Raw genomic sequence first — 108875 nt, 5'->3', positions numbered from 1 at the left:
TGGCCTTGTGTGTGCGCAGAGGAAGGCTTGAAAGGCTCAGGAACAGCCGCCCAAATGGTTACTTTTAAAAGTCTCAGGATTATTAAGCCGCGCCTGGGATTTTCCAAATGCTTGGGGCTGGCAACAGTGGGGGCTTCCCAGATGGGCTCGCAGCCACTTTGCACTAGATACCTGCCCCAGAGAGCTCCCAATTGCGGTTTATGACAAGGTGGAACCGATAGACAGAAATAGAGCGGTGGGGTGGAGGGGAACACAGTGGTTAGCCCCTTAGGCTGGGGGGCCTGGGCTGAACCATCCTCATCCCAGAACGAGCTGCACCTGAGGGGAATCAGGGACTTGCCCGTAAAGAGCCCAGGCTAAACCCCTGATGCAGGGCAGCTGGGGACAGAGCTGGACAGCGAGTTAGGGCAGGAAAGGCAGCTGAGAGCAGCGACAGGGGGCCTGGGACTGGAGAGACCCTGACTAAATGGGAGAGACGGGGAGACCCAGAGGGGCAGCAGGAAGCCCCATAGCCCGGGTCAAACTGTAGCTGTCCAGGGCAGGGCCACAGAGCCCAACAGTGAGGGGGGAGCTGGGTTTCCCTACGGGCCCCAGCAAAGGAGGCTGCAGGCTGAACCTCGAAGATGACAGCCCCAGAGGGGGCAGATGGGTCCGGTTTGCGTTCAGACATTTCTAGTTGGTGACCCCCAAAGAAACAGCCTTAGGATGGTGGGAAACCAGCACAGCGCCTCAGTGGCCATCTGCAGGGGGCGCCCCGCGGCGACGGGACTCAGTGACCAGGGCAAAAGGGGATGGGCTTTTGCGTGATGTTTGTGGTGTTGTAGCATGTGGCGGCCCAGAGTGGGGCCCCACTGCGCCAGGCGCTGCACGTGCAGACAACGCCCAGACACCGAGGAGCTAACAACCAATAGTGGAGCGAGTTACAGTCTGCTCACGCTTCGGCAGGGCAGGGGCTGGGGAGCACTGGCCCATCAGACCCATCTGTCAGCCTGGTCCCAGTGCCCTGGCTGCAGGCTGCACTCTATGGAGCTGTCTAGTCATGTTGCAGAAGCCAGAGTCTTTGCTACAGTAGGGCACCCCCCCCCCACCTTTGTATCAGGCTGTTCCACCATCGGGATGGCCACTGGCTTCCCCCCGACCCAACCTGCCCTCCCACAAGTTCCTCGCTACAGATCTTCCTCCGTTGCCACCACAGAGGGGTCAAACAGGCCCAGGGCAGAGACCCCACCAGGGCAAGAGGCAGCCAGTGATCTGTGTGCAGCACCCAGGTGGGGAGGCAGATGGCATAGGCAGGAGAGTCCCTCGCTGGAATCCAGAGGAGGAACTAAGAGCTCATGCAGTGTCACGAGCAGTGAGGCCTCTCGACTAATGGTGAGTCTGTCTTTGCCCTGCTAGGCCTGGGCTCTGCCCCTGCAGTGGGGGTGGGAGCAGCCCCAGGGTTGCTCGCAGCACTGCCTAGGGGCATGATATTGCTAGATCCCACCAGCAAAGGTTTGGCCAGTTCAAAGTGTTGGCGTCCTACTGAAGAAGGGGGCATCTTTCCTCCCAAATCTGCCTTAAATGAAGCCAGTGTGTGCTGGGGTGGTAGGAGGTGTTGCATTTCTGATAAGGAAGGATGGTCCAGTGGTTAGAGCACTTGCCTTGTGCTTAGGAGAGCTGGGCTCACATGCTAGATGTGGAGAAGATGTTTACCGGGGAGGCTGGCCTGCTTTCTGCCCCATGTGGTGCCCCCAGAGAAGGTCATGCTGCAGCCCTCAGCAGTTCTCAGTACCGCGTGAGCATGGCTTGATAATGTTCAGTTATTTTGCTAGGCTGCCAACTTTTCCCTGGCCTGAGGGCATTCACCCTGCTGAGAAGCAAAGGTTTCTTGCAAACAATGGAGATGTACGAGCTTCTCAAAGAAAACATAGCAAGAAACCATTATAATGGAAAACGTTAGACAATGTAACTATAGGGTGCACTACCAACTCCCCCTACGTGTACGTATGGAACACAGGTGAATGCAATAGAGCCAACTTAATGCACCATCCTGGTTGAGTATTTAAACACCTGCCATTTGGAAAATTCAAATCCCAAGACTAAAACCTTGCTTGCGCACCAAGAACAATGAACTTGGAAGACCGTGCATCACAGCGCCACCTGGTGGCGCCTGCCACATCACCATCATCCCAGCAGCTTTAGACCCACATGTCCAGCCTTCCAGCTACATACTCAGCTCTGCACTTTGGTACACTGCAGACTTCTTGGTAGGAAACATTGTAGCCCAAAGGTTTCAAATTAGCTTTGTGAGCTCTGCACTGAACATCTTCGGCTCAGTCCAAGGCCCTTGTCCTCATTAAGGACTGAAGGGCTGGGATATATTCTACGAGGAAAATGCATCCCTGAGATATCAAAGATTAAGGAGGAAAACAACAGTCCCAAAGTGTCTTATGGGGAGAAAAGCACCATTTTACTCCTATATTTGTATTGCTATTCCCCGTGGGTTCTTATACTGTGCCTATCATGAGGTATCCGAGCAGCTTCTGGTGTCACTTAGTCACCACCGAGATCAGGGCGCTTTACATACACATATGGTAGGAGACCGTTTCCAAAGCTTGCGATCAACAGCGGACGAAACGTACATGATCCCCATTTTACAGATGGGGAATTGCGGCGCACCGAGATGCAGCGGCTTCCCCAGCATCATCCGGTGAGTTGATGGCAGAGCAAAGGGCTGAAGCCAGGTCTTCTGCGCCCTACTCCCCTGGCTTAACCCCGAGACTGTCTTTTCCCTCTCCGCGTGCAGGAACTCAAATGGAAATCAGTATTTGCCACACAAACCCACTTTGGAGTGAGAACAGCCTAGAGGGTATTTTTAATTATAATGTTTTAAAGGTTTACAGTTGGGGGTCCCTTCTCATTCACAGCTTCAGTCCCTAGTGTGAAGCTGCTACGCACCGAGGCACTTGTCTTGCTCTGTCCTGAAGTTTGGCACAGCGTTGTTTTGCGCTGCTAGATGCTGCGTTCCACCCCTGAGGTGGCTGCAGCCTGGTGGGAGTGATTCCTGGGTGGAAAGCACTCGAGGCTGAAAGGCCCTACAGAATCATGATCCCATTAGTCACATCTCTTTAACGCCACCCTTTCTATTGGGCACCAACTCCCCAATCTGGTAGATTTTGACCCTTCCAATCCCTCCCTTCATACCCTGGCAGACGCAACATGAGTCAATGCAATGTTCATAGGCTTTTGCTGCTCTGATATTCAGTGCTTAATTGGTTATGAAAGAGGTGCCTGGGCTCAAGCAATTTTTTTACATTCGTCACTGATGCAGCAAACCCAGAGGTGCCGGGGCTATGAACTGCCGAGCCTAGAGGTGCAGGGGCTCGGGCCTGGCACTGCTGACATTTCATGCCAGACCAGCAACACCAGAGCTTCAGCGGGAACAAGGAAAAGGGGACAGTTCCATTCTCTTTCGTTACAAGGGAATCCCCCTGGCTGACAATCGGCCGGCTTAGGGTTTAAAACAAAATTGCTGGCTCACTGGGGCCTGATCCTGCGAGATGCTGAGGACCACAGATCTCAGGGAAGACTTGGTAAAGGGACCACTAAGGAGGGTTGCCAGGTGGCCGTTTTTCTACCGGAATGCCCAGTTGAAAAGGGACTCTGACGGCTCTGCTCGGTATTGCTGACCAAACTGTCAAAAGTCTTGTTGGCGCAGGGATGGCAGGCTCCTTACCCAGCTCCATGTGGCTCCTGGAAGCCACTGGCATAAACCCCATGGCTCCTAGGTGGAGGCACAGCCGGGGGGCTCTGTGCATGCTGCCCCCCACCCCAAGCGCCAGCTCTGCATCTACCATTGGCCGGGAACTACAGCCAATGGGAGTTGTAGGGGCGGCACCTGTGGATGGGGGCAGGGCTCTCAGAACTGCCTGGCAGCGCTTCCACAAGTCGAAGGGACACATTGCTGCTTCCGGGACCTGCCTGGAGCCCAAACTCCCTCCCGCACCCCAGCCCTGAGCCCCTCCCACACCCCAATCCCCCGACGCAGCCCTGAGCTCCCTCCTGCACCCAAACTCCCTCCTGGAGCCCACACCCTGCACCCCAATTTCCTGCCCCAGCCCTGAGCCCCCTCCCGCACCCAAACTCCTTCCCACGCCCTAACCCCCTGCCCCAGCACAGAATCCCCTCCCGCGCTCCAAACCCCTTGGCTCCAGCCCGGAGCATCCTCCTGCATCCCAAACCCCTCGTCCCCGGCCCCACCCCATAGCCCGCACCTCCAGCCAGAGCCCTCACCTCCCCCCGGCACCCCAACCCTCTGCCCCAGCCCCCTGAAAATGAACGAGTGAGGGTGGGGGAGAGAGAACAACCAAGGGAGGGGGGAATGGAGTGAGCAGGGGTGGGGGCTTGGGGAAGGGGAGAGACAGGGGGCGGGGCAAGAGTGTTGGGTTTTGTGGGATTAGAAAGTTGGCCGCCCTACCACTAAGTGCAAAAAAAGAAAAAAAAAGTGCAAAAAAATAAGTCTACTCCCAGGACTGCAGGCAGGGAACTTGCTGCTTTATTTAACTGTATCACAGCAGAGACTTGGTGGCAGGGGGGAGCAGGGAGAATCTTTAACCAAATAGGAACTAAGGGGGGGGGGGGTGTGGAGCATGCCTCCAACCCATAATACTCTGCGAAACCCAGTGAACCCTTGATGACCCCCTTAGCTGCAGAAGTCAAGAAGAGTGGCCCTTTCAAGGTGATTAACTCTATGCATGCTGCAGCCAAGCCCCAGAGCAGCAGGCAAGGTGCAGCCTACCTCCCTGTCCCTCCTCCTATATTTTGGCCACCTTTCCATTTATATAGGGAATGGGGGGGGGGTGGCTGATTTCTGAGTGAGATTCTGTATGAAGAAATCTTCCCTGCACGAAAACAGGAGACAAGCGAGCTCGCCTGGGGTGGCACATTGCCTGGGAAAAGTGAGAGCCACGTGGTTGAAAGACAGCAGCAGAGCAAAGCAGGGATAAGAGAGAGACACACTGACGACTGTCATCATGCAACCCAGAAGCATCCTCGCTCCCGCAGGCACCAGATGCTCCAGGTAAGAGGCTGCCGGGCGCCCGCTGCTACCTGTTAGCAACGGACAGAGGCTCGAAGGCACTGCGTTCTGAGCCACACACAGCGGCTGCCTTGACCCTGCTAGCAGTGGGTAGCAGGCAACTGCTTTGCAAAATGGTTCTTTTGCCTCCTGGTCGGGTTTTGGCTTGGGAATGGGGGCAGGAGCATGTCGCTGCGAAGGCTGGTGTGACGGGGCGTGGGAGTGGGTTTGGGGCTGTCCTCCTCTCCAGAAAAACCCAGGCTTTGGGGAGATTGGTGCTTGGAGCTGATGGGTCGGAGGAAGGGGGGGTACTTGTATTGCAGGAGCCTTTGCAGAGCTCCACTGAGAACCAAAAAAGACTCTGGTATCAGTCAGAGCATCACTGAAAATTATGGAGAGGGTTAGAAAACACAGAACCCAGCTTGTTCCATGACCCAGGACCCAGCTGTCACCGGCATGTCAGGCTCAGAAATCACAGCTGTCCCTTCTGGAAAAAAACTCCGTGAGTGGAACTCCAGTGGCTTAGGAGAGAGATACCGGCTGGGTCAATATTTTGTAGCAATTGAGATCCAGATATGGGGCAGATTGCCATGAGGATGCAACCTTGTTCCCTAAATGCAGCTGGTTCATTGCACTCGTGCAGCCCGACTTTTAAATTCTGACCTTTCCAACACAAAAAGGCTTACCTTAAAACAGAGAGGAGACACTGGGTCCAGTTGCCTGTCGCCAAACTGCGGGCTGGCTAAATTCTCCTGGGAGGTTGGTCGATGTATTTGTCTGGCGGTTGGCAGACTGATCACTTTTTCAATATGTTTTTAATATCCAGGGTAAGGTTGTGATCGAGTTCAACATGGGTTAAAATGCTTAGCAGCAGCTCTGCAAATAAGGGGTTGGTTTGTATGCTACAGTATAGCACAGAGACTTCACAGACACACCCATGGGCTGCTGCTTTTAGTCAAATGCCATCCAGAATGAGAAGCGGTGTGATTTTGATTTAGCCTCTTGTTAATCAATCTTCTTTTTTTATCATGGCACACGCCTGAGACCATGTGTGAATATCCTAATTTCCAATGCACGATTCTTAGCTTGGCATTGCCGGCTGGAGGAATATATAAGTCTTTAGTGTTAATCCGGAGGATGATAAACCTAACACGTTGGGCGAGAGCCTCAATGTTTGCAAACCGGCAGGGCTCCCCTCGCTTCGGAGTTTGACTTGCCAGTGTACATCAGCTGAGGGTCTGGCTCGGCGGGTTTTAAAAATAACTGGCATTTACATTTTGATCAGCCACGAATTCAGCTGTGCAGAAGGAAAGGCGGGTGCACTGAGTTAAGATATTCGGTTCTGTTGCATTAAATAAACCCAATTATCTCCTACAGCCTCACCCAGTTGATTCGAACCAGACTATTCATGGAGTAATGTGTGAGTATGGATGGGTAGGGCCATCTAGTCCAGGGCCCTGTCTCTGACACTGGCCAGCACAGCTGCTATCGGACGTGCCTTAGAGATTGGCTTAAGCCCTGAGGCACCTGGGGTAATATCTCTCCCAAAGAGATTGTTAGCAATAACTACGCTAACTGTGGATCTTCTACTTATCTGTATCAATGTCCAGTCTCTCTTTGAATCTTGCTAAGTTCTTGGTTTCAGCCACATCCTGTGGTGGTGAGTTCCACAGGCTTGTCACACATTGGGTGAAAAGGTCTTTCCTTTTCATTTCGTTGAGTATCCCATTGTCCTGGCATTGGGACACTGGGAGACCCAAACCTGGGCAGCTGGAGGGTAACTACTGTCCGGAAGTCTTCAACAGGGCGGAGATCTGCGGGAGGCTGCAAGTCTTCGGCCACGGGGCCCTTTAAAGGAGTTCAGCCAGTTCCTCCGGGCACTGCCGCAGCTTCCTGAGGGCTGAGTGCAAATACTAAGGTGTTCGCTGGTTTCCAGGCAAAGCCAGGAGCTGTCATATGGAGAGCAGCATCAGGAAAAAGCAGCAAACTTGCTTCGCTTGGGCTATAATTAGCACCGATCAAACTTCATGATGTAAATGCAGCATCATGCCAAGGGTGGCTATTTAAAGCAGTCGGTAATGTGCAATCCCGTCTCGGTCAATGATCCTGGGTGGCTCTGTGCTGCCCCTGGATTTCTGGGAGAAACGCGTTTCTCATGTGCACTGCCCTAGACTGCAGGTCACCACTTCCAGGGAGTCATTTTCTGGCTGGCTCCTTCTGCTGGGATCTGCCCGCCCCCCCCCCCCCCCCCCGGCCACAGGAGATGAGAAGGATGGTTTAGTGGTTAGGGAGCTAACTAAGGGCTTTGGAGAACCAGGTACAATTCCTAGCTCTGCCACAGGCTTCCAGGGTGACCTTGAGCAAGTCACTTTGGGCGAGATTCACATAGGGGACTTCCGTCTCTGTGCATTGCATGGGGAGAAGTAGGTGCCTAGAAAAGGCAGCCCCAGGTGCTGCAGAACTGCATAAGCTAGGAAGCAGAGCAGAGGTACCGGTGGGGGAAGGTGCAAGCATAGCCAACAGCCCCGTGGGTAGGGGTACACCATTAGCAAGTAGGAGACTCTGGGCCCAAGCCCCTGCTCCGAATCAGACCGAGCAGAGATTTGAAGCTGAGTTCCTCTATCAGCTCGGGGGAGACACACGTGTCATTGTCTGATTGCCCCTCGGTGGCTTGTGTCCGGGTGAGGGGTGCGCAGCGCTCGCCTACTGGATCATGCCCCGTAGGGGAGACAAGTGGGGAATTGCCTCATTTGAAAATCACCCTGGGGGCTGAGCAGCTCGTTAGCTGTGGGGGCGGGGTCAGGACTCGGCTTTGCACAGGCTTGACCGCAAAAATCTTGAGTGTGGGAGGATGGGGGGACCCTCGCTCTGGCAATGAACGGGTTAATGGGGGCCCGAGAGGTCGGTTCTGCTCCCTGGCTGCACCCAGAGGCTGGGGAAGGGGCTGAGTGGAGAAGAAGCTGCAGGGAAGGAATTCTGCAATCTCTCTCTTGGCCTTGGAGGGCACAGAGACTGGCAGGGGAGCTGGCCAGCCCTCCAGGATCTAGGCTTCCAGGGGGCTTGATGGAGGGTCAGATCGAAGGTAGGGCGGCCAGACAGCATGTGTGAAAAATTGAGACGGGTGGGGGGTAATAGGAGCCTATATAAGAAAAAGATCCAAAAATCAGGATACTTGGTCACCCTAGTCGAAGGTGAAGCCCCAGGAGGGAAGTAGCTGGGTTAAGTTTTGTACTTTGGGGGTTCCTAGGGGGAGCCCTGTGGGTTCTGGCCCGGAGAGAAGGGTGAACCTAGAGAGGCTATGGGAGAGGCCCTGCTGACAGAGGCTACGGGACAGACTTCAGCTGCCGGTTACAGGGTCCCTGGCTTGGAACCCAGTATAGAGGCTGGGCCGGGGCTTCCCGCACCAGCCGCTGGGGAAGGTGGCGTGAAGTCCATGAGAACGGGAGAAGGATGGCGGAAAACCCAGAGAGAAGGGCTGTGAGGCCAGTGGGACCGAGGCGCAGACCTCAGGTTGTTTCATCTTTCTCTTGGGCGTCCTCATAGACTCATAGACTCATAGACTCATAGGTCAGAAGGGACCAATCTGATCATCTAGTCTGACCTCCTGCACAAGGCAGGCCACAGAACCCCACCCATCCAATTTTATACAACCCCTATCCCAGGATTGAGTTTTTGAAATCCTCAAAAATGGTTTGAAGACCTCAAGCTGCAGAGACACCACCAGCAAGCGACCCGTGCCCCACGCTGCAGGGGAAGGCGAAAAACCTCCAGGGCACCTGCCAATCCGCCCTGGAGGAAAATTCCTTCCCGACCCCAAATATGGCGATCAGCTAAACCCTGAGCATGTGGGCAAGAGTCACCAGCCAGCACCCAAGAAGGAGTTCTCCGCAGCAACTCAGTACCCATCGCATGCAACATCTCCCCGCAGACCATTGAGCAGACCTGTCTGGTGGTAATTCAAGATCAATTGCCCAAATTAACGATCCTATCATAACATCCCCTCCATATACTTATCAAGCTTTGTCTTAAAGCCAGGAAAGTCTTTTGCCCCTACTACTTCCCTCGGAAGGCTATTCCAGAACTTCACTCCCCTAATGGTCAGAAACCTTCGTCTAATTTCAAGCCTAAACTTCCTAATATCCAGTTTATACCCATTCGTCCTCGTGGTTACATTAGTACTAAACTTAAATAATTCCTCTCCCTCCCTAACGTGAACCCCCTTGATATATTTATATAGGGCGAGCATATCCCCCCTCAGCCTTCTTTTGGCCAGGCTAAACAAGCCAAGCTCTTTGAGTCTCCTTTCATAAGGCAGTTTTTCCATTCCTCGGATCATCCTCGTAGCCCGTCTCTGAACCTGTTCCAGTTTGAATTCATCCTTCTTGAACATGGGACACCAGAACTGCACACAGTATTCCAGATGGGGTCTCACCAACGCCGTATACAACGGTACTAACACCTCCTTATCCTTGCAGGAAATACCCCGCCTGATGCATCCCAAAATCGCATTTGCTTTTTTAACAGCTGTATCACATTGGCGACTCATAGTCATCCTGCTATCAACCAGTACCCCAAGGTCCTTCTCTTCTTCCGTCGCTTCCAACTGATGCGCCCCCAACGTATATCCAAAATTCTTATTATTAGTTCCTAAATGCATGACCTTGCACTTCTCACTATTGTATTTCATCCTATTTTTATTACTCCAGTTTACAAGGTGGTTCAGATCTTCTTGAATAGCATCCCTGTCCTTCTCCGTGTTAGCAATACCCCCCAGCTTCGTGTCATCCGCGAACTTTATTAGCACATTCCCGCTCTTTGTGCCAAGGTCAGTAATAAAAAGGTTAAATAAGATCGGTCCCAAAACCGATCCTTGAGGGACTCCACTGGTGACCTCCTTCCAGTCCGACAGTTCACCTTTCAATACGACCCTCTGGAGTCTCCCCTTTAACCAGTTCCTTATCCACCTTACAACTTTCATATTCACTCCCAGCTTTTCCAATTTAACTAACAGCTCCCCGTGCGGAACCGTGTCGAACGCCTTACTGAAATCTAGGTAAATTATATCTACCGCATTTCCTTTATCTAAGTAATCCGTCACCTTCTCAAAGAAGGAGATCAGATTGGTTTGGCACGATCTACCTTTAGTAAATCCGTGTTGCAATTTGTCACAATTACCATTGACCTCTATGTCCTTAACTACTTTCTCTCTTAAAATTTTTTCCAAGACCTTACATACTACAGACGTCAAGCTAACAGGCCTATAATTACCCGGATCACTCTTTTTCCCTTTCTTAAAAATAGGAACTACATTAGCAATCCTCCAGTCATACGGCACAACCCCCGAGATTATCGATCGCTTAAAAATTCTCGCTAACGGGCTCGCAATTTCACGCGCCAGTTCCTTTAATATCCTCGGGTGGAGATTGTCCGGGCCCTCCGACTTCGACCCATCGAGCTGTTCAAGTACGGCCTCTACCTCAGTTGCAGTAATATCCACTTCCATATCCACATTCCCGTTTATCATCCCTCCATCATCGCAAGGTTCCTCACTAGTCTTATTAAAAACCGAGGCAAAGTACTTGTTTAGATGTTGGGCCATGCCTAGGTTATCCTTAACCTCCATTCCATCCTCAGTGTATAGCGGCCCCACTTCTTCTTTCTTTGTTTTCTTCTTATTTATGTGGCTGTAGAACCTTTTACTATTGGTTTTGATTCCCTTTGCAAGTTCCAGTTCAATGCGGCTTTTAGCCTTCCTCACCTTATCCCTACATGTTCTGACCTCAGCAAGGTAGCTTTCTTTACTGATCCTGCCTTCCTTCCACTCCCTGTAAGCTTTCCGCTTTTGTCTAATCCCCTCTCTGAGTTGCTTGCTCATCCAGTTTGGCCTGCAACTCCTGCCCATGGTTCTTTTCCCCTTTCTCGGGATGCAGGCTTCCGACAGTCTCCGCAGCTGCGACTTAAAGTAATTCCAGGCCTCCTCCACATTTAAATCCACTAATTCCTCCGTCCAATCCACTTCCCTAACTAATTTCCTTAACTCTTTAAAATTAGCCCTCGAGAAGTCAAAAACCCTAATCGCAGATCTACATTTGTTTATCCTTCCATCTAGTTTGAACTGAATCAGCTCATGATCACTCGAACCAAGGTTGTCCCCTACCACCATTTCTTCTACAAGGTCCTCACTGCTCACCAACACCAAGTCTAAAATGGCATCCCCTCTAGTAGGTGCTTCAACTACTTGATGAAGAAATCCATCCGCAATCACATCCAGAAAAATCTGACCCCTATTATTCGTGCAAGTACTCGTCCTCCAGTCTATATCCGGGAAGTTGAAGTCCCCCATAATCACACATCTTCCCTTTGTGTTTACTTCACTAAAGACATTAAAGAGGTCTCTATCCATATCCCAATCCGATCCCGGCGGTCTGTAGCACACCCCAAGCACTATCTCAGGGGAAGCTCTAGTTGCTTTTTTACCCAGCGTGATTTTTGCCCAGACGGACTCCGTCTTATCCATTCCATCGCATCTTATTTCGCTACATTTAATTTCATCATTGATGTACAAGGCTACTCCCCCACCTTTGCCTTTCTTCCTGTCTTTTCTGAACAGCACATAGCCTTCAATACCCGTGCTCCAGTCATGAGTACTATTCCACCAGGTTTCGGTAATCCCTATAATATCCGGCTTCACTTCCTGCACGAGTAACTCCAGTTCCTCCATCTTGTTACCTAGGCTCCTCGCGTTAGTGTACAAACCTTTTAATTTTCGGCGTTTGGCGTCAGTGACATTCTTTCCCCCGTTGTGCACAAACTGTCTGCCACCAGCATCACCCGTTACTCTGGTTTCTACTCCACTATTCCTCCTTGGATCAAATCTTGGGGCCGCAAGGGTATCCCCGCTCACTTTGTTTACTTCCCTCTCCAGGTTATGTTCTGGCGTGGAGATCTCCCGAACATTTCCCAACCATCTCCCCCAACTTTCTAGTTTAAAGCCCTCTTGATGAGGTCGGCGAGCCTCCATCCTAGAATTCTATTTCCCTCCTTGCTGAGATGAAGTCCATCGTGAGCAAACAGTCGTCTATCCGTAAATGCATCCCAGTGACCGTACATCCCAAAGCCCTCCTTATAACACCACTCCCTGAGCCATCTGTTGATCGCCATAATCTTGTCCCTCCTTCGTCGCCCCGCTCTAGGAACCGGCAGAATCCCACTGAAGATCACCTGAGCCTCGATGTCTTTAAGCCTCTTCCCCAGTCTGAAATAGTCCTCCTTGATACAGTCCAGTGAGTAACTAGCCGTATCGTTCGTTCCCACATGAAGGATAATCAACGGATTTTTTCCCGCTCCCGCTAAGATCGTATTCAGGCTCAAGTCCACATCCTGTATCTTAGCCCCCGGCAGACAGCACACTGTTCTGTTCTCCTGGTCCCCCAGAAGGGGTTGCACCAAACTGCGACCTGGCTGGCGGGCTGAGTCGTGAGATGGGGCCTCTGCAGTGCTGGAGCAACCATTGCCAGGGAGTGCTAGAGAGGAAAGAGATGCTATGCTATGCCCAGCCACGAGGGGGCGCACCAGTCAAATCTTCTACAGGCACGTATTGCGTTAGGACCATGTCAATGGCACCTAAATGTTGGACTTAGGTGCCTAAATCCCTTTGTGCATCTAGCCCTTCTGTGCCTCAGTTTCCCCATCTGTACAATGGGGATAATAGCACCGCCCGACCGCACAGGGGTGCGTGAGGATAAATACAATAAAGATGACGAGATGCTCAGATACTACTGTGAGGGGGGCCAGATCACGGCCTTTGACTAGCCTCCGCTGGAATTAATGGATCAAACAATTCCCGCTCCTGCTTAATGAGTGAACATCTTGTAACTGTAGTGCCGGGATCAATCAGAGGAGGCACCGGACTGGGCGTCCACTTTTTTGAGACGAGGCGGTGGCTGCTAAGGGCTGGCTCGGGGGGTGGTAAAGGGGAGGTGATGGTGCAGAGGGTTAGGCTAGGGGAGACTGGGGTGTGTCCGGAGCGCCTGCTGAAATCAAGGGGGAGAAACTCCGGGTGACGTCAATGGAGCAGCACTGGGCCCTGAACCCCTCAGACGGCGGTAGCTGTAAGTCAGAGTGGAACAGAATTCCTTGCAAAGGGGGCGGACGACAGACGTTGGGCCCATCCCCTGCCGGTGGAGATCAGCTCACACAGGTTACCCTGGTGTAACTGAGTGGAGGAATTGGCCCTTTGGAAAACAACCCCCAGGTGAATTTTAGACAGGTGGGTGCCCTGAACGAAAAGCAGGCTGCAGCCCGCCCTGAGTTACCTGCCTCTTGGCCTTTCAAACCCTGGAGTTAGGCACTTGTTTCATCTGATCTGCCAAGTCAACTGCTACTCCTCTAGAACCTGTGCCCAGATGGACAATTCGGGGACCCGTTAGCCCAGTGTGAATGCAGCAACCCTCAAGTTAAACCGATGTCCCAGCCAGGATCGCGAGACCCTTATTGGGGCAGGTGTCATCTGGTTTGGTTCTGTTTGTACAGCCCTGAGCGCGGAGTGGTCCTGGACCATGACTGCTGCAATACCGATGCTAAATTAGAAAGACCCATTCACAGTGCATGGGCCACCCCCGAGCAGCCAATTGGCCAGATTCAGAAGCCCAGCCAGCCTGGGGCGGCTTTCCAACCCTGCAGCTGGACCGACCATTCAGAAAATGTTACATTATGGCAGGAGGATTATAGAGCCCGGGGGAGCTGCTGGCGTGGATGCAGTGCGTCAGATCCTCTCGTGTGAGACAGAGGTGGGTATTTGAGGGGTGGCCAAAGTTTTGGGAAATGGAAGAACGTTAATAACCTTCCCGAACTTGTGAAGTCACTATTGGCCACTTAGTGACTGGCAGAGAGGTGTTAATTATAAGACACAGGTGCTCACACATACAGCCGAGCTGTCCTCCAATGATGTCATGTAGTTTATGGTATTTTAACAAGGCTGGCAAGGTTGTAGGGTCAGGATTCCTGGGTTCTTTTCCCCAGGTTTGCTCTTCAATCGAGGGCAAGTTGCTCTTACTGGATAAATGGGGCAGATGAGACCCACTGTCTGGGGGGGATCCGTGAGGGCCTGAGGATCTCCAGTTGTAAGGTCAGACCCTTGGACGTTAATGAGGTGATTGGGTGAGGAGTGGGAGAGTCTGGGATATAGAGTTCAGATCCTCACTCTAGCCTCATTCCATCATTAATTCTAATCAACTCGCGCTTATCTAATTAACTAACTAGTTCCATCATTAAACAGTCACCCCTGTTTCCGAGTGAACGTGTTGCATGGGACTGTCGGTGGAGAGGGGGTAAAGCTGTAAGAACACTATTGGCTAGATGGGAATCACCCTGAATTGACATCTGAGCAGGACTGACCCTTCCCCGGCTTCTTACTTATTTTCCCATTCAAATACCCCTAGTGACAAAAAACTAGTTCACTGGGGAAGGCCGTACCTTCTGGCTCCTCCGGAAAACACCCCCGTGTCAAGGAGTGTATTAGCCACCCCTTTAAGATACAGGCTGCAGCTTGGAGCCAAAACAGGTTGGACTGGGCTACACGAACAAGTAGCTGAACAAGAGAGAGGATTGTAGAACCTGTGCTGATGTCAGTGGCTGGGCTCTGTCTCAGACCACACACACAGAGACTTTGAGGACTTTAGCTTGGGAGCTCTGCACCAGAATCCTGAGTGAAGGGCCTTCTGAGCCGCCCCTTCCCCGAGATCCTAAAGAGGACGGACTCATTTTGTTAGTTTGTTCTGGCTTCTCCTTGCCTGGATCCTTACTGAGGACCCAGGTGGCAGGAATAATGTGCAGTACCTCACCTGGCCACAAGGGGGTGGAGGGTGGAGGGTGTAGTTAGCACATGGCTTTTTAACTCCTGTGAGTTGCACAATGTTCTGATGCTTCGTAGCCCCAGTTTCTGGAGCTGAGATTTTTGGGAGCTTTTATTTAAACTTTTTTTAAAAAGCAAGTTTCCAGCCCCATGACTAGGGAGAAAAGCTTGAACACCTGCCCCCAAAAGGCTCACAAAGCAGACGGCAGATCAGAAGCATTCGACATCCCTTCTGACCTTAAAGCTTTTGAGTCTATGAGACATTTATTTAAAAAACAAAACAAAACACCCAACAACTGATGCTTTTTAAGCCACTTTTCTGATCGTTCAAGGGCCTGATTCAGGCTTTGTGAACACTGGGGATGGCAATGGTGGGGTTTTCAGTGGGACCCCAACATCATTGATAGAGGAGGGGTATCTTTCTACTAGGCAACGATCAGGAGTTGTATTAGATGACTGGAGCTGCTGTGGAAAATCAGGTGGGTGGGGGCGGTACTCTTTCTAGGCTCTACCCACTAAATAGGCTCCACCCACACAAGTCACCAAAATGAAACCCCGCTCATAACAGAGTCTATGCAGATATTCAAAATATGCTTGTGTTGCTGCCGGCCATGCTTGGTGGGGCTTGATAGTGTCTCGCTAAGCTCCTTGGGCTCAGCTCCTCCCAAGTTGTGGGGAAAAGTAAGTGGTGGCCCCTCCTGCACATTACCCACTTGGGGCACAAAACGAGATGCCGCTCACACTAGATGGTCCTGATCTGTGTCCCTCCCTCTGCTCTCACACCAGGAACAGAATGGCTAACTGGGCTGATGTTTAAATTCTCGTCCCTGGGTATCACAGTTCACACCTCCCCGAGGGATTGTCCCAAGTTCTCCTCAGACCATTGGTGAACCTCCAAAAAAGCGAACAAAGTGTTTCTTCCCAGCCGTGCCTGACCTCTTAAAAAAGGAAAGCGGAGACTCTGGAGAACAAGGCTGTGGGCTCAGAGTGGTGGTGGGAGGGTGAATGGGTGCGTGCTAGCCATTTCTGAGCGCTGGATAAGGTGCCTGAAAACTAAAGGTTATCTTGATTGAGGGCAGGAGGTCTTTGCAGAGCTCCCGTTACTCAAAATGACATCCAAGGTGTAGCACCACTCCGGACATGCTGCTGCCCACAAATAGGATCACAGCATTGCAGGGCCTTCGTCACAGAGATGGATTCCACCCTTCCCTCGAAGAAGGCTCCTTGGCTGGGTAAGGCAAATGGAGTTTCACCATAGATCCCTGCAGTGTTATCCTGGGTCTGAGCACTTGGGTTAGCCTAGTCCGGACATGAGCAGCCTCACAGCAAAGCCCTGCCCAAGTTACGGTGTCCCAACTGGTGCTGAGTTTCTTTGTGGTGCTTTGTGGTGCTTTGTGGTTCCCATGGTGCTTTGTGATGTCCTGAGCGGAGCCGCTCTGTGATTTTTACCTGGTCCATTGGGGGAGAACTTGTCTGGCCTTCTAGGCACATGGAGGGGAATTGTTGGAAGGCTTTGGGGGGCTGTCAGCACTTGAGGAGTTTAACCTGCGTCCACACTGCCGAGTGAGCAAGGTCCCAGCCCGAGTGAAAAGGGGACCCGAACTCTAATTTATAGCCCCAGCCAGGCCAGCTAGCACCAAACTTGAGGGACAGGGTTTTGTGTGTGGACAGGAGAGGGGGAAAGGGCAACGCCCAACTTAGCTCTCCAGTGAAGACCTATCATGAATGCCTCCCACACCCCTCCCCAGCCAGACTCTCACCCTGCAGGCATTCCTCTGCTGAGTCAATGGAGAGGGAGCAGCTCTCTAGCCTTTATTTATGGTTTTAAACACCAGCCGCGAATCAGCTCCACCTGGCAGGTAATCGATACTTAGGGTGCTGCTTAAACCCACTACTGGGCAAACTCTCTCTGTTCCCAACTCAGCTCAGCGACATGGGTGCAAATCCTAATGGAGGGCAGAATCGGGCCCGTTGCAGAATCCCAGGGCAGGATCGAGCCGCTGGGTCTAAGCCAGTACCAAGTTCTCATTTCTTCCTGCACACTGCAGTCGCTGTCCCCATCCGCCCTTCACCCCCTTTTCTCTTTGGCCAACACACCTGCATTAGCCTGATTAAATCTTCCCTCTGCTCAGACCTCTGAATCTAATCAACATCCATCTGCCTCCTGGGGTTACTTAGGAGTTGGCAGCTCTGAGCCTGGACACTCGGACTGTGTTTTTACTGAAAAGGGCCTTTTAAAAAAATAATCATTAAAACCGTGTTGCCAGCACAAAATGGTCCAGGGGCCAGATCAGTTGTTCTCAACCCGTCAGCACTGGCCTTCCTTGGCAAAATGAGTAGGCAAGAAATTGACGGTTTCTCTTGGGGGGTTTCGATTGGAAAATGCCGCAGCATAACTGTGTCGGGCAGGGATATGAAAAAATCAGCCCTGCCCAGCGACACAGCTATGGTGACACCCCGTCCTGGTGTAGACACAACCATACCCACAGAAAACTGCTTCGGACGGCCTAGTTAATGTCGTTCAGGCAGGTCGTGTTCCTACACTGGCGGAAAAATTCCCTCTGTCGGTGCACACTGCATTTATACACTGGGAGGCTATGTCGGCATGTGCTGTATAGGACAGATGTAGCTTTAGCGTCATTCCTCCAGGGTGAGGTGGGTTTGTCGTACCATGGGAGATAATTGCTAAGAAAAGATGCAGGATCTCTCTCACTTAGCCTTCACCCCCTTCTGTTCCTCAATCGTCCGTTTCCTCTGCGCCACTACAGTTAGCTGCCGTAGGGATAACGATTCCCCAGGTTTCTTTCTCCCGAAGGATCCTAAAAAGCTTTGCACATGACGACCAAATCCTGCAGTCTTTACTCAGGCAACTTTACCATTCAAGTCACCGGGAGTTTTGTCCAAGAATAAAAATGCACTTTGCCTGGCACCAAAATGCAGTCTGTTCTGGGGTGGAACACGGCAGCACACAACAATGCTACATATTTTGTCATATGGGCATGGGGCTGGGAGCCGTGGCTTGTGAGAAGAGCTGGGAGCAGAGCAGGGTTGGCTGGCGCTCCCTCCCCACCTCCCATGGGGCTGGCCCGGGTCCTGCCATGCCCCCCCAAACATTCCTCCATGCCACCCTAGGGGAGTGCGCCCCACAGTTTGAGAACCTCTGCAAATATATATATTTCTTTATCCTAAAAGCAAGGAGAGACGCAGTCCAGTTCCTGCCATGTGTACAATCTAAACATGACTTGACACCGCAACAAGTGAGGCCTGGAAAGACTCGATCGGCATAAAGCCCCAGCAAGCATTCTCAGCAGACAGAATGGGTGAGAACTGGGCCACGACATCAGGAGAGAGACCCTTTCTCTTCCAGCAGCTGCAGTTGGAGGGCGTTGTCATTGCTCCGTGGCCAGAAGACTTCACCGGCATTGAGTGGAACTTGGATCCCGTTGCAAAGGGGATTCTGTACGTCGACACTGGATTGGGGGAGGATTGTTGAGCCCTGGGAATCTGAATGTACAATGTTTTTTAAAGGGAGGCTGCCTCTGCTCTCTGAGGACAGCTTGCAGGGGGACACTAAACTCCAGCCAAGCTGCACAGGGGATTTACTGTCCTTGCTCCTCTGTGAAAACGGGACAAAACTGACACCTTTCAATTATTCCTACAGCCCAGTCTGGCTCCTCCGGTGTGCCAGGATCTACCCGGAGTAGCCCTGCCGAGTGACGCTGAATTTACACCAGTGCCGTGGAGATCAGGGTCTGGCCCTGTCCTCTAGCTGATAAAGAAAGACAACATTTGGAAGCACCAGGCGTGCCAGACCTTATTTCACCAATGACATCCTAGTCGAGTAGGGAAGGGCGACGGCTCCCATTCCAATGAATTCTTGTCCTCCCACCCCTCCCAACCCCCGCACACCTCGATGAATGTTCTCCCCCTTTTTAATCATCCCTCGCTTTGATGTCTGCGTTTTAATGCATGTGCTGGCGAGATGCCACAGGGGCACTCAAAGGAGATTGCGTTCCTTGGCCTGACTTGCCAGCCACAGCGTCCCGGCCTCTGCAAACAGAGAACTGCCAGCCGGCTGGCTAGGAGGAAGCCAGGCCTCTGGTTTGGAGATGCAACCATCTCTCAGTGTTTGCACAAGCGCGGGCACATAACAACCATCTCCGCATTGTCCTGGCCACAGTCACTGGTATTAGACGAGTGCTACAAGCCAGCATCCAGCCTGAATAATAGTGCCCTGTGTATAGAGCAGAGGTTCTCAAACTGTGGGGCGCGCTCCCCTAGGGTGGCATGGAGGAATGTTCGGGGGGGCATGGCAGGACCCGGGCCAGTCCCATGGGAGGTGGGGAGGGAGCGCCAGCCAGCCCTGCTCTGCTCCCAGCTCTTCTCACAAGCCACGGCTCCCAGCCCCGTGCCCATATCCACCCTCTGCTCCTGACTGTGGCCCAGCTGCAGCTTCGCTCTTGGCCACACCCCTGCTCCCAGCCTCAGCCCCATTACCCCTGTCCACATTCCCCCGCCTCCCTCCGGAGCTGAGGCCCCGCTCCCAGCCCTGGCTTCAGGGGATGGGCGGCCGACAGAGGTAGGGGCGGCAACCCTGAAAAGTTTGGGGACCACTGCAATAGGCAGTCTCCATCTCCTGCCTGCCAGACTGTTGCTGCGTGCTGTTAAAGGCTGCCGTACCCCACCCCAGAAGAGGCTGCTTGTCAGCAGCTCTAGGTACACTTCTAATGTGCTTTGGGGTGGAAGGCGCTAGTGGAGGGCAAAGTGGCTGAGAAGTATCGGCGGAGGGGGAGGCGGTTGGTTGGAACGGCCCAGAGGGAGGAAGGAGGAAGAGTAACGGGATGAAGTTAGGGAGAGGTAAATCTAAGCTGAATAGCCAGGAAGATGAAGATATGGGTTGGGGGGGCAATCATCTCCTGGGGGCCAGTGATAGATACAGCTGGTGAATATACCATGGGGCAGAGAATGGGCACTAGGCACCATGACCTGGCATTAGAGCAAACTCAGGGTCTTGTCTCTGACCAGCCAAGAGATTTGAGTTCAGTTCCCAGCTCCACTACAGATTCCAGATGTGACCTTGGCCAAATCACTTTGTCTCTGTGGGCCTCAACCTTTCGTTTTCTTACAGTCACCGCCATTTCCTTTGCTCTTGGCCTGCCTTGTCTGTTCAGACAGCGAGTGCCAGGGGCAGGGACTGTCCCTCCCGGTGGCAGTGCAGCGCCTGGCACAGTGGGGTCTAGATCTCTGTTGGATTCTCTGATCGCAGGGGAAGACAGGGTGTTTCTGGGGATAGGGCACTGGACTGGGATTCAGGAGACTTGTGTTTGAGTCTCAGCTCTGCCACTTGTGGACCGTGGGCAAGTCCCTTACCATCTCTGTGCCTCAGTTTCCCCATCTGTACAAAGGTCCTGACCTCCTTTGTAACATGCTTGGAGCTCTAGGGGGGAAGAGCTAGGCTGTACAGTTATTCCCATGTACAAAGGGGCGCAGAAAGGCTAAGTGACTTGTGCAAGGTCACACAGGAAGTCTGTGGCAGAGCAGAGAGATGAACCCACGTCTCCACAGTCCTAGGCTTGGGCCCTAACCACTGGGCCATGCTGCCGCTCTAGTAGCTGTGGTTCTGCAATGCACCCTCCTGTTTGCGGCTATGGCAGCAGCCCTTAAAGCCTGGGGGGTTTTAAGGCTGCAGCGTCAGATCCCTGCTTGCTTTGTTTCCAGGAGCTCAGTCTCACAGGGCACAAGAGACAAGCACTCACAGGGACCCGAGCGTATCAGTGCCTCTGTCCTACAGAACCAGCCGGTTCCCTTGCAGCAGGTTCTTACTGCCGGGCATCTCCAACGAGTCACAAACTATTTCTGTTCTCTCTCCGCAGTGGGAGCCCTGGGGAAATGGGGGAGTCGAACTGGAATCTCTTTGCCGCCATCTGAGCTGGCCGTGCACACAGACACCCCGCCAGGGTCATGATTACAGGCAAGTATGTCTTCCTGGAGCACACCGGATGGTGGGTGGAAAGGCGGGTTGGAATGAAACGACGAAAGCCGCCTGTCTCTGGGAAATCACATGCAACGGGGCAGGGGCGTGTGTCTGACGCGCCGGGCTGGCGCGGGAGAGGCCTGGGTTTGATGCTGTGCTCTCGCACAGGTTCCCGGTGGCACCTAACCCTGCAGCTGGGAGCACGCCAGCTACCGGCTGGAGAAGCCCCTTTGCCATGCCCCGAAGCCAAACCCCTGCCATGGAAGTGGGGCGTGTGCGCTGGGATAGAGCATCCCTCTCAATGCTGAGGATATAAACCCCTTGTTCAGGGCTTAATGCCAACCCTTTGTTGGGGAAGGGGTGGGGGCAGGCTATCCTGGCACTACAGGGTTTCTTGCGCCTCCCTGTGGCAGACACTAGATGGGGCACTGGTCCACTTGGGTTATTTCTGCATTCCCGCACGAGCAGCAGTGCCCCGGGTCAAGGGCCACACGACCACTGCTGCCTGGGTGCAGCCATGTCCCAGCGCGGGCCAGGGTTTTCCCCGCCCCTCTGGGAAAAGCATGTTTCATTCCCGCCAGATCCAGGGCTCCAGGCACAGACTAGTGACGACTCTAAACCCCGGGGGCGTCTCTGTGGCAGCAGCAGGGGTAACTTCCAGCTTGGGCAAACTTTTTTTCTTCATAGACTTACGGTCAGAAGGGACCATTATGGTCATCTAGTCTGACCTCCTGCACAATGCAGGGCACAGAATCTCACCCACCCACTCCTGCAACAAACCTCTAATCTATGTCTGAGTTATTGAAGTCCTCAAATTGTGGTTTAAAGACCTCAAGGTGCAGAGAATCCTCCAGCAAGTGACCTGTGCCCCATGCTGCAGAGGAAGGTGAAAAACCTCCAGGGCCTCTGCCAATCTGCCCTGGAGGAAAATTCCTTCCCGACCCCAAATATGGCGATCAGTTAAACCCTGAGCACGTAGGCAAGACTCACCAGCCAGCACCCAGGAAAGAATTCTCTGTAGTAACTCAGATCCCACCCCATCTAACATCCCATCACAGACCACTGGGCATATTTACCTGCTAATAATCAAAGATCAAATAATCCCCTTGGAAGGCTGTTCCAGAACTTCACTCCTCTAATGGTTAGACACCTTCGTCTAATTTCAAGTCTAAACTTCCTAGTGTCCAGTTTATATCCATTTGTTCTTGTGTCCACATTCCCCGGCCCTCCCCACTGGGATTCAGTCTCAGGTCACTCACTTGCCCGGCAAGATCCCATGTAGCCTTGGCCAAAAATGAAAGCAGCTGCATCACCGGTCCCTGGGGACAGCTCCCTCTCTGGGATCAAACTGATACAGCTCCGTACCATCAAAAGGCATCTTGCAGCAAGTGCCGAGGATGGATGACGGTGGCCTCTTTACCAACGCCGGGTCCTGTTAGTGACACTTTCCAGATGCTTGATGCCACACGACAGTGGATAAAACCCATCGGTAAGGCTAAGATTTTGTCACAGATATTTTTAGTAAAAGTCATGGATGGGTCACGGGCAAGAAAGAAAAATTCACGGAAGCCTGTGACCTGCCCTGTGACTTTTACTAAAAATATGCATGACAAAATGGGGAGCTGCTGGATCCCCACGCTGTCTCCGGTGGCTGGACAGCTGCGGGGGCCCTGGCTCGGAGCTCCAGGATCCTCCACCCCCCAGACTCAGAGTTGCAGGGCCCCCCTTCCACCTGCAGAAGCTGGGAGCTATAGGGTGCCCCCACCGCCCGCTGTGGCTCGGAGCTCCGGTGGGCCCCCACCACCAGGGGCAGCGGGGACCCTGCAGCTCCTGATTGTCACGGGCTGAAGTCACAGAGGTCTCTGGATCCGTGACTTCCGCGACCTCCACAACCAAATCATAGCCTCACCCATCAGTGCTGCAGGAATTTATGCCTGAAGCCTTCCAAACTTATCAAACGGCAGCTGCGGAGAACATGGTTTTCTACCGCTTGGGCGTTCGTTAGAGGAGGGCTTGCATTTTAATGAATCAATCGATGCTGGAAAAGTTCCCGGCATCGTCCTCTGCTTTCAAAATAATACATCATATCCCAGGGCCACTGAATTTCAGTGCTGAGCGAGATCCATTGTCCTTCAGCTGAAATGCCAACATGAAGAGGGTGAAAATAAAATACAGCCTTGGGTGTGCGTGTCAGTCACGGAGAGACATTTAAATCCCATGGGTAGTGCCAGCTCTGCTGCCGGTTAGCTGACATTCTCCAGAAGGCAAAGGTTTGATCAGCCATGGTGTGATCCAGCGGGTGGAATGCTGGACAGCGATTCAGGAACCCGGGTTCTAGTCCTGGCTCTGCCACTGATGTGCTGCGTGACCTCGGACAAGTTCCTCTCTCCTCCTGGGCCCACGGGGCACTGTCATCATTTAAATGTTCTGAGGTCAACAGATTGCAACCGTATCAGATGCTGTGGAGGAATTGTGACTTTAGGAGCACCCCTGCAGGGAGAGAGAGTCAAACGCTGGCCCTCTCCCAGATGGGGAGGCAAATTGGGGCACATTTCGTCCTTGGGAGATAGCACAGTGACTTGCCCTGACCAGATGCCATGGTGGTGGGCACCAAAGGAAAGAACAAAGAGCCAGCCCCCCACTGGTATTAGGTTCGTGAAGCTGTGCTGTCTGGCCCTTAGACAGATGGGTCTGCTGCATGGTTCTCCCAAGGCGCCCGTGGGCCAGGTGCTGTCTAGGGGCAGATCTGCTTCAGTTCTCTAACTGAGGGATGTTCTTGTTTTGCAGGAAGCAGGTAAGATGGTGGCTGGGCCTTTCCTAGATTCCCCCTTCTCTTGGGCTTGTTGGCATCCCCTGTTCTTCCTCACCCTGGAGGCCCTCTTGACGGGATCCAGCTGGAGCTGCCCTTCCAGCTGCCACTGCTCCTCCCAGGACAGGTCTGTCTTCTGCAACCGCCGGCGCCTGACCACCGTGCCGGGCGGGATCCCCCCGGAGTCTGAGCTCCTGGACCTGAGCAAGAACCGCATCAGGACCTTGCACCAGGGCATGTTCTCCCGCCTGCAGCCCTTGAAGGAGCTGGACCTGAGCGAAAACATCATCTCCAATATCGAGCCCGGAGCCTTTAACAGCCTGCAGAAGCTGATGACCCTGAGGCTGAAGAGTAACCAGCTGAAAATTGTCCCGCCTGGAATCTTCACCGGCCTCCCTAACCTCACCATCCTTGACATTAGCAAGAACAAGATCGTCATCTTCCTGGACCACTCCTTCAAAGACTTGTTCAACCTTAGGAAGCTGGAGGCTGGGGACAACCACCTGGTCTTCATCTCGCCGCAAGCCTTCAGCGGACTCCTCCGCCTGCAGCAGCTCACCCTGGAGAAATGCAACTTGACGGGCGTGCCCCAGCTTGCCCTCTCCCAGCTTCACCACCTGGTCGAGCTCCGGTTCAAGGTGCTCAACATCAGTGTCCTCCACAACTACTCCTTCCGGAGGCTGCACCGCTTGAATGTGCTGGAGATCGACCGCTGGCCTTTCCTGGCCACGCTGGAGCCCCGCAGCCTCTTGGGACTGAACTTGACCTCCTTGTCTGTCACCAAGTGCAACCTCAGCGCCGTCCCTTACCAGGCGTTCAGGCATTTGGTTTATCTCCAGTACCTGGATCTCTCCCACAATCCCATCTCGGTGATCCATGGCAAGAGGCTGAGCGACCTTTCACGCCTTCAGGAATTCCACCTCTCTGGAGGCAGGCTGGCCACCATCGCCACCAGTGCCTTCCAAGGACTCAAATACTTCCGTCTGCTCAATGTCTCGGGTAATGCCCTGAGGACCTTGGAAGAAGGGGTCTTCCACTCAGTGGGGAACCTGGAGATCCTACGGTTAGACAGAAACCCCCTGGCCTGTGACTGCCGGCTCTTATGGATTATCCGAAGGCGACGCAGGCTTAACTTCGGAGGGCAGCAGCCCGCCTGCGCGAGCCCCACGACGGTCAAAGGGAAAGTCTTTAAGGACTTCTCCGATGTCCTCCTGCCCAATCACTTCACCTGCAGGAAGTCTAAGATCCCGGACAAGACGCCTCAGCAGGTGAGTGTGGAAGAGGGGGGCAAAGCAACCCTGAGCTGCAAGAGTGAAGGGGATCCACACCCAACTCTCTACTGGGTGTCACCTCATAACATCCGCCTGGACTCCAACCACAAGGGGCGGATGAGGGTCTTCGCAGATGGCACCTTGGAGATCGACTACGCCCTAGCCCAGGACAGTGGCACCTACCACTGCGTTGCCAGCAACGTAGCAGGGAACGACACTTTGCTGGCGCACCTTCGCGTGAGCAAGCCCTCCGCCCAGTTGGGCAATGACTCCTTCCTGTTCTCCAACAGCTCGGAGGCCTTCCAGCCGTCCCTCATCGACGTGGGCACGCTGGTGGGAGTCTTGGCCATGGGCATCCTGCCGTTCCTCAGCTCGGTCGCCGTCTGCTTCGTCTTCATCTTCTTCTGGAGCAAGAGCAAAGGAAAGGTCAAGCATCACGCCACCTTCGAGTTCATCCCTCACTATCCCCACGCGGCCTGGAACAAGCCGCGCAGTGGCGGCGGCAGCAAGTTTGCCATGAAACTCATGTGATGAGGGGGCCATTTTCTCGCCGCATGTCCCCATAGCTTTGTAAACCTGGAAATGAAAAATGCAGCGAACTTACAAAAGTGGTTCATCTTTGTGAGCTGCCGATGCCAGCACCACGCTCCACCTGTGTAGCAGCGTGGGGGGCCAGGGAGTCTTGTGGTCAGCATGAAGTAGAGATAGTCTATAGTGAATCTTTTTGGCCGACTCTCAGGGACCTGGCGACGATACTGCTGCAGGTCTGGTGCAAAGATAACACACTAAGGTAGAGGCTTGGTGGTGCGGGGAGTTGGGCCTGGATGAAGCCTTTCATCTCTAAGTCACTGGTTCTAACCCCACCTAGGTTGGCAGAGGCTGGAGAATTGGGGACCTCTGGGGAATGAGGTTAGTGGTTAGGTTTGAGGTGTGTTGGCTGGGCAATATGGAGGAAACATTTATGTGGAGAGAGGACGTGTCCTGAAGTAGAGAAGGAAGGACCTTGTGGGATGTCATAAGATCATGACTCCTTCCCCTGGAGCAGAACAGCTCTCACACCATGGCAGGAAATAATAAGACTGTCTGGGCGGGTAATTTATCAGGGGTTTTGGCAGCTCTGCTATAAAATGATGATGGTAAACTGGGGAAGGGGGAGAGTTAAAAATTGGAAGTGTCTTTGCCAGGCCTGGAGTCATCTTTGTCCCTGAAATCACCCAGATCCTTAATGGGCTCCCACAGGGGAGACAAAATGCTCATCTTTTCCCTCCCCCCGGACCCTTCTACAACCTCTCAATCTGCAGTGAATTATTCATGTCAGGCAAAAACTAAGCGTGCTGCTAAATGCAATCGATTAAAACCACTGTGGCTGAAAGTCTTGTCTAACGCTTAACCAGATCATTGAGAGTAATAAATAACACTCCACACTTCTATAGCAACCGCGAACCAAAGAGCTCAAAGCCCATCACAGTCATTACGGGGTTATACCTCATAACAACCCTGTGACGCAGGTAAAGAGCACAATCCCCGTGCTACAGATGGGGAAACTGAGGCACAAAGCGGGGCATCAGCGTGGCCTTTGCTCTTCATGCTGCAACACTATGACCAAGACACGCAGGCAGAGCTGGGACCTAAATAACCACATTCAGTCACTATACAGGAATGTGCCAGGCCTAGTTACACACAGCGTGTGGCTCTGGCTGGTTTCTGACGGCTTCTCAGAACGTAGACCACTGTGAGTGCCACTAGTATTAACCCTTAATTGGGGAAACTGAGGCATAGAGGGGGGACATGATTTGCCTTGAGCTCACACAGCAGAGCTGGGAATAGACTAGACCATGCAGCCTCCAGGAATCCTGATGTGCATCTCTGCTCTAACCACCAGCGTCTGTTTCTCAAATGCAGCCACCGTGGCTGCTTGAGGCCACCAGGGGCTTTTCTTGCGGCCACGGTCTCCTGGGCTGTGACTGGAGGGAGGAATATAGCAGCCCCTCCGACTCCCTGTTGCTCCTGGCTGCACCGCCTTGCTGTGGATTGCTGGGGCTGCCAGCAGGGGTTGGACCTTGCCCCCTTTAGAGACACCTGGGCTACAATGCTGGAGGAGAAGGCAGCCAGTGAATTCCCTATCTTCCCAGGGGCAGTGGGGCTCAGGCTTTGGGCTTCAGGGCTGGGCTGGCAGACTCTGTCCAGGGGCTTCGGGCTCCAGTCCAGGCTCTGGATGTGCAGCAGCAGTGCCCAGGCTCCAGCTGCAGGGGCTTCGGGCTTCAGTTCCCCACCGCCTCCTCTGACCTTCCCATCCACACCTGAGTGAGACTTATTTTCCCCACTAACTTTGCCAGGTGGCTTCCCTGCAGCTCCAGACCTGACCTCCCAGCCTAGGGAACCAGGGATGACTCGGAGACACAGAAATTGAGCTTTCGTTCCTTTGCCCTGTGTTTTGTTGGAATCATTTCCAAAGATATTGGCTCGTAGGAGCTAAAGTCGGGCTGGGAGCGCTGTCACTGTCCAGCCGCCGGGTCGAGAGCATCCCTCCCTGCGCAAGCAGCGCCCAAGTCCGAGCCCAGGGACGTTTATGGTGTGTCTGTCCCAAATCGCTTTCCTTCCTTGGTGTGGTAAACAGAAACCGCTCCGGGAATCCAGGGGGCAAAGGAATTTCAGGTGTGGATGATATTTTTGTGGCAAGTTACCAGGCGTGATGCTGGAAGCCACACTCACTCAGCGGTGGCGGTCGGGCTTCCTCGAGGGGTGGCATTGGCCGCACAGCAAGGTTGATGGGTCAGCTCCTGGACTTGTGCTAACGGGATCTATTTTAGCAGAGAGCCCAGGTTTGATCCCTCCTGCCTCCGGCTAGCCAGGTGCTTTGCGTTAGCAATGTGCGTCCTGAAGAAGGAGCCCTGTAGCCCCCCAACCCCCGCGCTAGGTGCTGTATGCACACAGTCCCTTTCTCCTACTTTTGTAGCCCAGCTCTTGAGCCAAAAGTCATGGGCTTGGTCCATCACGCTGCTCCTGGCTTGTGAAACGTATGAAGCTCCCCACTCATTTTTCTCAACTGCATTTTTTCGCTCCCTCCTTGGAGAAGTTGAAGCATGGCTGGGGTCCCCTGGGGGATTTTGTCCCCTGCATTTTATACCTGCTTGACCGAGGTATGAATTTAGCCCTGTACGTTCCTAATTGCATCCCAAGAGAATTCTGTCACTTGTGTGCTTGGGTGGGAGGCTAATTGTCTAAGGGGGAAATGGACTCCTAGGCCTGGGTACCAGCACACAGCAGGAGCTCTCAGACCATGATTCTCAGTTGCTCTGTTCCCACACCAGGGACAGGGATGAAAGACCGGGAGCGGGGAGAGAAGGCACAAGAGTAGCTGTGAGCTTTAAGCCATCTTTTTGCTCTCTGTATCCTGAAGCTGTGCCTTGCCCGATCCCTGGGGTCAGTTAGAGCAGCCTTAGGGCTGCTCTAACACACACTGCTTCCCTGTGGGGGCATACAACGGGGAGAATAGCCGCAGCCCAGAGCACTCCAGCTCCCCCTCTGACGTGCTCCCCACACCAGGGAAGAAGGCCAGTTTAGCTCACTGGACATGTCTGCAAACAGCCCTCATCCTCCAGCTTTAAACTTCTCAGCTGGTTTCCCTCTCTTCACCAGGCCCAAATCCAGGAGCCCTTGGACTGGGGGCAGAGTGCACCATTGTGACAACTGTTCTGGGCCCTCTCTCAGAAGCTCAAGGCTCGTCTGGGAATGGAGCTGCTGGTGGTGCCTATAGCTCTCCCGGGGAGGGGGCGGGGGCTTGCCGGCTGGGATTGTCCGAGGCGTCGGGCGGACTGCCAAAGCCCATTGGGCTCCATTGAAACTCCAGCCTTCAGCCAGGACTCTCAATGCAATTTCCAAGGGCAGCTCATTATCCACCAGATATACATGGGGAAACTGAGGCACGGAGGGGCCCGGGCATGCTTGAACTCATAGAGCAGGCCAGAGATGGAGCTAGTCCACTGGACTAGACTCCAGGTTTCCACAGACTCCCCGCTCCAGCATCCTCCCCGTTCGGCCACCGAAAGCAGCTCCTCTCTGATTGTTGTGTATAACCCACACTCTCAGCAATATTACTCTGCTGTAGCATCCATGCCAACCCCTGGGGCCTGGATCCCCTGCTCCTCCAGTGGAGCTCATCAGTGGGGCTTTTGCTGGTTTTCCAAGGGTCTTTCACACACCTCAAGTGGAAACAACAAAATCCCCAAAGCTGGGGAATTCTGCAATCGCTGCAGGTGGAAGGTATAGCTGACCAATCACGGGATGCCCTTATAAGATATCGTATAGCTGAGGATCCCAAGGTGCTTATAAGTCTTAGTTCTCGCACTACAACCTGGGGGGTAGGTCACATTTCACAGGTGGGGAAACTGAGGCACGGAGCAGGGACGCGAGTTGCCCATGTTTACACAGCAAGAACTGGGAGGAGAAGCCAGGAATCCTGCACCCTCATCCTGCACTGGTCCCCTGTTCCCACCACTGTCCCCCACAGCCAGGAATAGAACCCAGCTGGCCCAGCTCCCATTTGTCTCCACCACCCACAAACCACTAGTCCACCCTCCTCCCAGAGCTTGGACTGGACCCCGGGAAATCTGGCTCCCAAGGCTCTGCTCCAACCACTAGACAATATTCTCTTTGAGAAGAGCTAAGAGGAAAAAGGACATCTCCCACTGCTGGGAAGCAAGCACTGGATCCCTGCATGGGAATCTCACTTAGAGCACAAGAGACCTGCCAGGTACCAGAGCAGGAGATGCACAGGAACCAGGATGCACACAGAGGTAGCGGATAAGCATGACAGACTTTGCTTGCAGGGATTAGATTTTAACCTTTCAGCTCTCATGGCCTAGCTCAGTGGCAGTTCTGCAGCCAGGACGCTGGCACAGCGAGGGAATCGCTGCTTCTAAAGCCCTTCTGTGGGCGAAAGAGAGATTGGACCTGAAATCTAGCACACAGGTGAGAGAGGAGAAATAGAAACAGGGGGGTAATAATTTCCTGTGGTGCCACAGACCTTATTCGAATCCCTAGTTTAAAAAAGAACAAACTCCAGAAATGTTGTTAATGATTATGCCCAGTGCTTTTCATCCAGAGAGTGCAGAGTTCTTTATGAAGCAGGTCAGTGCTGTTATTTTAACTTTAAAGCTGGGGAAACTGAGGCACAGGGCAGGGTCATGAGATGCCCAAGGAATAGCACCCCCGTCTCCCAAGTCCCACTTCAGTGCTCTAGGAGTGCGACTCGAGATTAGGACCCCAGCATAGTAGGCCCTGTGCAAACACAGCCCAAAAAAGGCAATGCCCCGGCCCCAAAAAGCTTCCAGTCAACGTAAACGGCAAAAGACAAGAGTTGGGTACAGCCAGACAAGGAAACGAATAAAGTCTATTGTGCCAGACATTAGCTGGTGTAAAGCAGCAAAACTCACCAGCGTCTCTCCACACCAGCCGAGGTGTTGGGTCTCTTGAGCAACGTCCAGTCACACCGGCTGGGATTCTCAAACCCCTCTGAAGACTTGGCGTCCTTCTAATGCAGGGCTGGGCAAACATTTTGGCTCAAGGGCCACGTCTGGGTGGGGAAATTGCATGCAGGGCCATGAATGTAGGGCTGGGGCAGGGGGTTGTGGTGTGGAAGGGAGTGCGGGGTGTGGAAGGGGGTGTGGGGTGCAGGAAGGGGTTCAGGGGAAGGGGTTGGGGTTGGAGTGCAGGAAGAGGTGTTGGGTGCAGGAGGGGTGTGGGGTGCAGGGTGCAGGAGGGAGCTCAGGGCAGGGGGTTGGGGTGGAGCAGGCATTGCAGAGTGTAGGAGGAGAATCGGGGCAGGGGGCTCAGGGCAGGGGGTTGGTTTGGAGGAGGCAGTGCAGAGTGTGGGAGGAGAATCGGGGCAGGAGGCTCAGGGCAGGGGGTGCAGGGTGCAGGAGGGGCTCAAGGCAGGGGGTTGGTTTGGAGGAGGCATTGCAGAGTGTGGGAGGAGAATTGGGGCAAGAGGTACAGGGTGAGGGAGGGGCTTAGGACAGGGGGGTTGGAATGCAGAAGGGTTGTGGGGTGCAGAAGGGGGCTCCAGGCAGGGGGTTAGGGTGCAGGAGGGGTGCAGGGTGCAGTGGGGCTCAGGACAGGGAGTTGGGGTGCAGGAGGGGTGCGGGGTGCAGTGGGGGCTCAGGGCAGGGGGTGCAGGGTGCAGGAGGGGCTCAGAATAGAGGGCTGGGGTGCAGGGAGGGGTGTGGGGTGTGGCAGGGGGCTCCCGGCAGGGGGTTGGGGTGCAGGAGGGTGTGGAGTGCAGGAGGGGACTCAGGGCAGGGGGTGCAGGGTGCAGAAGGGGGCTCAGGGCAGGGGGTTAGGGTGCAGGAGGGTGCGGGGTGCAGGAGGGGCTCAGGGCATGGGGTTGGGGGGCAGGAGTGCTCAGGGTCCCCCCTTCCAGGCACCTGGTGCCAGCCATTTCTGGGAGCAGCGTGGGGCCAGGGCAGGCAGGGAGCCTGTATTAGCCCCGCTGCACCATGGGGCTGACAATCCCGCAGGCCGGATCCAAAGCCCTGACGGGCCGGATCCAGCCCACAGGCCGTAGTTTGCCCTCTCCTGTTCTAATGGGAAAGGAGCGTCCGGCTGCCCCAGACAGCTAGACCAGAAGCTGGGCCATCACCTATTTCCACTACAGCCAAAGACTTGGAAAGGCAGTTTAACAGATACGTTAATTAGCTCGCTGAAAATGGTTGACGACGCCATAGAGTCCGTGTGTTATTCTCTGCACCATGCGATGGGAAAGAGCTTTATACGCATCTCAGCAAAGCACAATTCGCGCCATCAAGCAAAGGATCAATCGTTTCTTCTCTCTGCTTCCCCCCACCCCCTGCCCCATGGGCATCCTGACAAACTTTGCTGCTCAGTCCCAGGCCAGGATGCCGGGGTTCTCTTTCCAACACTGCCCTGTGATTTGTGACCTTGGACCACGCAGCGGGCCTCAGTTTCCCTGTCTGTACAACAGGAGGAAGGTGGGTCTCATTCCTCCAGGCCTCATTGTGAGCAAAATGTTCGGAAGCTCTGGGCTGACAAGGGGCTGGAGGGATTTTTAGAGTTTGTTATTCTTGATTCTTCTCGGTCATGTTCTGGCCCCGCGTTACAGCCAGGAAGGACAAATCGGTGCAAATGAAAAAAGGAAGCTGCTTCTTGAGCCTCAGCCTAAATCCAAGACACAGGCAGCGATTTGGAAGAGAGGTTCCAGGACACCTGGTTAATTGCCTGACTGCAGACCACAGATCTCTCAGAATTGCAGGGTGCGCGGGGGGTCAGACGAGGGAGCCCACCTTCACACACGACCCAGGCTGCTGGGAATAAGAAGTGAATAGCTGAGGGAGACTGGGCTGGGCTTAGAGATGGAATCAGGACTGGGGGGAGAGTCAGCCCAGTAGGAAAGGTGCAGACTGTCAGCAGAAGAGATGCTGCTGCCCAGGGTTTAAACACTGAACAATTCCCGCTGGCTGCCCAAAATTAAAACAGGGTGAGGAATGGACTAGCTACGAGGCACACCGTGAGGCAGTGCTGGGGCTGGGAATCCCAGGTCCCATTCTGCCCCCCCCTTGCTCTAACCCCATGCCCCTCCCAGAGCTGGGAATAGCGCCCAGGAATCCTTGGTCCCAGCCCCCCTGCTCTAACCCCTAGTCCCCACTCCCCTCCCAGAGCTGGGAAGAGAACCCAGGAGTCCTGACTCCTCACCCCCATGTTTCAACCACTCCCCTCCCAGAGCTGAGAATAAAACCCAGGGCTCCTAGCTCCCAACTCACCCCCAACCACTAAGAAGACCTCTCCCGTCCCTGAGCTGGGATTAGAACTCAGGAGCCCTGGTGCCTCTTCCCCGGGGGCTAACCACTAGCCAGGAGTGCGGACACAGCCTGAGTCACTGCCCTGCCCTGCCTTGCCTTCCAGAATGCAGCAAAAAAATAAAATAAAATAAAAGACCAGGGAGCCCCTGTAGATTTACAATAGGTAAAGCCCTGAACAGCTCCATTTCCCACACCCCAAACACACCCAGCAGCACAGACTGAGCTCCATCGGGGGGGGGAGGGGGGAGGCAGATGCCCTGAGCAGCAGGGCGGGACTCTGGCAGGAACCATGCCCACCCTTTCCTCATGGAGGGGCTGGAGGGATATAACCCATTACAGACCCATTCCTGGGGCAGTCACCCGGCTCCCTAAATGCCCCCTTTGCTCCAGTTCAATAACACATTTAAAATGGCTGCCGTGCTGCACCCCAGAGGCAGCTGCATGTCAGCACCAGAGAAGTCTGTCTAATATACGGACTCAAGCACTTTCAGCTCCCCCATGGCTAAGGGGAGAGGTACAGGCACTGACATCAGACATAGTGGTTGGGGGGTCGGGGGTGGAACTTAGTCAGTCTAATGCTGCTGAAAATGCAGAAGGCAGGCTGGGAAAGCATTCGAACCCAGAGTCACTTCCAACAGAACCGATCCTGATCGGGGAGCATCGCCTAGGGGTTGGAGAAGCTGAAATGCTGTCTGAGAAGGTACAGAGAAAGGCAATGAAAATGATTAGAGCATGGAACAGCCTCCGTGCGAGGGGAGATTGAAAAGATGAGGACTGTTCAGCTTGGAAAAGAGGCGACTAAGGGGGGGAGGCTAGAGGTCCATAAAATCATGACAGGTGGGGAGAAAGTGAATAGAGCTGTGTTAGTTACCCTTTCACAGAACACAAGAACCAGGGGTCACCCGCTGAAATGAATAGGCAACAGATTTAAAACAAGCGTACGGTATTCTGCACAGAACACAAGTCTTCACCGTCAACCTGTGGAACTCACCTCCAGGGGATGTTGTGAAGGCCAGAAGTATAACTAGGTTCAAAAAAGCAAAGTTCCTGAAGAAGAAATGGCTATTAGCCAAGAAGGTCAGGGACACTATCCCATGTGCTGGGTGTCCCTAGCCTCTGACAGCCAGAAATTGGGACTGGACAACAGGGGATAGATCACTCAAAATTGCCCTGGTCTGTTCATTCCCCCTGAAGCATCTGGCACCTGGCCACTGTCAAAAGACAGGATACTGGCTAGATGGACCATTGCTCTGACTCAGTATGTTCTTATCCTCATCTTGAGTGTCTAAGGCTCACTCGGGCATTCAGAATGCAACACCTTCCTGGCTTCGCTTAATGCTCCGTTGTCATGGCCAAGGCCCAGCAGGAATAACCCTTTGGGAAAGTGCAAAGATAACGAGCACCACACTGGGGGCGGCGTCGCTTGCTCTAACCCAAAATGAGACTCCGAGCAGCGATGGGTAAGCACTCCCTTCTGTGGAGAGGTTGGCAGGTGAGTCTCGGATGTCGGCAGTTCTAGTCCTCAACCCGGACACACTCCCACAGCTGACGGCTTCAATCCACTCTGAGACATCTAGAGCCTGATCTTCAGGGATGCGGTGACCCACAAATCCAGCTGATGGCCAGGAGACCCACATCTCTGAAAAGCAGGCCCTGGGCATCCAAAAAATGGAGGTGTCCTAACCTGAGTGGCCATTCGGAGGCTTGGCATTTGGCCTCCTTGTGCCATCAGTGGAGCAGATAAACTGGCCACGAGCAAAGGTTCTGGGTCGGGTTTGTGGGCATAGTTGGACTCGCATAGACCCCTGCTCAATTTTGCTTGCCAACCAGGTGGTCAGTCCTTTAAGTCCCAGCAGCTGGGCCCACATTTGGTTCTGGCCCCGGGGCAGGAGGCTGGGTCACGGCACCTGGGGAAGGCAGCGATCACACAGCGGGAGAAGTGCTTGTAACCCGCCGCTGTGTGTATGCCCAGATTTTAAATGGCTTTAATGCCATGGGGCTGCCTCTGTTCCTGCACTCAGGGGTGGGACAAATCCAGTATTACTCCCACACCCCTGAGTGGGTCAACAACTGGGACTGAACCTGGGATTTCTGGATCTATACACAGGCACCTTCACTGCCTGAGCTAAGCAATTTGGGTCTGTCAGGCACAGCAGTTGATCAACCCCAATATGTGGCCCAGCCATGGCTTGAGGGGGACAGAGCTTTGCATACAGTAGGTGTGGTTAACGCTGGCTTTGCCTTGAAGCCACATTTCTGCTCCCAGTGTTCTGGGGCTGTGCAAGGCCCTGCCTCAGCCTCAGCGCCAGTTAGAGCAGCCTCAAGGCTGCTCTATTTTATGCTCTACTCCCCATGAAAGCAGAGGCTGGGTGCAAGGCAAGTGCAGAGGCTAATCTCAGCTACAGAAAGGTCCCCTGCACAGGAGAGAGTCTTGGGGAGGGCAATTTCAGCCCCTTGTATGACCCACCAGAGCCCCTAGTGTAGCCAAGAATCAGGCCCCTTCTGTCTAGCACTATGCCCATCACCATGGCAACCTGTTCCTTTGGCAGATGCTTTTTAACTAGGGGGAACTAAAGTCCCTCCTTGGCTTTACGACTCACCCGCTGTCTGGGTTAGCACCAGCTCCTGCCAGCTTCAGCGCTCCCCTGTTCCAGAGCGCATCATTTACTGGGCAGCCCTCCTGGAGTCCTTGCGGAAGATATATGCTGGGGACCGACCTTCCAGCCTCAAGTGATCGTGCTAAGGCAGCTCCAGTGGTGAGAGAAGGGGGGCACTGCTTGGGCTCAAGGGTAGGTGACCTTTCTGCGCTAAACGAGGTTTCATGCTGAAACCAGGACAAAATGCAGAGCCTGACATCTGCGTCTCCGGGGCAGGGACAGGGCTGATGCTTGGGCTAGGAAATCCCAGGGGCCGGGCAGGCCTGCTGACCTATGAGCAACCCCTGAACGGGTGGCCTTTAAAACCACTTTGCTAGATCGCTGCAGCTCGCTCCTGCAGCCTGTGATTTTCCCATCCTCCCCCACAAGAGCAATTTCGTGCTGAAGCTGTTTTGTGGAGCTCCATTTTGTGGAGCTCGGAGGGGGTTATTCCTCCTCCCCCCCCCCCGAAGGAAGTTATGCTGACGTTACATCTCCTGGCTCAGGACAGCAGGTATAAAATGCAAAACTGCAGAAAAGCCAACCAGGAGCAGAACTAGACAGACAGCACCGAGCCGGCTCTGCCTGCTTCTGCACACTTAACATCAGAAAGCAAATTCATTCCGGAGACGCTTGCACGGGCACAGATATGAGATCGCTATATTTATTCCTCCTGTCGGTGTTCTGTTCAGCCCAAAAGATACCAAGACTGAAGTTTACCCTTAAAGGTGAGATAAGATCTGATGCTTCTGCTGGTGCCCTATTCCTGAGCCACTCGGTATGTTTCATTTCATATTGTTTTCGCTGTTTGCTTGACTTGGCTTGTGTGACGCAAGGGATAATTTCCTAGTGGCCTCCTGTGGATTTGACCATGGGAAATGAAAGGTGGGATTGTTTAATGGGGGGGAAAGGGGGAACGGCATGGTGGGTTTAGAGAGCAGCTTTTGAGGTTGGAAGGGGAGTTTTGTTGGGGGAATATTCTGCGTGAAGACCAGCCCACACATTGATTTGATTAAAGAGATGCAAGAAGGAAACTTTTATTTATTTTCTGGCTGCCAGTTGCAGACAACCTGCAATCTGGGCTGTGGGTCTGACAAGTGTTACAACTGCAGCCTGATCAGTGATTTCATTTGGAGTCACTTCCCATCCGATTCAAAAACTGACAGGCTCAGAGTTAACTCCTGGCTGTTTAAAGAGCCAGCTGGTGCCTCCCTTACTGAAAGGTGGCCTAGAGATGTTATAGACTAGACCCTGCACCCTCTGCAATGCAGATAAGGGCCCTCTGCTGCAGCATGATCCATGCCTCACTCTCCAAAATAGCCTGTACCAGGAGACCAATTCCTCAGCACAATCCAGCCTGAGCCTCCCTAATGAAAAAGCCCCTGCCTCTTGACCCGCATTCATTGTGACGTGCTGGTGGCTTGCCAGGGGAAGAAAAACAACATCTGTGTAATGCAGCCGCTGCAGTTTTCTGATGGCTTTGCAGTTTTCTGGAGTGGAGGAGTGTCTTTTATTCCCTTTGCCGCTCGACGCACAGAGAATGAAAAAGCCACATTGCACAAATCCTGGCCTGTTCCAGCTCTGCCCATTGCTCCGGTGGGAAATCAGAGCCTGTCTTTGCTTGGCAGCAAAAAAACACACAAGGTGTGCCTGGTGCAGGGCGTGGCTGAAAATGTTTGCCCTGAAAGAGGCACTGGGAGGGAAGGAAGATCCATTGCTTTGGTAGTGACATGTAAGTGGTAGGGCCGAGGAGGCTATGGAGGTAAAAGGGGGTTCATTACTGTACCCCTTGGGCTACCCTGAGGAGCAATCTCATAGTAGGAACACATTTTAGAGTAGTTGCCAGTGATGGGATCTAAGAATCAATTCCCCCCTCAGTTTCCTCCAAATCCTCCCATATAAGAGGAGGTGGGAGGCCGTCTGTCGGAATCAGAGGCAGGGCCCGCTCCCCTGAGCTCAGCGAGGGGGCAGAATCGGGCCCCTAGGTCTGCTCTCTCTCAGTGTCTGCAGCCCCCACCCACTGAGGGCGGAGGAGAATTTTTGCTGCTGGTGGGGGTGCTCTCCTTGCCAGAGCCAGAGATGATTTAACCCTCCGTAGCCTGATGCCCAGCCAACAGCCACTTCCCATCCCTGCTGTGGGTGCATCATGATGGCCCCCCTCTCCCTGATCCTTAGTACCAGGATCAGAAATTCCTAAATGCCTGCAGTACTGCACGCCCATCCTGTGATCACTACTCTAGTGAAAACACAATGGGGCTCCCTGCTGCATGATAAGCATGAGCCAAGGGCAGGCCAAGAGGGCGGGTCACTGCACAGGCAAGAGAGCCAGAATCCCAGGCTGGGGGCACGTACCAGCTCCAAGAACCAGCTGCATCTGGTCTGGCTTCTTGGCTAGCAGCAAGATGACCGCAGCAAGGAGCAGCCCATGGCTGCGTGCTGTCCCCGTGGGACAGGGACCAGCTTTCTGCATTGGCTTGTACAGCACCTGGCGCCATCCTGGCTACAGAGCAGGGTGTGTAGGCGCCTGGATCAGCTACCTTGGGCACGCAGCACTAGAGCTGTGTGCTTGTCCGCCAGTGCCCCCTACTGGAGCCCTGTGGACCTGTTTGTGCACGGTGCCTGGTTCCAGAGCAACCTTTCTCAACCTTTTTGGTACCAGGGGCCAGCTTGCTGCCTTCCTGAACTGTGACAGGGAAATCTCAGGGACCGACACCAGGTTTTTGAGAAATCCTGCTCTAGGCTATTGCCCTTCTGGGGCAGATTTGGCCTGCATAAGGCAGAGGTTTCCATGCTACCCATAGACAAGCTGAGGTCGAGGAGCAATGTGCACTGGGGTGCATTCATATGTGGATTAGGCCGGCCAGAGTTAGCTTTTCCCCTCTGCTCCTGTAGCAGGGACCGAGGGTGTCTCTTTAAGCCTTCACTAGGCAAGGGATGAGTTTGGCAGGTCTCAGTCCAGTCTCTTGTGTCCACACTACAAAGAAGCTGCCATCCAGTTTGGCACCGAGTGTCCGGAAAGAGAGCCCAAGCATCAGAATGGGCCCTGAAGAGTTGCCTCAGTGAGAGTCTGGTGACCATAAGAGAAGCTGTGCGGTCTAGCAAACTGTGCTGTGAGCTGGGTTCTCTTCCCAGCACTGCAGCTTGCCCACTGTGGGTGCCAAACTATGGCCCTGCTGTGTGCCTCGGTTTCCCCATCTGTAAGTGGGGTGGGAGGGGGCACTGATCGCAACATATTTGCCTTATTTAGAAAGGAAAGAAACCAGCTGGTTTGGCGGTGGGAAGGACGGGCAAGGGGTAGATTCTGGATTTTAGCCTTCAGCAAACTTCATCCCCCTCCTTTCCCGTTCTGGCCCCCTCTTCCGCCTCCAGACTCTCCTGTGCTGAGCTTTGAGAATGGGGAGAAGTCCACAGTCCTCTTCCATGATGCCGGATCTGAGCAGCTGTACGTTGGGGGCAGGGGAGCGCTGCGCATCTTGACATATAAGGAGTCGGAGGTCAACCAGACCCAGGTAAGAGGTGGGGTCTGTAGGGGTCTCTAGCTCCTCTCATTGGGTTTATCCTGGCCCCTTCCAATCCCCCACCCCTACCCCACCACCAGCCTGCAATGATGGTGTATGGTCAGCCAGCCTCAGCTGGAGGCCCCAGAGCTGACAAGCCAGCGAAGAGATCCGGCAGCTTCCAGAGAAGACCGACTCAGGCACAAAGAGACTCCCAAGCAAGGACAGGCTCCATCAGATCCTACGGGCGAGTTTCCTCTCCTTGGGCCATCAGCCTCTGCCAGCTCAGCCTGGGGAAGGCAGCTCCCAGCCGAGACCAGGCTGGGCTTTGAAAGGAGAGCCCCTTTGATCTCACTTGCTGGGCTCAGGGGCCACCTGCCGGCTGGCCAGGTACCCACGAGATGGCCACCTGCCATCCCACAGCAGGGCTTTCCTCTCTCGAGGCCACAGGGCAAGAGAGATCTAGGGCCATCTCCATTTGCAGCGGGTCCCCCTGGGAGCACAAGGGCCCCCGATAAACACGGGGTTAATTCCACATCCCCCCGCCCCTTGCATAGTCACTGGGGGAGGGGCTGGGCCACGAGGTCTGTGGGAAGATGGGGTACAGCCAGGGTCAGAGGCCTGGGGGACCCCTCCTGTGGCTGATCAGAAGCACCATCTCCTTGAGGGCTACCCCGCTGGGCCTTTCCACCTGTGGCCAGGGGTCGGGTGCAGATCAGGGTCTGATCAGCTTTGCTCCCCGTCTGCCTCCCAGGTTCCCCTGTTGGCCGACGAGAAGGCAGAGAAGAACTGCAGGAGCAAGCCTGGGGCAGTGCAGGTGAGAGGGGGCCCTGGCGAGGGATGGGCCTGAGCCATGAGCGACCGACACCCCCAGCCACATGTTGAGCCCCCCAGAGATGGCTAAGGGGGCTTAGAGACGCCCCCCACAGTGCTGAGCATGGAGGGACCCATTGCCTCTGCTCTGGGCAAGGCTGGTGGTCCCTTCACCGCGCCAGGGCTCAGCTCCAAGGAGCTGGGCAGTTGCTTTGAGCTTCCTTCACCGCCACAGTTTCTCCATTTCCTGAGAGTGTCCCGCTACCACAGCACAGACAGCATTGCAGCTGCTGCATGGCAGTGGTGGGGTCTAGTGGGTAGAGCAAAGGGGGGGCTGGGAGGCAGGACTCCTGGGTTCTGTTCCCAGCTGTGGGAGGGGAGTGGGGTCTAGTGGTGGGAGCAGAGGACAGGGAATCAGAACTCGTGGGTTCTATCCCAGCTGTGCCCCTGGCTCCGTCACCCATCGCCGATTTATCGTGGGTATATAACCACACACAGCGGACGTCTCAGATCTACCTGCTCAGTGAAAGGCTGCGGGCTGGGTCTGTTCCTGCCGTTAATGCCAGCTACTTGTAATGAGCACTAATAGCTGTGCTGGTTCGCCCACAGGCCGAGTGTGACAACTACATCCGGGTGATCCAGAGGCTAAACAGCAGCTCCATCATCGTCTGCGGCACCAACGCGGGTTCCCCCAAATGCTGGTTCCTGGTGAGCATGGGAGGCTGGGGCGAGGAAATGCATAGAGAATGGCCCACGAGCATAGGGGCACTAGGCACCCCACTCATAACTGAACTGGGACATTTCCATCCCCGGGTCTATAATATTGCCCTGTGACCCATCAAATCTGGGCTCAGTCTCCTATGGCGTCTTTTAAGGAAGTGGTTCCATTCCCAGCTCTGGGAGTGGAGTGGGGCTTAGGGGTTGAATCGGGGGGGTTGGATGCCAGGACTCCTGGGTTCTAGACTCCCGCGTCCCCTGCCCTGTCTCCATGGGCGTATCCCCCTGTGTGTAAGATGGGCACTGCCTACCGGGGAAACTAGACTCAGAGACGTGTCAGACTGCAAGGGGCCAGCTGGGCTGAGGTTTGTGAAGCGTCTTGGGTAAGATCTATAGAAACAATTAAACCTGTTGGCTTGGGTTTAACCCTCCCCCCAGAGCAATGACACAAGGCTGCAGCAGGACAAACGGGGCCAAGCCCTTGCCATCAGTGGGGAGAGCCTCGCCCCGGCATCACCGTCTCAGCCGGCTGCAGCCATTGCCGTGGGTAAGGGGATCTGCCTCTCTCCATCCCCTGATAGAATGTGAGGGGAGGGGAGCCACCTAGGGTCCCCCGGGGCCTCGCCTTGGGTGTGTTCTCTGCTTGGATCCCAAGTCCCAGAGCAGTGGTGTTGGAGAGGGAGGTGGCATTGGACCTGTGCAGTGGGCTTCCCCACTGCAGCCTGTGTTTGCCCAAGATGAGCCAGCCCCATGGGAAGGTCCAGTGGCGGTCCCAACAGGGGAGGTTGGGAGCAGGACTGGTGCCAATAAAGGAGATCCCTGATGGGCTTTGGAACTCTGCTGAGAGGTGATGGGGAGCCTGGACTCCTGGGTTCTGTTCCCAGCTCTGGGAGGGAATGTGGGCTAGTGGTTAGAGCAGGCAATTGGGAGCCCTCCTCTACCCCTGTCTCCCAGTGTGACCTGGGGCTGGCCATGAAGAACAAGCTTTGTTCTTTGTTGCCCATAGAGCAGGGTCCTCTGTTGTCTTGAAAGTGGATATTGGCATATTCCACAGGAGGCTGGTGGGGAGGGGGCTGGGGCTCCTCCCCCGCCCCGTGGAGGATACCCATCCTGTTTTGTCTTGGGTTAATATTGCAGAGGGCAGCCTGTACTCGGCATTGTCTCAGGACAGAAGCACCATCCAGAGGAGCTATGGCCCAAGGAAGCTGCTGAGAACAGAAGACAAATGGCTCGCCAGTAAGAGAGGCTTTTCCTATTGACCAGTCCCAGGGAGGGTCAGAGCAGCCAGGCTGGGCCCAACGCTTTCCCCAAAAATCCGTCACCTCCAGCAGCGGCCAGTCCTTGATGCTGCAGAGGAAGGCAGATTTCACCCCAAGGCAATGCACTGACCTTGCATGTGTCGAGGGTTGTGTGCCCCTCCAGCCCTCTGGAGTGATCATCTGGTTCCCTTTAGCATCAAACTCCGTTACCCCAGTCTCAGCTGAAACAGCTATGTGTTATATTGGCCATAGAACTGTCCAGCCCCAACAGCGTTTACCTCGCTGAAGCCCTGCATCAAGGAGTTCCACAGGTTGGCATTTCAGACCCTTCAGCTCTAGCAATCTACGCTGGAAAGATAATAGGAAGACATTTCAAAGACACATTTGCAAGCATGGCAGATGGCATCCATAAAAAGCTGGCATGTCAGGGATGGGCACACTGCCCCTCACTGCAGAGATGATGAAGTTTTTAAGGTCAGGCTTGATGAAACCCTGACTGGGATGATTTAATTGGGGATTGGTCCTGCTATGAGCAGGGGGTTGGACTAGATGACCTCCTGAGGTCCCTTCCAACCCTGATATTCTATGATTCTATGATACAGATTCTCTGCCAGTAGAAGCTCTGATTCCCAAACCAAAACATGGCCTAGGGGATAGAGCACTGGAGTGGGGAACAGGAGACCTAGATTCTGTTCCTGGTTCTGCTGCTGTTCCCTTCCTATGCCTCAGTTTCCCTATCTGTGAAATGGGGATAATGATACTGACTTCCTTTGGGGAGAGCTAGGGATGATCACTCTTATTCTATGAAACAGATGCAATCCAGTAGAGCCAACTCACACAACCGTCTTGCAAGCCTCACAGTAGTTAAATTCCTTCTTAAAGCCCCAGTTCATTGAGTTCTGTCATTGCAAGAGAATCTCAGCTTACTTTAAAATATAAATTATTTAGCTCTTCTGGTTGCAGAGAAAAGCTGGACAATGCCTCAGAATAACCAGAACCCCACATTTATTTTTTTTTCAACCTCATGATTTTAAAGCCAGTCTCATTGTTTTGAGGGGCCTGGGGTTGGCGACACGCATGACCCCCTCCATGCCCATATCTTGACTTGGCCAATCAACCAAGGAATTAGTGGTGGTGCTGGCACGCACGTGGCTCCAGCCAGGTTTCTTTATACACTTTGATCTCTTTTCTCATCCCATCCCCATTTCCTCCCGCAGAGGCAGAGTTTGTCACTGCCGCCTTGGTGCCGGGAAAGGAGTCCCACCTGGATGAAATCTACTTCTTCTACAACGAAGTCAACAAGACAGCGGGGCTGGATGAAGAGCCGGTCAAAACCCGGCTGGGCCGCGTGTGTAAGGTATGGAGACCTTGCGGGCTGAGAGCTGGCAGTGAAAGGCAAATGTCTCATCTTGATCTCTATTCTCATGCCTGGTCTGGGTGCGAGGGTGATGTCACGGTGTCAGCAGCAGGCCCTGGCAGCATGAGCTGGTGTAGCGGGAGCTAAAAGGACCAGTTTTGTGAGCCATGTGTGTGAGCCACATGTGTGTAGTTATAACAACTTTAGCTGCTGTTATAACGGGCAAGTCAACCTGGTGGAGGGTGGGGGGCGGGGGTTGTGGTGGAACGTCCGTGCTTTAGCCCTGAAGAGCTCTGGGATTTTTCATCCTCAACCCTGCTCAGGTGGATGAAGGCGGGAAGAGCCTCCTGGTCGATTTCTGGACCACGTTCCTCCAGGCCAGGCTGGTGTGCGGCAGCCCCACCCATCCCCAGCGCTTCAACCAGCTGCACGATGCCGTGGTTCTGGGTGAGGGGAGGAGGGGCCAAGGGATGCTGTACGGGATCTTCGCCAGCGCCTGGTGAGCGGGGGCCACGGCCGGAGCCAGGCAGGGCTGGGGCCATGCTGCAGGCTGGAGTCACACAGACTCCTTGCCCCACGGCTGGTGATGGGGGCAGAACATTGCCTAGGGGTGCAGGGAGGAGGCAAGGCCATGGGGGAAGGGGCTCTCGCCAACCCTGTTGTCCCTCTCCCATGGAGTATGTCTCATGAGACAGATAGGAATCACAGTGCCCCTTCGCCAGACTGAGAGAATAGCATAGGAGTAGTTTGATGTCTATATATGGGGGGTGGGGGCAGCTCCAGTCAGGCCAATGGGGCCAAGCGTAGGGGGGGAAATTCGATGCCTGCCCCAGACTTGCAGTTTGGGGGAACAATACCCACCCTTCCCCAGCCCATCCCCAAACTATGCCTGTGAAGAATAGGCCAGGAAGCCACCCAGCCTGGAACTGCTTTAGGGTGACCACATGTCCCAATTTTATAGGGACAGTCCCAATTTTGGGGTCTTTTTCTTATACAGTAACTCCTTATTTAACATTGTAGTTATGTTCCTGAAAAATGCAACTTTAAGTGAAACAATGTTAAGTGAATCCAATTTCCCCATAAGAATTAATGTAAATGAGGGGGTTAGGTTCCATGGAATTTTTTTCACCAAATACTATATTTTTTATCTATCTATCTAATCATCTATCTATCTACACACACACACACACACACACACACACACAGTATAAGTTTTAAACAAACAATTTAATACTGGTACACAGCGAAGATGATTGTGAAGCTTGGTTGAGGTGGAGGAGTCAGAGGGTGGGATATTTCCCAGGGAATGCCTTACTGCTAAATGATGAACTAGCAATTGGCTGAGCCCTCAAGGGTTAACTCTCATGGTTTACAAGGCAGCAGGAATGGAGTGAGGGGTGAGAGCATGGCAGACAGAGACAGAGACACACACTGTGTGTGTGAGACAGAGATGCGCATTTCCCCTTTAAGTACACTGCCTTGTTAATTAGATCAGCTGGCTGAGACCACAACTGCTGTTGCCAGCAAACTCCCTCTGTCCTGAGCCCTGTCATGTGCCCCTCCCTCTGCTCTATGGAAGATGGGGTAAGCGGGGTGCAGGAGCAGGGGGGATGTGGACACCCTGACATTAGCCGCCTCTCTTCCTCCCCTCCCCCCCGTACAGCAAGCAGGTGTCTCAGGGAGCAGATCCAAGGCAGAGGGCAGGAGCAGCACATGGCAGTGGGGGGAGGAACAGCTGCAATTGCTAGCCTGCTGGGCAGCTGCTGCACAGGGAACTTAGGGGAGTGGGGAGCTGATAGGGGGGCTGCCGGTCCACCCTGGTTCCAAGCCCCCACCAGCTAGCTCCAACCGGCTGCTCTTCCTGCAAGCAGTGGACAAAGCAGGTGGCTGCCAAACGATGTTAGAAGGGGGTGTGGCATAACTTTAAACGAGCATGTTCCCTAATTGATCAGCAACGTAACAACGAAACCACGTTAACCGGGATGACTTTAAGTGAGGAGTTACTGTATAGGCTCCTATTACCCCCCACCTCCTGTCCTGATTTTTCACACTTGCTGTCTGGTCACCCTAAGCTGCTTAGACAGGCAGGACATCCATTGGGCAAAGAGGTGGAAGACAATGACAAGGCGTCCGAGCTCGCTGGCCGGTCTCCTTCTCCACCCCCCACCCCGAGCAGGGAAAATAACTCGGCTCTGCCCCCGGTCCCCCCATTCGACACCAGCTCAGGTCTGCCGCGCCTGCCAGTCATTTCCGTTGGGTGGACCTCAGAGCTCAGGTCCCAGCACAAAGCACCCAGTGCCAGCGGTAACCGGCTCTGCCTTGCCAGCCGCCAAGGCCTGAATGGAGCATTTTCCCCCTGCAGGGGCACGACCGCCGTGTGCGCCTACTCCATGGACAAGGTGACCCGTGCCTTCCAAACCTCCAAGCTTAAGGGCTACACCAACGTCCTGCCAGCACACCGACCTGGCACGGTGAGGCCCGCGCGGGGCGGGGTTCGCGTCCCAAAACAGCTCCCCGGGAGTAACGAAGGGAGCCCCGTTTCTGACAGCGAACGGAGGTGCGGTGAGGACTCTGAGCTTCTGTGGCTTGCAGGGAATTACCAGAGAGCTGCCCGGGCCAGTCAGTAGCTGCAAAGGGCCCAATCTCAGTTACAGGGGTCTGCAAGTGGCCACGGGGTCATTTCGAAAGCTCAGCTTTGCCCTTCTGCTTTCTGGGAGCTGCATGAAGTTAGGCGGGAGGGGTCCACTGAGCACCCCTTTAAACGCTTGCAAATGAAATGCGTCCACAACCCAGAGCTCTTCCTCCTTTCCATGGGAATTTGTAAACAACAAATTATCTCCACAGGGCCAAGCTTCCTGTCCAACCCCACTCATCCCTCTGTCCACAGCCCCCCATCCCTCTAATTGAAAACCTGCCATCTCTTCCCCTCACCTCCTGCTGCCCTCAGCACCTCACAGCCGCTGTCTCCTCCATTCTGCCAGCTCCTTCTGCACTGGACCCCCAAGCACCAGATGCCTGGGCCCTGTCACATCTTTGGAGCAAATTGAACCTGTGGCAGGGAGAGGGTTAGTAGCTGCAATGCAGTACTCTGGAGGGAGGACTGGGAAGGGGATGGGACTGGCCCAAGGTCACCCAGCAGATCAGTGGCAAAGTTACGGAAGGAACCTGGTCCCCGTGAGTCCCACGTGGGTGCCTGAAGGGAGCAGGTGCACATGAATGGGGAAGCGTTTAGGGAGGATGGACGGGTTAGCACAGAGACCTTTGCAATCTCATGGACACAAGAGCTGGGCGAATAACATTTTTTGGTTCACTGGCAAGTCCGGAAAATTGGGGGAAGAATCATTTAGGGCAACCCAAAATTGAAATTAAAAAAAAAATTGGCAAATCAAAAAGTCAAAAATTTTCATTTTGGGGCGAACAAAGTTTCATGTAAATTTGGGGTTTTTGCTTCCTTTTTTAAAAGCGAAATTAAAGGGAATTTCAAAATAAAAAGTCGGTTTGAATCGAAACATTTTTTGAAAAAATTGTTAGGGTTTTTTTCAGCCCAGAAAAATTTGCTGAAACCAACACAAGTTCACAAAATGTTTCAATTGAGCCCATCCTGCTTTTTTTTTTTGTTAGGAAAAAGTGTTGTCCGAAAAATTTCACTCAGCTCCCATAGCAGCACTTAGGTCCAGATCCTCAAAGGTATTTTGGTGCCTAATTCGCTGTGACAGGGTCCCAGGGGAGCCACTGTGGTTACTTAATTAGGGCAAACAGCAAAGAATGGGTCAGACAGTCCCCAAAGCTGGTGATCATTCCAGTACTTAGATTCACCAAGCTAGCCTCAAAACAGCTTCTACAATACCTTCCTGGTTACCCAGAAGCCAAAACTCAGTTCCCTTAAAGCAACCCAGCCTTAGGCCTCCACCCAGGCACTCAAATCAAATATGATGAGGATACTGAACATCTTATTCACCATAGAAGAAAGTTCTACCAATCCCAAAGGATCGGATACATTACCTCTCAGGTTAATGAATATTTCAGATCTTACCCAAATACACGCTTACAGCCAATTCTTATTAACTAAACTAAAATGTATTTAAAAAGAGAGAGAATGGTTAAAAGATAAGTATACATCCAGATGTGAGTACAGTTCTGAGATCAGATTGACAGTAGAGATGGTGAGTTTTGTAGTTGCAAAGAGTTCTTTCAGAATTAGTCCATTGGACTATAACCTATGTTCATATTCAGGGTGGTCCAGATGTGACTGGAGATCTCCGTCTTATGACTCAAGTTTCCCCTGCATAAAGCATCATGCAGATCTGAGATGAAAGGATCAGGTCCCAAGAGCCTTTTATACAGGTTTCTAGCTGCCTCTTGACCATACAGTCCTGGGTGAACAATAGGCTTTTGATGTAACCTGCTGTTTCCTAAACATCACCAGTAATCAACTAACTGGATTTACATTAGATCATTTATCCATTAAGCAGTTCAACCCGGCTTTTCAGAAGTTAATATGCGGCTCCTTGTATAGGCACCGGGCTGGAGCTACAGGCACCAGTTTTCCAATGTTCCAGGGGGATGCTCAGTGCTCAACCCCTGGCTCTGCCACAGGCCCTGCCCCCACTCCCCCCTTCCAGCCCCCTCCCCTGAGCCTGCCGTGCCCTCACTCCTCCTCCTCCCCCCAGCCTCCTGCACTCCAGGTGATCAGGAGGTGTGGGGAGGGAGCAGGAGGCGCTGATCGGTGGGGCTGCTGGTGGGCGGGAGGTGTTGGGAGCGGGGGTGGGGAACTAATAGGGGGCTGCTGACATATTAGTGTGTCTCCTTGGCCAATGTACATTGGTAAATTCTGGGTCATTCTCAGGTTCAGGTTGGCCACCCCTGGTCTAAATCATAGAATCACAGAATATCAGGGATGGAAGGGACCTCAGGAGGTATCTAGTCCAACCCCCTGCTCAAAGCAGGACCAATTCCCAACTAAATCACCCCAGCCAGGGCTTTGTCAAGCCTGACCTTAAAAACCTCTAAGGAAGGAGATTCCACCACCTCCCTAGGTAACCCATTCCAGTGCTTCACCACCCTCCTAGGGAAATAGTGTTTCCTAATATCCAGCCTAGACCTCCCCCACTGCAACTTGAGACCATTACTCATAACATGTTAACATGACTCATAAATGTCAATATCTCTGAATCAGTAGCTATAATAATAGACAGGAACTGTCTGTTTACATGGCTGACATCTCAAAAGATATGTCAACACATACAATTAGAGTTACCTCTAGTTTTCTAACAAGCCAGGTTTGCATTTCAGAGTTCTAGCCTATCTAACATAGAATGGCCCTAATCACCATTTACAGACTCTTCTAACATGTCTCTAAAGGTTAAATCTGGGTCATTTAACCTGCAAGCTGCTTAACCCTTTCTGGCCATGTGTCACACTCGCATTGATTCTGGTAGGAGTTAGGAGCCTAACTCTCTTTGACCCTCTGCTGGATAACGCCCAGAATGAGCTCTGCATTGGGTGGCTCCTCGTAGACATCACTGGAGGAGCCTGAGGCGTCTGTGCATCACAAACATCACAGACGTCTGTGCAGAACTCGGCCTCCTTCTTCATTACCTCCCGTCCTTTTCTGTTCTTTCCATAGTGTGTCCCCTACAATTCCCCTAATGCCCCCTCCAAAGCCGTCCTCAGCATCATCAAAGATTACCCCGAGATTGAGACCGTCATCTACCCCGAGGGGCAGCGCCCCCTGTATGTGCTGCAGACTAATGACACCTACACCAAGGTGGTGGCTGACAGGGTCCTGGACGCCAGCAACACTTCTCGCACTGTCCTCTACCTTGGGACGGGTAGGTGTGGCGGGCGCTGGGAATGTGCCCTCTGGGACTCAGCCTTTGTGGAGCCATGTCTGGGTGCTTAGGTTTTGTCAGTGTGGGGACGCAAGGCCACACAGTAGAACCAAGAACAGCACCCAGGAATTCCCAGCCCTCCTGCTCTAACCACTAGACACCACTTCCCTCCCAGAGTCAGGACCCAGGAGTCTTGACTCCCAGCTGCCTGCTCTAAGCACTAGCCACCACTCCCCCAAGAAGTCAAGCAGCCTGGTCCATTGCTGAGCAGACACTGACCAAGGTGATTCCTCCCCCAGGAGAATCTCTTCTACCTGACGGCGCTGTGTGCTTGCCCTGTGAGGTGAAGTGTAGGCCAGGACACAGCTGGCTCAGGGCTTGGCTCACCTCCAGGTCGCCAGTTCGACTCTAGCGCTGGCTGGGGATAGCTTTGTGCCGTTCTGGTCTGACAGCTGCTTGCTGGTCCTTGTGATATGAGCTGGGGGGTGGGGAAACCCAGGTGTCCATATCACAAACCTGGGAGCACCACAGGCAGCACGTTGACCCCTTTCTGGGCAGCCCCAGCAGAGGCCAAGGGCTTGCCTGGGTCCCGGAGATGGCACTCCCCTCCAGTGGGTCCATCCAGGGCAGAGCTGAGGCATGGGGGAAGGTCCATGGAAGGCAACTAGCCCTGTCCCTGCTCAGACCCTGCCTGTCCTGGGCATGCAGAGAGGCCTCTGGCTGGCTGCAGGTGAAACCTGGCCAAGCTCCCATCACCTTCAAGGGTGCCGGGCTCCTTCCTCTGAGTTCCCCATGTCTCTGGCGGCTGCAGATAAAGGGAAGATCCACAAAGTCCTGCAGACTGGAGGGCAGACGGTCATCATCGCAGAGCTGAGCCCTTTCCGGAGAGACGCGCCCATCTCTGGGATGGCCCTGGATGCCTTCACAGTAAGCACCCTTCCCCCCCTCTCTCTTTGCTCTGTATTTAACACTGGCAGCTGTGGCATATTGCAAGCTGTCTCTCTAAATGCTACGGGGTTTTCTTGTCCTGCTGGCAGGCTGGGTCTAGCAGCAGTTAGTCTGCAGAAAGGCAGTCTCGAGTAAGGTGGGGTGGATTGTGCCTTGCTGTTTTAGGGAGCAGCCTGCTTTGTCTCTCACTGCTTTGGGGTTCTTATGTGTCAGGGTTCTGGAGTCTGAGCAGGAAGGTCGTGTTATGCTGCAACCTTCCAGCAAGAGTATTTGGTTTTGTCTAATGTCTCAGTGTGTATGCCGTGAACATAACACCTGTGTCTAAGACAGACACCCACCTCCACCCCCGACAAGTGCTTTTGCTTGTGAAGTCCATTACGGGCATAATCCTGCTGCCAGTGGAGATTTCAATGGGAATTTTTCCAGCGCTTCTGCTTGGAAAGGGATTGGCCCCAGTTTGCATCGTACCCATCAGTTCCAGAGCATGCGGCCCCCTTTCTTGCTTGTTTGTTAAATCTTTGACTAACCTGGCCCCTCCTTGGCAGGGGCACCTCTATGTAGCCACCGAGTTCGAGGTGACGCGCCTGCCACTGGCAGACTGCGGGCAGTACAAGGAGACCTGCTGGAAGTGTGTCCTCGCCAAGGACCCATACTGCGGATGGGATCCAGATGGCAAAAAATGCTCGGCCATCTCCGGAGAGTCAAATGACACTGCCAGGTGTGCTCGGGCTTAAAGGCGGAATGCTTTGCTCCCAATCTGCCATCCATTCAATGGTTTTGTCAAGTTGGGGAGAGAGGGAGGAAATGAAAGGAGCTGGTAGCTGTAAACATTCACACAGTAACATGAAGGCAGCATGGCCTATTGGTTAGAGCATCTGTCACACAGGGAGATCTCAGGATGCCTGGGTTCTATTCCCAGCTGTGGGAGGGAGACATGTTTACTAGTTAGAGCATGAGGCTGGGAGCTAGGACACCTGGGTTCTATTCCTAGCTATGCCACTGATTCGCTGTATAACCTTGGCCAAATCACTTCCCCGTGCCTCAGTTTGCCTATCTGTATAATTTCTTCCTGCTCACATTTTTGGAACACAACTTTAGGGCACCTCCTGTACTATGAGCATAGACAAAGGCTGCCCATAAACAGATTCACCTACCCCAACCACAGCTTTGACAAAGGGGGAACGCTGAGCTTTGCCAAGAGCCGGGAGGGTTACAGATCTGGGCTCTAGTGGAACATGCTGGGAGGAGAGGAGCAGGTTCCAAACTGAGGACCCTGCTCAGAGAAGGCTGGCTGGTTTATCCTGAGGGAGCTCCAGGTGAGGCTGATCTCAACTGTGATAGCAATCACAGGGGAAGAGGCTGCCTTTCGCAAACCATGTCATGCGTTCCCATCCTCGCACAGCACTCCGTTATGTCCACACTGCAGAAACTAGTATCGCAGCAGTGTAAAGCAGCAGGACTCCTCTCGCATAGCTCCACCGCCTCCCTGAACAACGTCAGCTATGCTGAAAGAAGCACTCTTCTGCCTGCATAGCTACACCGGGCGTCTGTTGTTCGCACAGCTCTGACACCAGGACATGTGGGTTTTTTCACACCCCTGACCAACAAAGCTATGCCGCCATATGTTTTCAGTATAGATTAGGCCTTAGATTCGTGGGCGAAAAGCATTTTGTATCGAGAACTGGCAGGAAAATTTGCATTGAAAAAGTTTTCTGTTTCGACAAAACAATATGTGTCTATTTTGGTTACATTTTCTTTAGGGTTAAAAAAAATGAAAACAAACCCATTTGGGGAACAATGAAATGTCCTATGTTGACTTTTTCAGAAGGAAAAGTTTGAGTTTTCATTTCAAAAAGACTTTTTTTGATTAGAAATGTATTTAAAAAAAAATAAAACGGGTTGAAATGTTTCAACTGACCAAAGGAAAAATGGTGGAATTTGGTTCTGTGAAAAAATTTGAAATTTTGGTTTTGACTATCCATTTTCAGACCAGCTGTAATGGATGTATTATTATGTGTAATAAAGAAATAAACCTGAATATGCTTGTTCAGGACTTCTAAACCTAGACTGGACAAAACCCTAGAGCAGTGTTTCTCAACCCGCAGCCTACTTGCTGCCTGTAGCCTAATCAGCACACAGCTGCAGCCGTATGACATCCTCAGGGCCATACAAGGTAGTATCTATATTGTATGGATGCAGCCCACATAACACAGAGAGAGCTGCATATGCGATTCACAATGGTAAACAGGTTGAGAACCTCTGCCCTGGAGACTGCCCTCTACTGCACAACCCTGCACTGGCAGGGGAATGACTTGGCTGTAGAGTTGGTCAGGAAATGGGATTTTTTTCCTATGGAAAACTTAGATTTTTTTTTTTGGCAAAAATTCAAATAATGAAAAATTCGGAAATGCTACCATGGTGCCTCATGGGAGTTGTAGTTCAGATGCCTCAAGCTCCCATTCTCCTACCTAGGCTGTGCTCCACAGCTGGGCTACAACTCCCATGATGCACCTTGGTCCTGCCTCTTGTGGAGGCAGTGCATCATGGGAGTTTTTTGCTGTGGTGCAGCATGATAGACTAGCTGGGGAGCTCAGTCTATACAGGAGAATGGGGACATGAAACAACCAACCTACATCTCCCATGAGGCACTGCACTGCAGCAATATATCCAAATTGAGCTATTTCAATGTTTCAACAAACAAATGAATTTTGCTAGCGAAAGCAGACCCTTTTTGTGAAAGGATAATAACTTCTATTTATATAGCCATCCATCCTGAAGGGTAAATAAGAAATGCAGCCACCTCTGGGCTACAGCAAGAGAACTAGAGCAGGGCCCAGCAGTGCTGCACAATAGGACCCAGAATGAAGGAGAATCCTGTATCTTAGCAGGAGGTCTGGCCAGACCCCCACAACTCACCTTATGCTCTTGTATGTAGCGCTAGCTCCTGATCTCTGTGTTGCAAGATGTTGGAGACACAGAGTGAGCCCCAGCATGGGGGCGGAGTGGGGAAGCTGGGGCTAAGCACTGGCCCTTGTTAAAATGACAGTTCCTTCTCCATCCTCTGGATGAGGATGCGACAGTCACGTGTCCTTTGCCACCCTCCTGAATGATTTCCTCTCTCTCTGCCTTTCCTTAACAGCAACTTCCTGCAGAGCCTGGACCCAGAGGCTGAGGATGTGTGTGAAGGTGCAGCAGGTAGGTGCCTCGGCCTTTGTGGAACCCTGGTTGCACACAAGTGTTGCTGCCTTGGCCGTGGAGACCCTTCCTGAAAAGCAGATGACAAAAGGCCCATCTGTCTGAGGGAATCTCACCGTTGCCCCCATGGGCATGGAAAAAACAAGCAGCGTCTCTCAGGACTGCGAGGCCTTTTCTAAGCTAGAGCCTCCAGTCTCCCACTGGAGGTGCAGCAATGGGATTTTCCTACTCTGCACCGAGCTTAGCTGGCAAGGCCATTCAAGTGCCAGGAATTTAGCATGCCCGCTCTCACTACCAGCAGGGCTCAGTGCTGGGGCAATGGAGGGACACGGCCCCAAAACACTAGTGCCTTAGCGAGACACTAATGTTACTCTTTCCCCACTGCTAAGCTGCGTGAGGACCCTATTGCTGGCAAAGTGCTTCCCCCATCCATTTGAATTGGTGCATTTCCAGCTTCAAAAGCTGAGACCAAGGTTCGGCAGGAAAATGGTTTAGTCGAGACCATGCCATAAATCCAGGGTTGTGCTAGCCATCAGGGGGAGAGAGTGTGCAGTAATGGTTCAAACACCCCAGTGTTACGGTGCGGAGTTGTAGAATGGTTGGAGCAGGGGGACCCGGGAGTCAAGTCTCCTAGGTTCTCTTCCCAGCCCTGGGCCAGGGGGCAGCATGGAATTTTCAGAATGGCTCTGGGCCAGATTTGCACGTGCCCATCACTCCCAACTGGGATTAGATTTTCCCAAAGAGTTCAGGTCCCCTTTGGGACATGTCTAGACTGCAATCCCAGGGTGTGAGTGACAGCAGCTTGAGTGGACATACCCAACCTAGCTTTAATTTAGCTAGCTCAGGTAACAAAGCAGTGAAGCCTGCGCCAGGGCTGCGCCGGTGGGAGGGCAAGTGGAGCAATTTGCCCCAGGCCCTGGGCCCCGCAGGAGCCCCCACGAGAATATAGTATTCTGTAGTATTGCAACTTTTTTTATGGAAGGGGCCCCCGAAGTTGCTTTGCCCCAGGCCCCCTGAATCCTCTGGGTGGTCCTGGCCTGCACTCCAGTGTGGGCTAGTCCTGTGAGCAGTTACCCAGAGGGCGGGCTTGTACAGCTTGTGCATGTGGCCTTGGTGTCCTCCTGGAGCCGAGAGCTAGAGTGAAGCTGGCTCAGGTATGTCCACACGATCTGGAATCACATCCCAGGACTGCAGTGTAGACATACCCAGAGGCGCCTAAATAAGGGCTGAATTTTCCAAAGTTCCCAGCAGCTGCCACTGCGACCCTCAGAGCCAGATTGTCAGCAGAGTGCAGCCCCCAGCCTGCACCCAATGTGCTGAGCACTGCTGCTAATTCATGCCCAGAAGAGGGAAACTGGGACTCCTGGGTTCTTCTGCCAAGGAATCCTGAGCAAAGTCCTTCAGCCAGAGCATTGGCTTCCCCTTCTTAAAAAAAAAAACCAAAAAAATGGCAACCAGCACACTAACCTCTGTGGTGCAGTGCTGGGAGACGCAAGCTCATGCACCGTGCACAGCACTTTGAGATCCTTGGATGGAGTTCTACCTAGAGCAGATCGCGGGCTTTTCGCTGTCGAGGCCCAGGGTGTCCATGTGCGCAGAGGCTAGGGCTGCATTTGGGTGGGATTTTGTGCCTCCAAACTATGGAGCTCTCATTCTTTCCCCTGTTCTGTCTCCTCTCCCTCCCGCACCTTTTCCTTTCTGATTGCTCTGCTCTCACCCCCGATCCCTCTGTTCAAAGAACAAGTAGCGCCGGAAGTCCTGAAAAAGGTGAGCGTGGACCCGACCAGCTACATTTACCTCCCGTGTCCTCTGCGCTCCCACCACGCTATCTACACCTGGGTCAAAGACGGCAGCAAGCAGTACCCCTGTGCCATGGACGGGCACTCCTGCACGCTGCGCTTTGGGGAGAACACCCCCATGGACCAGGGGCTGTTCAAATGCACAGCCATAGAGGACGGCTACCTAGAGGAGATTACTGCCTATAAACTCACGCTCAACGCTGCCTGCATCCCACCGCTCTCCGTGACAGTGGCCGCTGGCGCTTTATTCCTTGTTGTCACCATCCTCTTGCTTTAGACTCTGCCATCCAAGTGGAGATCTCATTCCACTGCCAATGATGTCTCTTTCTTTTTCTTCTTGTAACCCTCCCTCCTGAAGATTCTCCCTTTAAACCCCAAACAGAACACGCGACGCTATAGGAACAAAATTCCAGGGGGCTCCTCCGAACGCTCCAATTTGGGCGTCCCATCAGCAAACACAGCTGTTACGGCAGGGGTTTTGCTAGCCATCGATAACCCAGGAGCCTCCTTCCCAAAATGTACGGCACGACTAAACTTGGCAGAGCTGAGGAGGGGGATAGTTATAGTAGAGGCAAGGAGGGTAAATGGACTTATTTATTTTGTTGCTCAGTGGGTCGGTAGGCCTGCTGCCATGCCAATCCCAGTTTAGCATCCAGCTTGTCTGATGGGCACTGGTCCAGACTGGGAGTTTGCTTGTTCCAGGGCTGCTGGGCAATAGGATTTTGCTGGTTTCCATGACGTGGCTTCTTTAAGGAACAATTCTCCCCAGGTGCTGCTGGGGGAGAGATGATGCATGAGTGGATCTCTTCCAACTGCAGCTGCTAGGCGCTAAATCCTTTTAGCATCCACGCTGTTTAAAGGGAAAGCTCCTCCGATGAGCCCCAAGTCTGACCCGTTCAGAGTCATGCTCCAGGCTGTTCTCTCTGTGGTCTTTTGTGCACAGTTCCCCTGATTACCAGCCTGGCCTGTGTTTTCAAGGGAAGGGAGAGTGATCCTCCAGACGCCCACAATCTGAGCTTACGCTGGGGTAAATGCAGAGTCACTGCGTTGACTTGGCGCTTCCAGTGACGGTTCTGCCTTCAAGCAATTGTCTTCAGCTACCGTCTTGCTGTGGTTTCAATCGGCGCCATGCAGAGGCTGCTGGACAACAAACTGGTGGCCGTGGGAGGGATCTAAGGCCTTGTCTACACCACAAAGTTGCAGCGCTGGTGAGGGGGTTACAGCGCTGCAACTTAGGAGGTGTACACATCTGCAGGGCATTACCAGCGCTGCAACTCCCTGTTTGCAGCGCTGGCCATACACCCGGTCGAACCTCGGGTGTAGAGGATCCAGCGCTGGTGATCCAGCGCTGGTCATCAGGTGTAGACACTCACCAGCGTTTTTCTTGACCTCCGTGGAATAAGCAGGTATCCCAGCATATCTGAGGAAGCCTCTCTGGTAATCAAGCAGGTCTCCTTCCCCGCGGTGTGCTCTCGCGTTCCCCGAACCCCCCCCCCCCCGCAAGCAGGTCTCCTTCCCCGCGGTGTGCTCTCGCGTTCCCCGAACCCCCCCGCAAGCAGGTCTCCTTCCCCGCGGTTTGCTCTCCCGTTCCCCGAACCCCCCCGCAAGCAGGTCTCCTTCTCCGCGGTTTGCAGGGGGGTTCGGGGAACGCGAGAGCAAACCACGGGGCAGGAGACCTGCTTGCGGGGGGGTTCGGGGAACACCGGAGCAAACCGCGGGGAAGGAGACCTGCTTGCAGGGGGGTTCGGGGAACGCGAGAGCACACCGCGGGGAAGGAGACCTGCTTCCCCGCGGTGTGCTCTCGCGTTCCCCGAACCCCCCTGCAAGCCGCCCAACAGCGCTGCAGTGTGGCCACATCTAACACCACTTGCAGCGCTGGTTGCTGTAAGTGTGACCACTCTGCAGCGCTGGCCCTATACAGCTGTACTAATACAGCTGTAACAACCAGCGCTGCAAAATTGTAGATGTAGACATACCCTAAGGCTTGATTCAACTGGCTCAGGCAGCTGTGCTGAAAAGGGACGATGGAGAAGGGCTTCCGGCTAGAGGAGATTTTAGCTCGAAAAGGAAAAGAGAGGGAGGGAAAGTTAGCGGCTGAGCTCAGTCATGCCTGTGTAAATCTGGATGGCACTCACATGAAGAGGTGCGGGAGCCGAGTGGTGAAGATGGTGTCCTACCAGCTTGAAGGTTGTCGGATGAGTCTGGTTTGATCCCATGCTAGGATGATCTCACCACTGCGAAATGGGCACCTGCTCCAGCAGATTAGGGCAGCCAGAGTCCACATCAACCCCTTGTGTCCCGCTGGCTGTGAAGGTGATGTGCCTTAACTGTGTCAGCCCAATGAACCATTGGCTTGTGGAAGCTTTGCCTTTGCCTCCTGAGAATGACTCCTCTCTGCCACTGCTGTCACGGAGATCAGAATCTGACCCAGAGACCAGGAGAAATCGATTCAAAACTGGCTTTCAATCTTGCACCATTGCTCATTTCCCACAGGACCAGCCAAACCACTGCTTTGGTGCTTGTGTGCAATGGTACGGAAAGAGTTAATCATGTCCCCTTTCTCCGCCTTCTGTGTCCAGAGGATATTGACCAAGCCAGTGCCCTGGACGTTAAACTGCACTGGCTAAATTTGCAAGCAACGCTAAAAAAGCAAAAAACATAGGAACGGTCATACTGGGTCAGACCAATGGTCCATCTAGCCCAGTGTCCTGTCTTCTGACAGTGGCCAGGGCCAGATGCTTCAGAGGGATTGAACAGAGCAGGGCAATTTATTGAGTGATCCATCCCCTGTCATCCAGTCCCAGCTTCTGGCAGTCAGTGGTTTAGGGACACCCCGAACATGGGGTTGTGTTCCAGACCATCTTGGCTAATAGCCATGGATGGACCTATCTGCCAAGAACTTATCTCATTCTTTTTTGAACCCACTCCCAGTTATACTTTTGGCCTTCACAACATCCCCTGGCGGTGAGTTCCACAGGTTAACAGTATGTTGTGTGAAGACATGCTTCCTTATGTTTGTTTTAAACCTGCTGCCTGTTAATTTCAGTGCATGACCCCTGGTTTCTGTAAAATTCTGGTGATTCAGAGCCAGAAGCCAATGTCCCCCTTTCAGCAGGTTAGCAGCTCCGCTGAGTGCCAAAACAGCTGTCCGCATCTGGGTACTGCACATCGGCCAGATTCCGGTTGCTTCCTTCTCCGGATTTTCAGCAAAATAATTTTTTTTATCTTTGTATAAAATAGATATGAAAGTTTTTGCAAAAAAAAAAAATGTATGAGGAAAAAAATCTCCCAGTCTCTAAACTGGCTGTAGTCAATAGCTGTATGAATGTAGTTAAGGGCCCGTGTAGTTTTAAAAAACCCAGCCAAACAGGTAGGATGTTAGAGTAACTCCCTTTGCTTGTATTTATTCGGTATTATTAAAGAGGTATTGTCTACAAAGCATAAGGCTAGGCCCCAGGCACTTCTGTCACCAAGTCGCTGTGCGACACCGTGCCTCAGTTTCCCCATCTGTGACATGGGGCTAATGATAGTGCCAAACCTTGCAGGGTTGTCACCATTCATGAGATAATGTTCGAAATGCACAACAGTGGTGGGAACGTGGGATGGTGTATTGGGAGTCTCCGAATCCCACTCTGTTGTAGTCAGGGCTGTCCCCAGATAACCTCACCTGCTGTTCTAGATCTGCCCTTAGATTGGCTGGGAAGGATGTCACTGCCTAAGGAAGATAAGCATGTGTAGAGAGAGATGTGTGGGTCGTGAATTACAATGACTGGCAGCCACTACCCATATGCTCCAGGCAGTGTGTGTGAACAGAAGAATGTCCCATTAAAGCACCTTAAAGACTAACAGATTTATTTGGGCATAAGCTTTCTTGGGTAAAAAATCCACTTCTTCAGATGCATGGAAGTCCATGTTTCTGATGCCCAGCCCCACTCCACTCGTTGGCTCTGTGCTGTCTGTTTCCCTTATTACCCCACGATAACGCTGAAGAGCGGGTGTAAAACTGGCCTCATGGAGCAAGTAAATCCCAGTGAGATGGGGTGGGGGCCTGTTAAGAAAGAGGTTTATATTAATATTCAGATAGGAAACCTGAATGAGTTTCTTGAAGCATGATCGCAGGAAGTCCCAGTGTTGCCACTGTCATATCTGGTGTTTTCCTTAAAACTCCAGCTCCTGGAATCCTGTGATTGCAGGAGAATCTCAGCTGTCGTTTAAAAAAAATATAGGTTTCTAGCGCAGAAAAGCTTGAAAACGCAGCCCCTGAAGGTTCAAAACCCAGAAGACAAATGAGACGAGTGCCAGTTATTGTTTTTTTTTTAAACAATCTCATGATTTTTTAGCGGCCTGAGCTGATATTTGCATGTTTGCGGTTGACGGTGCCGGCAGTCCCGTGTTTGCATCAGGTCGGGGCGCTGTATATTGGAAAAACACAAGTTTATCTTTTTCGCTTTCCTGTTTGATAGTATAGAACTTCCGTCACTGGAGGCATGCAAAAAGCGATGAGAAGCTACCTTTAGCTGCCTCTTAGTAAACAATCCTCTGCCATTTCTTTTTGAAAGAAACAGAGCGGTAGATGTTGTTCGGCTCCCTATCACGGCAGATGCTTCCACTTCTGCAGGACCCTGCTTTGCTGTGTAGCGATCTGAATATGCCCGTGTTTCTCCCCATTGTAACACGTGACCCCCACCCCCACAAAAAAACAACCTATGTTCCGCTCTCTTCTGAGTCGAAAGAAAGTGTAACGCGTGCTGGGGAATGGAATAAATGTGTGCAATCGTCAAACGCTAAGTGTCTGATGGCTGAATCTCTCTCTCTCTCTCTCTTTCTCTCTAATGATATGGCCTTATGGTGTATGGCAGCCCGTCATCACCGTGTGAGAAAGATGCTACCTGGGCTTTGGAGCGGAGCCCGGAGCTGGAGCGCAGAGCAGTGGAGCTGCAGGTTTTTGCCCGGAGTTGGTGCGGAGCTGTAGCAGTCACTATTGGTGCCAGAGCGGAGCTGGAGTGGAGCAATTCAAAAATTAGATTGCTCCAAATCCCTGCCCCAGTAATGTGCTTTCAGCCAGGCTGTCTGCCTTTTGGCACTATGTAGGGTTAGGGGCGGTTGGTATTTGGGGGTGTAAGCTTCCAGGAAACCCAGAGATTTCAGGAATTGTGTTTGGTGACTCACTGTGTAGTGTTTTTGACTCTGAGTAACTACAGCAGCCCACCTGTAGTCGGGGGACATAACAGGCTTCAAATGAAGGCCTTGACCTCCCCTGGCCATTGACCATCCCAATGGCATTGTTAGCAAGAGTAAGGGTAGTAACCCCAAGGTCCTGGCTAAGTTCCTACGTGGGTGGTTACATTCTTTCTGCAGTTCCACCTGATGATGTTGTGTACTGTTAAACAGCTGCCGTGTTTGACAGCAGAGGTAGCTGCAGTTTAACAGTCGATGAACTAGTGACCGGTATAATCTGTAAAGTGCTTTGCCATGATAGGTGCTCTGGAAATGTCAATTGCCATCTGTATTCCTGCTGTCAGCCACATGCCCTCAGGTTATTTGGAAATCCTTACCATGGGCCAGAGCCTTGGAATGTTCCTTTGCAGCAGGCTCATTCTCTGAGATCTCATGCCTTGCCCAGATGGAGATCACCCCTTAGCAGCAGATTGGGGGGGGCGCGGGCTGTGCCTGCGGGCGAGAGCTGGGGGCGGGGCGGTGCCTGTGGGCGAGAACTGGTGGGAGAGCTGCAAGCTCACTGCAAGCGAGAGCTGCACGGAGCTGTTTGCGTGCCTCCGCCTAGGAGCTGGACCTGCTGCTGGTCGCTTCTGGGGCACAGTGTGGTCCACGGTGCCAGGACAGGCAGGAACCCTGCCTCTGCACCCCTGCTGTGCTGCTGACCAGGAGCCGCCCGAGGTAATCCCATGCTCCAATCTCCTGCCCCACCCCTGAGTCCCCCCAAACCTGGAACCCCCTCCTGCACCCCAAACTCCTCATCCCTGGTCCCACCCCCAAGCTTGCACCCCCTGCCCAAGCCCAGATCCCTCTTCCACACCCTGAACCTCTCATTCCTGGCCCCACCCTGCAGCCCTCACTCTTGCACCCCAATCCTCTGCCCTGAGCCCCTCCCACACCCAAAACTCCTCATTCCCAGCTCCACTGGGTCGCAGGCATCAACAATTTTCTTCAACTGGGTCCGCAGAAAAAAAGTTTGAAAACCACTGTCCTAAAGACTTGATAAACTTATTTAAACACTTCTCCCTCCATTAGAAAAGCCTCAGATGTCATGAGTTTGACATGGAAAAATACAAGGGCTTTCCTCTGCATTTCCCTGACAGGTCGGTAGCATTTACTGCACAGGATTTCCTCTGCTCAACAGAGACACCAGTTGACGAAGCAGCCATAGCTGCGGGAGGCAAAGGGGAATGAGGAGCAAAGATTAAACTGACAGACTCAGAAGTGAGCTGCACTGCTAGGTGGGAAAGTCCCAAAGCTGGCCTCTTATTGGAGCTAGCCTAGGAGGGCTGGGGTCTGGGATGCTCCAAGTGATGCACCAGGACCCTGGACCCTATGTCACAACTTTCCTGGGCATGTCATGATATCACAGTGGCTTTGTTGTGACATATGCTGCCACAGAGCAGTGGCACTTACTGCGCACCTGCTGCTATCGCATAACTACTGGGGCTGCCCCGTAGTGCATCATGGCCATGGGGCCTCTCAGCTTGCTGCCCCCTCCCAGTGCACGATAGGGCTTCTCAGCCTGCTGCCCCTCATCCCAGTGCATCACGGGGCTTCTCAGAGTGTGGCCTCCCGAATCCTGGTGCATCAAGGGCCCTCTCAGTGTGCTGCCCCCACCCCAGTGCATCATGGGTAGAGCCCTACCAAATTCATGATCCATTTTGGCCAATTTCATGGTCATAGGATTTTTAAAAGCTGAAATCATGAAATTTATTATATTTAAATATTTCAGTGTTGTAATTGTTGGGGTCCTGACCCCAAAAGATGTTGTGGGGGGGGGGGTGTCCCAAGGTAGGGCGGATTGCGGTACTGCTACCCTTGTGTGCTGCTGCTGGCAGCGGCTCTGCCTTCAGAGCTGGGCAGCTGGAAGGGTGGTATGGGATGGTATTGCGACCCTTACTTCTGCGCTGCTGCTGGCAGAGTGGTGCCTTCCGAGCTGGGCACCTGGCTAACAGCGGCCACTCTCTGGGTGCGGTAGCAGTATGGCAACCCTCCCTCCCCCCAAAAAAATAACCTTGTGACCTCCCTGCAACTCCCTTTTGGGTCAGGACCCCCCATTTGAGAAATGCTGGTCTCTCCTGTGAAATCTGTACAGTACAGGGTAAAAGCACACAAAAGATCAGATTTCACTGGGGGGGGGACACCAGATTTCAAAGTCTGTGGCACTTTTCATGGCCATGAATTTGGAGGGCCCAAATCATGGGGCTTCTGAGTGCTGCCTCCTGCATCCTAGAGCATCATGGGGCTTCTCAAAGTGGTGCTATCCCCTCCTCAGCCCCAGTGCATCATGGGAGCTCTCAGCATGCTGCCCCAGGGCATCATGGGGCTTCTCAAAGTGGTGCTATCCCCTCCTCAGCCCCAGTGCATCATGGGAGCTCTCAGAGTGCTGCTCCCCCAGCCCAGTGCATCATGGGGTTTCTAAGTGTGCTGCTGCCCCCTCCCCACCCCCAGTGCATCATGGGAGCTCTCAAGACTGCTGCTGCCCCCTCCCCACCCACTGCATCATGGGGCCTCTCAGCATCAACCCCCGCCCCAGTGCATCATGGGGCTTCTCAGGCTTGACCCGCCCTCAGTTCAAGGTGAGGGGCGGGGCCCGCTCTCCCAATACCTTTCTCTTATTGGCTGGAGTGTCCCGCTAGCCTAGTCTCCCATTGGTTAGAAGGAGTGGGAGCTGATTGGCCTTGGAGGAGCAGCCGCGGTGTGGCTCCGGCCACCCGGGTAGCGATTGGTTCAGAACGGAGGCGCGGCCCTGTGATTTGCTGCGGCGGCCGCGCGGGCGTGTGCGAGCTGCCCGGGCAGGCGGGGCTGCGGCGGAGCGGCTGAAACAGGTGGGGCTGGCACGGGACGGGGGTGGCACGGGGCTGTGGGGGTGGCACGGGACGGGGGTTGTACGGGGTGGGATGAGGTTGCAGGGGCTGTGGGGGCTGTATGGGGTGGGGGTTGTATGGGGCGGGATGGGGTTGCAGGGGCTGTGGGGGTGGCACGGGACGGGGGTTGTACGGGGTGGGATGAGGTTGCAGGGGCTGTGGGGGCTGTATGGGGCGGGGGTTGTATGGGGCGGGATGGGGTTGCAGGGGCTGTGGGGGTGGCACGGGGTGGGGGCTGTATGGGGCGGGATGAGGTTGCAGGGGCTGTGGGGGCTGTATGGGGTGGGGGTTGTATGGGGCGGGATGAGGTTGCAGGGGCTGTGGGGGTGGCACGGGGTGGGGGTTGTATGGGGCGGGATGAGGTTGCAGGGGCCAGGGACTGGCACGGGTTTGCAGGGGCCAAGGGGGTGGGTGAGGCTGACATGGGATAGAGGGGTTGCAGGGGGTGTCATGGGGCGGGATGAGGTTGCAGGCACCAAGGGGCTGGCATGGGGCCAAAGCGGTGGGGCTGGCTAGCATGGGATGATGTGGAAGTTGTAGGGGCTGGCACGGGATGGGGGGTTGCAGGGGCCAAGGGGGTGGCACGGGGCGGGATGGGGTTGCAGGGGCCGAGGGGGTGGGTGGGGCTGGCATGGGATGGGGGGTTGCAGGGGCCAAGGGGGAGGGGGTTGCAGGGGCTGTGGGGGTGGCACGGGGTGGGGGGTTGTATGGAGTGGGATGAGGTTGCAGGGGCCAGGGACTGGTACGGGTTTGCAGGGGCCAAGGGGGTGGGTGAGGCTGACATGGGATAGAGCGGTTGCAGGGGGTGGCATGGGGTGGGATGAGGTTACAGGCACCAAGGGGCTGGCATGGGGCCAAAGGGGTGGGGCTGGCTAGCATGGGATGATGTGGAAGTTGCAGGGGCCAAGGGGGTGGCACGGGGCGGGATGGGGTTGCAGGGGCCAAGGGGGTGGGGGGTTGCAGGGGCCAAGAGGGAGGGGGTTGCAGGGGCTGTGGGGGTGGCACAAGGTGGGGGTTGTATGGAGTGGGATGAGGTTACAGGGGCCAGGGACTGGCACGGGTTTGCAATGGCCAAGGGGGTGGGTGGGGCTGACACGGGATGGGGAGTTGCAGGCGTCAAGGGGGTGGGTTGAGGTTGCAGGTGCCAAGGGGCTGGCATGGGGCTGCAGGGGCCAAATGGGTGGGAGTGGGGGTGGCTAGCATGGGATGATGTGGGAGTTGTAGGGGGTGGGGCTGGCACAGGGTTGCAGGGGCCAAAGGGAGTGTGAGTCCTGGCATGGAGTGGGGAGACCTGGCGTGTGAGAGGGGAGAGATCTGGAGTGGGGGTGAACCTGGGTCTGGGACAGTGAAGGGGGTAGGCTCTGGGGGAACCTCGTGTGGTGGGGGGGAAAGGTAGGATGGGGGTGGGCAGGGGAGACCAGAACAGCTGGGTCCAGGCCATCCAAGGGGGCTTGCTTGGGGTTAGCTGAAGGATGTGAGGAGTAGAATAGTGGGGGTGTTTAGGGAGCTGTATTATGGAGCAGATGGGGTGTCCTTGGGGAAGCCAGGCCTGGCGCAGCAGCCTGGCAGGGCTGTGGCATGGGGAAGTAGGGCATGAGTGGGGTGGGGTTGGCTTAGGCACACTGACTGCATGGTATGTGGAGCTGAGGTGCATGGGCTGGGGTGGCTCTAGTGCGTTAGATGTAACAGCACAGAGGTGAGTGGCCTGGGAGTTAGATATGCTGATGGAGAGGGGTGGAATATGGGGTGGGTGTATTGGCCTGGAAGGGGGTGACTGGATCTGGGGTGCTGGCGTTAAGGGCAGTAGAATGGGGGGTGTCTGATTGCAGGAGTTTGGCTCTGATTAAAAACAAAATATAAAATGCCAACACTCAAAATGCTTTTCCCTGTGCCTAAGTCTCTGCTCACGTCTTCCTGGGAGCAGGTGATGGAAACCAAGGTACCAGATTAGCTGGACCTTGTGCCTGATTCCCAGTGGCGGTTCCCGTGATTGTCGGGTGCACACATTTCTTCTCCTTGTGCAGGTTTGCTCAACAGCTGAGCTGTGCTGTTGAGAGAACCTGAGGCCACAAGCTGCTTGGCCTGCCAGCTGCCTTTATTCCACTGTGCTTAATGCCAGGTCCAGCTGACTCTGATTACATTTTACCTGCTAGATACATATTTTAATTTTTTCAAAGTGAACTGATCAAAACAATCCCATCATGTGCGTGCAGTAGTGAAAAACAATCATTAAAGACAATTTATAGACTGGCTCGCTGCTAGCCATTGGAAGTCCTTTGCTGTAGCAACATCTGCAGTGTGTGTGTTGTCAGGCTGTCTTAGGTAATGTCCCTATCACCATAGCATCAGAGCACCTCACAATCTTTAATGTGTTTCTCCTCGCAGGTCCCTGGGGGAGTGGGGTTAGGTCCTCCCGCTGACCAGATGGTGAAATGAGGCCCAAAGAAACTAAGTGACTTGCCCAGGTCACACAGGGCGCCTGTGGCAGGGTAGGAAACACATCCCAGATCGCTGAGCTATCCTTTCTCTCCCAGCAATAGCAGTGTTACTTGCATGCAAAAGGCTTGTGCTTCTGTTTCTATGCTAGTGGGGGAAACAACTGGGTTCCTTACTGTTCTGCCATTGATATGTCACAGTTCGGGGCAACTGCACCTGTATTCCCCCTGCTTGAGGCTTCTAGTTCCCAGCTGTCACCTCTTGTGTGGGGGAGACCTGTGTCTCCTGCTCCTGATGGGGGATTTCTGCACAGTTCTCTGCCAACACTGTGCTATCCCCTGCAAGCCAGACTGCCTAGAAAACCCAGCGCCTGCACTCTGCTCCCTCTCTCAGAGCTAAGACTGGTGTGTCGCCAGCCATTACAAGTTACTGCACAGCTCCTCCGAAGTAAATTTATTCTGAAGGTAAAAGCATCACAGGGAAAATATGTAAAAACAATGAAAGAACTGACTTGCTAAAAAGCTAACCAGAGGTCACCCCTAACTCCATCCTACAGCTCTGGTAGGTGTCTGTTCTTCAGAACCTACAACTAGGTTTTCCCTGTGCTTACAGTTCATCCGTCTTAGATCCAGAGCAGAGACTGGGCGGATCAGCTGTTTCTTGGATCTTGGCCTTCTGTAACATGTAATAAGCAGACAGTGACCCTCCCCTCAGGGCATAGCTTCAAAATGCTGGGATTTTGCATATCTGGGATTTGGGGAACTTGCATGAACGCCCTCCTTAGGGATCCCCCTGGAAATCCACTTGTCATCCCAAAAGTCCGTACTTGTCTGGCACATTTTCAGAAGAGTCTCTTGAATTCCCAGGGCTCACATCTGTCGCATTTCCCTCTAGAGTGGTAACAGACAATCCCAGTCCACAAGAATACATACGTATAATACAATAATGGCTTCCAGGGATATTGCAGGAAATTGCCAGTTCTGGCACAACTGGGTTTTGGAGTTTCTTACTGTTCTCCCATTGAACCCTCTGTAATAAACAAGACAAGCCCGTGATGCTGTTGTTTATTATTTGTATTATAGTAGTGCTTAGGCATCCCAAACAGGATCAGGGCCCCATTATACGGGGTGCTGCACAGACACACATAGCCCCTGCCCCCGAGGAACTTAGTGTAACTGGACAAGGCAGATGCATGGTGGGAGGGGAAGTGACTTGCCCGAGGTCGCACGGTAAGTCAGTGGCAGACCAGGATAAGAAACAAGCTCTCCTGGCTTCTAGTCCTGTGCTCTGCCCACCTTGTGATGCTGCCTCCAGGCCCTGGCTTATCCCCTTCAGAGGAGCTCTCGCTACCACCCTGCTTCGCAAGGAGCATATGGTCTGTGGTGATGTGGGTGTAAATATCAGTCTCTCTCCCCCGTTACAGTCTGTGCCAGAGCGTAAGTGACGTTCTAGCTGGGCTGTAGTGCAAACTGAGAACTTAACTACCACAGATGCCAGTGTTAGTATCCTTTTTGCTAACAATTGTGCAGCAAAGTTGAGCCTCGCGTAGCTGCCTGTCTTGCTTTCTGATGCGCTGCACCTCACAGGAGCACAGACCTCTGAACTGTGGTCTTGGGGTAGAACCCCAATGGGAAGTGACAGCTTTCCCTGCTGGCATGTGTCCATGTGAAATCTCTCTCTTGTTGCTGTCTAGAGTCTGTCTCCATATATTTTCATCTCCCCTGTGCAAGAGAGAGCTAGCACCGCCCACTGACAGTGTGTTAAGCTCTCAAAATGCTGCTCTCGCTCCTTCATCCCCACCCCCATCCGTGGCCGCTCTCCATAACTGGTTGATGATTCTTCGGAGGCAGCATCAGAATCCTCCACCAGCCACTGGGAGGCAGGACTGCTGGATTCTGGATAATCTCTTGAGACCTCATTCTCCCCCACTCCCCGAGGCTCCCAGTACCTGCAGCCACTATTGAAGTCGTTGGGAGCTGCTGCATGCACCCAGCACCCCTGAGTATCAGGTGGTCTGTGTTTGAGAAGTGACCCTGCTTTGGGAAGGGGTTTGAGATCTAGCACCATTCCCCAGGGGATCAATGCTGAGTGTCATTATTTATTGTAGGGGGTCCTTTCCATTGGTGCCAGATAAGGAGGACCAGGAGCAAACTCTACCACAGGTATTTGCGTGGCCCCGTTGTTGCTGTATCCGAGCACCTCACCACACCCACGTGAGGAGGAGAAGTGCTATTATCTGTAGAAGTGGGATGGGGACCAGGGGTGTAGAGAGATGAAATGACTCGCCCAAGGCCATGCAGAAAGTCTGTGGCAGAGCTGGGAATTGAACCTGGGGACCCCAAGTCCCTAACCACTGGGCAAGCTTTCAGCAGCTTTGATAGAGTAACTTGGGGTATGGAGCACCCACAACTCCACTGACTTCCCAGGGCACTGGTGTGTGATCAGACCCGTAGTCTGTTCAGTGTCCCCAAATGCTTGACAGAGTTAAGCAATGGCAGCAGCAGGGGAGCAAAGAGGCATGGGCACAGGGGTAAAGGGAGGCAGGCAGGCTGCTCCAGAGGTCAGGTAGCTGCACAGGAGAAGGCCCTTGCATCTAACATTTGTGAGAGTGAGAGAACCAGGGAGGAGTTGGGTGCAGGATGTTTGCAAGGAGGAGACTAGGTCCACGGAGAGCTTTAACAATGGGGGGCAGTTCATTTATTCTTGTCTAAATTCCCAAGCTGGCAGCTTCACCCTCCTGCCTGCTTCTTCCTGTAGCAAACTGCTTGATGCTGCCTGGTTTGGAAGAGCACAGCCTGCCGGGTACGGCTCGTGCACCTTGACAGATCGGATTTGTGATGCAGAGCGATCCTGCAGAATGCTTAAAGCCTGCAGCTATCTGTGAGCAGCCTGAACGAGTCCTGGCATGTGCCAGTCGTGTTTTCGCTTTTGCTCTGCTCTGGCAGTGCCCAGGGCTAGTGGAGTCTGTGCCCATTGGGACTGCCAGTCAAGCCAGTCATGATCACAGGAAGAGAGGCTATTGTTGTAGCTAAGAGAATTTCTCTCTCCCCCTCTTAGGCTGTGGTCCATCAGTCTGGGAAAGATGTCAACAGACCGGGGTTACTGGAACAACCTGACGACCCTGCAGAAAATCGCTCTGGCCCTGGGGATCCCAGCCAGTGCAACTGTCATATACATCTTGTACCGCCGGTACAGAGAAAGCCGAGGTACGTATGCGTCACCCCTCGGCAATTACCTTTGGGTAGCCCCGACTTCGTTGTTGCATGGTGACTAACAGCTTGTGTGTTGCATTTAGGCTTGAATTATTAATTACTTGACCTCCTTCCGCCCCCATCCCCATCCCTGCCAAATGTTGATTGGTGCTCAGAAATAAATCTCTCCCATGCTAAAGAGCATATCCAGGGAGGGGTGATCCCTGGGGACAGGAGGCCTGTTCCTGAGCAGCTTTGTCTGTTCTGAAGTTCCTCTGCACTTTCTATAATATCCCTGCAAGAAGCTAAAATCCTTTCGCCCTCCTGCTAATATCTTCCCGAATCCTGCCTGGCGCTTGGGGAAATGCAAACAGACTTAGCACGGAAAGGTTAAATAGCTTTGCAGATTCCCCTTCTCTCCTGTCCTAGAGCTGCTGAACTAGTAGGATTGGCCGCCTTCAGGCCGTGGGGAATGGCTTTTGGGGGTGGATGTGTTAGCCTGTTTAACCTGTCTACTGTGGCTTGTGCTCAGAGGAGCGGCTGACATTTGTAGGAGAGGATGACATTGAAATTGAGATGAAGATCCCCCAGGAGGCTGTGAAATTGATCATCGGACGACAGGGCACCAGTATCAAACAGGCAAGTGGACAACGGTTAGCGAGTCCTGCATCCGTGCCTGGCCCCACCATTGGCATTGATGTGTTCTTCCCTCCCTCCACCTCACTCCATCCCAGAGGATCCCAAAGATCTTTGCAAACCCTTTGTATAAGCTGCTGCAGCCAGGCTGGCGACCGGCCCAGCGGCCTGAGGAGGGGAGAATTTGGGCACAGATGCCAGGGGAGGGCAATACGTTCCACTGGATCTTAATGCCTATCCCTTGGCTTTTAAAGGTCCACCCACTCTAACAGGCTTAAAGGCTGAATCGATGGCATTTCCAAGGGGTCTGCATTTTAAGGCTGATGCTCAGGCTGCTAAACTATCCCCTCTGCGTGAGAACCTTGCTAGACTTCTTTGTCCCGTATCTCCGCAGCTAAGGAAGGAGACTGGTGCTCGCATTGATGTGGAAGCGGAGGACTCCGGTGGGGAGCGGGTGCTGCTGATCAGTGGCTTCCCCGTCCAGGTGTGCCGAGCAAAAGCTGCTATTCACCAGATCCTGGTGGACAACGCCACCGTGTCAGAGCAGTTCGTTGTGCCGCAGAGAGCCGTCGGCAGGATTATCGGTAACTGTCTAGAGACTTAACCGCCCCCCCCCCCCCCGCCCTTCCCATTAGCCACCAGAACAAATGCAAGGGGCCTGGGCAGAAGTGACCTGGGGGCTGGTTTTTAAAGCTGCTCCAGAAGCACTGACCACAGCTGTGGTGAAACACGGCGACTGCTAAATACTGCTTCCGTCTGTTGACCAGAGTGCTTGCTGTTCCTGGGCTGGGGTGCTGGGGAGAAATACTGAGACATAACAGTAAATCTGCATCCAAAGCCCGGGATTAAATAGTTACCCCCCTTCTCCACTCATTGGCTCCTTAGGGTGACAAGAAATCTCATTGAGCTGCCTCAGTTTATCAGACTGCAGCATCTCAAATCTAAGAACCTTTATTTTGCACCTTTGATCCTGGTGCACTTTGGAGGCCTGTATTTATAAAGCTAGGGTGAATTGCTGGCCACAGGGCTGACATCTCTGGGGTAGAACACTGCTTCTGTCCAATGGAGACACTGCGGGGGAAGGAGACTGTGCCCTGACCAGCTGGAAACTGGCTTGGGCTGTGAGAGATCTGGGTTCAAGGCCCTTCTCCACCACTGACTTCCTGTGTGACCATGTGCCAGTCACTTAGTCTCTGTGCCTCAGTTTCCCCACCTGTACAGTGGCAATAAGAGCCCTGCCCTGCCTCACAGGAGAGCTGTGAGGATAAATGCCCTTAAAGGCTGCATGGTGCTTGGCTAGTTCTGTGTTGGGGGCTAGAGATGTATCTAAGATAACATGAAAATACAGGAAGCCCAGCTCAATCGGAATTTAGCCAGCAAAATGAGGCTTAGCTCCTTGCCTCTTTCACAGAGCATGAGAGATCAGGCCCTGAAGTTTGCATCACACCCAAAGGCCGGCCCTGTACCCCAAGTGCCGTGCTGGAGCGCTGGTTACTAGCTAGCTGTGCCTTTAGGCTGCCATGAAAAACACGAATCTCAGAGCCTGGGTCAGCTGATGGGGGCTCATGCTACAGAGCTAAAAACAGCAGGGTAGATGTTGAGGCTTGGGCTGGAACTGGAGGGTTTCAGGACTGGCCTGAACAGCTGCACTGCTGTTTTTAGCCCCGAAACACAAGCCTGCGTCATTGGACCCCAGGCTCTGAGACGTGCTGCCATGGGGCTTTGATTGCAGGGTAGACCTACGCCGAGCGGCAACCAGCACCTTCCAGAATCGCAGCTGGATCTGTCTAATTCTTATAGTGGTGCCCATTGCTGCAGCATCTGGCCACCAGCAGCCATTCATCCTTCGCTAAAATCGTCTCCCTGGTGCAGAGCAGCCAAACCCAAATTTCTGGAGGCGCTTGTGTTCTGGTCACAAAAAAAAATGACCAGAGGGGGGGAAGTGGGCATTCTCCTCAGAGCCGTTTCTTTGGCTGGGTTCTCTAATTCCGCTTCTGCTGAGTGAGTAACCTACTTCTCGCTGCCCTTCTCAGGCAGGGGTGGTGAGACGGTGCGAGCCATCTGCCGCAGCTCGGGGGCCAGAGTGATCTGCGAGAAGGAGACGGACAATGCCCTGTGTCTGACCCGGCTCATCAGTCTCTCAGGGACCCGAAAGGAGGTGAATGCTGCCAAGGTGGGTCTGGGGTGACTGCCCCCTTTAAGAGGCAGTGGGGTCCCGTGCACCTGGGACTGGTCAGCTGTCTCCCGGTCTGGTTTAAGAGAAGGCAGCTGAGCTGGGAGCTGCTGGCAATGAGCTCTCAGAACGGGCTAGAGCAGGAGAATGCTGCCAAGCTGCAGGAAGGCTTGTGCGGAGACCCCTAGGAAAGAGAGGAAGAACTAGGTTGGAGTGGATGAAAGGGAAACTAAGGCAGGACATGACAGTACTGTGAAGCTTGGCCACAAAGGAGCACCTTACGTGGGGGTTACCCTGTCACAGCATCTCCTTTGCGTGGGCCATGCAAACACCCTTCTCCCCCTTCCTCTCCCAAAGCAACTGATCCTGGAAAAGCTTTCGGAGGATGACGCGTTTCGAAAGAAACTGGCCCTGTCGGCGTCAGTCCGGTGCCTGCGCAAGCAGCCCCTGGGTGTGAGGAGAGAGGATCTCGGGCAGCAGGAGGAGCTGCCACGCCCCAATGGCGAGGCCCTCTGCCAGCCGGCGATCCCTCCGCGAGGGGCAGGAGATGGAGGCTGCCTGCTGGCTGCAGAAGCCCCGGATCAACCACAGGAGCTCAGAGCCGAGAGCGAGTCCCCGGAGGAGCCGGTGATGGAGCCCAACCAGGCAGTGCCCATGTTCGAGGGTGAGTGGAGCGTTTTTCTCTAGGGCTGGCTCAAACAGAGGGTGTGTGGCATGCACCACAGGGGTTGCTGCCCTGGCCCTTGGAGGGGCATGGGCTGGCCACTGAGACCTAGAACTGGATTCTCTCCCTGGCTCTTCGATTGACTTGCTGGTCTTAGAGCAGCACTCGCCTTGCTCTGTGCCTCGGTTTCCCTGTCTGTTCCATGGGCGTTAGGTGTCTGCAAAGGGTGCTCTCCTGGAGAAAAGCAGCTGTAAAGAGAGAAGGGTTGGGGCTGCATGTCACGCAGCCTCAGTCTGTGGATTAACCGGGACTTGGGTCCCTGGGTCCCGCCCTCTCTTGCCCTCTCTTGCCCTGACTCACAGCAGCCGTCCTGCCCAGTGGGACCATGTGCCGCTCTGTCCATGTCCTTTAGAGCACCGAGACTCTTCCTCAGGGGGGCGATTTTCCATGCTGCCAGCATGGAAGGTATCTTGGCTGGCTGCTCCCACTTTGTGCTCCACATACCTGCTCTGAGCGGGGTCGCGGTGTGCCACTCTCCTCCGGTGAGCTGCGTGGAGACCAGCAAGGTGCCTGCAGATCTACCCGCGAGTCTTTCCTCAAAGCTCCTCGCATGCGGTGAAATGTTTTCTTCCCCCCACCCATCCCAACACCCTCGTCCCTCCGCCTGGCTCAGCAACCCACGCTTGGACTTGTACGCTCTGCCTCTCGCTCCGGGTGGCCCTCGGCCTCCCCTGCCCCTCTTGCTCACTGCTGTGTGCCCCTCTCAGTCCCCAGCCCCGACTTCAGCTTCCACGCAGACGAACACCTGGAGGTTTATGTCTCAGCCTCAGAGAACCCCAGCCACTTCTGGATCCAGATCGTCGGCTCCCGCAGCCTGCAGCTCGACAAGCTGACCTGCGAGATGTCCCAGTACTATGGGAGCAGCAGCCAGTCGGTGAGCATCTGCCGTGGCGTGCCCCGCCCGATGCGACGGCTGGGTAAACCTGCCGCAGCCAAATGGAACGATGTGTCCCCCGCCCCACTAGCCAAAGAGGGGTTAATCCTTCTCTTCCTCCCCTGCTGCTAAACCTGCATCGCTTCCCGTTCTAGCCCCGAGAACCTGCGCGTGTGACTCCCTGCCCCTCCTTCTGTCTCGCCAGCCCGAATTCCCCAATGTCCGCGTAGGCGACATCGTGGCTGCCCCGTATGCCGATCACGGCTCCTGGTACCGGGCCCGAGTCCTGGGCACTCTGGAGAACGGCAACTTGGATCTGTATTACGTCGACTTCGGGGATAACGGGGAAGCCCCCCTAGAAGCACTGCGAGCCTTGCGGTACGTGTAGCAGGGAGCGTGGTGAAGAGGGAGAGCGTAGGCTAGGGCAAGGGGGGCGTGGAGCAGGACTCCTGGTTCCCATTCCTGCCCTGATTTGCTGTGGGATTCCAGGGAAGCCTCCTGGCTTGCTCTGCACCTCAGTTTCTGTAAAATGGGGAGAACCTCTATCTCAAAGGGGTTGTATGGCCGAGCTAACGACTGTCCAGGGTGTGGAGCTCTTTGCATGTGAAGGACGAGGATGGGTGCAGTGATGCCGCTAGCACGTGCCGATCCCCGCTAACCCAGAGAGATGTGGCTTAGCAGGGCAGACCTGACCGATTTCACCAGCTGCGGGGGCCTCTGCATGTTGGGGTCATATCGCTATTCCCAATGGTTCCTCCCCTCCCTTTCTGCTAGGAGCGACTTCCTGAGTCTGCCCTTCCAGGCCATCGAGTGCAGCCTTGCTGGGATTGCCCCCGCGGGTGAGTGGCGAAGCCGGGGGCAAGGTGCTCTCGGTTGGGATGGGTCCCCGCGAGGTAACCAGCCGGGCTGCCAGTGGGGTAGCCCGACTGGGCTCGGGCAGCGCCCAGGGAGAGGCGGTTCTCAATGGTTCCCAAGAGGCTGGTGGATGCTGAAATCTCCCATTTCCAGACCCGCCTGCGCTTAGCTCCGTGGGGTTCTCTCTCTCTGTGTCCCGGGGAGTCAAACCCAGCCCCTGCTACTCAGTCTCTCCCCACAGGGGAGCAGTGGGAAGAGAACGCCCTGGACGAGTTCGATCGCCTCACGTGTTGTGCCGAGTGGAAGCCCCTTCTGGCTAAGATTTCCAGTTACGTCCAGTCTGGGGCCTGTACCTGGCCACGCATCCAGCTATACGACACCAGCCACGGACAGGTGAGCACTGGAGGCTGGGTTGTCTGGCAGGCTGCGGGTTCCCCTTACAAACACAGCGTTTGCTACAAGTTGTCTTGAGAGCAGCACGTTTCTGCACCTCCACTCCCCTTGGTGCAGCCGCTGGCAGCCAGAGCCTGGCGAGCCCGGAGTGGGCTCGTCTCTGCATGTATTGAGATCAGGATTCAGTCAAACTCCCGTTTCTCTCTCTCTCTCTCTCCCCAATCTGTATCGCTCCCCAAACCACCAGTGCTGCTTCCTCTCTGGCTCCCCCTCCCCGAACGACACCCCCTTGTGCTGTCATCAGCCTGCAACTCTCTGCCCCTTCCTGTTTCCCCTTCAGAGCCTCAATATAGGGGAGGAGCTGGTCCGGCTGGGTCACGCTGTGTGGTGCCCGCAAGAGGAGGATGGCGCTGTGGGGGACGGCGCCTCCCAGCTGGGGAAGGGGGCCATGGCTGAGGCGTTCCAGAAGATGCTGGTTAGTCAATCACTAACCCCGTGGAAGGGCTGGGAAACCATCAGGAGAGGCTGGAGTTTATCCGGAGGCCAGCGTTAGAACAACTGTTGGCATAGCACGTTTATTTCTGGCTGAAATTTTGATGTCCTCTCCTCTTTGGTCAGCGGCCTCTCTCCAAACTCCCAGGCTGTGCCATTTTCCACCAGGCTGGGCGCCAAAGGCTGCAAACCCTTCCCGATGGCTGGGGAATTGTGTAAAGAGCTAAACGGGAGGGCTGGAAGCACCAGTAGTGAGCAGCTCTAATGAGCCCATTCTCAGCCTGGAGGAAAAGGAGCCCGAGGAAGTGACATGTGCCAGGCGGAGAGGAGGGGCTCTAGGTCCCTCTGCTCTCAGGCTGCCCCGATGCGCACCCCTGATGCCACACAGCCGCCTGCCTGCAGCTGGAGGTGTAGTTTCCCGCTCCAGCTGACGTGCCCGCTCTAGCTTTGATCAAGATAGCACCGTGGCTGCAGCTGCGTGGGCCAGCTGCCTGAGTTCGTGCCCAGGATCTCGGACGGGATTGCAGTCAGGCAGCCAGTCAGAGTCGCTGCGTGTGCCTGCCACAGCTCTGCCACTGTTAAGAGCATGTTAGCTTGGGCAAAGCTAGCGCATGTCCATTTCCCTGAGCCGGGAGTCGCACCTCCAGCTGCGCTGTTCACCTACCCCACGTGTCCCGTTCCAAGGCTGGCTAATCGCTGTGTCTGATTGCCCCGAGCCAGTGGGACAGATGCCCCCCTGAGAGAGCTGCTGTAAAACCACTTCCATGTTTTTCGAATGCAGAGGACCACCTCTTATTTAAAACCTTCTCGCTCCATGTGGAGCAGCGCATATCGCCCCCTGCTGTTGTGAAAGCTTCAGCGCTGCCGCTGGAGATCTCTGCCTTGGGGCTGGGTTCCTCTCCCTTCCACGGGCCCTGGTCGGTTCTGCGCTGTGGAGATGTGTTGTCCGCGGGCACAGTAATGGGATTAACCTTGCCTCTCTGTCTTGCTCAGGGGAATGCTGCAGGGACCTCCCTCGAGAGCCTCCTGTCAGAGACCTGCGTCAGCCTTTCAGGTACGCCACTGTGATCGGCTGAAGCAACCCGCCCTTCCTGGGGGCGGCTGCTCCAACAGAACCAGTCTGCCTTTAGGGTTGTATCTTGCTGCCCATCACTGCAGTGTCTGGGCATCTTCCACATCACATCAATGGCTAAGTCTCTGGCTCTTCTCCATGTGCCACCGCTCCTGATTGATTCCTCCCTCCTCTTAGACCTGATTCTCCACCTCTGTCACATGAATGGGGCAAAAAAATTGAATCTCTCTTTACTCTACTCTAGGGATAAACAGAACCGACCGTTTCAGGCCTGGCACTTACATTTTGTCTCACGGATTTTTCAGGAAATTCAGCATGAATTGAACTATTTTCACTTAGTTCCTTTTAAAATACACTTCCGTGGGTGTAGGTTTGGATGGGAGAGGTATTTACTAATTCCTTTGCAGTTCATAGCCCTAAGAGAACACTGTCTCAGATGCATGCAAATTAGAAACTGGCTGGTCAACTTTACAGGCAGTGTGACCTAGTGGGGAGGGCACTGGGTGAAGACCTAGGAATCTAGATTCTGTTCCTGGCTCTGCCACTGATCTGCTCTGTGGCCTTGGGCAAGTCACTTCTGTGCCTGAGTTTCCCTTCCCTCTCCCGCCTTTGTCTACTCCGATTTGTGAGCGCCTGTCTCGTGTCTGTGCAGCCCCTGGCCCGATAGAACCCTGATCTCAGCAACGGCCTCAAGGTGCTGCGGTAATAACTGCCCCCAAGCTGCCTCAAAGGGAAAAAGAAAATGGGGTCATGAAAATTGAGATATTTTTGCAAATCCTTCCAGTGTTTAATAACTGGTGCTAATCCCCCTATTCCAAGCGCTGGGTGGAGAGGGCTGTTTAAAGCTTCACTGCTCCTAGCACAAGAGAGAGAATGTACTGTAGAAGCTAATCCTGCCGATGGATGGGAGCCAAAACCAGGCTTCCCGCTCTGTTTTCTGGGATCTAGTGAGGAGGCTGGGAATGTCGTTTCAGGCGGCCTTGACTCTTTGAAAGTGGCTGTGTGCGTAAGACTGAGCGTGACAAGGTTATGGAAGGGATGGTATGCTGGCTGCCTACAGCGGCATGTAACCTACCTGCGATTCTTATTAGCAGAGATCTCCGGGGTGGGACCCTGGGTGGGGAGGGCGCTGAGTTACTACAGAGAACTCGTTCCCAGGTGTCTCACCCTCACGCTCAGGGTCTAACTGATCGCCAGATTTTCTCCCAGGTCAGACTGGAAAATCCCCCAGGGTCTCTGTGTCTTCCTCTGCAGCATGGGGCACGGGTCACTTGCTGGTTTGGATGAACATTGGAGAAATAGCCTCCGTCCACACGAGATACAAAGTGTATCCCTCAAACACTTGGCAGGTGTTAAATAATCCGTTAGGCAAAGGAGAAAAATTTACTTCCAGCTTGATGGGGAGGAGAGTTGGGGCAGAAAGGTTCAAGAAACCTCCTCTAAAGTTAGACCAGGCAGCGAGGAAGCCAGGAGGAGATAAGTGGGGAAAGGTGAAGAGCAGAAATCGAGGGGAGGCTGTTTCAGTCAGCAGTAGCTGCAGAGGAGAAGGTTCTTGCACCAGCAGTGGCCAAGTGGCACAATGGGACAGAAAAGAGACCGGGGGCGGCGGCGGTGGTGGTGGTGGTGGTGGGGGAGCCGTAGGGAGCTTGTGTCCATGTGCTGAAGACACAGAGGAGAGAATGCAGCCCAACTTCCCCTGTAATATGTGCCTTTGGCTTGGTAGATGACTCCACTGAGCAGCTCCGAAGTGACACCGAGCCCACAGAACCACCCTCCCAGAAGACTGTCATACCCTCGCTCTGGTCCCTACGGATCTCGGCTCCCTCCTGCCCTCTGGGGGACTCCAGGGCTCTCGCCTTGCCAGCTGGCGGTGAGAAGCAGAATAGCTCAAGGAGCTGCAGCAGCGAGGTGGCTTTGGAGGCTGGGGGGTCTCTGCCGGCCACCGGGAGCCATGCAGCAGATGCCAAGTGGACATCCAGTCCCGCTGATTGCACGCATCCCGTAGGCTGCTCAGGAGAGGCCTCTCCCATCTCCCTCTCAAGCAAAGGCTCCAGCTTCCCTACCCCCCTGGCCTCTGGAGACAGCAGCTGCTACTCCCTCCGGGGCTACTTCTATTACCTCTCCACTTCAGAAGAGTGGTCCAACTCCTCGGTCTTCTGCAGCGGCTCCGGCTCTGCCGACGATTCCCTCCAAAGCCTCGTCCTCATCAGCTCCTCTGGCAGCGAGGGAGAGGAGGAGGAGGAGGAAAGGGGGCTGAGGGCCTGGAGGAGAGGTACAGAGGGCACCATGGATGGGCAGCCTGGGCACCGCACTGTGGTCTGGGGTGTCAGAAGCACGAGGAGTACAGATTTCTGCTGCACTGACGGCCGTGAGATGCAGGAGTGTCCCATGCGCTCTCCCAGCTTGCACGGGGGCAGGGATTCTCGCGGGCTGCAGCCCATGGCTGCTGCTCCATTTGCCGCCTTGCTATCGTTCGGCTAGGAGTGGCCGCTACTGGCGATCTCTGCCAGCTGGCAACATCTGCTCCTCCCCTGAGGGACAGCCCCTGGCGAGGGCCTCAATCCTTAGCAATGCCTCTTTCAGTGCAGAGCGGACCCCGGGCAAGTGCTCAGTGCTGTGTCGGGCCTGCTCTCATTCCTCCTGGTGTAAATCCGGAGCAGCCCCATGCTGGTGACTGGGGTTCTCTGGCTTGAGCCAGGTGTAAATTGAGATCTGAACCTGCCCACTGTGTCGCTGCAGCCCGGATCACCCACTCTGCAGAGCCAGGCGAAGGGGGCGTGAAATGGATGCACAGGGGCTCTTAGTGTCAGCTGCGGCATGATTCTCTTGTTTCTCCGTGCATGGGGGCGCACAAGTGGGGAGAACTGGGCCTTCCTTGCACCTTGGAGCAGCTGGACACTGGCTAGGGCTCTTCCTGAGCAGAGCAGGTCGTCTCTCTGCCCCCTGTCCCAGAGAAGGGGGCACAGACTCCTGGCTGCACGGTGGCTTGGCTCTTGGTGGCAGGCCGGCGCCGGGAAGTCCTGATGCTGCACCTGTTCTACCCACTGCCTCTCCTCTTCTGTGCAGAAGCCGCATCTGTCTCTGGAAGCGGCGACGACGTTATGCTGGTCGAAGATGATTCGCTGTGATCCCTTCCCCGAGCGGCAGCGAGCTGGAGGCGTCGCAGAGGACGGTGCGTAAGTCTGTCTATTTGGGGTGGTCCTGGGCCCCCGGCTGTCCCCGAGATCCTGCTTTCAGGGCAGAGGAAGGGCAAACGCCCTCTTGTACATGTGGCGGGGGGGGGATCTTGTCCACACTGACGTGCTTTGCATTTGCCAGCATGTCTGCCCTGAGAGCAGGAGGGCATTGCTCAATAGCGACCCCTATGGGCAGGTTAAGGAGTGGCACTAGCCACAGTCATACACCCACTCCGGGCTGCTCTTTTAAGGAAGCAGCTGCAGCTCCTTGCACCACTCAGTGCCTCTGCTTTCTTGCCTTCCCTTTGGTCCCTAGGAGGTTGGTGGCTGGATTGAGACGACCATGAGGACTCCCCGGCGGGGGAATAAAATACTGCGGGAAGGTGGACGGAGAGACCACGGCCGTTGGGGACTCACCCTTTCTCCGGGTCCAGAAACGACGGGTTTGCATCGTAACCTCGTCCTCGTCTGTGGGCATGTGTTTGGGGCAAGGGCTGCAGCGCGTCAAGTGCACGTTGCTGGCTCCCTGCAGCAGGGACCTGATGCCGGCTGTTGTGTGACTGCCCTTCTTGGGGGCTCTCTGGGGTGGGGAGTGGGTGTTTTCAGTGCATTTGGAGGGTGCTGATCCTAGAGATTCTGAGGCTAACTGCCAGCATCTGTCAAGTCAGACCCCAGGGTTCCGGCTGTGCAGTTCTGTGGTGCTCCCGAGGGATCACAGTCTGCGGAATACAGGTCTTCCGGGGGTAGCTGTCCTGCAGTCCCCTTCTGTCCCCAGCTGGCAGCTGCTGGGCTGTCCTGATGTAAATCCAGAGTAATGACACTGACTGCATTTGGGTTGCCCACTTCCTTCTGAACAGCTGAGCCCCTCCTTCCCCTGGCTGGTGGGAAGTCCCCGCTCGCTCTCCTGCGGGCCATTCGGGTGGCTTGCACTCGCTCTGCCATGAGTTGAGGCTGACTTCAGTTTTGGTCTAAATCTCGGAGCAAGGCGCCTGCACCAAAGACTCCACTCTGCCGTCCTTCCCGCTGCAGGGGCGAGGGAGACACCGGCACTCTGATGTGACTGGATGAGCTTTTTCTGCTGCAGAAACGGGGCCGAAGGACGGTTGTGACGCCCCCCTCCCAAGGCCGCCCCCAGCTTTGACAGCACTTGCTTTACTAAAGTTTTATGTTAAAAAAGGAGAGAGAATCCTCTTAGGCTGCGACCGTTGGAGCTGCATTTTTGTTTCAATAAACGCAGACCGAGCTGGTCCTTATTTTTGCAGCTGAATCTGCTTCGTGCAGAACTGCCCCAGCATCTAGCATTAGTAGAGAGTTTTGAAGGGGGCAGTTTCTGGAGCACACTCTGTGAACTTACTGCTCTTCAACCTTGGCGATGATGGGAGCTGAGTTAGGCCAGCGCCGGGGGCTTTTGCAGATCTCAGCCTCTTATTGTCTCCTTTGCTGCGTAAAGGAGAGAGGTCTGGGCAGAGTGTGTTTAGCCTGCTGCCCGGAGAGAACCTAGCTGGCTCCATCAAAGCTCCTGGCTGTGGGAATTAGCCAAAGCTTTATGCCTCGAGCCAGCTGGCTTTGGAGGTCTGTCAGTGCACGTCAGCAGAGGCTGCCCTGGTGTGAAGATGGGCATTTTCTGCGAGCTGGTGGTTTCACAGGGGTGGGCACGGGGAGATCAAACAAGGTGTGGGAGGGCTGTGTGCCTCAGCCATTGGTTTCTTTATTAAATAAAAGTTCTGTTGAGAGTTTTTCTTGTGAGTCAGCCAAGTCCTTGGGGGCGCGTGGGGGAGGAAGAGGGAGCTTAGAGCTGGGCTGCAGGCGGCCAGGGGTCTGTTGCCCACATTACCTATCACTCTGAGAGACCATGTTAGTCCGATTCCTCCTTGTGCCATTTGCGCCGTGCTGTAGAATGGGGCTGATGATGCATAATTAGTGGGCCAGGGACTTTGCCGTTCATGGGGGTCAAGCTCTGGGATAGTCGGCTCCAAGGGCAAATCGAGGTCCTTGGGGGATGGTGGCTGGAGGTGCCCAGCTCGAGGGGGAAAGGCGGCGGGGGGGACCTGCCACCCCCATCCCTGCCATCACTCCCTCCCCCCGCACTGCTCCGCCAGAGCGAGTCCAGTCCCCTCCCCCGGCCCTCGCTGGGCTCATCCCCTCACCCCTGTAGCCAGGAAATGAGGCTTGTTCCAGTCTCTCAACCAGCTCGGGGGCTTTGCCCCTTGGGGTCTAGCAGGGTCCCTGGAATTTTTGAATGGAGCAGGTGCAGGTTTTCTAACGCTGTCACGTGACAGACTGAGAAATGGCACCACACACAGGGCCTCGCTTCCCTTGGCAGCTATCTCCGAGCGGCAGGAGCCTTGGGTGGACGATGCTATAACCAGCCAGTAGCTGTCTGCCGGCAGCCTGTCCTGCAGAAGTCACCCAGGCTAGGGCTTTAAACTGGGCGTGGCACAAGGGCATGGAGATTTGGGTGCCTCAGGCAAGGGGTAGTGGGGTAACATTCCCCTTCCTATTGCTCGGAGCTCCCACGCTGTGAAATCAGTTGGGGCCTCAGTCCAGGTCACAAGGCCAAGCACTGATTGCACAGTGGGACTCTGTTCAGCTCTGGAATGATCCTGCCAAGGCAGACTCGAGGTGTCTCATGGGGCAGTTGATCAGGGCCTCATGAACACCTGTTGAAGTTGTAAGGTTGAGTCTCTTTCCTCCCTGCCCCCTGTGCATTCTGCCCTGAGTGTTAAAGCCCTTCCTCCAACCAGACACCACGCCTGTGCTTTCACACCCATTTAATGATGCTCAGTGGGGACATGCTCAATTACACTCGTCAACTCAAAGCCTCTGCCCGATCCTGCCACTTCCAGGCCCAAGTTAAGTGGGAGCTAAGCCATCCCCCCACCCATCCCATCCTGTCTTTGCAGAATGCCCAGCTTCAGGAACTCTCATTCCAGCTCCGGACAGCAGTCTCGCTCCAGCTGGTAAACCATGAAGATAACATCCTGCCAGGGTGGCAGCGCGGGATGATCTGGTCTGACAACCTCAAAGCCCAAGTAGCTGAATGCTCGCAACAGGTCTCCTGTGGGACAGAAGAGGAAGGGTTGCCATTATTAAAACCAGCTGTTCTGACCTCCACTTGGGATCACATGCCCCTTAACTTCAATGCTCGTGTTCCTCTAGAGAAACTAGACACTGACATTAGAGTGGGGTGAGAGCAGGAAGGATGGGGCACTACATGAAGTAGTTCTAATGCATAAAGTTGGGCAGTTAACTTCCACTGAAAAGCCCTGGCTGCGTATCTGACGTCAGACCAGGGCCTCAGTCTTTTAATTGCAAAAGTTAAATAGCTTCTGTTACCTACAGATACTGTAGTCATGGCTCAAAATACCCTATTATAACAGAGAACTGCAAAATCATGTACTTTGTTTTAAAATGTGGGGTTCCCACTGGACCTGCACCATCTGTTCTTACATACAGAAAAGTCAGGAGAAATACTCCTCCGACTGCTGGTCTCTGTGCGTTCCACATTCAGGGTAAATAATAGCTTGTCCAGTAATGGCTGTATGCTGGGCAGAGAGCAGCCTCTGCTCCCGTTAACAAGCCACTAAGCCACAGATTCTCAAACTGGAGGTCAGGACCCCTCAAGGGATTGTGAGGTTATTTCATGGGGGGTCGTGAGCTGTCAGCCTCCACCCCAAACAAACCCTGCTTTGCTACCAGCATTTATAATGGTGTTAAATATATAAAAAAGTTTTTAATTTATAAGGGGAGGTCACACTCAGAGGCTTGCTATGCAAAAAGAGTCACCAGTAAAAAAACTTTGAGAGCCACTGCACTAAGCTAGCAAGAAAAAAAAAATTCCAGTGGAAACTCTTTCACTGTACATGAAGTATCAAAAACATGGCACAAGCAACTTGCACCTCTCTGTATGTGGAAGGCGATCGCTGTGTGTGTCTGGGTTCGCCTACCAACCGCCAGCCCGGAGGGCCCCTTACTGCGATCGCTGCGAGCCGGCTGGAAGTTCACAAACACGAGGTTCAGGGCGGTCTGTTCCTCCACGTATTCCAGCGTCGCAGTCAGGCTAGAAGGAAACACACCCCTGTGTTCAAACAAGCTGAGAGATAGCCCGGGGGGGTAAGTTTCAAAGGTGTGAGGTGCTCAACTCCCATTAAAATCCAGGGGGAGTTGAGGAGGCTGTGAAAATTCTACCCCCTTGATATGGATTCGATTGATACAGGATTGGTCAGTCTAGTTCTGTAGTACTGTGATTTGGTGGCCCTTGGGAATTAAATCACAACCACAAGCAGCAGCTGTATAAAACCCAGTTTGGTCAGCTGGAAAGAGACAATCAGGGGCGTTTCAAGCCTCTACGACATTTCCAAGAGTGAAGAGGACCAAGGAGTTGGATTAATTTAAGGGTGGGGGGGCTCGTTTAGAAGCTGGCACAACTGATATGGCTGAGAAGAGCTGCATAAAGTTACATGGGTCACGCAGCCAGCCCTTCCCCTGACTTTGTCAGATTGAAGGCACAGTCCCAGTGAGCACACAATGGGCGTGGAGGGTCAGCAGTAATTGTCTATGACCTTGGACACCGCGGGGCAGGAGCTGCTGCCTTTTTCCTGCCAGCCACCTAATGTTACAAGGTGTGTGGTGGGGGGTGATTTGCAGAAAGACGGGCAAGGGATAATTATAACTTGGTTCAGAAGACATAGGCCCTGGGATCCTCCATGTCTTAAACGTCCCAGCGCTTAGAAAGAAATGACCCACAGATGGAATAAAGGACCAGCCAGCAGCATGCACCAGAGGGGCGAACCCTGCGCTGCCCCGGGGCTTGGCTGTCTCTATGCTGCAGGAGGGCAGCTCTGAATGCTTTCAGGCTCTTCAGTGGGTTTGCAAATGGAACTGGATTTACTTTAGATCGCAAGTGTCTCGGGGAAACAGAGTCCAAAGCAGGAGGGTGATGGCTGGGGCTGCTTTTTCCCATGGCCTCCAGACAAAGGAGGTGGGAAATCATAGAATCTCAGGGTTGGAAGGGACCTCAGGAGGTATCTAGTCCAACCCCCTGCTCAAAGCAGGACCAATTCCTTACCTTTCGCGGTTGTTTTGATCCAGGACGCCGCGGGGCGTGTCCAGGAAAAGCTTGCCGTCGGCCAGGAGTCCGTGCCAGTGAGTGGAGCCGCGGGGACCGAGTTGGAAATGGAAGTCCAGCTGGACAGGGAGACCGGGGAGCAGAAGGTCGCCAGCAAACACTGTCAGGTTCCCAGCCTGAAAGGAAGCAGCGAAGCCCGTTATCAGGTGCGCTGACTGGCTGAGAGCCAACACCTGTTAATGCTGGGGTCTGCCAAGGGGACCCAGATCCTACTGAATGGGAACTCCCAGCCTGAACCCCTTCCCATCTGCTCCAGATGCCGGGGAGCCTAGACTAGGATCTAACCGAGAAGCCCTGGGATTTACAGGCAGGAAGCCAGCATCACACAAGGCAACTTCCTCCCTGCACTACTTCCCACTTTGAGAATCTGACACTGTTTCTTGTTCAAAGGGCAAACGTTAATGATTGCTGCCCCTCCAGTTCCTCTGGGCCCAATACCCTATCTAGGCACGAACTGGCCACCCCAATCCTTCTCTGAAGATGTCCACGCAGTGTGCTGCAGCGGTCAAAAAAGCAAACAGGATGTTAGGAATCATTCAAAAAGGGTCAGAGAATAAGACAGAAAATATCTTATTGCCCTTATTATAAATCCATGGTAAGCCCACATCTTGAATTCTGCATACAGATGTGGTCTTCTCATCTCTGAAAAGATATACTGGCATTAGAAAAGGTTCAGAGAAGGACAACTAAAATGATTAGGGGTTTGAAGAGGGTCCCATATGAGGAGAGATTAAAGAGGCTAGGAGTTTTCAGCTTGGAAAAGAGGAGACTAAGCGGGGATATGATAGAGGTATATAAAATCATGAGTGGTGTGAAAAAGGAAAAGTTATTTACTTGTTCCCATAATATAAGAACTAGGGGCCACCAAATAAAATTAATGGACAGTAGGTTTAAAACAAATAAAAGGACGTTCTTCTTCACACAGCGCACAGTCAATTTATGGAACTCCTTGCCTGAGGAGGTTGTGAAGGCCAGGACTATAACTATTAAACAGAGTTTAAAAGAGAACTAGATAAATTCATGGAGGTTAAGTCCATTAATGGCTATTAGCCAGGATGGGTAAGGAACGGTGTCCCTAGCCTCTGTTTGTCAGGGGGTGGAGCTGGATGGCAGGAGAGAGATCACTTGATCATTACGTGTTAGGTTCACTCTCTCTGGGGCACCTGGCATTGGCCACTGTCGGAGGACAGGATACTGGGCTGGATGGACCTTTGGTCTGACCCAGTATGGCCATTCTTATGTTCTCATTTCCTTAGACACAATCAGTAGCTACGGAACGATCCCCTGGATGCACCCTGGACTCGGCCAGGCGGCCAGAGATTTCCTACCTTGTACAACTCTTTCAGCTCACCCTGGTTAGCCCCTCTGCCGGCCGGGCCGCCTCCCAAGGACTCAGGAACATTGGAGGCAGTAGCGAGGTCTGAGGGTCAGGCTCTCGCGCTCAGTCATGGTGATACTTGGAGGATGAGAAAACAAGAGAGAGAAGGACAGCAGTGATGAAATCCTGGCCCATTTGCAAGTCAAGGGGAGTTTTGGCCTTGATTTCAATGGGGCCAAGATTCATCCCTGGTCTGTAACAAATTGCTCCTATGAGGGAAAATCCATTGTACATGCCTCAGCTCCTGATCCCTTATCATGCCACAGTCCTTTACTCTGTAATTAGCCGCCGTGTAGGCAGATGCTACCACCCACATTGTTACAGGCATCAGACTCTGGCACCAAGCATGCGGCCTGCTTTAAAGGGCATTTGACTGATTAGTGTTGCCTCGGAGAGCCAGATGCCCTGAGGAATCAAATCAACGCAGCTGGAGAAGATACTTTGATGCTAAATACTGTAAATGATTCCCAGCTTGAGAGTAAAATCTGTGACTACTGAATAGTGTGTGTGTGGGGGGGTGGTATTTCACCCTCCCCACTTCAACTATATACAGAGACATTTGATTTCAGAAGATGCTGAGCCCCCCTCCTTCTGAAAACCAGGCATTTCTAAGGAGTCTAAAGTTGGGCTCCTAAAACCACCAGTTGCTTTTGAAAACCCAATGGTTGATTTGTGGTGTGGTCACGCACCGGGACCTAGTTGTGGGACAAATACAGAACAAAAGCCAGTCCCTGCCCCACAGAGCTTATAGTGCAGTAAAATCTTGGCCTTAAGAGCGCAGATATACGCCCCAGGCACCCCCCTGTTGGTTTATTGAAGGATGGATCATTCTCAAAGCTCCAAAGACAACAATCAACAAGTTACAGGCTGGCCCCCGGCTCTAGAAAATGGAGACTTTTCCCCTTTCCAGACATTTTTACCAACATAAGTCCCTTTGGGTTTGATTTCCCCACCTCCCCCCCCAGTGCCAAACAGATGGAAAGTGACAGTTCCCTGTTAATCTTCGATAGAGGGGATGGAAAAAGCCACTCACCTCCCGTGGGAAGGCATCATCCTTCTCCTGTAGATGAGGCGATAGCGATAGCAGTAATAGTAATACGCAAAGGGGGAGCGGATGGGGTATAAGTAGTTCCGTTTCCTCCCTCTCTCAGTATAAGAAAGGGAAAACAGATAGGTGTGGTCCCGGAGCAGCGACGTTTCTTCAGGCAATGCCTACCCGTGGCAAAGTGAGCCCCTGAGCCCCAGGGCCCCAGGTCAAGTAGCCAGGTGCTTTATGACCCAGCCATTGTGACATTCCCCCATGGGGAGGGCATCATTGTGACATGCCCAGCCAGGCCACACACCCCAGGGCCACACCTAGGTTATTCCTCTCCTGGGCATAAGTGTGAGATGTTGCCAGTGTGTGGCTGGCCTTCTAATACCCTGATCTAAGGGGGACAGAGCTGTAGTTGGGGGGCAGGGTCCCTCAGTCTCTGGCTTCCATCACATTCCCTCTTAATCCCCCAAACTGCAGGGTCCATATTGATGTAAACGATGGTTGGGGGGGTATCTCTAAACCCTGACTCCCACTGTGGGGTCTCCGTGTAGCCCCTACCCTGCTAGGCCCTAGAGTGGGTCCTTTTTTCTCTGCAGCACTATGCCAACGGGGCACATCCCCTCGGGTTTGGGGAGTCAAGGACTCAGATAGTTGGAGGCCAGATGGGACCACCAACTCATCCAATCTGACCAGCTCATCCAATCTGACCACCCAGCTCGTACAGGCCCCACACGCTAAACCCAACACCCCAAATGAGACCAAAGTTTATCAGTCCACGAGAGCCTACACTGGTCTGTGCCATGGCAGGGAATTGATGCTGTGAGAAATACCCAGATCATCCCAGCAAGTGATAATCCCACACCACAGAGAAAGGCGAAAACCTACCCCACTCCAGCCAAGCTCCCTGCCCATCTGAGCTGGGAGGCAAATTCCTTCCTAGCCCCACCTCTGGTGATCAGTTAAGCCCTGAGCGTGTGAGCAAGAAGCGCCAGCCAGGCACCTATGAGAGATGCTTGGTGTCCCCTCAGAGCACAGCCTATCTCCAGTCGTGACCAGCCCTGAAGCTTAAGCGGAAGGAGATTAAAACAACCCAACCAACCCTCAGAATACACGGGGGCAGCAAATCCCTTCCTGATCCCTGCTGGTGGCCAGCTGAAACCCTGAAGCATGAGCTCTAGAAACATAGGTGATAAATCGGAAGTGAGCCCCAGATCTGCTGAGCCCTGCCTCCCCCACCACCACAAGCAACCCCATCATACAATTGCACTCATATATTTGTCCAGGGGGCCTCTAGCAACTGGGGTGACCCCCCCTTTTGAACATGGAAATGGGGACACCTGAGAATAAGTGGCCACAGTTGAGTGATTGGGGAGGGAGGGGGCACAGACATGAGCAAAGGGCCCATGGGAATTTCTGTGACCATGGCCACGAGGGCTCCTGGGAATTAGGTGTCAGTCCCATGACCATAGGCACAGGGGCTCCTGGGAATTGCCCCCAACACCTACTGTCCCAGAATACTGGGCACCCTTCCATTGCTTGGAACCCCAATGATGCTTTGGGGGGCAGAAAGCATTGACAGTGGGTGGGTCCCAAAGGGGGGAAAGCATGGGGATCCCTGAGAATGAGTTGGTGGGTCCTTGAGGGGCACTGGGAGAGAGTTGGGGGGAGCAGCAAGGATACCCAGAGGAAGTAAGGCAGTGGTGGGGGGGGGAGAGGTTCTTGAGGGGACAAGCAGGGGAAGGGTTCCCTTAGAGGAGCAGGGATTTCAGGGAGGGAGTCTCTAGCTAAGATGGGAATTGGGGGATAAGGCCAGGAAAGTAGGGGTAGAATAGGGGTATTAGGGGATGAGAGTCCCTGTGGGAGGCAGGGGAGTGTGGTTATAGTGGTGGGTTAGGAGGATGGGGTTCCCTGGAGGCATGCAGCTGGGGGTACAGTAGGGGGTTAAGGGGTCCCTGGGGGAGCAGGGAGGTGGTTTACAGTGCGGGGTTAGGGGATGGAGGTTCCTAGGGGGCAGGAAAGTGGAGGTACAATGTGTTAGGAGGATGAGGGTCCCAGTGGGAGTAGGCAGACGGGTATAGCAGGAAGGGGGTCGGGATCCCTGAGGGGAGCAGGCAGGCGGGGGTACAGTGAGGGTTAGGAGGATCCTGGTATACAGGGGGTGGGAGTACAACAGGAGGGGAAAGGGGATCCCTGAGGGGAGCAGGGACGTGGGGGTACAGTGAGGGTTAGGGGATGGGCGGTTCCTGGTGTACATGGGGTGGGGATACCGTGAGGGGAGGGGGATTCCTGAGAGGGGCAAGGAAGTTGGGGTTCAATGGGGTCAATGGGGGAGGGGGGTCTTGGTGGGGATAGGTAGGTGGGGGTTCAGTGGGGGAGGGGGTCCCAGTGCTGGTAGGTGAGGAGTTTGGTGGGGGAGGGGGTCCCGGCGGGAGACAGGTGGGTGGGGGTTCAATGGAGGAAGGGGGTCCCGGTGGGAGGCTGGTGGGTGAGGGTTCAATGGGGGAGGGGGTCCTGGTGGGGGACAGGTGGGGGAGGGATCAATGGGGGAGGGGGTCCTGGTGGGTGGGAGTTCAGTGGGGAAGGGGGTCCCATGGGGGGCAGGTGGGGAAGGGTTCAATGGGGGTGGAGGGGCAGGTGGGGGAGGCAGGTGCAGGGGTTCAGTGGAGGAGGGGGTCTCGGTGGAGGACAGGTGGGTGAGGGTTCAGTGGGGGAGGGGGTCCTGGTGAGTGGGGGTTCAATGGGGGTGGGGGTCCCGTGGGGGGCTGGTGGGTGGGGGTTCAGTGGGGGAAGGAGTCCCAGTGGGGTTTCAGTGGGGGAGGGGGTCCCGTGGGGGGCTGGTGGGTGAGAGTTCAGTGGGGGAGGGGGTCCCGGTGGGGGGCTGGTGGGGAGGTTCAGTGGGGGAGGGGGTCTCGGTGGGTGGGGGCTCAGTGGGGGAGGGGGTCCTGGTGGGGGGGCTGGTGGGTGAGGGTTCAGTGGGGGAGGGGGTCTCGGTGGGTGGGGGTTCAGTGGGGGAGGGGGTCCCGGTGGGGGGCTGGTGAGTGGGGGTTCAGTGGGGGAGGGGGTCCCGGAGGGGGCTGGTGAGTGGGGGTTCAGTGGGGGAGGGGGTCCCGGAGGGGGCTGGTGAGTGGGGGTTCAGTGGGGGAGGGGGTCCCGGAGGGGGCTGGTGGGTGAGAGTTCAGTGGGGGAGGGGGTCTCGGTGGGGGGGCTGGTGGGGAGGTTCAGTGGGGGAGGGGGTCTCGGTGGGGGGGCTGGTGAGTGGGGGCTCAGTGGGGGAGGGGGTCTCGGTGGGGGGGCTGGTGGGGAGGTTCAGTGGGGGAGGGGGTCCCGGTGGGGGGCTGGTGAGTGGGGGTTCAGTGGGGGAGGGGGTCCCGGTGGGTGGGGGCTCAGTGGGGGAGGGGGTCCCGGGGGGGCTGGTGGGGAGGTTCAGTGGGGGAGGGGGTCCCGGTGGGGGGCTGGTGGGTGAGGGTTCAGTGGGGGAGGGGGTCTCGGTGGGGGGGCTGGTGGGGAGGTTCAGTGGGGGAGGGGGTCCCGGGGGGGCTGGTGGGGAGGTTCAGTGGGGGAGGGGGTCCCGGTGGGGGGCTGGTGGGTGAGGGTTCAGTGGGGGAGGGGGTCCCGGAGGGGGTCTCGGTGGGTGGGGGCTCAGTGGGGGAGGGGGTCCCGGGGGGGGCTGGTGGGGAGGTTCAGTGGGGGAGGGGGTCCCGGTGGGGGGCTGGTGGGTGAGGGTTCAGTGGGGGAGGGGGTCTCGGTGGGGGGGCTGGTGGGGAGGTTCAGTGGGGGAGGGGGTCCCGGTGGGGGGCTGGTGGGGAGGTTCAGTGGGGGCGGGGTCTCTCGGGGCGTGCTGGGGGGCAGCAGGACTCGGTCTATAAGGCGGAACCGAGGCGCTGCGGGGGAGCGGGCGCGTCAGGCGCGCTGCGGGCAGCCCCGGCTCGGGGTCCTTCCTCTGGGCCGGCGCGTCCCGGGCCCTTCGCCTGGGCGGTCGCAGGCGGCCGCGGCGGAGGATGCTGAGGCTGGGCGCGGGGTGGGGCCGCGGCCTCGTGCTGCGGGGGCTCGCGGGGGAGCAGCCGGGGGCGCAGAGCCGGGGGCTGGGCCTGTCGCTCAGCCGGGTGAGGGGTCGCGCCCGTGGGGGCGGGGGGATGTGGGGGGGTCACACCCGGGGCTCGGCTCTCCCTGGGGGGCTGGGGTGGGAGTTCAGCCCCTGAGGCTGGTCGGGGCGGGGGGGTGTCACGCCCCGGGCTGGTCTGTGGGAGGCGGGGGAGTCACGCCTCAGGCTGGTCTCGGGGGGTTACGCCTTGAGTTAGTCCCTTGGGGGCGGGGGGATGTGGGGGGGGGGTCACACCCTGACCTCATCTCTCTCTAGGGGGGCTGGTGTGGGAGTTTAACCGTTGAGGCTGGTTAGGGTGGGGGGAGGTGGGCGAATCACGCCTTGGGCTGGTCTCTCAGGGCTGGTCTTTCCCAGCCCCGGGGCAGGTATTTAGGGGAGGTCACCGCCCGGGCTGATCAGTGTCTCCATGCAGGGCACAGTGGTGGTGGAGCGCTGGTGGAAGGTCCCGCTGAGCAAAGAAGGGCGCCCGCCTCGCCTACACCCCAGGAGGCACCGCGTCTACAGGCTGGTGGAAGACACCAAGAACCAGCCCACGGGGGAGCTGGAGGTGATCCTCACTCAGTCCGTGGACAGTAGGTTTCCACTGGAGGCATTTGCTTTCCATACTGAAGAGCTGAGGTGGTGCTGGGTATCTGTCATAGGAGTCCATATGTCTTTCCTGATTTTCACCGATCTGTTATGTGCTCAGTGTTATCTAATGGTTGGAACAGAGAAGTGCACCAGGACTCCTGGGTTCTGTTGCCAGCTCTGCCTCTATGTCCCTAGCAATAAAATGGAGAGATCACTGCACTACAAAGCAGAAGGGATTGTTGGATGTGGGGTTTTACCTGTTAAAACACAGAGTGGTTTTGGAGTTTAGGAATGAAGGAATTATGGAAGTAATTATTATTGTGCTGGTGCTAAGGCCTGCCCTCAGATCTCAGACACAGACCCAGGAGTTCTGACTTCCCGTCCTCTGCTTTAACCCGTACACAAGAGCAACCACTCAACTTAGTGTCCTTTGGTTTTATTTTTAAATGCTATTAGTTATTTTTAGATATTCTTGTTCAGAGCTTTTCCTTCACCATAATAACCTAACTCCACTTATGAGTGTGTACACACATACATGCTCATATGTTCTGAATATGAAGAATGGTATAGTGAAGCAGCTGATAGTCCCCATATAGCGTTCAGTCATCTCTCACGCCTCTGTCAAAACATTTCTGCTTTTAGGCCGTTTTCCAAACTCTCTTTGAAATGCCAGTTCCTTTTCCTGTGTTCGAAGTGCTCTGGCATCCTTCTCAAGAGGAATGTGCTGTGTAACTATAAAAGCTCTCTAATGATCTGTGTGCTGGGTTTGCCAGAGATGTCATGTTGTGCCCTGTGTCTCTGATTCACAGATTTGGGAAGCCGTGGTGATATTGTCTCAGTGAAGAAATCTCTGGCTCGTAACAAGCTCCTCCTCGAGGGACTCGCAGTTTATGCCTCTCCAGAGAACAAAAAAATGTTTGAGGAGGAAATGAAGGTGAGTTGGAGGAGGGAATTGCCTTTCCAGCCCACAATGTGCTCTCTGCTGTCCTAATGTGCAGAATTCTGCCATGAGCAATTTGAGATTCTCACTGGATTCAGTGGGAGCAGCATGCAATCTCCCAAAAGCTAGGATTTGGCTCATGCAGTTAACCTGTAATTTTTGTTGGGGGAAATATACCAGGCCCTGAAAGTTTAATGTCTTCAGCAAAACATCCAGGTAGTGCAACCTCAGAATGAAACTGCTGCTCGCTTGGGGCTTTGTGATTTTTTTTTTTTTATTTTTATTTTTTTTTTTAAATCCTATGTGAGATTTGCAATCAGGAGACTGTAAACCAAGAGTAATTTTGTTTTGTTTTTAAATGAGTTGATTAAACTTTTTTTTAGGAAATTATGTGTGTGCACATGCGTGTGTGTGCATGTGCACACATTACTGGGATTTGAATTGCTGATTGTTTCATTAGAAATAGAAAATCTTGCTAGCGATGTTAAAGATGTATTTGGGAACACTCTGTAAAGACTATTGAGTAAAGTCAATTGTTTCTGGTATCCCCTATAAAATGAATGGTGCGTAAAATGCCTTTCAGTTAATGTAACCTTGCTAATGACCAGGAGACCAATTATGAATTGCAAAGTAACAGGTAATTTAACAAATTCAGCCCTAGTACAATAGGCTGTTGGTCCATGATCGGAGCTCCAAGGCATTGCTGTAATTCACAATCAAGGATTCTGCATTGCCAAAAGTCCTTTCTTCACAAGTGCTGTCTAAATGATGTGACATTGAATACACTAGTAAATCTACCATACAAAGCCAAAAAAAAGTCCTGCTATTAAAGCTTTGTTGCAAAGTAGGGTGAGAACTGGGGCTTTTGACAATTGCTGGATTTGCTGGCTAGTGAAATGGGAATTAATGAGTTGTGACTCGCTTTTATAGCACACCTAAGACGTCTTATTCCTAAATACCCAAAATGGGGACATGGCTGACACTAAGGCATTTTGAATTGAGAGCTCCAAAAGTAGCTCCAAATCCTGGACTGTGCAGACATTAACTGGGAGACATTGTTAACTCTGTGTTCGTCTCACTTTCCCCCCCAATCTTATTTCTTATAGCTGCGTGAGGAAGGGAAGCTGGAGAGACTTCAAACCCAGAGTGGTGAAAAGGTGAGTAAAAGGTTGTTGTGGCGGGGAGAGACACATGAATGTTCATGAAATAGCTGTGCAATTCCAGTGAAATGTGGGGAGAATCCCAGCCAACAAACCTGAAACTCCTGGCGTGTTAATGGGAACCTGATCTGATTAGTGATGCCCTTAGCATGGTGTCTTTCTATGTGGGGATGTTTGTTCATATAGCTTTTTCCCCCAATACAAAGCAAAGAAAAATACATAGACTGTGAGCCTGTAGGGGGATAGAGCTTGTTTTATCTAAATTGCCATTCCATACCTATGGCATTCTCTAAATGATTGATACTATCATCCCTTCTAAAAGGAGAGTGAGGTAGCTAAGTTCATCCGGTTTTGAATCGGAGTTACAATGAAGGCTAAGTCAACCAGTGGTACCCATCGCTTAACGTGATCTTGGCAAGAGAGTTTACCAGACCTGTTCTCCATCAGTGACACTGAAACATCTTTACCCTGGGCTAGCTCTTCAAACAAACAAAGCCGTTCAGTCAGTGCTGGCTTCATGACACTGGACAGTGAAGAGCTGCTCATTCCATGAATGTTTGCAGTGTGGGTGACAACTGGGTAAACTCCACCCCCGTCCTGCCAGCGTGACTTAATCCTGACCTTCTGGGACCCTCCTGCAGTGGGGAGTTCATTCTCCATGGGCCATGCAGTCTTGGGTTCTGTTACTGCAGTGGCTTCGTGATGCAGACACTTGTTCGCTAGAAATTAAACTGAGACCTGGCGATTCCTTGCACTCATGCTCCCCATCTGTCATCCTCCTGCCCTTCCCTAGGCCATCCAGTTCCTGAGGAGCTGCCGTCTGGAGGTGGGGATGAAGAACAACGTGAAGTGGGAGCTGAACAACGAGATCGTCGCCCGCCACTTCCTGAAAAACGTTCGTGGTCTGGCTGTGATTGGAGCTTGCGTGCGGACTGAGGGTGGGGGAGGTGACTAATTTAGCTCCGCCTCCGGAATGCTGAGAATGTCCCAGACAGCAGAGCTGGCTCGCTGTAGGTTGGGATTCAGTGGCTCGAGTGGAGACTTGTGAAGTTATCATAACGGGTTAATCGGGATAGACCAGAAATCTAGGGGGAGGCCAAGGCTTCTGCATTCTCGCTAGACAGCTCTTGGCTGGGGTTAGGATTTACAAGGCCAAGCCTGTCGTAGTGTTAAGCCAGAGGGCATCTGAAGGAGCCTGTCTACTCCCTGCAGGTCTCTGCCATCTCCAGGCCTCCCAGCTCACCAACACTTGGGCATCTGTCGCAGCAGATACTCCCTGTCCAGCCCTCCTGTTTCCAGGCTTCCCCCGCCTGCAGTAGAGTGTTCCTTTTCCCTCCCCAGCAGGCAATCACATCAGTCTGTCCCCTGGTCCCAGCTGGGGCTGGTGAGCCACCTCCAAACGCCTGTTATTAAAGGGGCCGCGCAGGACTAGCTGGCCTCCGACCCCTGCTGCCCTTATAGCGGCAGACGGCCTTGTTCCACCTAGTTTAAGTGTTGAACGCCCACAGGCCGCCGTTTGTGATTAGACTAGAGGGACAGCCGCTGGCGTTGGGTTGGAGTGAGCATCCTAGGGCTAAGTCATGGTGCTGGTTCTTTCAGCTTAATGTCTTTGTGATGCCGCATGCAGTGAAGCTGCCTGATGAGCCCATCACGAGATGGGGCGAATACTGGTGTGAAGTGACGGTAAGTGCGCGTTTCTTTGGAAAGGGGGCAGATCATTTAGCTACAAACAGCTCCAACTTCCTAGTCCCTACCCTCCCTGTCACCCTTCATTGTGTTAGAGCCAGTGAAAGGGGAATCAGGACACAAATTCTGATCTCAGCTCTGGCCACCAGCTCGCTGGTGTCTTTGGGGAAGTCACTTCCCTGCTCAGTGCCTCAGTTTCCCCCCTCTGTGACACAGGGAAAATACTTGTCAGCCTCTTCGGGGGGTGGGAGAGGTGGCTTTGTTGCCCACTGAGCCTGCTTTGAGATCCTCAGGCACAAAGTTACTGCTGCATCCCACATCTGCACCACCTGACGTACTCCAGAGTGCTTTATAAACTAGATACCCACGAAAACGCAACCCCTTCTTGGGGGGCGGAGTATCAGCTGGGTAGACAGCCCCTCTGCAAGGCAAGGGGCAGGAGAACTTTGGCCAAGCCACAGACAAACCCCTACTCTTGTGAGAAGTGCCGGCATACCCACAGCAGAGAGGAGCCAGGTTTTTAAGATCTCTCTCTCCCACCTACCCAGGAGGCGCTTTGTAAAGTACAGGGTCCAAGGCAGAAGAGAATTTCACCTGCTGCATTTCTATTCATCTCTTTTCCTTCCTGCCCACTTGGGGGAGGAGAGCCAGCTCTGAAATGTGCAGGACGAAAACTGAATTGGTGTCATTTACAGCTGTACCAATTTGCATCGCCTCCTGCTTAATTTGCTATATTGAATTCCCGATGTGTGTGTGCGTAAGTGCTACGTTTCCATGTTGGTTACTGCAGCTCAGCAAGCTGCGGGCCTGTAATTGCCAGTATCTTCTCTACACGATGTAACCCCAAAAGAATAGGGAACAGAATGGCCCATCGATGAGAGAGACAAGGGAGAAAGGAGCTGATGTTGGAGGCTGAGATTTGAAATGGAACTGGAGGGATGCAGGCAATTTCAGAGGGGAGCGGCAGAGGTGAAGGCCCTGTTACCCACCGTGCAGGAGCAGAAGACATGGGGGGTGAGGGGGGAGTCGGAGGCAGTTTGTCAGGTCAGCTGTAGCAAGCCTATGAAGGGTTTTAAAGGTGAGATCGCTCATTCGGCTAGATTTGAAGCAACTCTAAACATCTTCCCCTCTCCGCGAGGCATTGGTGAGCCTGCGTCTGGACCTGCCCCGTGTGCTCTCTCACCTCAGGCCTAGGGAGGGTTTCCTGCCTGTGAAACCCTTAGCCAGCGACCAACAGAAACAACCTGCTGTGGAGGGATCCGCAGGGGCCCAGCCATTTTCTGGCCCTTTGCCTTCAGTTAACCTGGAAGCACGGGGCCGGCTCATTGTCTGGGGCCCTAACCTGTGTCTCCGTCCTGGGCTTGTGTGTTGCAGGTGAATGGCTTGGACACCGTGAGGGTGCCGATGTCTGTGGTGAACTTCATGAGGCCGAAGACCAAGCGCTACAAATACTGGCTGGCCCAGCAGGCGGCATTGAAGGGGTAAAGGCCCCTCCACTCTGTCCTGGGGCGTTCTCCTCGGAAGGTTGAACTGTTGGGGGAATCTCCCTGCTGTGGAACCTGGACCCTTCGGCCTACCAGTTGAGAAGGGCAGCCAGGCCCCAGCTGGCCTCTCTCTGCTGGGAGCAGTTAGCTAACTTCATTTAAACTTTATCGGTGTTTGGGGGAGGTTCTCGCTGCAACCACGAAGGGACCCTCCATCCCTCCCAGGTGGGGCTCTCTGCACAGGACAAGGAAAGCACCCAACGTGCTGTACGTTGCTCCCAGTCAAAGCAGGACACCAGAACGCTCGCAGCTACTAATAAAAGGCTCCTGTGTCCAAGCCCCTGGCAATGCGAATCGGCTGTGTCTTGCTGCTGGCGCGTTCAGTCAGACAACACCTCAGAAGTGGGGCAGCTGGAGGCCAAATGCCCTATGGGGAGCAGAGGGGAGAGCCCTGGGAGAAGCAGCCACCAGTGACTCATCTGATCAGTAGAAAAGCGCCAAACGGTCTGTTCCGAGATGCGCAGCCTGATGCCCGGTAGTGCTGAGTCCAGTCCAGCCAGACAGGGGGAGAGGAAATGGAAGGTGGAGCGTCCCCTACAGGAAGTTACCTTATTGCAGAAACGAGACTCTCAGCTGGGCTGGAGATCCCAGCTCCCTTTCGCCACCCTCCCTGCCCCGGGCATCCCAACAGGAGGAGGGAGGGACGCACCCACACCAGGCACCCTTCCCCTCAGCCCCTGCAGCTACTTCATGGGTGAATGGGGCTAATACCCCAGAGCCGCAGAACCACTGTGGTGTTCCTTGTCAGCTACTGTCACGGTGGCGGAGCAGTGCTGAAATGCAGTAGCTACAGTGCTGGAAGCAGAGTAACCAGAGATTCAGTCCTGCCAATCCGTCCTTGGGGCGTAGCCCGAGTCAGGGTCCTCTGTGCCAAAGCCCCTTTCTGGTAGTTGCTCTCAGGGCAGTGTGGGCAGAGACGTCAATGCCCTGCCTCTAGTGTGACTGGGGGACCCCAGCTGGTTTGGTTCCTGATCAAAGGGGCAGGGGAAGGAAATGTCCATGTGGGGACTGCTTCCTCTACCGGTCCACACCCCCATCTTCAGCTTTTGACATCATCTCTGCCAGGGCTGAGCCCTTTCCAGGGGCCAATTGCAAACCCATCCAAAGCAACATGATCCCACCAGGGCATTCTCCCCTATTCCCTGTAGCCCCCTTGCTGGGCTAGTCTGAGCCCTCATTGCTGGCTGGAGCCCACCAGTGCTCCCTCCTGCCTCTGTTCAAGGTTCCCTGCTCTTACTGAGGGGGTTAAATCCATCCATCTGTGTGCCACCTCTCTGCCTCCAGGAGAGGCTGGGCACATGCAATTCCACCTCTGAGGGGGAGAGGCAAGTTCTAAAGCTGAGGGTGCTGGTCAAAACCCTGTGAAGTCCGAGTTTAAAAGGCCTAACAGCATGTGCAAAGTCCTTGGGATGGACAGTCAGCCTGGGCCCTTTCCCCGGGGGCATGCTCCGGTGGGCAGGGAGGATGCAGTGTCCCAAGCAGAGCTCAGGCCCTGTCTCTCCCCTGTGAAATACCTGGCCCAAAGAGCCACTCACTGCAGAATGTGCTGCCCCTTATGCAGCTAAGGGGGAGCCCAGCATTGGGAAAGACCCTTCTGACCTCCCACTGCAGGCTGGGACCTGATGAGATTTGCCAAGTGCACCATCATCTCTGCCAGCAGACACAGGAAGGTGATCGCTGTGTCCTGCAGCCCTGGGTGCCCAGAGAGCTTGATTTGCAGAAACACCTGTCACCAGCCCCTGTTCTCTGGCAGTGCCCAGGCAGCTGCTTTCAGCCTGGCAGACCAAGGCCATGCTAGCCTCATGCACCCACCCTTAAGCAGCACGGAGGCCTCTGGCTAGAGAGTGCCAGTAGGAGCACGCTGCGGTTCTTGTCCCGCCTCTGCTACTTCAGCAACCCGCTTCCCCTCTGCATTTCACGTCTCCCGCAAGTAACCCGGAATAACATCGAGCCCCTGCATGTCGCCAGCTTTGGGGGTCAGACTCCGCCACACTCTGCCTGGGTTGGGCCCCTTGACTTAAATCCATTTCTCCCTTTGTAGCTGTCTAGTACCTGGCACTGCCATCAACAGCTTCTTCCCTAGCCATCACCCAGCCACCGCTAGGCAGTTATAACCCACCAGCTTCCATGATGCTTTGCAACTCAGGCTAGCAACCAATCAGAAAAGCCCGGCTCCTCCTTTAAATAGCTGCAAGGTGGAAAAGTCAAAGAGGAGACTTCCTTCTGCTGCTGCCACAGTCTGCTCCACCAGACTCTTTAAAAGGCAGTGCAAAGGGATAACCTAGGGGTGGAGGCTGGAGAACAGGTACGGTCACTCTATCTCCACGTAAGAGCTCTAGCGCATCTTGCCTGAAGGATTCCAAAGCACTTAACAAACTGCTGTACAAACAGGATTGTTTGGCCAGTCATCAAAATGCAGCCACTTCTGGGGAGCACATGGCAGTTTCACAGCCCACAACCGCATGGCCACGTTTTGAGGACAGGAAATGAAATACCCGTGGCTTGTATTTTCAAAAGTGAGACGAGATTTGGGAGGCTTCTTTTTTGGGGGCTGCTCACCTCAAGCCATCTCAGAGGGAGCTTGTTTTCTGAGGGGGGGGCACTTGGCCCTTTCTGAAAATCCAACTCCTTCAAGGTATCTCAAGTTGGGCCCCTAAAATCACTAGGCCTTGGTGAAAACATAGGCCACTATAGCCCAGGGAAAGCGCAGGTGGAATGTAAGGGGGGCAGAATGTCCTCACACATGTTGGAATTTAGCCAGGACATGCTGGGGGTCTGGATCAATTGTTGAGCCACTCAGGGAGGGGGACCAGGGATTTACTGTGGGACAGGGGAAGGATCTACTGGGGATTGAGGATCACCCCCGGTGAGGCATCTATTGCTTACTGCCGAGCAAGCAGAGAAGGGGGGTTCATGGGAAGCTGCTCAGGATCTACTGCAAATAAGGGTCCTTTGAAGGATCTCCTGGCAATTGGGGAGGGGCTAATAATTATGGAATCTCTTTGGGGAGAGAATGGAGGAGGACTTGGGTGTGTGGGTGCAGAAATCAGGGAGAGGTTAGCTGAAATGAGAACACAATGAATGGTATATAAGTGGAGATGTCCAGCCCTGGCATCCCTCTGTCTTACGTGCCTTAGAGATACATTCCTAAAGCTACCATAGCAGGCGAGTGTTGGCTAACACCTGGCACTGATCCATGCCCCTTAGAGGAGTCCTTGTGCCACCTCAGAGACTAACAAATGTATTTGGGCATAAGCTTTCGTGGGCTAGAACCCATTTCATCAGATGCATGGAGTGGAAAATACAGGAGCAGGTATAAACACATGAGAAGATATGAGCTGCCTTCCCAAGTGTGAGGTCAGTCTAACAAGACAATTCAATTGACAGCAGGATACCAAGGGAGGAAAAATGATACAGACTAAGATGGCTACCACTCTGAAACATGCCCCCTAGAGAGGTTTATACCACACAGGCAGCGGGAAATTCAGCCTCCTCCCCAGCTCCTCTTCTAGAGTCTCGTCTCTTCTTGCAGCAACGCATGCAAAGCCCAATCCTCCACCCCAGAGTGCCAGACCTCACCATTCAGACTACATAGTACTTTGCCCGTGCCGGCAGCGATGGAGGCCATGGCCCAAAGGCTTTGAAGGCCAGGCCAGTAAACAGAGATCAAACAAAAAGATCAAAGCTTTGTCTAGGACAGGCATTGGCAACCTTTCAGAAGTGGTGCAACGTGTTTTGGAAGGTCTCTCTAGAAGTCTACATATTATGTAACCAAACTACTGTTATATGTAAAGGAAACAAGATTTTCAAAATGTTTCAGAAGCTTTATTTCAAATTAAATTGAAATGTAGATATTATCAGTTTAGTGTGATCCTTGCCCTTGCTTTTCCTTGCTGAGTTTTCCAATGTCTGGCACGTATTTGGATACTTTAAGCTGCACACAGGCTTCTGAGTGATCAGTTGTTAACCGGCTGGCAGGAGGTCAGCAGCTGGAACCCCAGATCGGCAGCTGAGGTGAGTGGAGCTGGCGGCTGGTGGGGCTGAGCAGGGCCGGAGGCCTGGATCCTGTCTGGCAGGGGGCCTGCGCTGGAACTCCAACTGAAAGCAAGGTGAGTGGGGCTGCGGCGGGGACCCCGGCTGGTAAGGGGCCAGCAGCAGGAACCCCAAAGTGGCAGTGGGCTGAGCGGCTCACCCCAGCGCCACTCTGGGGTTTCGGCCGCTGGCTCCTCAGCCCTCTGCCAGCCTCGGGTTCCTTCATCCAGGCCAGCAGCAGGCACTGAGTGGGACCGGCGGTGAGATCCCAGCTGGCAGGAGCCAGCAGTGGAAACCCCAGACCGGTGGGAGGGTGAACCGCTCAGCCTGCCACTGCTGGTCTGGGTGAAGGGTCCAAAAATCAGCTCGCATGCCACCTTTGGCACATGTGACGTAGGTTGCTGACCCCTGGTCTAGAGGCTGATTTAGGTGAGAGGCTGATGAATCCACTAGTGACCCATCGCAGTCCTTTTTACACAGTAGCCAATCCTGCTTGTAAATCCTGAGGTGGCTGGTTCAGTCTCCCAGGATGTTCCATCCAAGAGGTCATTATTACTGAGCATCTCTATTGCGGTGGTGACTGGAGGCCAGGCAGGCCAGGACCCTAGGCGCTGTGTAACTGCATCTGAATCAAGGGAGGTGCATAGGCAGACGAGCCCTGTTAACTTTCTCCTTCAGAATCCATCCTGAATGTTATTGAAACTCACAAGTTAAATACGATCCCATGTTGGGAAAGAAATTGATTGGGCTGGATGCTACCAGCATGTTGCATACGATGAAATTACATTTTGTCAGCAATCCACACGATATATGGGCTCTTTAAATTTTATATGGGGCCCAATAAATTGTTTGAAATATCCAGGCTCAGGTGATGTGGCTGGAACGCAACGTTTTTTATGAGTCGGCAACTGGGCTGGCGGCAGTGAGATGAAATGGAACCGAGTCACATGCGAATGAAGAGTCATAAAGCAAATGCAAAACTAGCCAGGAATGGCAAAGCTGAAGTCAAAGTGATTATGGAAATGCAAGAGCGGGATGTGTGTGAGTTGTGTCTCTATAGGCAGGTTTCTGTGTTATGTCTGTGCGTGTTGTGTGTTGTGTCACTGTGGGTGAATCAGATGTCTGAGTGTGTGTCTGTCTCTCCCACTCTGTTGTGTACATGTGTGTCTGAGATTGACTTGTTTGTGCATGTCAAATCCTAGGCAAAGCTTCGGGGGATGTTGTCCCAGTGAGCACAGACACAGTGTTGTCCCTGCTGCACAGTCACATTGTGTTACCTCAGCAACAGGGACTGGTCCCTTCGCTGGCCTCTGAGATGAGTTTTTTGGTGGGTCTCAGCCTAGTTCCTCTAGCAAACAAGTGTCCCACCACAGCAATCTGCCCGACAATCCGCTTCTCAGCAGAGAGGCCAAGGGCTGCATGGCCCCAGAGCCTGGACTGCCTGCTCACCTGGATGCTGTTAGTTGAGGTTGACTTAGATTCTTCCCTTGCCCCTGCCCGGGCTGTGCCTGCCCCATGGCTCGCTTTCTGGGCACCAGTCAGTGGCACTGAACTTGCTTGTTTGTGTTGAAGCCGCTTGGACAGGTTGGTGCCGGCTGCTTCTCCCCAGCCGGGTGAGGCTGCTCTGGCTTTGCAGTCTCGGCTCTGTCTATTGTGCCAAGGGGAGGCAGCTGGGCATTGGGAGAGCTGTTTGGGGCCTGATCCTACTCCCGGCCAACGGGAGCTGTGGGGGTGGTGCTTAGGATGGAGGCAGTGTGCAGAGTCCCCTGGCTGCCCCTACGCATAGGAGCCAGAGGGGGGACATACCGCTGCTTCCAGGAGCCACGCAGAGCGGGGTAAGCCCTGGATCCCGCTCCCCAGCGTGAGCTTGAGGGCCAGATTAAAACATCTGGAGAGCCAGATGCGGCCCCTGGGCTGTAGTTTGCCCAGCTATGGTCTAAACAGACAGGCAGTGGGAGGGGAAATGGGGGTACTGAGCACAGGCCTGCCTTAGGTCATTCTGTGTCCTAGTCCACTGCTCTCCCCACTAGGCCATGCTGCCTTCATCTTCATTCATTTTCTTCCCATGATGCCCTTTAAGCACTCTGTGATGATGTCTTTGTGGCTGACTGGCATTTCTACCTTAGGCCCAGATCGTGTGCCTGTGCTAAGCCCTGCTGAGGCCAATGGGACCCTGTCCAGACGTGGGTGGAGCAGCTTGCAGGATTAGGGCAGCACAGAGCAGAGGGAACGCTGCGGAAAGGTGGGTCAGTGGCAAAAGGCAGTTGGGTTGGGAGGACAGGCACTGGGAGACGCCACAGCTTTGCCAGTGGCTTTTTAATGTAATTCCATCCCTCCTAGTTCCAGCCTCTTTATTGTTCTCTCTGCTTGATGCTTATACCCTCAAATAGCCATAGACTCTTCCCGCTCCCCGTCACTGCTCTTCCAAGCCAAAACGATTCAACCCCTCTTGGAAACTGACCCCTCCAGCCCTCTGTTCATTCCTAGGACCACTCCCTGCCATTTGTCACTGATCACAGGAGGGAGAGCAGCCACCCAGGTGCCTTCCGGAGCAGGACACAGGCGTGAGTCCTAGCAGGTGTATATCATCCTGGGGACGGGATGGAGCAGAGCAGCCAACTCCTGCTCAGCCAAGGTCGTTTCTCAGCTCCCTGGTGTGTCTGAGGGACATAAATGTGGAAAACAGCTTGAAAATGGAAATCCAAAGGGGCTGCTGTGTCCCAGCACAGCTGTGGCAGGGCATAAACCAGAGTCCCTGGACCTGCGTTTGCTGGATCTTTGCTTAACGAATGGCCCAGCGGGGGGGTGCGATCGAATCCCTGCTGCTGAGCAGCCCGAAGGGAATGGGCTTTTCTTTTGTTGGGCCGTGCAGCTGCCCCTGCTTTCTGCCGGCAAAGGGAGGTGCTTTTAATGGGCAGGAGATGTCAGGGTTTGATCAATGTAATAGCAGAGAGTCTAACCACAGAGTTTGCTTTGATTCCCCCCCCCCCCCAACACACACACACACACATACACACACCCCCACTGGCCTGCTTTCAAATCCTCGAAGTGGCAATTTGCTGGATTTCGCAAGGAGCTGATGAGCTAAGCATCAATCATTAGTAAATAGTCATTAATAATGAAAGCTTGGCTCTCGTGTTGTGCGTTTCATCCACAGCTCTCAGAGCTTAGCCGGTCGGGTCAGTGGGGCAGGGACTGTGTTTGTTCTGTGTTTGTACAGCCTGCTCCGTCACCGGGGCACCTGGGCGCTACTGTCACACACCTAATAGAGACCGTACAGCACCTAACACCATGGGGTCCTGGTCCATGGCTCAGGCTCCTAGATGTTACCGTAATCCACCTAATGTACAACACCCAGCACAATGGGGTCCTCGTCTATACTAGGGCTCTGAAGCCCTACCATAATACCATAATAATAAAGGGGTTTACAAAGGAGAGTCTGTGTTTTTGAGGCCTCCTCTTACTTGTGACTATTTCTGTCTGTGTAGAGGATCCAGGGCCCCATCATGCTGGGTGTTGCACAGACACAGAGTGAGAGACTGTCCCAGCCCTGCATGCAGTGCTTTTAAACCCGAGAGGGGAAAGAATTCACAAATCCCCCCACGCCACCCACCTGAAATCATGAGACTGCCTTAAAAATTTTGGGGATTTCTTTCTCTCTTTTTAAACTGGGCTTCTTCCATTTGCCATCTGGATTTTGATCCTTGAGGAGCTGGGGTTCTCAAGCTTCTTTCTGCAACCACGAATCACTGTCCAGGGAGTATGAGCCTGAAATCCCCAGGAAACATTATCTGACTGTTCAGTGAACAGCCTGGCTCCGCAGGACTTTATATCCCCAGCCTGTGCACACAGCACCCTGGGTTTGTCTGCCGCTCTTTCTGTCGGGCAATAAGCCAGGATTCCACCCAGAGACAACCCCCCCTGCGGGGTGAGGCACAGGGACAGACAGACATTGCTGAAGTACCAAACACCTGATTCCCACAGAGGGCCAGATTCTCTATGGCCCTGGAGCAGTTACTTACCCATGTGCCCTTGGGTCAAGATGATCCAAAGTGACTAGTGATTTGGAGGGGGTCATGATTTTGGGGCCCCTTTATGAAATCTCTAGACTAGTCATTGTAGAAATTCATGGGGTGAAAATGTGGTCCCCTTCTAGCCCTACATTTCTACGGTTCTGTGAAGGCAGCAGCAGATCTGTCTGCCTCCCCTGGCCTGGTGTAAAGGAGCGCATCTCGTCTCACTGACAACCCACGTCTCTTCCCGTCCACAGAATATGCAGCACGTCTCCTCTCCAAAGCACCAGGCCAAGTCCTGGAGCCCTGGGCCATGGCTATGCTAGGGACACTTTGGCAGGCTAGGAGCACTTCACTGGTATAGTTCATGCCACCCCACCCCCAAGTGAAGCAAGCTACGCTGGCAGACAGGCGGCGCCACCTGCAGAGCTGTGCCCAGGCTAGGGAGGGCCTGACTCTTCATCTTTGAACGCCAGAGGTTGGCACTATTAGAAGAGCTGTTTCCCGTGTATCCATTTCATCCCTCTAATGTCACATCCTGGCGGGTAACGTTCTTTGTCTTGGGCGTTACCGCAGCTGTCTGAGCCGACCCACCTAGCCAACTGCTCTGAGGGGATCACTCCGGCCCGGGTTTCGGCCCCTCTCATCTCCCAGCTTGAAACGATTTTCTTGCCATTGCAATTAGCAGGTTTCCTTTCCTGGGGCTGGGACAATCAGTTGGCCTGCTAAAAGAACAGGAAGCCCTGGCACGTAACAGAGGGGAACACGCACAGCGCACAAAGAGGCTAATGGGAGCGGTCGACTTGAAGAGAAAAGCTGGAAGAGGTGCCAAAAAAGTCATTAAGTCCCTTTTCCAATGGGATTTTAGAGGAGGACGGCCTGAATATTCACGAGCGTGCTCTTCCTTTGTGAGAGACGTTCCATCAATTATCACAAGGTTGGCATCCGGGTGGCGTCAAGGTTATTCCCAGCATAATGAGAGAGGTGGGTCCTGGCTGGCGAAGGGACAGCTTTGCTTGGAAACTCCAGCAGAGTTTCTGTACATGGCTGATTATTTTCCCTTACGTGCTGCAAAAGCCACATGCCTAGGCCGATTGCCTTGAAAACTGGCGTGCTACGTGGGGGGCAGGGCTAGTGTGAATGGTGAAAATTTGGGGTCAGTTGGCCAAGGGGTTCCCAAAATACAGCTCCTCCCTCGCCAAGGGACCCTTTTGAAAAAAATAACATGGGCCTAATTCTGATCTTACACCAGCACAAGGTGCTTAACTTGAAGTTTGTGGGTCGTTCCACTGACTTCAGTGGGGCTACATACGTGCTTAACATTCAAGCGTGGCTGAAGTTCTTTGCGGGGTCAGAGCCAAAGAGCTGTGCAGAATCGTGCCCTCCAGCAGGCATAACGCTAATGAAATCACTGGCGTTACCCCACTGTGGAAGATCAGAATCAGCCCTGTGATTTATACAACACAGTTGTATGGTAACAGGGGCCATGGAAGTACCTAAGGGCTTGTCTACCCATGGATTTCCTCTGGAATAGCTAGTCTGGAATAACTAATTGTGCTTTACATTTACACCCGACCTTAATCCAAATTAAGTTTCAAGTGTAGACGTGTGTGTGTGTGAGAGAGCGAGAGAATGAAGGGTGGGGAATTTACAGAGAGCTCTGGAGATCTGTAACTCCCAGACCAAGGAAAAGCTCTTCGCCCCGTGCCCCAGTTTGCTTTGTTTCTGCTTGGCCAGCAGGGGGCTGGCACTGAGGCAAGCCAGGCTTGTCCTCCCTGCCGTGAGCTCACCCAGAGGCGCTTTGACGGTGAGTGTTGCCTTGCCACCAGTGTGCTTTGCTCCTTTTTCAAAACAAAATCTTTGCAAGCGAATTTAGGCCTCTCTTGCCATCCCTGCCCTGAAGCTGGCAGCTGAGGAGCATCGCTCTAGATGAGATAAGAGTGTTAGGCAATGGCACAAAGGGTATACGTACAGCTCCTAGCACAATGGGGACCTAGTCCATGGTGGGGCCCCTAACTACAACAATACAGATGAATAACAGCTCTCTGCCACAAGGGTTAAGTTACTGTCCATTGAGCTAATGCTTAAAGTCTAGGCAAATTAACCATCATTCCCTGAAACAAGCCTCACCTCAGTCCCTGGAAAAACCATGGAGCAGGTCCTCAAGGAATCAATTCTGAAGCACTTAGAAGAGAGGAAAGTGATCAGGAACAGTCAGCATGGATTCACCAAGGACAAGTCGTGCCTGATTAACCTAATTGCCTTCTATGAGGAGATAACTGGGTCTGTGGATGAGGGGATGCACTGCTACAGACTAGGGACCGAGTAGCTAGGCAGCAGTACTGCAGAAAAGAACCTAGGGGTTACAGTGGATGAGAAGCTGGATATGAGTCAACAGTGTGCCCTTGTTGCCAAGAAGGCCAACAGTATTTTGAGCTGTGTAAGTAGGGGCATTGCCAGCAGATCAAGGGACATGATCATTCCCTTCTATTCAACACTGGTGAGGCCTCATCTGGAGTATTGTATCCAGTTTTGGGCCCCACACTACAAGAAGGATGTGGAAAATTTGGAAAGAGTCCAGTGGAGGGCAACAAAAATGATTAGGGGGCTGGAACACAGGACTTTTGAGGAGAGGCTGAGGGAACTGAGATTGTTTAGTCTGCAGAAGAGAAGAATGAGGGGAGATTTGATAGCTGCATTCAACTATCTGAAAGGGGGTTCCAAAGTGGATGGATCTAGACTGTTCTCAGTGGTACCTGATGACAGAACAAGGAGTGATGGTCTCAAGTTGCAGTGGGGGAGGTGTAAGTTGGATATTAGGAAAAGCTTTTTCACCAGGAGGGTGGTGAAGCACTGGAATGGGTTACCTAGGGAGGTGGTGGAATCTCCTTCCTTAGAGGTTTTTAAGGTCAGGCTTGACAAAGCCCTGGCTGGGGTGATTTAGTTGGGAATTGGTCCTGCTTTGAGCAGGGGGGTGGGGTAGATACCTCCTGAGGTCCCTTCCAACCCTAATATTCTATGATAGTCTTGGGTGCTGCTGGTTAATAACTAATAGCGTTTCACGGCAGAGGGAGCGCAGAGACATGTGCCGGCCTCAGGGTGCTGTTTTATGGAGACAAACCTGTGCCAGAAGCAGCTCTGGGATGAATAAGAAATGTTGGCTTGTCCTTCCTGGTAAGCAGGACAATGTTGGAGCTAATGCACTTGTGGCTTGAAATAGTAAGACTCCCTGGCTCTTAGCATCTGCAGATCCCCTGGTGCTTTCCAAAGGAGGGCAGTGTCGTTATCCTCATTTTACAGATGGGGAAACTGAGGCATGGGGAGGAGGAGTGATTTGCCGACAGCCACCTTGCAGAGCAGTGGAATAGAACCCAGGTCTCCTGAGAGCCAGTGCTCTAGTCCCTATCCTCCCTCCTAGAAGAGAAAGGAGGCTTGTAAAAGCCCTGAGATTTATCCCCAGGACATTTAGCAGGAGGCTGGCTCTGCTGAAGGGGAGAAAACCAATCGCATCCTGTGCTGGCTCCCTGCACAGGGATAAATCTCGCTCACCCTGGGCCATTGCAGCTAAGGAGTTATGGTGGCTTAAACACCTCCCACCAAGCTCCAGCAGGCATCAGCAGCGATTCACGCGGCTAGTTGATTTGTTACCTTTCCCTGGTTCCCCCTGCTTTGACTTCACCCTTCAGCCCCGTGGCTGGGAAAGGCAGCCCAGGACGTGGGCGCTGCACTCCGACACAAAAGCGAGCCGTGTTGCTCAACAGCATTATTGTCTGCCATTTTCTGATGTGGACCCAAGCCAGCAATTAAGTCACTGGACTTGAAATTAGTCCAGGAGCCTTTCTCCGAGAGGCCAGGTCTTGTCAGAGCGGCGTCGGTTTCTTGCTTCTATCGGCCTGTGCTCCGGGCCATGCACACGTCTCCTGCGGGAATGTGATGGAGATTTGCCGCATTGGCGGTGGGCAACATGGCTGCTGCCAGAAGGTGGGGTGTATTTCACACTGGAAGAAGGAAGTGCTGGGCTGGGACAGAGATGATCATAGAATCAATCATAAGACTGGGAGGTCATCTAGTCCAGTCCCCTGCATTCACAGCAGGACTAAGTATTATCTAGAGCATCCCTGACAGGCGTTTGTCCAACCTGCTCTTAAAAATCTCGAATGGAGATTCCACAACCTCCCTAGGCAATTTATTCCAGTGCTTAGCCACCTTGACACTTAGGAAGTTTTTCCTAATGTCCAACCTAAACCTCCCTTGCTGCAATTTAAGCCGATTGTTTCTTGTCCTGTCCTGTCAGAGGTTAAGAAGAACAATTTTTCTCTCTCCTCCTTCCTTATAAAAACTTTTTACA

General features: G+C 53.9%; 5 protein-coding genes across 6 annotated transcripts; 4 read left to right on the top strand and 1 right to left on the bottom strand.

The window, feature by feature from the left end:
* The first annotated feature begins 4929 nt into the window (after positions 1 to 4929).
* Positions 4930 to 26292, top strand: LINGO4 (leucine rich repeat and Ig domain containing 4). 2 transcript variants are annotated; one of them, XM_050930631.1, is made up of 3 exons: positions 4930 to 5059; positions 20783 to 20880; positions 23671 to 26292. In XM_050930631.1, exon 3 carries the CDS (start codon positions 23683 to 23685, stop codon positions 25492 to 25494), a length of 1812 nt encoding a protein of 603 aa, XP_050786588.1. In that variant the 5' UTR covers positions 4930 to 5059; positions 20783 to 20880; positions 23671 to 23682; the 3' UTR covers positions 25495 to 26292. The 2 variants fall into 2 exon arrangements, with proteins under 2 accessions (XP_050786588.1, XP_050786589.1); XM_050930632.1 differs by having other exon boundaries at positions 20783 to 20884; positions 23675 to 26292.
* Positions 26293 to 35387: 9095 nt separating this feature from the next.
* Positions 35388 to 56005, top strand: LOC127038162 (semaphorin-7A-like). Its single transcript, XM_050930629.1, has 14 exons — positions 35388 to 36144; positions 38786 to 38925; positions 39668 to 39730; positions 40336 to 40434; positions 40882 to 40990; positions 41581 to 41679; positions 42920 to 43059; positions 43383 to 43558; positions 45422 to 45530; positions 48686 to 48890; positions 49702 to 49817; positions 50384 to 50556; positions 52978 to 53033; positions 54772 to 56005. Exons 1-14 carry the CDS (start codon positions 36066 to 36068, stop codon positions 55107 to 55109), a joined length of 1902 nt encoding a protein of 633 aa, XP_050786586.1. The 5' UTR covers positions 35388 to 36065; the 3' UTR covers positions 55110 to 56005.
* Positions 56006 to 68409: 12404 nt separating this feature from the next.
* Positions 68410 to 79771, top strand: TDRKH (tudor and KH domain containing). The gene is made up of 14 exons (XM_050930657.1): positions 68410 to 68558; positions 69076 to 69182; positions 69574 to 69763; positions 71213 to 71352; positions 71710 to 72016; positions 72784 to 72950; positions 73156 to 73328; positions 73725 to 73789; positions 74047 to 74198; positions 74539 to 74673; positions 75684 to 75744; positions 77486 to 78034; positions 78829 to 78934; positions 79255 to 79771. Exons 1-13 carry the CDS (start codon positions 68435 to 68437, stop codon positions 78888 to 78890), a joined length of 2232 nt encoding a protein of 743 aa, XP_050786614.1. The 5' UTR covers positions 68410 to 68434; the 3' UTR covers positions 78891 to 78934; positions 79255 to 79771.
* A 1996-nt stretch (positions 79772 to 81767) lies between these two features.
* Positions 81768 to 86983, bottom strand: OAZ3 (ornithine decarboxylase antizyme 3). The gene is given in 7 exon segments (XM_050930642.1): positions 81768 to 81996; positions 82913 to 82998; positions 84007 to 84182; positions 85395 to 85460; positions 85462 to 85522; positions 86478 to 86677; positions 86679 to 86983. Coding segments are annotated over 7 exon segments (783 nt in total). The 5' UTR covers positions 86739 to 86983; the 3' UTR covers positions 81768 to 81862.
* A 3460-nt stretch (positions 86984 to 90443) lies between these two features.
* Positions 90444 to 96776, top strand: MRPL9 (mitochondrial ribosomal protein L9). The gene is made up of 7 exons (XM_050930646.1): positions 90444 to 90583; positions 90995 to 91154; positions 91962 to 92086; positions 93199 to 93249; positions 94046 to 94147; positions 94852 to 94935; positions 96313 to 96776. Exons 1-7 carry the CDS (start codon positions 90479 to 90481, stop codon positions 96421 to 96423), a joined length of 738 nt encoding a protein of 245 aa, XP_050786603.1. The 5' UTR covers positions 90444 to 90478; the 3' UTR covers positions 96424 to 96776.
* Positions 96777 to 108875: the final 12099 nt, after the last annotated feature.

The sequence above is a fragment of the Gopherus flavomarginatus genome, chromosome 20 (genome assembly GCF_025201925.1).
Source record: "Gopherus flavomarginatus isolate rGopFla2 chromosome 20, rGopFla2.mat.asm, whole genome shotgun sequence".
NCBI classification, from domain to species: domain Eukaryota; kingdom Metazoa; phylum Chordata; order Testudines; family Testudinidae; genus Gopherus; species Gopherus flavomarginatus.
The sequence above is the reverse complement of the archived record's forward strand: the minus strand, read 5'-3'. Positions and strand labels throughout refer to the sequence as shown.

Bases quoted from the DNA above. Each gene is read 5' to 3' on its own strand.
- LINGO4 (XM_050930631.1), top strand. From the start codon at position 23,683: ATGGTGGCTGGGCCTTTCCTAGATTCCCCCTTCTCTTGGGCTTGTTGG.
- LOC127038162 (XM_050930629.1), top strand. From the start codon at position 36,066: ATGAGATCGCTATATTTATTCCTCCTGTCGGTGTTCTGTTCAGCCCAA. The intron at 48,891-49,701 runs GTAGGTGTGGCG...TGGCGGCTGCAG, and splicing joins TGTCCTCTACCTTGGGACGG to ATAAAGGGAAGATCCACAAA. The intron at 53,034-54,771 runs GTAGGTGCCTCG...CTCTGTTCAAAG, and splicing joins TGTGTGTGAAGGTGCAGCAG to AACAAGTAGCGCCGGAAGTC.
- TDRKH (XM_050930657.1), top strand. From the start codon at position 68,435: ATGTCAACAGACCGGGGTTACTGGAACAACCTGACGACCCTGCAGAAA. The intron at 73,790-74,046 runs GTGAGTGGCGAA...CTCTCCCCACAG, and splicing joins TGCTGGGATTGCCCCCGCGG to GGGAGCAGTGGGAAGAGAAC. The intron at 75,745-77,485 runs GTACGCCACTGT...TTGGCTTGGTAG, and splicing joins GACCTGCGTCAGCCTTTCAG to ATGACTCCACTGAGCAGCTC.
- MRPL9 (XM_050930646.1), top strand. From the start codon at position 90,479: ATGCTGAGGCTGGGCGCGGGGTGGGGCCGCGGCCTCGTGCTGCGGGGG. The intron at 90,584-90,994 runs GTGAGGGGTCGC...GTCTCCATGCAG, and splicing joins TGGGCCTGTCGCTCAGCCGG to GGCACAGTGGTGGTGGAGCG. The intron at 94,148-94,851 runs GTTCGTGGTCTG...TGGTTCTTTCAG, and splicing joins CCCGCCACTTCCTGAAAAAC to CTTAATGTCTTTGTGATGCC.